The sequence below is a fragment of the Heloderma suspectum genome, chromosome 2, assembly GCF_057233095.1.
Source record: "Heloderma suspectum isolate Gila_16-S chromosome 2, 16-S_ref, whole genome shotgun sequence".
Lineage (NCBI taxonomy): Eukaryota > Metazoa > Chordata > Lepidosauria > Squamata > Helodermatidae > Heloderma > Heloderma suspectum.
The window spans coordinates 347,406,796-347,528,691 of record NC_139459.1 but is presented as its reverse complement, the minus strand read 5'-3'; the positions used below and the strand labels follow the sequence as shown (position 1 = coordinate 347,528,691).

Sequence of the window (121,896 nt, the reverse complement as noted above, 5' to 3'; positions counted from 1 at the left end):
GGTCCTCCCTCCTGATGTGGGTACATCAGGCCACATAATAGTAGGGCCAGCCCTGGCTGGCTTTGGTTTCTGCAGGAAATCCTATGGCAATGTGAATTCCCCTAGACCTCTGATGGAGAGCGGGAATATGTTGGGCGTGTTAGTACTGTGGACCCTCATCTTATGTTCTGCCTGCATATATGTGTGTAAATAAATCTTATATCGCAGAAATGCCACACGTCTCCAGTGACCTCCTTCTAAGGAAACTGAACCCCTGAAACTTCTCACTACTCAAAAGTGGGGTACTTGTGCATAACGCTATCTATATACAGTCAAAGAGACCTCTTGCTGTTTTAGTTGAGATACGTGGGGGACTCTTCAGTTTGCACTCGTGGCAGATGACAGCACTCATTTTCAAGCAGTGTCTGGATGTGGTTGTTGGGTGGATGCAGGCTAGTAATAGGCTGAAGTGGAATCCTGATAAGACACAAGAGATGCTGAGGGGGAGACCTCATTTTTTGTTTACTTAATTTATATCTCACCTTTCCTTCAAGGACCCCAAGGTGGTGTACATGATCCCCCTCCTCTCCGTTTTATCCTCACAACAACCCTGTGAGGTAGGTTATGCTGAGAGTTAGTGACTGGCCCACAGTCACCCAGTGAACATGTTTATGGCCGAGTGGGACTAGAACCCAGGTCTCCCAATTCCTGTCCAACACTCTAATCACTGCACCACAATGGTGTTGTAAGGTCCACATGTTGAAAGAAACTGTTGTGTTTTGTTGTGTTTTTTCAAATGCTGATAGTTTTGGGGTTGTTTATGATCAGAGATATTATACTTTTAGTTGCTTCTATATTTTATTGTGGTTGTAATATTTTTATGAGCCTCCTTAAGTATATGGAATGGGAGGACAGACATATTTAAGGAAAGTTCAGAAGGAGTGTTTTACAATGTAATTATTAGGGCTGTGAACAGAAAAATATGTTTGCCTCAGAACCCACCTGGTTGGCTCAGACAGGAGGCCACCTCAGCTCAGAGCCTCAGATTAATATCATACTTAAGCTTGGATCTGAGGCAGAGCCTTGCCTCAGTTTCTTTTCTGAAGCCTCAAATGTTTTCCACATTGATTATAATGGGAAGGTCAACAAACTCTTTAACTTTTTAATTTTTTTGGCAGAAATGGATGACAATTTCAGGACTAGTTGCCCTTCTGTGGGGATGAAATTTGCCAAAAAGAAATCCGTGCAGGAGTTTTTGTGTTGGTTACCTTTAAATCTTGAGGTGTTTAAAAAAGAGATTTCCTACCTTCTCTCTGGTTTTGCATGAACACAACAATTTGCATAAATGTAACAATGACTATGCTAAAGCCTTTGATTGTGTGGAAACTCTGGCAAATTCTGAAAGAGATGGGGGTACCAGACCACCTTACCTGTCTCCTGAGAAACCTGTACGAGGGTCAAGAAGCAACAGCAAGAATCAGACATGGAACAACCGATTGGTTCAAAATTGGGAAAGGAGTACGACAAGGCTGCATATTGTCGCCCTGCTTATTTAACTTATATGCAGAGTACAACATGAGAAACGCCGGGTTGGATGAATCACAGGTCGGAATTAAGATTGCAGGGAGAATTATCAACAACCTCCGATATGCAGATGATACCACCCTAATGGCAGAAAGCGAAGAGGATCTCAAGAGCCTCTTGTTGAGAGTGAAAGAGGAGAGTGCAAAAGCTGGTTTGAAACTCAACATTAAAAAAACGAAGATCATGGCATCTGGCCCCATCACTTCCTGGCATATGGAAGGGGAAGAAATGGAAGCAGTGACAGATTTTATTTTCTTGGGCTCCAAGATCACCGCAGACGGTGACTGTAGCCATGAAATTAAAAGACGCTTGCTCCTTGGGAGGAAAGCTATGGCAAACCTAGACAGCATAGTAAGAAGCAGAGACATCACCTTGCCGACAAAGGTCTGTCTAATCAAAGCTATGGTTTTCCCAGTAGTAACGTATGGCTGTGAGAGCTGGACTATAAGGAAGGCTGAGCGCCGAAGAATTGATGCTTTCGAACTGTGGTGCTGGAGAAGACTCTTACGAGTCCCCTGGACTGCAAGGAGGTCCAATCAGTCCATCCTAAAGGAAATCAACCCTGAGTGCTCATTGGAAGGACAGATACTGAAGCTGAAGCTCCAATATTTTGGCCACCTAATGCGAAGAGAAAACTCTCTGGAAAAGACCCTGATGCTGGGAAAGACTGAAGGCAAAAGGAGAAGGGGACGGCAGAGGATGAGATGGCTAGATAGCATCACTGATGCAATGAATATGGACTTGAGCACACTCCGGGAGAGAGCGCAGGACAGGAAGGCCTGGCGTGCTATGGTCCATGGGGTCATGAAGAGTCGGACATGACTGAACGACTGAACAACAACAAAACGAAGAAAGTAGAGGTGCCTCTAGGTAAGTTCCTTGTAAAATTTTCAGAAGGATAGGTGCAGGATTAGGGCGCCTCACTTCACTCTCCAAAAGCCATGTTCTCTGCTGCAGACTATGGCCGTTCGACCTGCAGTGCTACTAGCTGCCGAGCAGCCACGTGATGTCTGTGTTATCTTATTATCTTGCCTGATTGGCCAGTGCGATGGCAGTGGCACCCATTGAGCAAGCAAAAGGAATGGACCCTCCCATCTGCAAGGGACTATGAATGAATTTCTGGGTTTTAAAAATATTTTCTTGCTTTTACAGGGAGGGGTTTGTATCCCACAAGTACCCTCCAGAAAACTCACTATTGCCAAATTGAACTATCTGCCTATATGTGGCATTCACACACATCAAAACGACGCTACCAGGCTGCTGGGGGAAGACAGAGAAGCCATTAGGAGAGGCTCTCTTCACACCTTGGTTTTTTAGCAGGATCGTTCTTCTTTAATCACTGGTTTCGCTGGAGCTTTAAACGACACTTTGAGGCAGGGACACAAATGGCATAGCGGCCGCCATTTGCATCCCTGCCTTTTGCCGTGATAGGCTACGTAAATACTTACATAGCCTATCATGGCCTAAGGCACGGACGCAAATGGTGGCTGGCATAGGGGCTGCCATTTGTGTCTGCAGCGCGGCAGAAGCGGCTGGAAGATGACCCGGAGGCGCCGCCAGAGCCACCAGGTAGGTCCGTTCCGGGGACATTTCGTGGGGTGGCGGGGGGGGGCTCCATTCCGCCACGGACTCCGGGGGCCCGGATTCTAAAGAATCTGGCCTCACTGGAGTCCGTGGCGGAATTCTCCAATATCCCTAGTTGTTTAGGGGCTAAATAACCCAGCAGTTAACCCATGGTTTGTTGTTCGGTTTACCACTGGGTTGTTTAAAGCCACAGGCAGGTAATTGGCCACTATGTGGCCAGAATGCTGAACTAGATGGACCCTTGGCCTGATTCAGGATGGCTCTTCTTCTGAGTGCACTCTCCCCCAGGCAGGCTGCCATAGAGTGCCACCATGCCATTGGTCTCACTGGTGCTCCGGATGCTCCACAGGTAGGCACTGCTGCAGACAAGCCCTGAGCAAGGGCCCTTCGCTGTCAGCTCCAGCAGCCATGCGCAGGTGTGACAGGGCCAGCGAAGCCAAAATCAAAGTAAACGAAGAACCTACACAGGAACGTATTTTCTGCTGGTGGCCTTGATTCTGGCCAGCGTACGATTTGTGGGCTAAGGGAAACAACAGATATCATCATCATGGCAATCACTCGTGACTGAGTAAGACTGTCTTCCAGAGACAGAGTCTTAGCAGTGGGTCTGCAGGTGGCTGTGAAGGCCAATTCTGGATCCACACAGCCTCCCACAGTGAGGACGTAGGTTTCCAGGTGGAAGGCGGTCACGGAGAGTGTTTGCTTGACATGCCTTCCGCACCCTTCGGGATTGCTTGGCCTACAGGGTAGAGGAGTCTTTTCTTTCTGAGCTGCTTTGTTGTTTATTCGTCCAGTCGCTTCCGACTGTTTGTGACTTCATGGGCCAGCCCACGCCAGAGCTTCCTGTCGGCTGTCGCCACGCCCAGCTCCCCCAAGGTCGAGTCCGTCTCCTCCAGAATATCATCCATCCATCTTGCCCTTCCTTTGGCCTTCCACTTTCCCTAGCATCAGCGTCTTCTCCAGGGTGTCCTGTCTTCTCATGATGTGGCCAAAGTACTTCAGTTTTGCCTTTCATATCCTTCCCTCAAGGGAGCAGTCTGGCTTCATTTCCTGGAGTATGGACTGGTTTGATCTTCTTGCAGTCCAAGGCACTCTCAGAATTTTCCTCCAGCACCACAGTTCAAAAGCATCTATCTTCCTTCGCTCAGCCTCCCTTATGGTCCAGCTCTCGCGGCCATAGGTGGGGAACTGCGCCTTTAAATTTAGAGGCTGTGCTTCAGAATAAAGGGCTTCGGGGCGCCCCCTCGAAGGCTTAATGGGGTTTTCCTCCGAGCCACGAACTATTTGCGGCCAGTAGGTGGCGGAGACAGGGCCTCTTTAAAGCCTTGCCGCTGCAGCAATGCTGGATTTCAGCGCTAGAAAAAGGGGCCAGGGAGGCAGGAAAGGGCCCCGCCTCCCCGGCAGCCGCGGCAGGAGGGCCTCGGCTCTCTCGCTCAAGGTGCGTTTTTGTGAGGTTGCGGTCGCCGCCGGCGCGCTTTTGCTTCCCAGTCGAACTTGAGCGGCAACACCGCGCCCAAGAGGGGCTGGGGCTGCTCGGCCTCCAGCGCGGCAGGGCAGAAGGGCTGGGGCCGGCCTTCTCAGCGCTGCGCAGCCGCCGTCTCCGCTCTCTTGCCGGGGCGCTGCCCAGCTTCCCTGGGCGAGCAGGGGAGCGTGCCTCCGCTGCTTGCCCGCTTTTGTCTGCCGCCCACCATCCGGGAGTCAGCCCCTCGGCCAAATGCATCTAGAAAACAGCCCTCGGTCCCCCTCCGTCAGGGGTCTGGCGACCACACTAGCAATGCCCGGGGCGGGGGGGCGTCGTTGGACCTGAGCCCTGGCTCTCTTTCCCGCGGGGCGGGTCTATCCCTTGGAGCCCTACGCGTCAGCTGGCGGCAATGGAAGGATTTTTCTCAGCTTCCTTGACGTGCAGCGAGCAATTTTCAAGGGGGATTGCAGCTGGGGTAGGAAGGGGCACCCTCCTTTCCCTATATACTACAACAAAGACTGAAGGCAAAAGGAGAAGGGGACGGCAGAGGATGAGATGGCTAGATAGCATCACGGATGCAATGAATATGGACTTGAGCACGCTCCGGGAGAGAGCGCATGACAGGAGGGCCTGGCGTGCTGTGGTCCATGGGGTCACGAAGAGTCGGACACGACTGAACGACTGAACAACAACAACAACCCATCCACCCCATCCCTCCTGCATGACAACGAAACGTAGGGGAAAATACCTTCCATTGGTGGTGGTGGTGGTTCAGTCCTTAAGTCATGTCCGACTCTTCGTGACCCCGTGGACCATAGCACGCCAGGCCTTCCTGTCCTGCGCTCTCTCCCAGAGCGTGCTCAAGTTCATGTTCATTGCATCGGTGATGCTATCCAACCATCACATCCTCTGCCGTCCCCTTCTCCTTTTGCCTTCAATCTTTCCCAGCATCAGAGTCTTTTCCAGTGACTTTCCTCTTCGCATTAGGTGGCCGAAAAATGGCTTTTTTCCGCTTAAGCTTAATTTCCATGCAGGGGCTGGGGGAGAATTTCATGGGGATAGCAGTTGGGGAGGGAAAGCTTTGTGGCTCCCCCAGATCACCCCTCCACGTGGCAATTAAGTTTAGAAAGAAAAAAAAAAACTGGCCTTGGCTGAGCTCTTAAATATTGTCTCCTATAAATGAAAGTCCCATCTATTTCCAGCACAGTTCTGCCATTATTTCTCATCATGCTTCTGTCTCCAGGAGCACCATGCCCAAGCGAAGGTCTGTTTGCTCACTGCAAAAGCTGTGTCTGAAGAAAGTGGCTATGACTATGCAGCACATCTGGGACAAGGATAAGACGGACAATGACCTGCAGCAGTACCATGTTCCGTGCACCGAGGGGCCATTTAGCGAGCTGGGTGAGAGACGTGTGATAGGTGGTGGGGGAATGGGCCAAAACAAATGCCCGCCTCTCACAGGCCTGGCCTGTAGCAGAACAGCCATCTTTTTTTACTGCATCGCATACTGTAAGGCAATCTGGGCAAGTGCTGGAGCAATCAGATGGTCGCTATGCCACATGGCCAGTTGCAGCGTGCATCTCTGAGCCCTTCTAGCAGCACATACAGGTGTTCCTTGGACCCTGTCACATGGGAAGGGTGGAAAGAAAAACCAGCAGGTAGCAACATGTAGCAGTGTGAACTTTGCCATGCATTTAGCAAGCAAGCGCTGCTTGTGAGTGGGTTGAGGATCAGTGTGCGACGCTGCTGGGGGAAAGGCTGCAGGAGTTGGGAAAACTGGGGGAAGTGTAGAGGAGAACTGCAGAAATATAGTTCTTTCGTCCCTGCTTGACTTGACCGTGGTGCAGCAGCAGTCTGAATAGAGTGGGAGCACCACTACCACTGAGCGCAAGCTGGGCAGCAAACATGCTTGCATCCCAAAATACCTTTGGGACCACCAGGTCCGCATGATCCAAGAGCAGCATCCCAGCATCCTCTTTGCAAGGGACCCTGGCCTACTTCTGTTGGGACATGTGCTAGATTTTCGCTCTTCTGCTCCCTTGACACCCAAGGAAGTTCAGGACCAGCCCAAATTTGTAGTCCGTGCATCTGGCTACATAAGTTGGGCGGGGCAGGAGGGTCGACTTCTATGCAGCTGCATGCACAGGCAGATCTGTGTGCTAAAGAATTTCTAGCATTCCAGACCATTGGCCATGCTGGCTGTGGCTGATGGGAGCTGAAGTCCAAAACATCAGGAGAATGCCAGGTTGGGGAAGGGTATCTCCAGGAGATAGATAAACAGATAGATAGATCTCCAAATGGGAACACAATCCATGCTACAGGCAACATCTGGGCTGGGAACGGGAAAGGAACAGGCAAGCCAGCCAGAGAAAGGGGGGCCCTTCTCCCTGTCATGTGGATGCTGCTGTCTCTGGCTGTTTCACATCCAGCATAGATCGACATAGTGGGTGCACAAAGGGGGAGTTCTCTCATTCACATGCCCTCATCTCCACCAGACCCATTTGTCCCAGTAGGAAAGGCATCAGAGGAGAGAAATTCCTGTGCCTCATGCAACTTGCTAATCCCCATCCTTTCAAGAAATAAAAAGATGCTGGCTATGTTGGAGTGGGAGAGAGCCCAGCCCTCCCTGGAGATGCTGGGGACTGAACCTGGGACCTTTGGCATGCAAGCCATGTGCTCTACAACTGAGCCACAGCCCCTCCAGCATTCTTTGGGGTTCCAGAATTAGTCTAGGAGCTGCCCCTTTTTGACCACTAGTGTGTAAAGCACAGGTGTTCAGTGTGGTGTAGTGGTTAGAGCAGCTTTCCACAACTTGGTTTCCTACCTGATGTGTTAGAGTACAGTTCCCACCAGCCTCACCCAGCATGGTCAACAGGGGTCCAAAACATCTGGAGGGCACCAGGTTGGGGAAGACTGTGTTAGTGTGTTGGACTAAGTCTGGAGAGACCCAGGTTCAATGTCCTGCTCTGCCTGAGGCTCCCTAGATGATCATGGGCCAGTCATTCTCTTGCAGCTGAACCCACCTCTCAGGGTGGCTGTGAGGATGAAAGTGGGGCGGGGCGGGAGAACTACTTATGCTGACTTGAGCTCCTTGGAGGAAAGGTGAGGTATAAATGCTCTAAATAAAATAAGAGACTGTCCTGGCAACTCTCTAGTTCCCCATTCCGCAGTTTGTCCTTGGCTCCAAAGCTTCAGAGAAGGCTATCTGCCTAAGGCTGTTCCTCCCAGCATTCAAGGCTTTGAGTGATCAACTGGGTGTTTTCTCTCCACCTAGCTGGCTTCCTTGTCCACGACTTGCTCCAGTTAATGGGAGAGAGCCAGTACCTGAACTGTGCCATGCTGTACTTGCTGCTTCTGCCGCAGCTGACGGAGCTGAACTTGAGCATCTGCCCAGAGCTCATCAGCAAGGACATGGCCCACCTCATCATGCTGCGCTGCAAGGTAAGGCAAGCCAAGTTTATTGTAATATAGCGATCAGCCATTGTACACCAAACATTAACACTAATGAAACATGCCTAAGCAATGGCGCTCCAGAAGAAGGAAAATCCTAAAGTTGTTTCATATCGCACACATGGCACAATAAATGTAGCTGTTCTAAATGTTACATATTTTAGGTAAATTAACAAATACATGGGGGATTATCAAAGTAACCTCTGTCCTCCTCAGGAAGCCTCCTCCATTCTTAAGATGCCCTTCCCAATTTTCCAAGGGAAAATTGTATTCCCTTGAATACAGTTTCAAGAAATGTATTACATCCCATAGTTTACCCCACTCCTCTCCCCTCGCATCCACCAGGACTGTGAAGCAGCAATAATTGAAGCCCTGCTCCCCGCGTTAGTTACTGTAGTGTGCTAATGCAACATTGCACAGTTGTGTGATTATGGGACTCTGAATCAGCAGTTTTGAAGCCCTGCTCCCCACCTGAGTTACTGCCCCAGTACAATTCAATTCTGACTGTCACGCTTATGTGACATTGCACAGTTGTGAAATTACAGGACTGTGAAGTAGCAATGTTGTAATGCAAAGTAAAATTAGGGTTATGATTGGCATAGTGAAAGGATGGTATCTCATGGTTTCATTCTGCCTGCTGGTTGGAAGGGTGCCTTGCACAGTGAAACATTTCAGATGGGGAGTTGCCTTAGTGCCCTACTGCAAAACAACAGAGAGTGAAGATGTTGATCCTCTAGACGTTTTTGAACTGTAACTCCTGTAACCCCCTCACCATTGGCGATGATGGCTAGGACCTAGGGGAGTTGCAGTTCAACAACATCTGGACACCCCTTGACAAAGAGACCTGTGGCATGTTAATGATTATTTAATTAACTGTAGGATGAAGGGTGAGGATCCATTTCTTTTCCCTGGTCCCATAAGGCAGAATTGAGAGTGCATCATTTTCATACATGACCAGCCATTTGTGTAAATCACCAGCTGTTTGCTCACTGACTGCCTTTTTCTTTTTCCTGAGACAGAATCTGTCCTTGCTGGATCTCCAGGAGTGCAAGCAGATCCCTGCAGAGACTCTGGCTGATCTGGTGAAAGGTTTGCCAGGTCTCACAAAACTTGACCTCTCGGACACCCAGTGCGACACGCAAGTGTTGTCGGCTTTGGGCTCTTGCTGTCAGCGCCTTCGTGATCTGGACATCTCTGGCTGCCACAGGGCTTCTCCAGCTTCCCTCCTCCATTTGGCCTATGATCCCAGTGTGGATTCCTTCCGCTGCCTGACATTACAGAGGCTCGTGATTGGTGGGCAGAATCCCATCCTGCCCAGCCCGGATCAGGTTTGGTCTTTGGCTCTGGCTTTCATTCTCCTGGCATTGCCCAGCCTGAAGGTTGTGGTCCATGACTTTGTTGCAGAGGCTCTCTGTCTGATCCACCATCAGCAGTTTGACAGCACACGGATTGCCCCTGGGTTTCCCTCTCTAGAGGAAGTGGCACGCTGCAGGATGCCCACCTACATGAATGAGGAGATCTCCAGACTCACATTGCCACTGAAGGAAATATTTCTGAAGAACGAGGCCTTTTTGCCTGTGGTCTGTGCTGTGTGCCCAAACTTGGCAACTGTGACTGTATTGCTACACTTTAGCCTGGGCCAAACCTTCTTCTCATGGCGTCACCTCACCCACCTGACAGTAATTTGTGGGGGAAGCAGGGACCTGAGGGAGCTTTTGCCTGTGGCAACAAGCCTGGGGGCCCAGCTTGAATCCCTCTCATTCAGTGGCTTTTCCTTCGAAGATAAGCTGTCCTTCCACACCCTCCTGAGCTATTGCCTGAATCTCGAGAAACTTAGTGCTTCCCTCCTTCCTCCATTGAGGGGTACCTGTGACAGGGAGCCAGACATTGAGGCCTTGGGCTGGGAGTTCAGCCTCACTCCCCTCGAATTTTCTAACCTTTGTGAATTTTTTCTACTGCCCTCCGACCTGGATGACCCCCTACCTTCCCAGCATGCAGTGGTGTTGAGAGCAAGCCTTGTATCCCTGCTGAAACATTCCCCATGCCTGCAAAGCTTGGAGTTGTTTTGCCTGCCTTTCTCCCTGGACGAGGTGTTTGAGGAGGTGTTAGAACCCCCTGGCACTGCCCTGCTACACCTCCGCAAGCTCTTCCTGCTCCAAGACGAGGTGTCCATTCGTGCCATCCACCTGCTCTTGTCCTCAGACAATCAACTGAGCTTCCTTAGCTTGGAGACATGCCCAAACATCTCTGAGACGGACTATAATGAGTTCCTCGGGATAATCAGCAGGGAGGGCTTTGAGCTGCATATCGTGTGGCGGTGAAAAGCCCTCCTCTCATAGCATGGAATGGCCATTCCGTTTGTGTTAGGGCCAAGACAGGGACTGTGTCAATAAAGTTCATTTTTATAATGCACGTTTTGCCTCTGGACTACATTAAGAGTGCTGAAAGAGTAGGATCTTTCCAAGTGCAGAGTGTGTGTGTGTGTGTGTGTGTGTGTGTGTCTGTATGCTGTGTCAAGAGAGGCCGTTGCATACTGGGCTTGCTACACTCTTAAATCCTTCTCTACCTTCCAGTGCCATCATCTAAAAAGAGTCCTGCTGGATCAGACCATGGGTCCTCCTTGTCCAGCATCCTGTTCACCACCGTGGCCAACCGGGTGCCTCTGGGAAACAAGCAAATGGGACATGGAGGCAACCAACTGCCCTCTTCCGCTGTTGTACCTAAGTGACATGTATTCAGAGGCATGCTGCCTTCTTCCTGGAGGTAACATATAGTTCCAATCTTGGAGGTAGCATATAGCCTTATGACTAATAGCTACTGAAAGCCTTATCCTCCGTGAATTTGACTAACCCCCTTTTAAAACCAACTAAACCAGTAGCTGTTACTACATCTTCGTGTACAGTCTCTATCTCAGAATTATGAGTTATTGATTGATCCATAGAGAGATGGTTTTTAATCAGGGTGCAGATGCCCCTATTTCTTTTGATCTTCATATCAACTGTTCTTATGGCCTATCTTCAAACTTTCCAAACTTTAACAAGAGGATTAGAAGATACAGCTATGCATTCATCTTGGTCAAGGAACGAGTCTGAGGTGGACTCCCACCTCAGAGATATTCAGAATACTGAGGTGCCTCAGATCAGAGGTGGTCCAAAGTTTCAGAACTACCTCAGAGCCTTGGGATTCTGAGGTGCTTTCCCCATCTATTTTCTGGTCTATATTACATGTGTTTTTAACCTCCCTTCAGCTCTCCATAAATGGAAGAGACCGATCGGGGAGGAGGCAGAGAAGAGGGATATAGTTCTGTGACTGATATGTCTAGATTCCAATCAGGGAATGATTTTCCCAGGGCTCTCTCTGCACCAGCACAAACACAAAGAAATTACCAGAAAAGGAAAAACTGATAAAAGCTTCTTTAACACAAATATAGCTTCTTCCTCCCGATAGCATCTCCAACTTCCTCTGCCTTCCAACAGGTATTTCCTTACTCATTTTGTAGGGCAGGGGTGGGGGGCCTCAGGCTCAGCAGCCAAATCTGGCCCTCCTTGGGTCCCAATCCAGCCCTCTAGGGTGCCCCTGATGGGCCATGCCCTGTCTTCACCTGCTTTCCTCCAACCATTGATCGCTTGGTGGTTTCTTGGCTTTTGTGCAGTTTTGGTCGCCATTCTAAAAGGTTGAAATGCCTCTTCCAAGCCTGAGTTATTGGCAGGAAGAGTTTGAAGCGACGATAGGCTGGCATTTCTGCTAAGTTGTCACTTCTGTGTGTGCTGAATTAAAGGACCGTTGTGTTTGTGGTCTGCTGATTCTGCAGTTATTCCTTCTACCTATACAACAGGCTCCTGAAAGCTTCTCCAAAACTGAATTTGGCCCTCAGGCTGAAAGAGGTTCCTGACCCCTGCTGTAGGGCATCGCCACCCCAATTAGAAATCAGCACTGTATTCATCGATGGCCAAGCCAGGATACTTTCTGAAATCAAGAGAGCCAGTGTGGTGTAGTGGTTCGAGTGTTGGACTGGGAGCCGGGAGATCCAGGTTCTAGTACCCACTCGGCCTTGGAAGCTCTGGGTGACATTGGGTCAGTCACAGACTCTCAGCCCAACCTACCTCACAGGGTTGTTGTTGTGAGGATAACATGGAGAGGAAGAGGATTATGTAAGCCGCCTTGGGTTCCTTGGAGGAAAAAAGGCAGGTTATAAATGCAATGAATAAATATATAAAATAAACCCCCAGCTACTTTTTTTTCTTGTTTTTGTCATATTAAAATGGGCAAACTAATAAGTCCCAGGTAACCTTTCCAATTGTTTTAACATTTTAAATGTTTTAAGAAGTTTTAAAATTGTTGCATGATCTAGATGAAAATTTCATTGGGGATTTTATTTGGGCCAAAAAGTGACTCATAAATTTAGAAATAAAATGAGGTCCAGGGCTGTAAATTTTACACAGGTACCATGTGCAGGAGGAGGATCCAGCCCTTTCCTTCTTTGACACTACCAGATGGTTCTATGGCTGAGCAGTTCCTCTTCATCACCATAATTTTTCTTGCTCACATTCCAGTACCAAGAACGAGTCTTTGCTCTTCTTTCCAATCCAGAAGAATGAACGCAGCTTGGGTTCAGAGGTTTCTGCATTTTATGAATGAACGCAGCTTGGGTTCAGAGGTTTCTGCATTTTATGAATGAACGCAGCTTGGGTTCAGAGGTTTCTGCATTTTATGAATGAACGCAGCTTGGGTTCAGAGGTTTCTGCATTTTATCGCATGGCTCCAGCAGGTCTTTTCCCAATACACCCGGGTCGAAAGAGGACTAGATTAACAACAATGTTCAATAACAGAAAAACCTGCCAGTTTAAGGCAGAGTTAAGGCTACCATAGGTCCACAAAATCAGGAAATGGGAAGCTGAGGCTGGTGCCTTAACAGATGTGCCCTGTGGTGGTGATGTTGTGCAGTGTCACAAATTGTGCTTGCTTACAACTTGCCCTCCATGCACCCACACTTTGCCTTGGTCTTTTGAGGCCCGAATCCCAATGCAGAGGAGGGAGTGCCTGGGACCAGCAAAGGTGTCCCACAACCCGGTCCTGTTTTGCCTTATGAAGCATCTGCACCTTACTATATTGCTAGAGGAATCCTCCTGTGAGTTGACCGTGCCTGTTTATTTCCTTGGGCCTCAAAGACCAAGGAAAACTATGGGTGCATGGAAGGTAATTTTAAGCGATCACAATTTGTGACATTGCACAACATCGCTGCTTCCTGGCTATGTGGAGCTTTGGCCATCATAAGATAGCCAAAACTCTGGCCTTAAATCAGTGGGGGCGGGGGGGGGTTATCACCGAATTTCCCTGGTTTTTTAAAAGGAAATTTCTCCCCACGGTATTTGAATCTGCTTTTTTGCAAGTCAACCTATAGGATACATGGAATTATAAACATTTAACTAATGGTACTCATTATTTCATTTCAATGTGCATCCTTTTTTAAGGTGTACACCACAAACAAACGCAACTGTGTTTGTCAATTAGAAGAAATTGAAAGCATGATAGGGTAATATCTTTATTAGGATTAAAAGTCACAATCTAGGGAGCCAGCTTTTGAGATATCCAGAAAGCTTCTGTCTGCCAATTCATATTTAAAAAAGGGTCTAGAGAGCTGTTTATTGGAACCCCCTCCTGCAACTTCTAATACAGAGTGTAGATTCCAAGTGGAGTCTGCAATTCTGTGCTGACTTACTAGACAGTAAATCGCATTAAACAACTTCCATTTGAATAAGAAAAAAGGGATGGGAGGTGGCTCTGGGAACTTATCCAGCCTTTCAGTAGGGCTTGCTTCTGAGTAACTTGCATAGGATTATAGTTTATAGCAGTTGTAGTTCCAGCCTCCCATATCCCTATTTCCAGAGGCAAAGGACCTACTTGAGAGTATGTCTTATATCACAACTTCAGTTCTTTTTCCTCTCTCCTCCCTACAGGGTTCTTTCTGTCAGGCACGAAGTCAGCAGGTGCCATTTGCCACCTTTCTGACTACATAAACGTCTTCTGTGTCACAAAAGATGTTTGATTATGTTAGAGTAATAAAAAATCTTGTGGCAAGGGGGGGGGAATACTAGCGCATAAGGAGGGAGTAGCTGAGCAGGCGTACTGTCCCTCTTACCCCCTCCCTGAGAAGCATAGGTAAGGTGGAATGGAGCCCAGGCTAAAAAAAAAAAATCAAGAAAATCCTTCCATGTTTACACCTCTCCGCCATGCCACTATTGGTGCTCAGGATCATGCTAAAATAGAGATTCAGAAATGTTCCCCGTTTTCCATTTAGAGTATACGCAGTGTCAAAGGAATTAACTTCGGGCACAATCTGATGTATGCTTGGACAGAAAGTCCCACAATGCTGGGAGTTGTAGGACTTTTTAAATGTCTAAACATGCATAAGATTGCACCCTTAAACTATTTTTCAGTATAAAATAGTGGATGCCTACAGCCTCTTGACTACATTTAGCCATCTTTAGCACAGTAATAGCCTAAAACAAGTTGTTGTTCTTGTCCCACTGCCTTGAAGAGGCAGATGGCCCCTCCTACACATATTAACCTTTCATTCACCAGAAACCATTTCATGCACTTTACCACTAATCTTTGTATTAGCGGCGGGACAATACTGATACAGTAGCCCTGCAGTACTTCCAACCTATGGAATAATTCTCATACACATGCTAACGCCCCCCCCCGCCCCAAAATTAGGTACATCTCTGTAAACCCATAGATATGTGCCTCTATGTTCAGAAATGCTTACTCCTGAGTAAGCCTGCAGAGGATTCCAGCATACCCTTTCCTCTTCTCATCCTATCCCTCCATCATTGACCTATCACTCAGTGACAATTATTCCTTCAGCCTTCAAAATTACCTCACTCTTACCTCAGTTGACAGTGTCCTGCTATTCCTCCCCCAGTCAGAATGCTGATAGGAACAGTGGAATTCCTCTCAAAATACAGGAGTCCTGGCAGCATTCTAGGTTCAGAGGGAAACTTGAGCATGCCCAAGATAACTTTGTCAGCAGTTGGTGCTATATGCTTTCACGGGAAAGAGAAATATTACCATCGATAACTTTTGACATATCAGTTCTAAGAACTTCCCCAAACCTATGAAAGGCACATCTCCTCAACAAGCCTAAAGTAGATCAGTAGTTCTCACCAAATTTTGAAAGAGAACAACTTGGGAGTAGAAAGTATAAATGTGTCCATTTTCAGTACATTTAACTTATTATACCTGTGGTAATTTTTATCGGATCACTTTCATGTTTTCCACAGCTGTAGACCACATGGGGTACATCAGTTTTTAAAATTATGCATGGTTGGAAAAAATGGGTGAGAAACATTTTTCTCCCTGCTTCATAATACCCAAACCAAGAGTCATTCAATTATTTTGACTGGAAGCATATCCAGGACAGAGAAAAGGACATACTTCTTCAGACAACTAATATTGTCCAATTAATATTACCCATTACTCAAGATGTGGTGAAGGCCACTAACTTGGATGGCTTGTAGAGGGAGTAAGACAAATTCACAGAGGATAAAGCTTTCAGTGGCTAGTAGGCATGGAAGCTGTGTGCCACCTCAAGGACAGGAGGCAGCATGAAAGGGCTGGATGTGCCTGATCTCATCTGATCTAGTCAGCTAAGCAGGGTCAGCCCTGGTTAGTACTTGGATGGGAGACTGCCTGGGAATCAGGCTTCCTGCATTGAGCAGGGGGTTGGACTCGATGGTCTTGTAGGCCCCTTCCAACCCTATGATCTGTGGCCTCTGAACAGCAGTTGCTTAGGAACAACAGTGGGAAAGGGACACACTCTCATTTCCTGATCGCCTGTTTCCCAGAGGCACCTCATTGGCCACTGTGAGAAACAGGATGTAGGACTAGATGGACCCTTGGTCTGATCCAGCAGGGCCCTTTTAACCTATGGGACTGGATGATGGGGGAGGATATGGGAAAAAGTAGCAACCCCAGTATGCAACAGCCTCTCTCTGGCCCAACACACACACCCCACTTGGAAACATCTCACTCTTCAAGCACTCTTAATGTAGTTCAGAGGCAAAACATGCATAATAAAAACCAAACTTTATTAACACAGTCTTTGCCTCAGCCCCAGCACAAGAGGAACTGCCACTCCATGCTGTGGGGGCATCTCACTTCCACACAATATTCAGCTCAAAGCCCTCCCTGCTGACTCTCTCAAGGACCTCTTCACTGTCCATCCTCTGGAGGTCTGGGCATCCTTCAATGGCAAGGTAGCTCAGCTGATTGTCTGAGGACAAGAGCCGGTGGATGGTGCCAATGGATACCTTGTCTTGGACTAGCAAGAGGTTACAGAGGTGTCCCAGGGCACTGCCAGAGGGTTCCAGCACCTCCTCAAACACCTCGTCCAGGGAGAAAGGCAGACCAACCAGTTCCACACTTTCGAGGCAGGGGGAATGCTTGAGCAGGGAGAGAAGGCTTGCTCTCAACACTGCTGCATGCTGGGAAAGAAGGGGGTCATCCAGGTCAGAGGCCATGAGTAAAATGTCACAAAGCTGAGGGAATTCGTAGGCAGTGAGGCCGACATTCCAGCCCAAGGCCTCAACATCAGGGTGCCTGCCAGAGTTACGCCTCCGTGGGGGGAGGAGGGAAGCAGCGAATGTCTGGAGATTCAGGCAGTGGCTCAGCAGAGCATGGAAGGACAGCTCATCTTCGAAGGAGAAGCCACTGAACGAGAGGGATTGGAGCTGCGTCCTAAGGCTTGTCATCACTGGCAAAAGCTCCCTTAGGTCCCTGTTTCCCATGCAGCGGAGAGTCAGGTGGGTGAGGTGTTGCCATGACAAGAAGGTTTGACCCAAGGCAGAACGGCCTCTTAGCAGCACAGTCAACGTTCTCAGGTGGGGGCACACAGCACAGACAGCGGCCAACGAGGACTCATTTGTCAGATGTATTTCCCTGAGGGGCAGTGTGAGTCTGCGACTCTCCTCATTCATGGGGGTGGACATCCTGCTCTGTGCCAGCTCCCCTAGGAAGGGAAATGCAGAGGAAATCTGGGCATTGTTAAACTGCTGATGGTAGATCAGACACACAGCCTCTGGAAGGATTTTATGGACCACAACCTTCAGGCTAGGCAATGCCAGTAGCACAAAGACCAGGGCCCAAACCAGTTCTTGGCTGCGAGTCTGGGGTTTCAGCCCATGCATTGTGATCTTCTGTAAGTCTGGGCAGCAGAGGGAACGTGCACTAAGGTCATAGGCCAGATGGAGGAGGGAATACGGAGACAGCCTCTCACAGCCTGAGATGTCCAGTTCACAAAGGCGCCGGCAGCAGGAACCCACGGCAGACAATACACGTGTGGTGCACTTGGTGCCTGAGAGGTTTAGCTTTGTGAGACATGGCAAACATTTGACCAGGTCAGCCAGAGTGCTCGCGGAGATATTTTTGCAGTCCTGGAGATCCAGCAAGGACAGATTCTGCCTTAGGAAACAGAAAGAGAGTTAATGAGCAAATGCAAGGTTTACAAACAGCTGGTCATTTACACAAGCAGCTGCTCATCTATGAATGAGATGTGCTCTCAACACCACCTAGCAGGCCCAGGGAAATGAAGATCTATGGATCCTCACCATTCTGTATTAAAACTCAAGTCACAGTTACTCAGTTATGGATCTGCCACAAGGCTCTTTGTCAGGGAGCGTCCAAGGTATGGTACTCCAGATATTGCTGAACGGCAATTCCCATGGGCCCAAGACAGCATCACCAGTGGTGAGGGGGTTATGGGACCTGCAATTCAAAAATATCTAGAGGGCCACATGTTCAACATCCCAACTCTTTGTTGTTTACAATATGAGACCAAGACAGCTCCCTGTCTAGAATATTTCACTGTGAAGGGCGCCCTTCCAACCAAGAGGAAGAATAAAACCATGAGATGCCAGGGTCAGGCATACACAGAGGTGCCTTAGTTGCACCTAACCTCACTTTGCTCAGCTCTAGGCCCACCAGGTCCCCCTCCCCTTCCCTGGGCTGACTCTGAGATGTCTGCTCTAGCCCATCTTGCCCACTCTCTTCTCAAACTAGTCTGCATGCTGTTGACTAGCTGCAAGTCCCACTTTCTCCAGGACTCCCAGTGGGCCTGAAGTGCTTTGCTTCTAGTTATCTCTTCTGAACACCTCTAGGGGTTTGGCTTTTAGGTGTGGGGTGGGTAACCCAACAAGAAAAGAGCCCATAAAGTTTAAATAACGAAATTTTAAAAGTTTACTGAAAGTGTATTATTAGGAAAAAGGATTTCACATCTGAGTGGGTACAACATATACATATACACAAATAAAACTGTAAGATCAAAAGGGTAAGAAAATAACAAAGGTTAAATGCATCCAGATAATCCTAATTAGTCTGTTCCCTATTTTACCAAAGTTCTTTCCAGCAATATCTTACTGTTAGGGTTCTCAGCTTTCCCAAAGCAGCTTACTTGCTTGATCTTATTTCTTCCCTCATTCCAGACTCTTAACCTTGTTCTTCTCTTCTCTTCTAAAAATCCCTTTGTAGGGGCCAGTTTTTATGTGTTAAAGCTAGCCTGTGCTCTTATACGTCTGACCAATCAAGAGGGCTCACCTTTGACCTAAATTTCTTCTGCACATATTTGTGCAAAACAGAAACTACTTCTTGCAAAACTATGTACCCTTTGGTGCCACAATATAAATAAAAACCCTTTTGCAACTCTTTATCTCTCTGGCCATCTGTTCAACAGCTCCTACCCACACCCTTTAACTCCCCTACTTTTGTAGACCTGGCAGCACCGAAGCCTAGTGAAACGTTACCTGAACGTTTGACCTTTTCATTCTTCAGTAACATAAAGAATACACAAAATTAGAAGGTAGTTCTGTTCCTTCACAGTTTTCCCACACAAGATGATTGGAAGATAAGGCTGAACATTCACCTCAGTCAACGCCATGTACTACAAAGCAAGGGAGGCCAGACCACTACAAAGCTACCAGTGGGATCCAGAAAGTACAGAAGCCCCACATAGGCAAGGAGAGGGCAGGACAGGAGCTCCATCTTAGACACAGGACCTCCCCAAGTGATCTTCCCAAGAGAACCCTGTCCAGTTCATACACCCTCACTTTACCTTGCAGCGCACCATGATGATCTGGACAATGTCCTTGCTGATGAGCTTTGGGCAGGTACTCAAGTTCAGCTCCATTAGCTGTGGCACAAGAAGCGAGGGCAGCATGGTATGGGTCAGGTACATGCTCTTTGCCATTAACTGGAGCAACTCATGGACAAGGGAGCCAGCTGGGTGGACAGAAAATACCCAAACAATAACTCAAAGCTTTGAATGATAGGGCTGGGGGTTGTCTGCTCTGAACGTTTTGAGCCAAGTGCCAACAGTGGAGAAGGAAACTGGAGAGGACATTTGTACTACCATTAACCATACTGGCTGGGGCTGATGGGAACTGTAATCCAACACAATTATAGGCCACTAAGTTGTGTAAGGCTGCTTTAACCACTATATCACATTGGAATAGCGGTACTTCACCGACTAGAGTTCAACAACAGGCAGCTTTGAGGCTAATTCTAAACCCTCTGAGGAATGCTGGGGCGGGGGGGGGGGGGGGGCTAAGTAGTACAGCACAGTTTGCATGTAGGTCCCAGGTTCAATCATCTCCAGGTAGGGCTGGTCTCTCCACCCCCCCCCCCCGCATATAGCTGACAGCTCTTTATTTCTCGAAAGGATGGAGATTAATCAGAACAGAAATCTATCTGCACTCTGGCCTTTACAGCTGGGACTGATGGGGTGGATGGAGATGGGGGCATATGAACTACAGGACTGCCCCCTTGGCAAACACCCTTTCTATTTACCCCAGCTTTGAAACAGCCAGAGATGGCAGTGTGCACATGTGAGGGAAAGGTTTCCCCTTTCTCTGGCTTGCCTGTCCATTCCTCTCCATCCCCACCCCAGATGTTGCCTGTAGTGTGGAAAAGAGCGGAGGTAAGAGCAGTGGCGGTCCACAGTGGGAGGGCAGGGCTAGACCACCAACCAACATGCACAAGGCACCTACTGGTACACACAGTTGCTGACCAGTCTTTCTCCAGTGTCCCCATATGGATTTTTTAAAAGAAATCTAGATACCCTAGAAATACCCTTCTTCAACCTGACTCCCTCCTGATGTTTTGGACTTCCTGACTCCCTCCTGATGTTTTGGACTTCCTGACTCCCAGCATGGCCAATGCTCAGGAATGCTCGAGCTTTTTTAGCATACAGATCTGTCTGCATAGGTAAATACATAGAATAAGCCCCTTAGAGAAGTAGATGCTCCCATCCCCTGCCTTACCTAGCCAGACTGCAAACTTGGATTGGTCCTGACTTTCCTTGAGTATCAATGGAGAATTAAGGAGAGGAACAGCAGCAAGTGACCCAACTGAAGCACTCCAGGATCTCTTGAAGTCTCACAGAAGATGCTGCTTTTGGGTTGCACAGAGCTATTTTTCCAAAGGCCATTTTGGGGTGCAGGCATATTTGGAGCCCAGCTCCCTCCCTATTCAGGCCACGGTCATGTCAGATAGGGAAGCAGGAACCAGCTCCAGCCTCACACATGCAGATTAATTTCTGCGAATTGCCCAGAGAGCTTTGGCTATTGGGCGGTATAAAAATGTAATAAAGAAATAAAGGGGTTGGGGGGGGGGGCTCCAAATATTTCTTGCTGCTACACTTCCTCCAGTTTTCCCAACATGCAGAGGCCAGAGACTCCTGCAGCCTTTCTCCCCTGGCAGTATTGCATACTGAGCATCCTCCCTCCCACCCACCACGAGTGCTCACTTGCTGAACTCATCACGAAGATCACATTGCTACATGGAGCGACTTCCTATTTTTCAACTCCTCCCAGGTAACTGAGCACAAGTTCAAAAGAAATTCTGCGCCTGCAACTATGAGGGCTCAAGCATCCATGCTGTAAATGGCCACATGGGAACCGGCTGCCTGACTGTAAGGCAATCGGGGCAAGTGCCGAAGCAGCATGTGATGCAGTAATCAGGCGGCTGCTTCACCACATGCCCAGCTGCAGCGCACACTCACGGTGAGTGATGCACTCTCCTGTCAGCCCCCCCCCCCCTTGTCACATGCCTCTCACCCAGCTCCCCAAAGGGCCCCTCTGCACAGGGAACACGGTGTTCATCCAGGTGCCTCCACGTGCCATCCCTGGCCCAGATGTGCCGCATGTTCGTAGCTGCATTCTCCAGGCACAGCCTTTGCAGGGAGCTGACCATCCTTTTCTTGGGCATGGTGCTCCTGGAGACAGAAGCATGATGAGAAAAGTAGGAGAACGAGGCTAGACGTACATGGAACTAAGTTCCGTTTGTGGAGGGCAAAACAGAAGCGCACGGCCAAGGCCAAGAAGACAACCGAAGCTTATCCCTTGGGAATCAGGGCCCTGTCCGCTCCCAGGAAGGGCTTGTTGGAGACAGAAGCATGATGAGAAAAGTAGGAAAACGGGGCTAGACGTACATGGAACTAAGTTTCGTTTGTGGAGGGCAAAACGGAAGCGCTCGGCCAAGGCCAGGAAGATAACTGAAGCTTATCCCTTGGGAATCAGGGCCTTGTCGGCTCCCAGGAAGGGCTTGTCGGGAGCTTTCCACAAAAACAAATGGAAGGATGGGAAGGAGAAACCCAGCTGATGCCATCTCGGCCGGGATGCAGGCTGTGCAGACAGAAGGAACAAGGCTCGGGGACATGGCCAGGAACCAGGCCCAGCACTCGGAGCTCCTCTCTCCTCCTGGGAGACGTTTTGGAAACCCGTTTGGGACCCTCGCTTATCCCCGGGGGTACCGGCCACCCAGTCACCAGCCTCACTGATATCCGGAGGGGAGTGAAGAAAGTTTTCGAGGGGCATCAGCTGGAGGGACTGACCTGGAGGGACCGGGCGGGCGGGCATGGAGAACGTGGCAGCATCCCGGGAGGAAGGGGAGCAGCTCAGAAAGGGCCCCTCCGGCTTGGCCCAACCCCCTCTGCGCGCGTTTAGGGGCAGGCAAGGGGTTGCCTCCGGGCCCGATTGGGGCGCGCCCATCTTCACCGGGGCACAGAACAGCAGCTGCGGCCCAGGGGGCCCCTCTTCTTCCCACGTGGCCGGCAGGGCGGCTGCCCCTGCTCCGCTCCAGCTGCGGACACCAGCCGCCCCGCCCTTCCTCCGCCTCTACCAGCCCCGAGGCGAGGCACAGAGCCGAAGGAGCTGGCGCCGCCCGCTTGCCCTGGAAGGCCGCGGAGCGTCCCGCCCAGGCTCCGGCGGGGACGGAAGCTGCGGAGCGCCGAGAACGCCCGCCCACGTACCGCTGCCGCCGCCCCGCTGCCTTGGAGGCGAAGCAGCCCCAAGCCGGTCCCTTCTGGGCGGCTTCGCTGCCGGGGAGCGAGTGGCGCCGGCAGCTCCGGCACCTCGCCAGAACGCACGCGGAGGGAGGGAACTCAGACGCACCCGGGGCTGCCGACGGAGCGGAGTCCCTTCGTGGAAACGCCCCCGCGCCAGACCCACCCCGCTCGCGCGCTCCTCTTTGGAGAGCCGGGAGCGATCGGCGCGCGAGGCTTTAAAAAGTCTTCTGGCTGCCGCCTGCTGGCCACAAATCATAGGATCATAGAATCGTAGGGTTGGGGGGGCCCACAAGGCCATCGAGTGCAACCTCCTGCTCAATGCAGGAGTCCAAGTCAGAGCATAAAATGTGTGTGTGTGTGTGGGGGGAATTCCATCAAGCCTACGAAACTCCGCCCCAAAGCCCTGTATTCTGAAGGACGGCCTCGAAATTTCAAGCCCCAAGTCCTGCAGCTCGGAAGCATCCCCGCCCCCACGCCCCGTTCGACGTTGTAGGCCAAGCCATCCCCGAGGGCACGATCTGTTGTTGCCCTTAGCCCAGAAATCCCACACTAGCCAGAATCAAGATCACCTACCGAGGATACCTTGCAGCGCAGGGCACAGTGCGTGGGGCCCTTCTCCTTGTTCACTTCGATTTTGGCTTTGCTGGACCAGACACCTGCACACAGCCACCAGAGCCAGGAGTGTAGGATCCTCCCTCCTGGTCTCTCTTGGCTGTAGCAGTGCCTGCCTGTGGAACTCCTACAGCCCCGCCCCGGGGTTTGTGGCATGATGGCAGCCTGCCAGGGGTAGCGCCAACGTAAGAGGAGCGGTGCTGAATTAGACCAAAGATGTATCTAGTCCCACAAGCAGGACTTTCATTTTTGTTTGTTATATTTTTATCCTGGCTTTAAGGAGCCCAAGGCAGGATACATAATCCTTTCCCTCTGCATTGTATCCTCACAACAACCCTGTGAGGTAGGCTGGTTGAGAATCAGTGACTGGCCCTGAATCATACAGCAAGCTTCATGGCTGAGGTTGGAACAGAACACAGGTCTCCCCAGTCCTAGTCTAATGCTCTAACCATGATACCACACTGGGTTTCTCAGGACCTGAGTAGAATAGCAGCCTGTGATATAGGGCAAGGGCCAAATTGCCAGATTCGTTGCTCAGACAGGATCATCCTGCCATAGTAAAACCAGCCCACTCTGTCTATCATGATTAGTTTGAAGTTTAAGCATGTAAAAATTAGGGATGTACGAAAGGTACTTACCTTTCGCGAATTATGTTTATGGTTGGGGGGAAGGCGTTCCGTCCCTCCCCCCGGAATCCTCGCTGGGGGGGGAGGTGCTCCGTTCCTCCCCCCCTGGAATCCTGGCCGGCTGGCTGTGCTCCACAGCGATTCTGCGGAGTCGCCGGCTGCCTCCGCCAGCAGCCAGACATCCTGCCTCTGGCTAGCAGGGATGCAAATGGTGGCGGCCGTAGCTGTCACCGTTTGCGTCCCTGCAGTCAGCCGTGATAGGCTACGTAAATGTTTACGTAGCCTATCACGGCTGACTTAAAAAAAAAACAAAAACGTGCATACGCAAATGGCGGTGCCCACGGCCGCCGCCATTTGTGTTCCTTATTTTGGCATGTCTTAGTCTACGTAAACATTTACGTAGACTAAGACAGCGAAAATAAGGGGAACGCAAATAGCGTAGTGTTTCTACGCTATTTGCGTTCCCCTTATTTTCGCCGTCTTAGTCTACGTAAATGTTTACGTAGACTAAGACGTGCCAAAATAAGGAACGCAAATGGCGGCGGCCATGGCCGCTGCCATTTGTGTACGTGTGTTGTTGTTTTTTTAAGTCAGCCGTGATAGGATACCATTTACGTAGCCTATCATGTTTTTTTTAAAAAAACCTAGCCGTGATAGGCTACGTAAATCTTTACGTAGCCTATCACTTTTTTTAAAAAACTGGAAATGGCGGCGGTGGCAGCCGGTCGGAAGACCAGCCACCGCCGCCGCCGCCACACCGCTGCCGGAGCCGCCGCCACCACCGCCGCCGCCACCGCCAGGAAGATCCGCCCAAGGTAAGTCTCGTCCCGGGGGGGTGGCGGGCTGTTCCACCACCGATTTCGGGGGGCAGAATGCGCTGGCATTTGGCCTCCCCGAGATCTGTGGCGGAACTTTCGTACATCCCTAGTAAAAATGAAATTAATTGACTCTTATTTTTTCAATCACATCTGTCTGCCATCCCATTCAAAACAACATTGAAGCTGTATAAATGCATTTGCACATATCCATACACAGTTATCCTTGCCTCTCCCATCTCCTCTCATGGTAGATGTTTAAACTGAACACCCCTCAGGGCGAGGAGAAATATTTCTTTTTGCACAAAATACTCTGGAAACCACCATGTTCAGTGATATATGGCATATAGAAACAAACAATAATTTGTCAAATGCACATTTATTAAATACTTGATGAATACTCTCTGTCTCTCATTTTGTTCCAGAAACTTACCTTTGTTCTATGCTTGCTCCAGAGACTGGTTTGCACATAACAACAAACCACCCTATGGGTTGCTGAATTCTTGATTGTCATGTGTGAACCTGGAACTATGGGTTTACTATAGATTGTTAACAATGAACAATCTAGGGAGTGAGCTTGTGTTTTTTTTATTGGGTTGTGAATTCTGGGCGGTTTTAAGTATGGGTTGTCATTTTGCGGGAACTCCGAACCATGCCTGTTCATGGGTTCTTTCGCCAGACTACAGAGGTGGTGACCAAGAGTGGTAAAAAAAATCCTGGCTGCTCTACATGCCAGTACTACAATGCCATAAAGGCATTCAGGAATCGGGATACAGGGAGGGAGCAGACAAAGGAGGAGGGACTGAAGAAACCAAAAAATTGAAAAAAACAACCTACACTTTGTGTGATCATTTGGCAGACAAATCATAGTAAAACTCTGGGTAAGGCAACAACCCATACTTTGAACTGTTGTTATGTGCAAACCAGGCCTCTATTATAAAGGGGGTGGGGAAGATAAAGGTATAATAAAATTTAAGACAAGTTTGACAGTAAAGGTAAAGGTGTCCCCAGCCAGTCGTGTCTGACTCTCGGGGGTGGTGCTCATCTCCATTTCTAAGCCGAAGAGCCAGTACTGTCCGAAGACGCTTCCGTGGTCATGTGGCTGGCATGACTGAACACCGAGGTGCACGGAACGCTGTTACCTTTCCCGCTGAAGTGGTACCTATTTATCTACTTGCAATTTCTTGCTTTTGAACTGCTAGGTTGGCAGAAGCTGGGACTGAAGACGGGAGCTCACTCCGTCACGCGGCACTCGGGTCTCGAACTGCTGTCCGCCGACCTTCCGGTCTGGAGTTCAGCGTCTTAACCACTAAGCCACCGCGGCCCCCATTTTGACAGTAGTGCATAGTTAAACTATGGAATTCACTACCACAAGACATAGTGATGGCCATGAATTTGGATGGCTTTAAAAGGGAGTGAGACAAATTCCTGGAGGAGAAGGCTGTCAATGGCTACTAGTCCTGATGGCTGTGTGTTACCTCAAACACCAGAGGTAGTATGCCTGGGTACACCAGTTGCTGGGGAACATGGGTGGGAGGGTGCTCTTGCACTCATGTCCTGCTTGTGAGTTTCCTGTGGACCGCTAATTGGTAACTGTGTGAACAGAATGCTGGACCAGATGGACTGTTGGTCTGATCCAGCATGGCTCTTCCTATGTTCTTAATATAATGTTTAAAATATTATTGATTTGTTTATTACATTTCCATACCACCCAATAAGTGAAACTTTCTTATATAAAATTAGAAGAGCTTTGCCGGATCACATCAAAGGTCCGTTAAGCCCAACATCATGTTTCCTATAGTGGCGCAACATATGCCGCATGTGTTCCTAACTCAGTGCCATCCAGATGTGTTGCACTACAGCTCCCACCATCCCCAGCCAGCATGGCCAGTGTATGATGGCAGTTGTAGTCCAACACATCTGGAGGGTACGAGACTGGGGAAGGCTAGCCTAAGGGAAGGCAATCTCTCTCTCCCATACTTACTCCCCAGAATCTGGTGTTCAGTGGCATACCGCCTCTTGAATGTGGCTTAAGCCACCACCATGGAACTTGATTGACCTGTCCTTCATGGATCTAGCTGTAAAGCTGAGCTGTTTCTCAGCATCTGTTTCACCTTAGTTGGGGGCATTTTTTGGCCAGGGCAGCTGCCCCCTGTTGGGTTTCTGGAAGGATGTGTGTATCTCTTAAGCTCCTAGAGGTAGGCAAGGTAATTCTCCTTTAAGCAGCCTCCTTACAGTCATATGTAAGAGGTGGTAATTGGGGCAATCAGTGCTTATGTGCTTTGCACCTCTTTGAAGGGCTAATTAGGTAGACCTGTCAATTTCCTTCACCTCCACCCTGTTTAAGTCAGGGCTCTGCATTACAGGTGAAGGTAAAGAAATGGCAGAGAAGCCAAGTCACTACAGAAAATTATTTTATGTCATGTCTTCTTTGCTCTGTATCCATCCTACTCTTTGCTCCTTTGTTGTTCTGATTTAATTTTTGTTTATTGTTCCCTCAAACTGTGCTTTCCTCTGTGTCACTTAGGGTCCTTCCAGACTAGGTTTTTATCCTACAGTTGCTCAGGCCTCATTTATAGAAGTGTAACAGTGGTGGGATTCAGATAACAATAATGTATTCCTTTTGAAACCTTTCCATGTTTGCCCACTAGTTTCCCCTAAATTCCATTCAGGAGGAGAAGATGGAAGAGGTAAATACTACCTTTTGATTGGTACTGCTAGGAATCCTCCATCTGGAAGCACCCTTAGGGCATTTCTATACCAGACTAAAATCCTGCATTTAAAATGGGGCTTTCTGCTTCCGTTTTAAATGTAGGATCACAACTGACTCCCTTTACACATGCTTCCTGGCTGTAGTTATACTCTCCACAAGAGGCAGCCAGGGGTCTGAGGTAAGAATCTTCCCAACAGTCAGGTCAAAGAAAGATGAAGGACTTTTCCTTGAAGTCATACTGAGAGAGAAAGAGATGCCCCTGGCTATTCAGTTTTCCGTCATCCTGTTATCTCTAGATACGTCATCTGGCTAATTTTCCCCAGTAGAGGGGCAGGTGAAGTTGTACTAGGGAAGGGAACTAGGGAAAACAACGGAAAATTCCACCAGCCAACAGCATCTGCGGAGAGGCCATAGCTCAGTGGTAAGGTATGTGCTTTGCTGCAAAATGTCTGGTGTATACCCTTAAAATGATCTGATGTAGCAGGGCCGGTAAGGTGCTCTGCTGGAGGCCTTGAAGAACTACTGCTAGTCAAAAGTAGACAATCCTCAGCTAAATGAGCAAACGTCAGGGCTGCCATCAAGGGTTGGCATGGTGGGCCCCCTGACAACAGCTCATCATTTTCACCATTGCAGCTGGATTGTTCACACTCCTCTCGCTCTGGCCCAGGCAACAGTGGTGCTGAGAAGGGGGAGCGGTAGATGCCACGGCCTGTGTGCTCTTGCCTGTCAAGCAAGCAAGAGGTAGCAGTGGTGGGAAAGAGGAAGACGAGCAATAGCAGGGGTGACAATGGTGGTGAGAAGGCAGAAGTGCTGAGGGTGGGAGCTCACTGAGGGTGTCTTGCCCAAGGGCCGTCCAAAAACTGAAGCTAACGTTGGAATAGTCTCACTCCATCTAGGGGAGCTTTGTATGTTCATAATAGCATCTGAGTCTAACTACTAAAAAGGAAGCCCCACGCTTTGAATTATTTAGATTTAAATGTGTCGTTCCAAAGTATTATATTTTTGGGAGAAAGAGAGAATTCTTGATAAACCAGGAAGAAAGTTACAAGATAAGGCAAGTGTTGCACCACAGGCCATACTGGCTGTAGACTTTTCCCAGCTAGATCCGATTAGCCGAAATCAAGTGCTCCCTATGAGGTTGTTTACCCAGGTGGACAACAGGATCTTGCAGCAAGTGAGAGGTTTGCTTCGCATGAAATAAGTGGTGGCTGAAAATTCTACATGTTCTTAGAGGAAATTTACCTGACATCTGAATCCAGTACAACATAGTAAATACCCAAACCCTGTTTGAACCAGTCCTCAATGCTTTTACATTTTTCCAGAGCTGCCATTTGTTTTCTGAGCAGTTTCGTGACCAGAATAGCAGCTGTATGGGAGTAAGTTCTGAGTTTATTTTCTAGTTCAGGAAAGGAGTCGGCAGGCTGTGCCGCATCTGCTTATACCCTTATACCTGTGTCGTGTCTGCTTATATTAGTCATCTTCAGGGCTGATGGGCTGTGAGTGGCATTCGGCAGTGAGTGGGTCATCTGCTCTGATGTCACAGTGAACCCAGGCAGGTAGAGGTATGAATACTAATCTGGCTGCCATTGGCTTACTTGCTATGATATCAAAGTTCTTAAGACCAATCCTACAAACTCATTCTCCAATCTGTATGTAGCCAAAACACCACCATCCATGCCCAATTGGTCTTAGAGAAACCCCAAATTAGAGAAGTATCATAAAAAAAACCCTTTAAAGTAAAGCCCTAACGGATGGAACCTGCAAAACAACTCATTGAGGAATAAGCATGCTCAGTGGTTACAGAAGGCTGAGTTTCCATGGGGAGGGACAGCCAGGGCAGGTCATACCATTAAGAGTGAGGCTGCTGCTTCAAGGAGCAGATTCTGGGGGGCAGGAAGCAGTGGTGAGGTGTTGAGGGGCAGACCTATGTATGCCACCCCCTACGCTGGTTTCATGCCCTCAGGTGATGTGAAGGACTCTATCCCCTTATCAGTATTGGAGTAAGATTCACCTGCCAGACTGGTGAGGTTTTGTAGGGGGGAGGGGTGCATCATCTTGTCCTTTGCCACAGGCAGCAAAATATCTTTGGCCAGCCCTGGGGACAGTGAACCAGGGAAAGAGGAATGGAATGGGGTGTTCTGGAAGAGAAGGCATGGCTGGCTAGATACCTGAAAAATTAGCACTCCACACTGCAACATTTTGTTACAGGTGCCAATTCTATAAAAGCTAAGGGGGACTGAGGAAGATTTGAAGTCTAAGGCCAATGACCAACTTATGATAAATTCAAATGAATACTTAGTTAACAGGTCCTGTGCTTTCTGGTCCTGTTTTCCTTGTTTCTCGGTGTTGCTGTTTTATGTTTAATGTATTTTATGAGTGCTTTATATTTTACCTTGCTTTTATGAAATGGTTTAAATGTGTATTAGTTTGGTTGTATTGTAAGCTGCTTTGTCTAGACTATTTGTCTAGAATAGTGGGAAATACACTTAAAGAAATATGAATGAGGAAGAGAGAGCGGGTTTGGGAGAGGTTGCATGGATCCTGGGGACGGTTGCTAAGGGGATTAGAATGTGGAGAGAGAGGTGGTTAGACGGGAGAAACTGGGCCGTTTGGCACATAAGGAGAGCCGTGCTTCCCCCAGGCAGCTGGTTGGCCACTGAGGGAACAGAACCCTGGATCAGAGGGACCCTTGGCCTGATCCGGCATGGCTCTTATGTTTCCCCCTCGACCCGGCAGGGTGCCATCACGTTGCCAGCCCCAAGCCTTGGTGCTGGGCTCCAGATTTTCCACAGGCAGGCACTGCTGCAGACAAGCCTTGAGCAAGGGTCCTTCACTGCCAGCTCCAGTGGTCATGTGCGGGTGTGACAGAACCAGTAAAGCCAAAATCAAAGTGAATGAGGGAAAGGACCCCCACGCGCTGTGCCCCGCATAGGAAGGTGGCCTTGGTTCTGACTAGTATAGGATTTGTGGGCTAGGAGTGACCACAGATCACTGCGCTTTGGGATTGCTTGGCCTACAGGGTAGAGGAGTCGTCTTTTCCTTCTGAACTGCCGGATTTGGGAATTGGGATCTTAAATTTAGAGGCTGTTCTTCAGCAAAAATGGCTTTGGGGAGGAGTTTTGAAGGCTTCCTGGAATTTTTCTCCCAGCCCCAAACTGTATTTGTGAGTAGGTGTCCTACTCACCACCCGTAGGTGGTGGACACAGGCCCTTTTCAAAGCCTTGCTACGCCAGTCGTTCCCAATCCCAGCAGTAGGAAAAGGAGGGGCCACACAAGAGGGGCAGGTCTTGCACGGGCAGAGCCAGGGAAGGCCCCCGCCCCCTTGGCAGCTGCAGCAGTGTTTCGGTTCCCTCGCACCACGTGCATTTTGTCATGGTTGCAGTCCCCGCTGGTGCACTTGCTCTCCAGTAGAACTGGAGCTGCACATCTGCACCCAAGGGAGAGGGTTGGGGCTGTTCTGCCTCCAGTGCAGTGGGGCAGAAGAGCCTAGGCTGGCATTCTCCACACTGTAGAGCCTCAATCCCTGCTCTCTTGCTGGAGCATGGGTGGGGCCATCCCCAGGGCAAGCATGGGGGAGCACCCATTCAGGCTAGGGGCAGACCCTTGTCTGCCTCCAAGTGCTTGCAGAAGGACATGGGCCAAGATGGAGGGACTATTGCCAAGCTCCAGTCTGCGTCCTCACGCCCCATCAGAGTCTCAATCCTTCAGGCAGATACACTTAGAGCTGTTAGTCTCTCTCTCCCCCTCCCCCCGCCAATATCAGTGGGGCTGGAGACCAGACCAGCGATGCTCCTCGGTGAAAGGGAGGGGTCACTGGTAGACTTGGGGCTATGGGACCCCAGTCCTGATTCTATTTCCTAGGGCTGCTGTTCTATTTCCCAGGGCCCTAAGTGCCCATTGGTGCAAATCCAAAGCTCCCCATACCCCAGGTTAACTGACATGCCGCAGGCAATTTTCAAGGGGGATTGCAGAGAGAGCCACGTTCTTTTTGACATTTTAAAAAAATACTACTACAAATTTTAATCTAAGAGAAACTACTTATTCGGGATGATCTGTAGCAGGGTACAAATTAATGGAAGATTTCTTTATTTTTAATCTGAGGTGATTTGAATGAGAAATTAGTTGGCTAGATTTGCCTTCTGTGAAACGTAAATAAGTCCTAGAAATTATTTCTAAAGCTGCATGTTTAGATATAAATTAGTATATGCAATGTTTTTGCAGACTTGAATCCTCTGGGCCTAGCAATGCCCCACAACACCTCCCAGGAGGAAAGAGGTGATGGTGGAACTGGTTCCTGGACCAGCTGCCCTGGGGGCTTCTGGAGCCTCGCCCAGTCTGTCGGTGCTGCCTCCTCCTTCTCAGCCTTCCTGTCCAAGGGAGAAGCTGAGCCAGGATCCACTGGGCCTCTCTTTGGTTTTCCCTTTGCTTATGTGGAAAGTTCCCAACAAGTCCTTCTGGAGTGGGCAGGGCCCTGATTTCTAGGGGATAGGCCTCAGTTGCCCTACTGGCCTTGGCTAGGCTCTTACATTTTGTCCTCCATTAAAGAAACTTAGTTCCATGTATTTCCAGCCCCATTCTCCTACTTTTCTCATCATGCTTCTGCCTCCAGGAGCACCATGCCCAAGAGAAAGGCAGTCCACTCATTGCAAAGGCTGTGCCTGGAGAATGTGGCTATGAATATGCAGCACATCTGGGCCAGGGATGGCATGCGCAATCACCTGGATGAACACCGTGTTCCCTGTGCCGAGGAGCCCTTCAGCGAGTTGGGTGAGAGATACAACATAGCCGGTAGTAGTGGTGGTAGGGAAATGGGCTGACAGAAAAGCCCTCCTGTCACAGTGAATGTGCGCTGCAACTTACTGTGTGGCGAAGCAGCCGTCTGAGTACTGCATCGTGCGCTGAAAGGCAATCTGGCAAATGCTGAAGCTATCAGGTGGCCGGTTTGTTATGTAGCCAGTTGCAATGTGCATCACTAAACCCTCCTAGCAGCGCATGCAGGAGTTCCTTTGAGCTGGCGCTTAGTTACTGGGAAGAGCTGAAAGAAAACCCAGCAGGTAGCTAAATGTAGCAATGTGATCTTTGCTATGCATTTTAGCAAGTGAGTGCTGGTGGTGGTAGGGGTGTCAGTACGTATTCCTGCCAGTGGCAGTGGAAGGCTACGTGTTGGAAAAACTGGAAGAAGTGCAGTGGAGAGCTTCAGAAACGTCTTGGAACCTCCTCAGTGTAAGTTGCATGCACAAGGCTGGAGCTAGTTGCTCCTTTCCTGTTTCACTTGCGTTGAATAGGGAGGGAGGTGGGCTTCAAAATTGTGATGTTGCAAGGGATCCTGGGGTGCTTCTGTTGGTCTGCACTGCTGTTCCTCTTCTTTCTTCTGCCTTGACACCCAAGGAAGTTCAGGACCAGCCCAAGTGTGCAGTCTGGCTGGGTAAGGTGGTGGGGTGGGAGAGTCTGCTTCTCTTAGGGGCTTCTTCTGTGTGGCTAAATGTGCAGGCAGACCTGGATGCTAAAGAATCTTTAGCATTCATGACCATTGGCCACGCTGGCTGCCCCTGTTGGGAGCTGAAGTCCAAAACATCAGGAGGGTGCCAGGTTGGGGAAGGCTATCTCTAGGGTATCACAGTTTTTATTTTATTTTAATCCAAATAGGAACACTGGAGAACAACTGGTCAGCTACTGTCGTTGCATGCTTCGGCTTCTTATTTATTTTTATTTATTTTAAAAGAACTCTTGGCCGCCTTTCAGGACAGAAGCCTCAAAGGCGGCTCATAGCAATAAAATACATAAAAACAGTTAAAATACTAAAAGTGATTAAACATGAACACAATAAAATAGCAATAAAAGCCACAATTAAATCTCCATTCTTCACATAGAGCTTTTATCCTGCTATTGAGATTAGTTAGTCATGGAAATTTGCAGGTCCTTTAGATCAGGGGTCCCTAACCCCTGGGCTGCGGACCGGTACGGGGCCATGGCCTGTTAGGGACCAGGCCGCAGCAGGGGTGTGGGAACTCCCCCTTACCTTGGGTATGCAGGGGGGGAGGTGATCCCCCCCCCGGAATCCTCGCCAGCCCTGGCTGGCTCCGCTCCAAGTCCGTGGAGCTTCTGGCCGGCTCCGGCTGCTGGGACGGAAATGGCATCCACCATTTCTGTCCCAGCGGCCGGAAGTCTGCCAGCGGCCGGTGCAGGCCAGCAGCTCCACAGACTCGGAGTGGAGCCGGCCAGGATTCCGGGGGGCGGGCGGATTGCCTCCTCCCCCGCGGACCCAAGGTAAGGGGGGTTCCCACACCCCTGCTGCAGCCCGGTCCCATCCCCCCACCCCCGTCCGTGGAAAAATGGTTTTCCCTGGGACCGGTCCTTGGGCCCAAAAAGGTTGGGGACTGCTGCTTTAGATGACGTGAACCTTCAGGGTTTCTCCTGCACTAAATTTTATTCCATTTTTTAAAAGATCAGAGATAACGAGCTATCCAATTACTGCGCTTGAGTTCTGCTTGAGTTCCCTCGGAAAGAGGAAAACCTGCAATAAGAGGAGCTAGACCACAGTGCCATCTAGTGGCTGTGTAATGAAACATATGGAAGACTCAAATAAGGGGGAAAGGCGGGGACGAAGTGTGTGTAAAGGGAGTCCATTGTGATCCTGCATTTAAAATGGAAGCAGGAAGCCCCGTTTTAAATGTGGATTTTAGGCTGGTTTAGAGATGCTCCTTGTTGGTGGGCTAAGCAAAGTTCAAAGTCCCACTCAGCCCTGAGGCTCCCTCGATGACTATGGCCAGTCATACTCTTGCAGCTGAACCTAACTCACAGGGTATACCACCAGGTTCCTTTTGCATGCTGCTTGGGAGCTAAGCCTGACCTCATTCCCCCCCCCCCTTGCCCCATGGACTATTGCTCTTCTCTTCTCCTCTCCATGCTGCAGGCAACGTCTGGGATGGGGATGGGAGAGGACAAGGCAAACGAACCAGAGAAACAGGGGTCCCTCTCCCGGTCATGTCCCTGCTCCTATTTCTGCCTGCCGCACAGCTGGCAAGATAGAAACAGTGTGTGCACAGGAGGGGAGTTCTCTGATTTACATGCCCTCGTCTCCACCTGCCCTATTTGTCCCAGAAGGAAAGGCAAGAGTGGAGAGAGTGATACTCCTAATCTCTGCCCTTTCAAGAAATAGTTGTCAGCTACACAGGGCGGGGAGAGAGCAGACAGCCCATCTTGGGATCCTAGAAGCCATGCTGCAGTTAGAGCAGACTTCCCCAGGCTGGTGCCCACCAACTGTGTTGAATTGCAGCTCCCATCCACCCCAGCCACCATGGCCAATGGTGGTCCAAAACATCTAGAGGACACCAGATTGGGGAAGGCTGGGTTAGTGCTGGATGAAGACTCAGGACACCTAGGATCAAAGTCCCACTGTGCCCTGAGTGGCACAGTGGTTGTCAGGATAAAACCGGGTGGTGGGAGAGAGTTATGTACGCTGACTTGAGCTCCTTGGAAGAAAGGTGGGGGATAAATGTACTAGATAAAAAGAGAATGTCCTGACGAATGTCCCCCTATCCTCTCCACTCTTGGCTCCCAGCCTTCAGAACCAAGGCTGTGCCCTCTCCCTGCCCCCCCGCCCCTGGCTTTCAAAGCTTTGAGTTTGGCTATATGCTACCTCCAGCATCAGAGGCAGTATGCCTATGTACACCAGTTCCTGGGGAACAAAGGCAGGAGGGTGCAGTCGCATTCATGTCCTGCTTTTGGGTTTCCTGTGGGCAGCTGGTTGGCCACTGTCTAAACAGAATGCCGGACTAGATGGACCCTTGGTCTGATCTGGAATGGCTTTTCTTATGTTCTTAAGATTTGGGTGTGTGATGCTGCACTGTCTCTCAGCAGCTCTCACCTATTTCCCCTTATTTGGGGGTGTTCTTTGACCAGGGCAACTGCTTTCTCCAAGGCTTTCTTCATATGGAGCTTTTATCCTACGATTGAGATTGTTCCTTCATGGAAGTTTGCGGGCTCGACGCCATTAACCTCCAAGGCGTCTCCTGCATTAAATGCCCTTTGTTCTGTTTTTAAATATATCGCAGATAATGAGCTATCAAACTGCCCCGTTGTGTTCCACTTGAGTTCCCTCTGTGAAAACAGGAAAAGCGGCAAGAGGAGATCAGTGAAAGATAATGGAAGACTCGGATATGGGGAAGAGGAGGGGGAAAGCAGAGGGGGAGAAGGAAGCACATGAAAAAGGGAGTCGTTGTGATCTTGCATTTAAAACAGGAGCAGAAAGCCCTGTTTTAAATGCAGGATTTTAGGCTGGTGTAGAGATGCCCTTAGAATCTTTAAAGGTGTACAAGCACTTAAGAGTTATTTCATCTGGCTGAGCCAGTCAAGGTCACTCTCCTTTAAGCAGCCTCTTTCCAGCCTTATCAAGCACGGTTAATTGGCATGACACTCTTTGCACCCATTGGAAGAGGCAACTGTGTAGTGTCCCTGCTCCTCCTTCAGCCAGGGGAAATAACTGGGGAAGTACAGCTTTTGGAAATGGGATGTTGGGAGTATAAGTGTCCCACCAAATGAACTTCACTCGCTTAGGCTAATAGAATTCTGTGTTGTCGTTGTTGTTGTTTGTGTTGTTGTTTCCCTCCTCATTTGCTCTTGTTCATAATAAACTTTGCTCTTTAATTTGGAGTTTGGGAAATTATTTCAGGCTAAACTGAAGGAACAGTGTGTGTTCACCAGTTACTCTCCCTTAGCTTATCCGGCCCATACACTACCACAGGAGAGAAGGAGGAAGAGAGGCTCAGCTGCCCATCTCCCAAGGGTATAATAGATCCTAAATTCATCACAGGGTGTTTTCTTTTCTCTCCACCCAGCTGGCTACCTTGTCCATGAGCTGCTGCAGTTAATGGGAGACTGCAAATTCCTGACCTGTGCTGTGCTGCGCTTGTTCCTTGTGCCACAGCTGATGGAGCTGAACTTGAGCATCTGCCCAGAGCTGGTCAGCAAGGACATGGCCCAGATCATCACCATGCGCTGCAAGGTAAGTCAAGATAAGTTTATTGTAACATGACAATCAGTCATTATGCACCAAACATTAACACTAACAAAACATACATAAGCAACGGTGCTCCAAGAAGAAGGGAAATCCTAATGTTATTTCCCCTTTGTCCCTTTAGCCCTTGCACGCAACTGCTAGCATAGCACAAGGAATTTAGTTGTTCTAAATGCTACATGTTTATTAACATCACTCAGTTGGAAATACAGTTCTGCAAGAGGCGACCTTCCCTTCACCAGATTCAGCAAAGGGAGAATATATCTTCTAATATCACAATAGCTATCACATACATAATGTCCTCAGTGCATAGCTTTTGTACGCATAGGAACAAGGAATGTAGCTGTTCTAAATGTTATAGATTTAGGTAATGTAACAAATACATGGTAAACTGTGCCCTCCTTACGAATGTCCTTAGGATGCTCTTCCCAAATCTGCCAAGGGAAGGACATTTAGCTGTGCCCAAGAAAAAGCTATTTTCATTTAGACAAATCAACAAATAATTTGGAAGTATTAGAAAAGAAAAATACAACTTATTAGATGTACAACTTGCAGTCTCAACCATTTGAGAGTCTGCATCTAAATATCCCCAAGCCATTGTACCAAGACATCTCTGCTTGATCACTACCTAAAGATAGTAAAAAGGATGTAGAAAACTCCATGTTCAGAATAATCAAAAAGATCTTTTGCCTCCCAAGAAATTGGACTCATCTCTTTAACTGCTACAAGGTAAGTAAGTGTGTGTGTGTGTGTGTGTGTGTGTGTGTGTGTACTGGATAGGGTTCTCTTGGAAGGATATCTTGGAGAGCTCTTGTATCTAAGATGGGGTTCCTGTCCTGTCCTCTCCTTCCCTTTGTGGGGTTCCTGTTCTTTCTGGATCCTACCGATAGATTTAAACTAAATATTGTAAGGTTAGTTATCACTCTTGTAGATGAAGAATCTATACCCAAGCCTGCAATGTATAGATTCTTCATACGCACAGCCTTATTTAAAGCTTTATTTACAGTCCGGGTGGGTGTTTGGATACTTTAGTTGCAAGTCATTTGTTATGGAATAGGAGGGAATACTGGATTTCCCTTCCCCCATTGATGTATCCAGTAACCAACTGCAACAGATGAAATAGATAAGTTGTACAAGAATGAAGTTGTACAAGAGTAACCTCATGGTCCTATTTTGATAACTAACCTTACAATATTTAGCTTGTGGGAGTTATAGTTATGGTAAAATTCTTTCTCCCACTGACAAAGACCTCATTGGTTGAAATGTGTCTGGGACAGGTTTATTTGTATTTGTATAGCCTATTATTATTGTATTAGAAACCAGCAACATCACCATGTTTGTGGACTGTCCAGTTTCTGTTTTGGTACAATTTTATATGTTCTAGTATATATATTTTTTAGAAATACTTCTTATATTTTTTATTAAAGATTAGTCATTTTATTAAATTTTACTTAAGTTTATTGTTATGGTAGCTCCATTCTTATTCTTGATTTACAAGCTCTCTTAAACCCATTTTGCTTCACTTGCCTTTTATCCCTGGATCTGCTTTGCAGGCATCTTGCCTGTACCTGCAGTGGCATCATTAGACTGCAGATATAATGGTCATAGGAACACCAGAAACTGCCTTATACTGAATCAGACCATTGGTCCATCTAGCCCAGTATTGCCTACACTGAGTGGTAGTCGCTCTCCAGGATTTCAGGCAGGAATTTTTCTAGCCCAACTTGGAGATGTTGGAGATTGAACCTCTGAAGTTCTGCATGCAATGCTGATGTTCTACCAGGGGCAGTGTTTTTAAGAAAACTCACTGGAAAAGACCCTGATGCTGGGAAAGATTGAAGGCAAAAGGAGAAGGGGACGGCAGAGGATGAGATGGCTAGATAGCATCACCGATGCAATGAACATGAACTTGAGCACACTCCGGGAGGGAGCGGAGGACAGGAAGGCCTGGCGTGCTATGGTCCATGGGGTCACGAAGAGTCAGACACGACTTAACGACTGAACAACAACAATCTAGATGAGATGGCAGCTCATCAGCTCGTTTCAGCTCTTTGTTGCTATACCATCTGCTGTAGTAGGAGTCAAAACACTTCATAACAACTAAGAGGGCAATTGGAAGCAAAGTGCTCCAAACCTATTGATGGCCCTGGAGAAAGCTGGACTCACAAGTCAATAGCATGTGAGCTAGCCCGAGAAAGGAGCAGGCAAGAAGGCCTACAATGAAGGCACCTCTGTGTATACCTCACTCTAGACCCATATAGCTCATTCCTCCATGCATGCACTTCCCTCTTTTTGTCCCTTTATTTCCTTTTTTCTCTTCCTCGGGTTGTTTTGTTGTGTGTTATAGGAATAGAACACCCAGGATCTTGTGTAGAGCAATTGGATTACGATGGGTGTATTGAAAGGATGGGATCTCATGGTTTCATTTTGCCCACTAGTTGGAAGGGTGCCTTCCACAGCAAAACTTTCTAGATGGGGAGCTGTCTTAGTCCCCTATTGAAAAACAACAGAGAGCGGGGATGTCAACCATGTAGCCCTCTAGATGTGTTTGAACCACGGCTCCCATAACCCCTCGCCATTGGCAATGCCAGCTAGGGCCCAGGGGACGTGCAGTGCAACAACACCTGGAGGGCCATACCTTGGACACCCCATGGCAAAGAGCGTTGTGCACCTCAATAACTAAGTGATTTTAATGTATTTTAATCTCCCTGTAAACAACTTATTTTTCATAAGATATTTTTAATATTGGAAGTGGTATAAGTTATTAAATAAATAATGATACATTAATTCTGGCATTAGCTCTAACACAGAAGAGTGTGGATCTATAGATGTTTGTGTAAATGACCAGCTGTTTGTAACCTTGCATTTACTCACTGACTCACTTTCTGTTTCCTGTGGTAGAATCTGTCCTTGCTGAATCTCCAGGACTGCGGCCAGATCCCTGCAGAGGCCTTGGCTGACCTGGTGAAAGGTGTGCCACAGCTCACAAAACTTGACCTCTCAAAGACGCTGTGCAACACACAGGTATTGTCTGCTGTGGGCTCCTGCTGCCGGCGCCTTCGTGAACTGGACATCTCGGGCTGTGAGAGGCTGTCTCCAGATTCCCTCCTCCATCTGGCCTATGACCCGAGCGCAGGCTCCCTCTGCTGCCCAGACTTACAGAGGCTCAATGTTCATGGGCTGGAGTCCCGCTCTCACAGCCAAGATCTGGTTTGGGCCCTGGCCTTTGTGCTGTTGGCATTGCCCAGCCTGAAGAGTGTGGTCCATGAAGTCCTTGCAGAGGCTGTGTGTCTGGTGCACCATCAGCAGTTTGATAATGCCCCGATTGCCCCTGGGTTTCCCTCCCTGGAGGAACTGGTGCAGTGCAGGGTGTCCAGCCATATGAATGAGGATAGCTCCAGAATTATGCTGCCCCTTAGGGAAATATTTCTGCAGAGCGAGTCCTTTTTGCCTGTGGCCAGTGCTGCATGCCAACACTTAGCAACAATAACTGTGATGGTGGGAGATGGCTCTGGCTTGGGCCAAACCTTCTTCTCATGGCATCACCTCACCCATCTGACTATCCGCTGCAGAGGAAGCAGAGATCTGAGGGAGCTGTTGCCAGTGATGATGAGCCTTGGAGCTCAGCTTCAGTCCCTCTCGTTCAGTGGCTTCTCCTTTGAAGATGAGCTGTCCTTCCATGCCCTGCTGAGCCTCTGCCTGAATCTCCAGAAATTCAGAGCTTCCCTCCTTCCCCCAGTGAGTCATAATGTGGAGGCAGATATCGAGGTCATAGGCTGGGACTTCAGCCTCTCTCCACTCGAATTCCCTCAACTTCGTGACTTTTTCCTCATGCCCTCTGACCTAGATGACCCCCTCCCTTCCCAGCATGCAGCAGTGTTGAAACCAAGCCTTGTATCTCTGCTCAAACATTCCCCCTTCCTGCAAAGCTTGGAGCTATTCTGCCTGCCTTTCTCCCTGGACGAGGTGTTTGAGGAGGTGTTAGAACCCCCTGGCACAGCCCTGGTACACCTCCATGAGCTATTCCTACTCCAAGATGAGGTGTCCATTCGCACCATCCACCGGCTATTGTCTTCAGACAATCAGCTCAGCTACCTCAGCTTGGAGGAATGCCCAGATATCTCTGAGACGGATTATGATGGGCTCCTCAGGAGAGTCCACAGGGAGGGCTTTGAGCTGCAAATAGTGTGGCGGTGAAAGTCATCACCCTGCATCATGGAGTGGCAGTTCCCCTTGTGCTATGGCCAAGGCAGAGACTGTTTTAATAAAGTTTGGTTTTTATCATGCAAGTTTTGCCTCTAGACTACATTAAGAGAGCTGGAAGAGTGAGGGCTTTCCAAGTGTACTGAGTGTGTGTGTGTGTGTGTGTGTGTCCGTCCAGAGGGAGGCTGTGCATTCTGGGCTTGTTGCTCTTCCCTACATCCTCACCCACGTTCCAGCACCATCACCTAAAGAGAGTCCTGCTGGATCAGACCAAGTGTCTAGTGTAGCATGCTGTTTCCCACAGTGGCTAATCAGATATCTCTGGAACATTCACAAGCAGAACATGAAAGCAATAACCGTCTCCCACTGTTGTTCCTAAGCGAATGCTATTCAATGGCATACTGCCTCTGATCTTAAGGACAGCACATAGCCATCCTGTCGCTAACCTCTGTTGTATGATGTTCTGGAATTATGGAAGTGGGAGAAAAACTCTCTCTTTTCCTACCCACCAATGGTTGCCTTTTTTTCTAAATTTAAAAGCCCCCAATATTAGTGTTAGTCTCTATCATGGGACCAGCTATGCCCTAATCCATGTGTGGAAGGGAGATAAGGCCAAATAGAGTGTCCTACCCTTCCAATGAATTTCCCACAGCCACCAGCTGGATTTTTTTTTTTTAAATCCTTTGCTGCTTCTAGCAAACAGCCTTAAAACCCTCTGGTTCTCTTGTGAATACTTTTAGATAGGGAGGGGTTCAAGACCACAAAGTTTAAATAACAAAATTTTAAGAGTTTACTGAAATTGTATTTTATTTATTTGTTTATTATTGACAACATTTATATACTGCTCCACATCTAGACAGATTCTTAACAGGAAAAAGGTTTCAACCCCTGTGTGTGTGCATGTGGTTACAACACCCCACCCCATAAGAGCAAAAGGGTAAGAAAATCAGGGTTTAATGCACCCAGCTAATCCTAGCTAGACTGTATTTTACCCAAATTCTTGCCAGCAATATCTGAATGTCAGAATTTTCAGCTTTCCCAAGCAGCTTTCTTTCTTGCTCTTTTTTCTCCCCTCATTCCAGCCTCTTAGCCTTCTTTTTCTGTTCTCTTATCAAAATCTCTTTTTGGCCTCCAGTTTTTATATTTTAAAGCTAGTGTGCGCTCTTATAACTCTGACCAATCAGGAGGGTTCACTTTTAACCTAAATACCTTCTACACACATTTTTCCAAAACCGAAACTACTTCTGGCAAAACTGCAGAGCCTTTCATGCCACAATGTAAATAAAAACTATTCTGCAACTCCTTAACTCTCTGGTCATATGTTCAACAGCTCCTGCCACTCCCTTTAACTCCTCAACTTTAATAGACTTGGCAGCACCAAAGCCTAGTAGAACCTTAATTGAACTTTTGACCCTTTGGTTGCACCAACCAAAATACACACAGAACAAATTAACCCTATAACATCCAAATGAAATTATAAACAAAATTAGAAGAAAGTTGTATTCTATCGCAATCTGATCCTCTTTGGACATAGGTGTCCAGGGAAAAGACCTGCTGAGCCAAGGGATGCAATGGAGAAAACTCTGAACTGCGGTTGGGTTCTTAGGCAGCTATGAAAAATAAAATGAAAATAAATATATATAATTTTATTTCCTGATACTTTCTTTGCTTTTAGACATATAGACAGCTGTGATTGTGATAGGCATGTAGACTGCATGGTAAATTCCCTGCCTGGTGTGAAGATTGCAGATACCATGTGCCATCTAGCTAGCTTTATAGATAATGCTGGGGTGGCCTTGGCTCATGTTGGTACCAGTGATTTTGGGAAATGCAGGTATGAGGTCCTGGAAGCCAAATTTAGGAGTAAATTTAGGAGTCTCTAAGTAGGAGACTGAAATCCATGACCACCAAGGTAGCTTTCTCTGAAGTGCTACACACAGGGCCAGCTATATAGGTGAAGTTGAGGAGCTTCAATGCATCAATGAGATGATGGTGTAGGAATGTGTTAGGCGCTGGGGAACATTTTGGGACTGGCTGGGCCTGAGGGACGGGCCCACTTGAACCAAAATGGAACCAAACTGCTGTCACTAACATAAAGTTGGTGGAGTAGCTTTCAAGTAGGGCTGTGCATGACCTGCTTCAGAGGCCGATTCGGAGTTTCTGAATTGGCCCCACCTGCCCTCTAGATCTGAAGCGAGATCCGGACAGCCAAAGCACACACACACACCCCCCCGCCCAGCTGCACGAGCCCCATGCCCGCACATGTGTGCCTCCTGCTTTTTACCTGAACCCACGGGGAGTGCCTGCAGCCATCGCCATCTTGGAAGGAGTCACCGTTTTCTTTTAAAATGGCAACTCTTCTTCCAGGAATTAAATGTTGTGTAGATTATAGCCAGAAAAGGTCCACCTACGCAACATTACAGGCGTAAATGGGCCTGTGTGGCTGGGCAGGTGGCTATCTGGATCGTTCCGAAGCACTTTGGATCGATCTGATCCTCTTGGGACCACTTCGGCCAGATCCCAACCTGCTCCAGAACTGGACCAATTTGGTCCAAATCACCCTGATCTGCTTCGGGATTCAGACTGAAGCGGTGCACAGCCCTACGTTTAAGTTGAACTCTGGGGGAAAGCCACTAGGAACTCAGAAGTATCCAGTTCAGGCTGAATTATCCCTAGGCGACGGAAGTAAAAACATTCCCAATAGCCCAAATGGAGATGGGGAGGGAATAGGTGACGAGCATATGGTAAAACATAGTAGCCAGTCAAAGAGCCCTAGGGGCTATAGCAGATGAGGCACACACCAGAGACATTTGGGGCAGGATATCGTGTATAGGCATTTCTATGCTATTGCTAGAAGCGTCCGAGCCAAGATGGGACTGCTGGAGTGCCTGGTTATAAAGGAGAATGTCGATATAGTGGGCATAATACATCGAGAACCAGATATAAGATCTATAGAGAGGATAGGGAAAGGCATACTGGAGGTGGTTTCCTTCGGTACAGTAAAGAGGGCGTCAAGTAAATAAACCCTAAAAGAGGCCAATTCATCCTCAGAAGTGCTGTGGGTGATAATAACAGCCTCCAAAAGTAATTTAGTACTAGTGACATTCTATCGTCCCCCAGACCAGTACCCTCAGGGTGACCTTGAGATGTAAAATGAAATCAGGGAAGCATTCAAATGAGGACATGTTGTAATAATGGGTGACTTCAATTACCCCCATGTTGAATGGATAAATACACGTTCCAGTCACGACAAAGAAGTTACATTTCTCGATACCTCAAATGACTGTGCCCCAGAACAGTTGCTCATGTAACCGACCAGAGGGGAGTTGATCATGGATTTAATTCTAAGTGTTGCCACCCAGGGCCTAGTGTGAGATGTGAGTGTTGCCAAATCATTTGGAAACAGTGACCACAGTGCTATCAGATTTAATATATATTTAAGTGGAAAATTGCCAAAGAAGTCCAACATAGTCACATTTGAGTTCAAAAGAGGAAGTGTCTTTAAAATGAGGTTGCTAGTAAAAAGAAAGTTGAAAGGGGGAGTCAAGAGGGTTGTTGTTGTTCAGTCGTTCAGTCGTGTCCGACTCTTCATGACCCCATGGACCATAGCACGCCAGGCCTTCCTGTCCTGCGCTCTCTCCCGGAGCATGCTCAAGTTCATATTCATTGCATCCGTGATGCTATCTAGCCATCTCATCCTCTGCCGTCCCCTTCTCCTTTTGCCTTCAGTCTTTCCCAGCATCAGGGTCTTTTCCAGAGAGTTTTCTCTTCGCATTAGGTGGCCAAAATATTGGAGCTTCAGCTTCAGTATCTGTCCTTCCAATGAGCACTCAGGGTTGATTTCCTTTAGGATGGACTGATTTGACCTCCTTGCAGTCCAGGGGACTCGTAAGAGTCTTCTCCAGCACCACAGTTCGAAAGCATCAATTCTTCGGCACTCAGCCTTCCTTATAGTCCAGCTCTCACAGCCATACATTACTACTGGGAAAACCATAGCTTTGATTAGACGGACCTTTGTCGGCAAGGTGATGTCTCTGCTTCTTACTATGCTGTCTAGGTTTGCCATAGCTTTCCTCCCAAGGAGCAAGCGTCTTTTAATTTCATGGCTACAGTCACCGTCTGCGGTGATCTTGGAGCCCAAGAAAGTAAAATCTGTCACTGCTTCCATTTCTTCCCCTTCTATATGCCAGGAAGTGATAGGGCCAGATGACATGATCTTAGTTTTTTTAATGTTGAGTTTCAAACCAGCTTTTGCACTCTCCTCTTTCACCCTCAACAAGAGGCTCTTGAGATCCTCTTCGCTTTCTGCCATTAGGGTGGTATCGTCTGCATATCGGAGGTTGTTGATAATTCTCCCGGCAATCTTAATTCCGACCTCTGATTCATCCAACCCGGCATTTCTCATGATGTACTCTGCATATAAGTTAAATAAGCAGGGTGACAATATGCAGCCTTGTCGTACTCCTTTCCCAATTTTGAACCACTCGGTTGTTCCATCTCTGGTTCTTACTGTTGCTTCTTGACCTTCGTACAGGTTTCTCAGGAGACAGGTAAGGTGGTCTGGTACTCCCATCACTTTAAGAATTTGCCACAGTTTGTTGTGATCCACACAATCAAAGGCTTTAGCATAGTCAATGAAGCAGAAATAGACGTTTTTCTGGAATTCTCTTGCTTTCTCCATGATGCAGCGAATGTTGGCGATTTGATCTCTAGTTCCTCTGCCTCTTCTAAACCCAGCTTGTACTTCCGGTAGTTCTCGGTTCGCATACTGCTGAAGCCTAGCTTGTAGGATTTTGAGCATCACCTTGCTGGCATGTGAAATGAGCGCAATTGTGCGGTAGTTTGAACACTCTTTGGCGTTGCCCTTCTTTGGAATTGGAATGTAAACTGACCTTTTCCAGTCTTGTGGCCACTGTTGAGTGTTCCAGATTTGTTGGCATATTGAATGCAGCACTTTAACAGCATCATCTTTTAGGATTTTAAATAGCTCGGCTGGAATACTGTCATCTCCGCTAGCTTTGTTGTTACTAATGCTTCCTAAGGCCCACTTGACTTCACTCTCGAGGATGTCCGGCTCAAGTTCAGTGACCGCACTATCAAAATCAGCCGGAATGTATACCACAGATTAGGAAAGGTATTACCGAGTCCAAGAGGTCATCAGCATGGTTAATTAGCAGTGTCAAGGAAGTTATTAGAGGAAAAAAGGTTTCCTTCAGAAAATGGAAGTCTTGCCCAAATGAAGAGAACAAAAAAGAGCATAACTTGCAGAAAGGAAATGCAAGTAGACAAGAGATGGAAAAAAGTATTTTGAGATGCATATCACGAACAACAATAAAGAATGCTTTAAATATATTGAAGCAGGAAACCAACTAGGGATGTGATTGGACTGTTGGACAACAGTGGAGTTAAAGGAGAACTAAATGAGGATAAGGAGACTGCAGAGAAGCTGAATGAATTATTTTCATTTGTCTTCACTGCAGGAGATCTAGAGAGTCTGAGGAACGGAGGCAAATAATGGTGACAAAAGATGAAGTTCTCAACCTTACTGACAAATTTAAGGCTAATGAATCACTGGGCCCAGATGGTGTCCATCCTAGAGTTGTTAAAAGACTCAAATGTGAAATTGCTCATCTCTTAACAAAAATATGTAACATGTTCCTAAGATCAGCCTCTGTACCAGGGGAATGGATCCAGTGGATATCTGGGAAATCACAGGCCAGTTAGCCTAACATCTGTTCTAGATAAATTGGTTGAAAGCATTATTAAAGATTAAATTAGTAAGCATATAGAAGGGCAAGCCCCACTGAAAAAGAATTAATATGGCTTCTGCAAAGGTAAGTCCTGTCTCACCAACCTTTTTGAGTTCTTTGACAGTATCAATAAATATGTGGACAGGGGTGATCGAGTAGACACTGTCTAATTGGACCTCTAAAAGGTTTTGACAAGGTCCCTCACCAAATGGACTGGAGCAACTCCCCTGTGGGGAAGGGTTACAACATCTGGGACTGTTCAGAGAAAAGGTAAGTAAGGGGAGACATGATATGATAGAGGTGCAAAAATTATGCATGGTGTGGAGAAGGGAGACATTTTTATCTCTCTCATAATACTAGAACCTGGATCATCCCACAAAGCTGATTGGGGGAAGATTCAGGACAGCACATAGTTAAACTATGGAATTGGTTACCACAAGATGTAGTGAGAGCACTAATTTGGATGACTTTAAAAGGGCGTTAGACAAATTCATGGAAGATAAGGCTATCAATGGCTACTAGTCCTGATGGCTATATGCTACTTATCAGAGGCAGTATGCCTATGTACCCCAGTTGCTAGGGAACATGACAAGAAGGGTGCTTTTGCACTCATATCCTACTTTTGGGTTTCCCACAAGCAGCTGGTTGGCCACTAGGTGAACCAAATTCTGGACTAGATGGATGTTTGGTCTGATCCAACATGGCTCTTCTTATTCCTTGATCGCATCCCCAACTCTCTCTGCATTCCAATTGGTGTTTCCTTAGCCATTCTTTAAGGCAGGGGTGGGGAACCTTAGGCTTGAGGGCCAAATCTGGCTCTCCAGGTTGTCCCAGATGATGACACATCCCTGCCCAGGCTCCACATCCTTTCCCCAGCCATGAATGGCTTGGTGGTTTCCAGCTTGTATACATTTTTTTCTGGCCCCACGCGCCACTGAAATGCAGCCAAGGAGAGCTTTTCTGAACTAGAATTCTGCCCTCTGGTTGCAAAGGCTTCCTGACCCCTGCTGTAGGCTTTCTCCACCCCAAATCAGTGCTGCATTGATCAATCGCCAAGCCACAATATTTTGTAACATCGACTCCTCATTACTCATTTTTTCTTGGTTGTTTAATCTCAAATTGTGAAAACTAACAAGTCTCAGGGGCCTTATGAATTGTTTTAAATTGTTTCGAAATTTGGGGTTTTAAAAAAAAGTTTTAATGTTAAATGTTTTAGGTGTAAGTTACCTTGAGGACTCTATTTGGGCCAAAAGGTGCTTCATAAATTAACAAATAAATAATATATCCCAGGGCCATAAAGATTACACAGGCACTATTTGCAGGAAGAAGATTAAGCCTTTTTCTTTGACAGTAAAAAGGTAAAGGTGTCCCCAACCAGTCGTGTCCGACTCTAGGGTGCGGTGCTCATCCCCGTTTCTAAGCCGAAGAGCCAGCGCTGTCCGAAGATGCTTCCGTGGTCATGCGGCCGGCGTGACTGAACACCGAGGTGCACAGAACGCTGTCACTTTTCCCACCGAGGCAGTACCTATTTATCTACTTGCAATTTCTTGCTTTCGGACTGCTAGGTTGGCAGAAGCTGGGACTGAAGACGGGAGCTCACTCCGTCACGCAGCACTCGGGTCTCGAACTGCTATCCTGCCGACCTTCCAGTCTGCAGTTCAGTGTCTTAACCACTAAGCCACCGCGGTCCCCAAACAAAGAAGAACTGTTCTTTGACAAAGAAGAACTGTTCCAACAAAGAAACTGTTCTTTGACAGTACTGGATGGTTTGTATGGCTGAGCAGTGCCTCTTCATCACCATCATTTTGTCTCGTTCACATTCCAGAACCAAGAGTAAGAATCTTTGCTCTTCTTTCCAAACCAGAAGATAGAAGAAAGTGAAACCTACAGGGGTGTCATAAGCAAAATGGAAGGCAGAATCTGGAGACAGTGGGCAAAATCCAACATAAATCCTCTTTTGAGTAAACCCATTGAAATGAATGGGACTTAAGTTGGTCATGACTTAAGTTCCATTTATTTCAATAGGTCTACTCTAAGGGGGGCTTATATTGGATTTTGCCCAGTCATATGCAGCCGGAGATGGTCAGTTCACGAGGGCAATAGCAGCAGGAGCCACAGATGCCAATACTTGAGTTTTGCCTGGGTCTTATGCAGTGGCATCTATTGCTTCTCCTCCTCCTCACCACTGTTATGTGGGCCAGAGTGAAGAAGCGGGCTGCAATGACGAACAGGAGGCGCAAGTCCTGGGAGCTCCTGTCAGTGTCGCCGTGCTGCAGTTTGGGCCCCTGGCAGGTGCCCAATCATGATTTGAATAGCTTTTAAAGGGGGTTAGCCAAATTCATGGAGGCTAAGGCTTTCAGTGGCTACTAGTCACGATGGCTATGTGGTGTGCGCTATCTCCAGGATCAGAGGCAGCATGCCTCTGAATAGCAGTCACTTAGGAACAACTGTGGGAGGGGGCTATTGCCTTCATGTCCTGCTTGTGTGTGCCCCAGAGGCAGTCAGTTGGCCACCGTGGGAAACAGGATGCTGCATTATATGGACCCTTGGTCTGCTCCAGCAGGCTTTTTTTAGGCTATGGTTCTGGAAGGGGGGGGGAATGTAGGGAAGAGTAGCAAGCCCAGTACACAACAGCCTCCCTCTCGACAAATACACACATGTCCTTCACTTTACTCTTCCAGTACCCTTAATATAGTCCAGAGGCAAACTTGCATTATAACAAACTTTATTAACAGTCTCTGTCTTTGCCCCAGCACAACGGCCATTCCATGCAGCAGGGGAGTGGCTTTTCACCTCCACACGATATGCAGCTCAAAGCCCTCCCTGCCGACTCTCCCAAGGAGCTCACTGTAGTCGGCCTCATGGCTGTCCAGGCATTCCTCCATGATGAGGTAGCTCAGCTGACTGTACGAGGACAAGAGAAGGTGGATGCTACAAATGGTCACCTTGTCTTGGACTAAGATGAGCTCACATCCTTAAACACCTCATCCAGGGAGAAAGGCAATCGACCAGCTCCAAAATTTCCAGGCACGGGGAATGTTTGAGCAGGGACACAAGGCTTGCGCCTAATACCGCTGCATGCTGGGAAGGCAGAGGCTCATCTATGTCAGTGGGCATGAAGGAAAAGTGACAAAGTTTAGGGAATGCGTGGGCAGTGAGGTTGATGTCCCAGTACAAGGCCTCAAGATCTGGGTCACTGCCGCAGCTAAGTCCCTCTGGAGAAATGTCCTCAATTTCTTCAGATTCAGGCAGAGGCTCAGCAGAGCATGGAAGGACAGCTCATCTTCGAAGGAGAAGCCAGTGAATGAGAGGGATTGAAGTTGGGACCTAAGGCTCATCATCACTGGCAAGAGCTCCCTCAGATCCCTGTTTTCCATGCAGCTGATAGTCAGGTGGGTGAGGTGGCGCCACGACAAGAAGATTTGGCCCAAGCCAGGACTGTCTTCTAGCAACACAATAAGTGTTTCCAAATGTGGGCACACAGCACTGACCACAGGAAAAAAGGACTCCTCTTCAGAAATATTTCCTTGAGGGGCAGCGTGGAGCTCTCCTCATTCATATGGCTGGACACCCTGCTCTGCACCAGTTCCTCCAGGGAGAGAAACCCAGGGGCAATCGGGGCATCATCAAACTGCTGATGGGGATAGCAGCCTTCACAAAATGCACATGGAACAAAACACTCCTGTGGCTGCCAAGGAGGCAGGCTCCTTTCCTGGCTCTGGGTGTACAAGCCCCGCCCCTCTTGTGTGGCTCCATTTTCTAGTGGCTGGGAATGATTGGCCTAGCATGGGTCTGTCTGTCACCTACTGGTCACAAATAAAGTTTGTGGCTTGGAGAAAAATCCCATAAAGCCTTCAAAACTGCACCCCAAAACCATTTATTCTGAAGAACAGCCACTAAATTTAAAGTCCGAATTCCCAAATCCTGCAGCTCAGAAATAACAGCCTAGTAAGAACACAAGAAGAGCCCTGCTGGGTCAGACCAAGGGTCCATCTGGTCCATCTAGTCCAGCATTCTGTTCCCACAGTGGCCAACCAGCTGCCTGTGGGAAACACAGAAAGCAGACATGAGTGCAAGAACATCCTCACACCCAAGTTCCCCAGCATACTGCCTCTGAAACTGGAGGTAACATATAGCCATCAGGACTAGTAGCCACTGATTGTCTTCTCCTCCAGGAATTTGCCTAATCCCCCTTTTTAAACCATCCAAATTGGTGGCCAGCACTGCATCTTGTGGTAGTGAATTCCATAGATTAACCGTGCGCTGTGCGGAAAAAGTGCTTCATTTTATCTGTCCTTAATCTCCCCATCACCCTGTGCTGTTGTTTCTTTTCCCCCTTATTCTGGCTTCCAATGACCTGTAAGGTGGGCTAGAAAAAGAGATAGTGGCTGGCTTGCATCCCAATCGTGCGGGTGTTTTCACAGGCATGAGTGCAAGACCATTCAATGGCTGTATGCACGTACATGCCAACCCTGTGCAGATGTCTGCCCCACTTTCTTCCATGCTGTCCTAGATGGTTGCCACTCAGAAGACCTTGTGGCAGTGATCGCGTTGGTGTGCTGTAGGTGGGAGTACTATGGAGAACCACCTCAGCGTTACTGCCTTATCTAAAACAACTCCACACACACAAAAGAAACCATTAAAATGACCATTCCAAGCTCTGCATGATGAATTTATTCAGGGGAGGAGAAAAGGCACTTTTAACACCAAGTGAAATCCTAACTGTCAAGCCTTTCTCCTGCATGACTGAGAAGGGAGATTCCCCCATCCATCCTGGGAGGAAAAAAGCCCATCAAATTGGTGAGCCAAAGGGAGAAGAAGCAGTTGGTGAAGTCAATGGGAGGGGGAGGTTCCAAGTACATGCACTGAAGGGGATGGGAGACCTTAAGACTGCTACTCTAAGTAGACTTACAGGGCACCCCTATATACATGCCTACCCAGAAGCAAGCCGCACAGATGTCAATGACACTTACTTCCAGGAAAGGTCAAGAGTATTTATGAAGCCACAGCCTGAGTTCCACTTCACAATACAATCTATGCAAAAACTCCATCTTTTAATGTAGATTTTCTTCCTGTTGCAGTTAGAACTGACACTGGCCTCTAAACAGTTTGAGGATTGTAGCAGTAAAGCACAAGGTTTGTGGAGAAAGAGAAGATGTCCCTGTGTCCTTTAAAAAACAAGTACAGCCTTACAGCCAATGAGTTTACTTAGAAGTAAGCACTGCTGTGTTCAGGGGGATCTCAGAGAAGCATTTGGGATGGTTAAGCACTTTACAGTTCAAATCTGTGCGTGTCTACTCAAAAGTAAGCTGTCAATGAGACTTACACTCAGGTAAGTGTGTATACGATTGAAGGAAAGAATGCAACCCCCCCACATACCTGGGGAAACTCTGATGCACGTGTGAGAGAGGGGCAGAAACGGTCACTGGAAGCATGGTCAGTGACCTGCCCCCCCATCTGTTGTCATGACAATGTTATTCAACACTGCCCAGCAAGACCCCCTAGCACATACCCACACAATTCGCTAAAGGGGAAATACACAGGGGGGAAATGGCAATTTCAATCGCAAGCACAGAAAATGCCAGGTTTTCCCCGTTCTGAGATAACACGGGAAGAGGGAGGGGAAGTTGTAAGACAGCAGCAGGCGAACAGAGGGGTTGTTTAAAACTCTGGGAAAACCAGTTACTAAAGAAGAAGGATCACGCTAAAAAACCAAGGTGTAAAGCTGGCCAAGATCCTTCTCCTTCAAGCAGCCTCCTTCCAGTCTTATCTAATGGGTGGTTATTGGCATCCTGTGCTTATGTGCTCTGCACCTGTTGAAAGAGCTAATTAGGTAAGCACTTGCTTCTCCCTTGGCCATAAGGAAGAAGTGGGGAGTTCCAGCTTCTGTAAAGGGGATGTTGGGAACTGATGTTATCTGTCAGAATATACTCTAGTCACCGGGTAACAGCCCTATGTGGGATGATTGATTGTATGGCTACTAAGTTTTGTTCCTGCTTTGTTTTCCTTCGCATCTTTTACTTGATGCTTGTAATAAACTCTGCCCCTTGAGTTGGAGCACGGGAAGTGATTTCAGAGCAAGCTCAAGGGAAGGAGGTATGGTTCTTTTCTCTCCCCACATGGTCCAACTTATCTGGATTATAGGCTACCAAAGGAAATAAGGAGGAAGACTTGGCTGGTTCGGTCTCTTCCCAAGGAGTATAATAACTCCCGAAATCATCACACTGCCTCATTCCTCTTCAAAATCATCTAAGCCAGCGATCACTTCCATGTGGTAATAAAATCTATAAATCAAATTATGTTGTGTGTTATCTACGTTCCACTTCCTCTTCTGGGTCACCATTTGGATCATATAGAATGATCTATTGGCACTTAACTGGGAGAAAGTCTCATTAAGCTAAATGGAGCTTACTTCTGAGTAGACATGTTTAAGAATGTCTTGTAAATCCCCCTTCCACTTTTAAAACAGGGCTGTGCATTAGCAGTGAAGGCAAAGGAACTGTGAGGAGGTCAGCCTTCCCAGGTCACCATAGCAAAATTATTTTATGTCATGTCTCCTTATCCTTCTTTGCTTTGCATCCATCCACTCTTTGCTCCTTCTGATGTTCCGATTTCCGATTGTTGTTCCCTCAATCTGTGTTTTTCTGTGTCACTTTGGGTTCTTCTAGACTAAACTTGGATTTAGCTTGGCTCCCATTCCACCTTAACTATGCTTCTTAGGGCAGTTTGTCATCAGCTGGTCATTTGCAGAAAGAGCTTGGCATGCATGAATGAGATGTGCTGTCAATAGTGCCTAGATGGCCCAAGGAAAGGAAGATCCATTCATCTTCATCCTCCTTTATGAAAGCTCATGCCACAATCACTTAGTTATTAAGGAGCCAGAAGTCCCTTTGTCAGGAGGTGTCCAACGTGTGGCCCTCCAGATGTTGCTGAACTGCAACTCCCAAGGACCCTACCTGGCCTTGCCAATGGTGAGAGATTATGGGAGTGGTAGTTCAGCAACACATGTTTGACATCTCCGCTCTTTGGGTTTTTTGACTCAGAAGGCCTATTGCTGAAGAAAATCTTTACTTCACCACCTCTGAGCCCAGTTGGATTTTATTTAATTGAACTTACTTTCTAGTAAGTTAAAATAGAATTGCAGCTTCCATTTGCATTAATTATAAACTGCAGGAGGTGGGTTCCAAGACACCGCTAGTCCTTCCCTGTTTTATTATAATTCAGCACAAGGAAACCTGGATATCTCAAAAGCTAGCTCCCTAGATTGTGATTTTTGGTTATTCCTAAATAAAGTATCACCCTACTATAATTATTATTTTCTTCTAATTAGGAAACATGGTTGCTCGCATTTATTTCCTCCCCATCTGAATTTGGGTGAGAAAGCTCAAAAGGAAGTGTGGGTGCATGGAGGGCAAGTTGTAAGCAGGCACAATTTGTGATATGGAACATTATCATCAACTAAGAAAATGATTCTCTCTCACACAAGCACCATTACCTGGGCGCATGTGTGTAAATGAATACATATGTTCCTCTGTGTTCAGAAAGGCTTATGTCTGAGTAAGTCTCCACAGGATTCCAGCATATGCTTTTCCTTTCCCTCCTATCCCCACTTCACCTCTGTTTTATCAATCTGTAATAGTGATACCCTCAACCATCAAAATTACCTCACTCTCATCTTAGTCGACAGTTTCCTGTTATCCCTTCCCCACTGTCAGAATGCTGACAGGAACAGTAGAATTCCTCTCAAAATACTGGAGTCCTGGCAGCACTCTAGCTTCAGAGTGAAACTGAGCATGCTCGACATAACTGCCAGCAATTGGAAGAAAACCATAACAACTCTTGAACCATTACTCAGAACTTCACCAAACCAATGAAAGACACATCTCCTGAACAAACTTGAATAAAATTCAGCAGTAGTTCTCACCAAATTCGAAAAACGTAGATGATACGCCATGGAGTAAAAAGTACAAATGTGTCAATTTTCAGCACTTTTAACTTGCTGTAGCTATGGGAACATTTATCAGATTGCTTTGAATATAGAGCTTGCATTCCAGGATTTAGTAATGGCAATTGGCTTTGAGGGCTTTCCAAGGGGCTTAGTCAAATCCACGGAGCATTTCAGTGACATTTTCAGTGGCTATGGATGGAAAGCTCTTAATACTTAGGAAAAACAGCAGGAGAGGTGGAGAGGGCTATTGCAAGACCAGTATGGAATGGCCTCTCTCTGGCTCAATACCCATACACTTCACTGGCACTTGGCAAGGTCCCACTACCAGCACTCTTAATGTTGTTCAGAGAAAAAACTTACATTATAAAAACCAAACTTTATTAATACAGTCTCTGTCTTGGCCCCAGCACAACCATAACTACCTCTCCATGCTGCAGGGGGGCTGGGGTCCACTACCATGTGATATGCAGGTCAAAGCCCTCCCTGCTTACTCTCTCAACTAGCTCATCATAGTCTCTCTTGTGAATGTCTGGGCATCCGTCCAGGCTGATGGCGCTCAGCTGATTGTCTGAAGACAACAGCCGGTGGATGGTGTGAATGGACACCTCATCTTCGATCAGGTAGAGCTCGCAGAGGTGTTCCAGGGCAGTGCCAGGGGGTTTCAGCACCTCCTCAAACACCCCGTCCAGGGAGAACGGCAGCCCAATGAGCTCCAAGTATTCCAGGCATGGAGAATGTTTGAGCAGGGATACAAGGCTTGCTCTCAAAACCGCTGCATGCTGGGAAGGCAAGAGCTCATCTTCATCCCAGGGCATGAGGGAAAAGTGAGTAAGCTGAGGGAATTCAAGGGGAGGGAGGCCAATGTCCCAGCCCAAGGCCTCAACTTCTGGCTCCCTGGCAGAGTTAGGACTCACTGGGGAATGGAGGGAAGCCCAAAAAACCTGGAGGTTTACGCAGTAGCTCAGTATGGTGTAGAAAGACAGCTTATCTTCAATGGAAAAGCCACTGAATGCGAAGGATAGAAGCTGGGCCCCCAGGCTCATCACCGCTGGCAAGAGCTGCCTCAGCTCCCTGCTTCCCTGGCAGGTGAGAGTCAGCTTGGTGACATGACGGCATGACAAGGGGGTCTCAACCGTGCCAGGGCCATCTCCTATCAACACTGTCACCATTTCCAAGTGTGGGCACAGAGCAGAGACTCCGGGCAACAAAGCTTCATTTATGTGAAATATTTCCTTGAGGGGCAGCGTGAGTGTGGCGCTCTCCTCATTCGTGTGGGTGGACATCCTGCCCCGCGCCAGCTCCTCCAGGGAGGGAAACCCAGGGGCCACCTGGGCACTGTCAAACTGCTGCTGGTGGATCAGACACACAGCTTCTGCGAGCTTGTCATGGAAAAAGAACTTCAGGCTGGGCAAGGCCAGCAGCACAAAGGCCAGGGCCGAAATCGGTTCAGGACTGCAAGTGTTGGTCTCGAGCACATAACTCCGGAGCATCTGTAATGCTGGGCAGAGGAAGGAACCTGAACTGGGGTCATAGGCCAGATGGAGGAGGGAATCTGGGCACAGCCTCTCGCAGCCAGAGATGTCCAGTTCACAAAGGCGCTGGCAGCAGGAGCCCACGGCAGACAATACTTGCGTGTTACACTGGGTCTTCATGAGATTTAACCTCCTGAGACATGGCAAACCTTTCACCAGTTCAGCCAGAGCACCTGCAGGGATCAGTTTGCAGTGCCAGAGATCCAGCGAGGACAGGTTCTGCCTCAGGACACAGAAAGAGAGTCAGTGAGCAAATGCAAGGTTTGCCATCAGCTGGTCATTTGCAGAAAGAGCTTGTCATGCATGAATGAGATGTGCTGTCAATACTGCCTAGACGGCCGAAGGAAAGGAAGATCCATTCATCTTCACCCTCCTTTATGAAAGCTCATGCCACAATTAATCACTTAGTTATTAAGGAGCCAGAAGTCCCTTTGTCAGGAGGTGTCCAACGTGTGGCCCTCCAGATGTTGCTGAACTGCAACTCCCAAGGGCCCTACCTGGCCTTGCCAATGGTGAGAAATTATGGGAGTGGTAGTTCAGCAACACATGTTTGACATTGCCACTCTTTGGGGTTTTTGCAATAGCAGTCTAAGATGTGGAATGTTCCACTGTGGAGTGCACCCCTGTCTAACCAAAAGGTAAGAGTGAAACCATGAGATGCCATCCTTTCAGCAGGTCCTATTGCTCTATGAAGACCGTGGATTTTGTATTCTTGCAATGCAGAACAAAACAATATGAGACAGAGACAAGATAAAATAGTGTGATAAAAAGCAGGAAACGTGTGTGGAGAAACAACTAAATATAGATGTGACTTGGTTGCTCCCAGGCTCACTCTAGGCCAACCAGATCCCCCTTCCTGTGCCACTGTAAGGTTCCGAATTGTCTGCTGTAACTGCTCTCCACTCCCTTGAATCCTAGTCTGCAGGCTGTGGACTAGCTGGAACTCCCACTTCCTCCAGGGCTATCAATGGGTCTGGAGCGCTTTGCTTCCAGCTGCCCCCCATGCTGTTAGAAGTGTTTTGAGTCCAGCTTCCTGCTGGAGTGGATGGGATAGAAACAAAGAGCTGGAAAGAGCCGTAGAGCAGTTGCCTCAGTTAGATCCCTTTGTGTAAAAACACACACACACCCCACTTACTACCACTCTTACCAAGCCAGAGAGCAGCTTGTCTGTCCAGATCAGGGCATGTGTGCAGTGGTACCATCAAGGCAGGACTTTGGGACATGTGCAGAGCCCCACTCAGCAAGTGAGCAGGAAGCCCCCAAATGTAACAGGGAGGGATTGCTACACTCGAAGCAAATGAAGAAATACCGCTGACCTAAGGAACCAGCCATCGCCACCACAAGACCAGAGTACAAAGTTCCCTAATTGCTGCACTATTGCAGCCATGGGCAACATGCTTGCAGAGCAGATTCAGGGGTATCAAGCAAGTAAGCCAAGCCACATGCTACAAAGCAGGGGAGAGGCCTTGCCACTACAAAGGTGCCAATGCGATCCATAAAGAGCAAGAGGCCCATGTAGGCAAGGAGAGTGCAGGAGGCAAAACCTATCTTGGAGACAGGACCTTCCCAAGAGAGCCTAGTCCAGTTCACACCCCCTCACCTTACCTTGCAGCGCAGCGTGATGAGCTGGGCCATGTCCTTGCTGATGAACTCTGGGCAGATGCTCAAGTTGAGTTTCCTCAGCTGTGGCACAAGCAACAAATGCAGCATGGTATAGTTCAGGTACTGGCTCTCTCCCATTAACTGGAGCAGATCCTGGACAAAGGAACCAGCTGGGTGGAAAGAAAAGGAAACATCACCCAAATGTTAACTCCAAGCTTTGAATGATGGCAGCGCAGGTTGAGAGGGAGCGGGAAGGAGGCTTAGGCACGTAGTGTACTGTGAAGTTTGGGAGCCAGGAGCCATTGGTGAAGAGGGGAGAGGATATTCACCGGGACATTATTTAGTATATTTATACCCTACCTTTCTTCCAAGGAGCTCATGTTGGCGTGCCTTGGTCCCTCCCCCCACCACTTTATCCTCACAACTTTCCTGTGAGGTGGGTTCAGCCCCCCACGGTCACTCAGGGAGCTTCATGGCAGACTGGGATTTGAACTTGGGTTGCGGTTACACGGTTGCTGACCAGTCATTCTCCAGTGTGTGTGTGTGTGTGTCCCAGTTTGGATTTTCCCCTAGAGATTCCTTAGCACAGAAGTGGCCTTGGAGAAGTGGCCTCGCCCCCCTCCCCACCTTACCTAGCCAGATGTGCACACTGCAAGCTTGGGCAGGTCTAGAGCATCCTTGGGTGCCACGGAGGCAGAAAGGGGAGGAAACCCCTGCACATGACTGTTCAGAAGCAGCCCAAGACCCCTTTCAGTATCACAGGGAATGCTGGTATGCTGCTTTTGGATTGTGCAGAACTGGTGGTCCAAAAGCCCTGCTCCCTCCTTATTCAGACTGAAACTGTACCATGGTAAAGTCAAAGAAGAAAGGAGGAACCAGCTGCAGCATCATGCATGCCTTCTGAACATTTCTGCAATACTCCCCTGTGCCGCCTCCAATTTTTCCAAAATGAGGAGGCCAGAGCCTCCTGCAGCCTTTCACCCAGCAGTGTTGCACACTGACCCTGCACCCACCCACCTACTAAACCCATCACAAAGATCACACTGCTACATTTATCTACCTGCTAGGTTTTCTTTTAGCTCTTCTCAGGTGAACAGGCACCAGCTTAAAGGAACTCCTGCATGTGCTGCTAGGAGGGCTCAAGGTTACACTGTAACTGGCCACCTGGCGATCAGGCCACCTGATTGCTTCAGCACTTGCCCAGGTCGCCTTTAAGGGCATGACACAGTAATCAGAAGGCTGCTTCCCCACAGGCCTGGCTGCAGTGCACATCCACTGGGACAGGATGGCTTTTCTGTCGCCTGTCCCCTGCTCCCAGCAATCTCTCACCCAGTTCGCTGAAGGGCGCCTTGATGTAGGGAACACGGTACTGGTCCAGGTAATTGTCCGCATCATCCTTGTCCCAGATGTGGTTCATAGTCAAAGCCACAGTCTCCAGGCACAGCCAGTACAGCGAGTTAAGAGGCATTCTCTTGGGCATGGTGGTCCTAGGCACAGAAGTGTGATGAGAAATATAGGAGAAAGGGGCTGGAAATAGATGGGGCTTCCTTTTATAGCGGGCAAGGTTTAAGAGCTGGGCCAATGAGGGAAATGAAAGCTAAATCCCTCAACTCATGGCCCCGCCCGCTCCCAGGGGGATTGGTTAGGTGCTTGCCCCATAAGCGAAGGGAAACCAGGAAGGAGAAACGCAGCTGATTCCACCTCCGCTGGGAAGGAGGCAGTGCAGACAGCAGGGACAAGGCTCCAGGAGCCCCCCCGAAAGCTGGGCCAGGGAAACTTGGAGGGAGAAACGCAGCTGATTCCACCTCTGCTGGGAAGGAGGCAGTGCAGACAACAGGGACAAGGCTCCAGGAGCCCCCCGAAAGCTGGGCCAGGGAAACGAGGAAGGAGAAACGCAGCTGATTCCACCTCCGCTGGGAAGGAGGCAGTGCAGACAGCAGGGACAAGGCTCCAGGAGCCCCCCGAAAGCTGGGCCAGGGAAACGAGGAAGGAGAAACGCAGCTGATTCCACCTCCGCTGGGAAGGAGGCAGTGCAGACAGCAGGGACAAGGCTCCAGGAGCCCCCCGAAAGCTGGGCCAGGGAAACGAGGAAGGAGAAACGCAGCTGATTCCACCTCCGCTGGGAAGGAGGCAGTGCAGACAGCAGGGACAAGGCTCCAGGAGCCCCCCCGAAAGCTGGGCCAGGGAAACTTGGAGGGAGAAACGCAGCTGATTCCACCTCTGCTGGGAAGGAGGCAGTGCAGACAACAGGGACAAGGCTCCAGGAGCCCCCCGAAAGCTGGGCCAGGGAAACGAGGAAGGAGAAACGCAGCTGATTCCACCTCCGCTGGGAAGGAGGCAGTGCAGACAGCAGGGACAAGGCTCCAGGAGCCCCCCGAAAGCTGGGCCAGGGAAACGAGGAAGGAGAAACGCAGCTGATTCCACCTCCGCTGGGAAGGAGGCAGTGCAGACAGCAGGGACAAGGCTCCAGGAGCCCCCCGAAAGCTGGGCCAGGGAAACGAGGAAGGAGAAACGCAGCTGATTCCACCTCCGCTGGGAAGGAGGCAGTGCAGACAGCAGGGACAAGGCTCCTGGAGACCCCCAAAAGCTGGGCCAGGAGCCAGTTCCAGTGCCCAGAGCTCCTCTCTTTTCCTAGGAGACATTCTCCCTCCCTCCCAGGAGCGCCTCCCGCCCGTTTGCCGGTCTCCCTGATATCACGGGGTGGGATGGCTGCTTTCTAAGTGGACCAGCTGGAGAAATTGAGGGGAGGGTGGAGCGACATCCCAGGAAGCCCCGTAATCGTCCCTCCAGCTCAGCTGAGCCCTGTCTGCCAGCGCCTGGCGGCAGACACGGATCTGCCTCTGGCCCGAGCGGGCGCTCTGACGCGCTTGCCCTGGAGATCGGGGGCGCGCCCGGCCCACGTTCCGGCAGGAGTGCAGGCACGGAGGCTGCGCGGTGCCAAGGTCGCCAGCCCGTGCTCTGCAGCCCCGCTGCCTTGGAGGCTCGGCATCCCAACCTGCTGCCTTCTGCGCCGCTCCAGCGCTCCGCGGAAGCAAGCGCGCAGGGGAGAGAGCGCAGCCTCGACAAAACGCACGCGGCGGGAGGGAGCGGGACGGCTCCAACAGCGGCTAGGGAGGCGGGGCCCTCGACTGCCTCTGCGTGTGCAAGCCCCGCCCCTTGCGTGTGCAAGCCCCACCCCTCGCGTGGGGCCCCTTTTCCTAGCGCGGGGGGAGATTGGCGCAGCAAGGCGCTAAAAGGGGCCCATGTCCCGCCACCTACTCATCGAAAATAAAATGTGCGTCCTGGAGAAAAATCCCCCAAAGCTTTCACAACTGCATCACTAAGCTGTTTGTGTCGAAAGCAGCCTAAGCATTTGAAGTCCCAATGCCCAAATCCTGCAGCTCAGAAACAAAAGATGCCTGCTCTACTCTGCAGGCCAAGCAATCCCATCTGCAGTTTCCCACTCCCCACAAATAGATCACAAGACGGGAATCAAGACCACCTTCTGAAAATCGGTTACTACGTAGGGCGCAGCGTGTGGGTCCTTTCCCTCACTCGCGTTGATTTGGGCTTTGCCAGCCCTGTCAAACCCGTGCACGAGGGCCAGGAGGGAAGGACCCTTGCTCAGGCTTTCGCTTGGCTATACAGCAGCGCCCATCTTCTGGAGCCCCAGCGCCGAGGTTCAAAAAACACATTTGCAGTTACACTCCTTTGAAAACGTTAACCCCACAGACACGCTGAACAGGGTGTCAAGACTGTACTGAGAAGCACCCATTTCAAAATGTTGAGAGAAAGGTGTGTGTGGCAACCAATGTGGGATAGGAAAATGGCCCATGTGGCTGTGGCATGCCCACTGTATGGACAGAAGGTGGCAAGATGCACACACCAACAGAAGCCCCTTGAAGTGTGGACGTTTAGTTGCATTTCCATTTGTAGCTCAGAAATAAAAGACTCCTGCTCTACACTGTAGGCCAAGAGATCCCATCTCTTCTTTCCCTTAGCCCACAAATTGGACTTAGGGCAAGATCGAGAGTAGTAGTAGGCCTTCATCTGGAAGCATGAACTGAATTCCTTATAGCCCAGATCCCCTCATTGGGACTTTTTCATTCATTCATTATTTATTTGTTACATTTACTGTATACCCCAGCTTTTCCTCCAAGGTGGCATATATAATCCTCCTCCTCCCCATTTTATCCTCACAACATCCCTGTGAGGTAGGTTAGACTGAGAATCAGTGACTGGCCCGAAGTCACCAAGTGGGCTTCACGGCCAAATGGGGACTTGAACCCAGGTCTCCCCAGTCCCAGCCCAACACTCTAACCACTACATCACAGAGGCTCTCTTAGGACATGAACACTGTGGGATATAGGACAAAGGGGAAACGGTCTAATTCATTGCTCAGACTGAGCCATCCTGCCATAGATAAACCCAAATACTTCATCCATCATCGTTAGTTTCATTGCAACTTCAAAACTATGTAGGGAAAAAGTGAAATTGTTTGACATGCTTACTTTTCCCCATCATATCTGTCCTCCATTCTAGTGGAAACAAAGTCGAAAATGTGTTAATCCACATATCCATCCGCTGTTATCCTTGCCTCTCCCACCTCCTTTCACTGTAGATATTTAAACTAAACAGGGGCCAGGAGCAATCTTTTTGTGCTTAGGTTACCCTCAGCCATCAAAATTATCTCCCTCTCATCTTAGTTGACAGCTTCCTGCTATCCCTTCCCCACTGTCAGAATGCTGACAGGAACAGTGGAATCCTCTCAAAATACCGGAGTCCTGGCAGTATACTAGCTTCAGAGTGAGACTGAGCATGCCTGACACAACTTTGCCAGCAATTGAATAAAGAAACCAGTAGCTTTCACCAAAGTTTGAAAAACAAACAGGGAGGGAGAGGCAGAGAATGTGGCGACATCCCAGGAAGCACCAGAATAGCTCAGCAATAGACACCCCCCGCCGCTTGCCTCAGCCCCCTCTGCGGGCACTTGGCTGCACACACACTTTCCCCTCTGGCCCTGATTGGAGGGGACTGCTGGATCAGACCAAGGGTCCATCTAGTCCAGCATTCTGTTCACACAGTGGTCAGCCAGCTGTCGACCAGGAACCCACAAGTAGGGCATGAGCGCAACAGCAGCCTCCCACCCATGTTCCCCAGCAACTGGTGTACATAAGCTCACTGCCTCTGGTACTGGAGGTAGCACATAGCCATCAAGACTAGTAGCCATTGATAGCCTTTTCCTCCAGGCATTTGTCCAACCCCTCTTTAAAGCCATCCAAATTGGTGGCCATTACTACATCCTGTGGTAGCGAATTCCATATAAGAAGTCCTGTAATCGCCCTGCTTCATTCGCATAATTTATCCTTTATCATAATTTATCAGTCATCGTCATCTTCCTTGTGCAGCTGTCCCATGTGTTTCCACTGTTTCTTCCATCTTTTTTTTTCTTACGGCAGAAAGTTTGTTAAGAAAGAAAAGATGTAAGAGAGCTGCACAATGTCTTCTGCTTAGACATGCTAGGAGCCCTCTGTTTGGAAGCACCCACAAGTGGTGGGATAACATGGCAGGTCTCCCTCCAAATGGAAGAGAACCTCAATTGCACAACAAAAGCCTCATCTGGATGGACCCTGGGAACAAGCACACCAGCAACACTTCTCTGCCGTTGCCAGCCCTTGCTTCACTTGTTGAGGGCAAATATCTACAGCACAGAGCTGGGTAGGCTCCTCTTGTGGTTGAGAAACCTGGCCTTTGTGTTTCCTGCAACTTCTCACCACCATCCCTACCAGGTTTCCCTGAGCCATCATCCCGTCGTCAGTCAAATGCTGCACCTGCCCTGTGAGAACGTCCAGTTCCTAGACAGAAGTGTACAAAATTATGCATGGTGTGGAGAAAGTGGCTAGGGAGGTATTTTTCTCCATTTCTCGTAATACTACAACCCAGGATCATGCCATGAAGCTAAATGGTGGGAGATTTACGACAGATAAAAGGAAGTACTTTTATTGTGTTGTCCCATATGAGCCTGCCCTGGTATTAAGATAATTGGGGGAGGCTCTTCTCTTGGTCCCACCACCATTGGAGCCGTGCCTGGTAGGGATGCGAGAAATGGCTTTCCTGATGGCTGCTCCCAGCTTCTAGATCTCCTGGCCAAGAGAGGCTAGGTTGGCCCCCTCTGTGTTATCCCACCACTGTCAGGCAAAGACATTTTTATTCAGGGAGGACTTTGGTGTTTAAGCTGGTTTGTTGTGGAAGGGTGCTGTCTATTTCTTTCTCTTTTTAATTCTATTTGTAGGGATCTCTTTTTCTGTTATGTTCCAGGATGAGTGTATGTTATTATTTTGAGCACCATTTTGGGTGGAAACATGGGCTCTAAATTAAATAAACAAACAAGTGCTTCACACAATGCATAGTTAAACGATGGGATTTGCTGCCACAAAATGTAGTGATGGCCACCATCTTGGATGGCCTTAAAAGGGTGTTAGACAATTCAGGGAGGATAAGGGCATCCGTGCTTTCTAGTCATGATGGCTATACAGGGTGGCCCAAAAGTAGGTATACAGTTGTTTAGAATGTTGATGGGAGGGGGAGAGAATTTTCAGTCTTCCAGTACTACTTTAGAATCCACTTTCTTTGTTCTTGACTCAAGTTCGCTGCCATCATTCACAATATCAGAAAAAACAACAACACTAATCAACTAAACAACTGTATACAGACTTAAGGGCCTCACTCCCCTCACTCTTTACACTTAACTGATTTAACTGTCACTCCCTGTTCCCAACTGTCATTCTGACTCCACCCACACATCTTCTACTCACACGTTCTCTCCCCCTCCCATCAACATTCTAAACAACTGTATGCCTACTTTTGGGCCACCCTGTATATTGCCTCCAGTATCAGGGGCATTACGCCTATGTACACCAGTGGCTGAGGAACATGAGGGGGAGGGTCCTATTTCACTGATGTCTGACTTCCCAGCTACCCATGGGCATCTGGTTGGCCATTGTGGGGACAGAACCTGTTGCACTGAACCCGTTGAACAGGATGTAGGTCTTGATTCAGCGGGGCTCTTCTTAAGTTCCCTCTCCCCTCAGCGGGCTGCCATCATGCCGCTAGTCGCCACCCTCGTGCTGCACCTCCAGATGTCCCAAAGACAGGCGAGACCCCGAGCGGAGGGCCTTTGCTTCGGGCCGCGGTGGTCATGTGCGGGTATGACAAGCCCAGCAGAGCCAACCTCAGCGTGAACGAGGGAAAGGATCCACGCGCATTGCGCCCTGTGTCTGAACCACCCAGACAGCTTCGGCTATTGGGCGGTATAGAAACGTAACAAATAATAATAGTTAGTCTGTTTTCGGAAGGTGGCCTCGATTCTGACCGCGGCACGATTCGCGGGCTGAGGGAAACAACAGATCAAGCCCTTGGGGCAGCTCGGCCTACGGGCTACAGCGCCAGCCCTTTATTTCGGAGCGGCAGGATTTGGGAACTGGGACTGAGAAGTCAGAAGCTCTTTTCAGCGTGAACGATTCCTGCCCAAGCCACACATTGTATCTGTGACCAGGGGGCGGCGGCCGGGGGGCCTTTCGGGGGCCTCGCTGCCAGCAACTCCCGGCGCTGGAAAAAGGGGCCACGGCGGGAGAGGCGGGCCTCGCGCGCGCTGCGCCGGGAAAGGGACCCGCCCCCGTGGCCGCGTTTTGGTGCCCTCGCTCCCCGCGAGCTTTGCGAGGGCTGCGATCCCCGCCGGTGCGCTTCCTCCCGAGTAGTCCCGACGCGGCAAGGGAGCGGATCGCGGCCGCTCTGCCTCCAACGCAGCGGGCCAGCAGAGGACGGGCGAGCGTGCTCGGCGCGGGCGCTGCGTAGCGCCCCCCCCCGCCCCCATCTCTTGCTGGCGCGCAGGCCCGGCGATCCCTGGCCTTCCTCGGCGAGCGGGCGGCGCCACCTACTTCGCCCCACGGCCTCGCCTTCCCGCATGACCTCGCCGGCATCAGGACAGGCAGTGGTGCAGAGGCGCCCACCCGGCCAGCCAGCGCGGGAAAAGAGATCCGGCGTCCGCCGCCCTGTGCTGCGGCGGACGGGGAGAGCCGCCCCTCGGGGCCGGGGAGAGGCCCTTGTCTGCGGCTCGCACAGGGGCTGGGCCGAGTCCCGGGGCTCCTGCGTGCCTCCTCGGGGGCTTCCTGAGGTGTCGCCAGTGTCGCAGCCAGGTAAGTTTAAACCCTGGATTTAAGGCGCGATCCTATGCATGTTTAGGCAGAAAAAAGCCCTACAACTCCTATGCATGTGTAGCATAGGATCGCACCCGAAATGGCCGGGGGGGGGGCGCCTTTAGATGGCCATGCGCGGTACTTCAGTTGTGCGCACAGCTCGCCTTTCTCTTCCCCCTCCAACCGCCCTCCCACGCTTACAAACTGTTTCCCCGTTCCCGATACGTTAGAACAACAACAGCAATATCGTAAATGTTTTTAGCTGTTTAACTTCTTCTCAAATTTTGTACGCTCGAGATTTTATGTTATGTTTGTATTACCTTGTATCACAATGCGTCATCTTTTTGTGAGCTGCCCAGAGAGCTTCAGCTCTTGGGCGGTATAGAAATGAAAGAAATACTAACGATGCTGCCAGGCCTATATGAGAATAATACTTTTTAGTGTGCAGTTTTACATTTTAAATTCGCTTGAATCATGACTGCAGGAATAAAATGGAGTTTGCTTCCACTGCCCTGATGCCTTCATCACCTGCTGCTTGCCAGCTGGTCATTTGTGCCCCCCCCATCCCCAGTCTGTGGGGCCCTAAACTTTGGTCCCCAAATCCAGCTCTAGATGCACCACTGGGTGCTGTCACATCCTCCCTTGCTCCCCCCCTTTCTCATGCCCCAAGGCTCAGTCCCTCTGGCAGATGCATGTAAGATGCAGCCATGAGCCCCCCCCCCCCCCAGACATCAGTGGGGCTGGCACAGTCAGTATTCCTGGGAGGAAGGGAGCTTAGGGCTGTGGACTGATCCCTGGGGGCTTCTAGAAACTTGTCCAGTCTGGTGGCATTGCCTCCTCCTCCTCGGGCTTTCTAATCGAGGGGGAAGCCAAGCTAGGATCTGCTATGTGTCCCCTACCTAGTTTTTCCTGCACTTATAGGGGAAGCTCCTGACATGCCTTCCTTGGGAGCGGGCACGTAGAGCCCTGATTCCCAGGAGACAGGCTTCAGCTGCCTCCGTGGCCTTAGCCAAGCTCTTACATTTCATCCATCATAAAAGAAAGTCATGTCCATCTATTTCCAGCACGTTTCTCCTACTGTTCTCCTGCTTCGCTCTCGAGGAAGACCATGCCCAAGAGAAGGACAGTCTGCTCATTGCGAAGGCTGTGCCTGGAGAATGTGGCTACAACTATGGAGCATCTCTGGACCAAATATTGCACGGAGAGCGACCTGCACCAGTACTACGTCTGCACCACGTTCACTCCCTTCAGCGAGCTAGGTCAGAGGCACATGACAGCTGGGGTGGGGGCTTATAGAAGAGCACATCAGTCAGGGTTCAACTGTGGATTTCGTTGTCACAATATGTAGTGATGGCCAGCAATTTGGGTGGGCATAGAAGGGATTGGACAAATTCATGGAGGAAAAGGCTATTGGTGGCTACTAGTCCTGATGGCTATATGCTACCCCCAGTATTGGAGGCAGTGTGCCTCTGTATATTGGTTGTTGAGGAACGTGAGCGGGAGGATGCTCTAGGAATCATGTTCTGCTTGTGGATTTCCACTAGTTATAATGGCTACATGCTACCGCTAACACTGGAGACAGTATGCCTCCGTATGCCCATTGTTGGGGAACACAAGTGGGAGGGTGCTGTTGCACTCATGTCCTACTTGTGGGCTTCCCACAAGCAGATGTTTGGCCACTTTGGGAACAGAATGCTGGATTAGATAGGCCTGTGGTCTGATCCAGCACTGCTGCTCTTATGTTCGTGATTGCACCGCAGGTGGACATGTGGCAAAGCAGCTGTCTGATTACTGCCCTGCACACTGAAAGGCAATCTGGGCAAGTGTGGAAGCAATCAGGCAGCCAGGTTGCCCCGTGGCCAGTTACAGTGCGCATCCTGGAGCCCTCCTAGCAGCACGTGCAGGAGTTCCTTTGAGCTGGCGCTCAGTCCCCTGGGAAAAGCTCAAAGAAAACCCAGCGGGTAGCTAAACCTAACAGTGTGACCTCTGCGATGCATTTCGCAAGTGAGCACTACTGGTGGATGTATTGAAGATCAGTGTGCAACACTGCTGGGGAAAAGGCTGCAGGAGCCTTTGGCCTCCGCATGTCGGAAAACTGGAGGAAGCGCAGAGAAGAACTGCAGAAATGTTCAGAGGCATGCGTGATGCTGCAGCTGGTTCCTCCTTCCCTGTCTGTCTGACTTGATGGTGGTGCAGTTGCTGTCTGAACAGGGAGGGACTTGGGGCTTCAAATATGCCCGCACCCCAAAATCGCTTTTGAATTGCCAGCTCTCCACGATCCAAGAGCAGCATGGCAGCAGCATCCTCTGTGATAACAGCAAGGGATTCTGGGGTGCTTTTGTTGGGCCATGAGGTTCAGGACCAACCCCAGTTTGCAGGCTGTACATCTGGCTACATAAGGTGGGTGGAGAGTGTTCCCTTCTCTAGGGCCCTTCTTCTCTCCAGCTACCTGTGCAGGCAGATCTGTATGCTAAAGGATCTCTAGCATTTGTGACCACTAGCCATGCTGGCTGCAGAAGATGGATGCTGACGTCCAAAGCATCGGGAGAGTGCCATGTTTGGGAACTGTATCTCTTCAATCTCTGGATTTCTTTTTATAAAAATGCAAATGGGGACACTGGAGAATGACTGGGCAGCAACTTTGTGTCCCAGCAGGCTGCTTTTGCATGCTGATTGGTGGACTCCGTCTGCCCCCCACAACAGGTTTGCCACTGCTCTTCCCTCTGCTCCTCCCCATGCTACAGGCAACATTGGGGGTGGGGATGGGAGCGGGGCAAGCAAGTGAGCCAGAGGAAGGGGCGCTTCTCCCTGTCATGTACATTCACTCCTGGAGTAGATAGAAAGTCTGTGTGTGCCCGGCACAGAGTCCTCTTGTTCTCATGCCCTCATCTTCCCCATCCCATGTTTCCCTGTAAGAAAGATTTCTGTCCCTTGCCCAACTTTCAGATCTCTGTCCATTCAAGAAATCAAGAATTGGCAGCTGCGTGGGTTGAGGGGCGCGGGAGAGAGCAGGCATCACTCCATGGGGGCCAGAGCTGGCCTCGAAGCTGCCTGTTGTTGACCTCTAGTCTGTAGAGCACAGCTGTTCCAGTGTGGTGTGGAGGTTCGAGCAGCTGTCCACAACTTGGTTCCCTACCTGATGTGTCGGATTGCAATTCTCATCAGTCCTAGCCAGCATAGCCTATGATCAGGAATGCCAGGGGATGTAGTCCAAAACATCGGGATTGCACCTGGTTGGGGGAGAAAGTTGGACTACGACTGGGCCCCAGTTCAAAGGCCCGTTCTGCCATGAAGCATCCTGGGTGGCCACAGGCCACTCATTCTCTCACAGCCAAACCTACCCCACAGGGTGGTTATGAGGATAAAATAGGAGGAGAGAACTACGCTTGCAGAATTGAGCTCCTGGGAAGAAAAGTAAATATACTTGGGGCGCAATTTTATAAAGGGCTGGATGCGCCCAATCTCGTCTGATCTCAGAAGCTAAGCAGGGTCAGCCCTGGTTAGTACTTGGATGGGAGACCGCCTGGGAATCAGGCTTCCTGCACTGAGCAGGGGGTTGGACTCCATGGTCTTGTAGGCCCCTTCCAACCCTGTGCTTCTGTGAGAAACTACGAGAGCCACTGTGGTGCAGTGGCAAGAGTGTTGGACTAAGAGCTGAGAGAACCGGGTTCTAGTCCCCACTCGGCCATGGAAGCTCACTGGGTGACTTTGGGCCAGTCATAGACTCTCAGCCCAACCCACCTCACAGGGTTGTTGTTGTGAGGATAAAAAGGAGAGGAGGAGGATAATGTAAGCCGCCTTGGGTTCCTTGCAAGAGGAAAAAAGGCAGGGTATAAATGCAAGCAAGCAAGCAAGCAAGCAAGCAATAAATAAAATAAAATAAAATATGATCCTGTCGAGATAGACGTCAGCCTCCGAACTTGGGCAGACGGAGCGCAGGGGGGATCTTCTCCTCCGTGCTCCAGCTGCCTTGCATTTGTGGCTAGATGTGTGTTTCCATGTGTCTAGCCACGGCTTTGAGGAGGGGGAGTGAAGGGGCCCAGTGACCTGATAGGAAGCTGTCTAAAGTGGCTTCTGCAGTCTCCTCCCTGACCCCCTTCTCACCCTCTCTGTGTTCTGTTTACGAGCGCAGAGACTGAGGTGGCATGGAAAGAACTGCACTGGCTATGAGGGGGAGGGGAGTGTTGTTTCTGGGAACCAGGGTCGGACGACTTCGATTCCCAGAACTGAAAAATCCTATAGCCATCTAGACAGTGTCTAGTGGGATTGCTCTCTTAACAACATAAGGGGATGTCTTGGCGAATCTCCCCTCCCTTTTTCACCGTTGGCTCCCAAACTTCAGAGCAAACTACTTGCCTAAGGTGGCGCGCGTGCGCACAGGCACATGTGCACGCAGAGCATGCAAAATTCTGAGTGACTGTTTGGGTGTTTTCATTTCTCTCTACCCAGCTGGCATCCTTGTCCAGGAGCTGCTCCAGTTAATGAGGGAAAGAGGGCGCCTGAACTGTCTTGTGCTGCCCTTGCTGCTTGTGCCACAGCTGATGGAGCTGAACCTGAGCAGCTGCCCAGAGCTGGTCAGCAAGGACATTGCCCACATCATTACAATGCGCTGCAAGGTAAGGGGTGTGTGTGTGTGTGTGTGTGTGTGTGAATTGGATCTCTTGGGGAGGTCCTGTCTCTAAGTTGGGGTTCCTCTCCTGCCCTCTCCTTGCCTCTGTAGGGCTCCTGTTCTTTCTGGATCCCACTCGTAGCTTTGTAGTGGTCTGGCCAGCTGTATGCTTTGCAACATGTGGCATGGTTCACCTGCTTGATACGCTTGGATCTGCTCTGCAGGCACCTTGCCCATAATGGTGCTGTTAGGCAATTTCAGACTGTGGATTTTATGGCCTTTTGGAGAGTGTATGTATGTGGTGAGGTGGCTCTTTAGATCAGGCATCCTGAGCAGGGCTTTCGGAGGCACAGGTGCACCCTCGAGGCCTTTAATTGCGCCCTTCTGGTGATTTCTATGTATACAAGGCATATCTGCTAACTTCCTGGTTGCGCTATATTTCTAAGTCTGTGGACCTAGTTTCGCTGTAATTTTAAGTCGATGTACCTCAACTTGCCATTTTGACACGCCCCCTTGCTCTCTGATTGGCCAAAGTAATAGGTTACAAACCGGTGTCCTTACTCCCATCCTGTGTCTGCTAGGAGCAGGTGTCAGTGGTGGGTTGCTGTGTTGGAAGGTAAACGTCCCTTTTGAATGCAAACCAGCAGTACGGGGATGGGATTGAGTGGGCTGTGGTCTTTTCCATCTGAGAGGAGCACAGGCAAAGGGAAGGCATTTCCTGCCTGCTTGCTCACCCTTCTATCTGCATTTTTGGAGGGGTGAAGGGGATGGCGCTTGTCTCCAACCCTTTATTTTTGTGTGTTGGGAGGTGGGTGAGTAAATTTCCAGCACGTTCACTCATCTGCTGACGTTGCTTTACCTTCAGGCTTTTGTGTTTGGGGTGGTGGTGATGAGGGGGGCATTTCCCGTTCTCCCCCATGGCTGCCTGCCTTGTATTTGCTATAGCACTCTGGATGTTGTTTGGTGCGTGTGGGGAGCACGTGCAAAGTTAAGGATTTTGCCATGTGCTCACTCGCACATCTGCACTATCTTTGTTCATTGTGTGTGCTAGATGTCTGGGCTCGCTGGCTGCTCCACCCAGCCCCCTTTGTTTGTTTTTTGCGGTGTGAGGTGGCGGAGGCCTTTGATGGGGGAGGGGGGAAGCCAGAGCTTTTCCCTGCTCCTTGCCCACCCAACTTCTTTCTGACTTAGCCCCCTCACCATGGTGGCCATTTTGTGAGTGGCCATGCCCCCACCATGGCAGGCATTTTGCCACTGGCGCCCATGGTACTTTGTCAGGATTCCAAATGTGCTCACAGGCTGGAAAAGGTTGGCGACCCCTGCTTTAGATGGTAACATGTATTGCCTCACTTGCTTCAAAATGTGCTAAGCCAGCCCTGCCACATTTGGGGGCCCTCCTGCTCACTCTGATGAGAGGGGCTCTGGCATCTGCCCCAAAGCCTTACCCTGATGGTAGCACTGCAGACTTGCCCTCATCTGAACAGACAGGCTAGAGCAGTAGCAGCAGTAGTAGTAGTGGTGTTTTTTTAAACAAAGAGCAGCTCTTCAGCTCCTCCCACCTCTTTGTTGCTGTCCAATCTGCTGCAATAGGAAGCTGAACTCAAAATTCTTCATAATAACAAGGAGAGCAACCCATTGATAGCCCCGGAGAAACTGGGACTTACAGCTGGTCAGTATCATGCAGACTAGTCTGAGAAAGGAGCGGGCTAAAGGGTCTAGAGCAGACATTTCAGAGTCAGCCCTGGGAATGCGGGGGGGGGGGGGGAATCTGGTGGGCCTAGGACTGAGAAGAGCGAGGCTGGGAGCTACAGAGGCACCCGTGTGTATACCTGACCGTAGACCCATATACCTCATTCCTCCACACCTGCTTCGCTCGTTTTGTCCCGTTATTTCCTCTTCCTCATGTTGTTTTGATCAGTTTTAGAAGAAAATAAAATCCAGTATCTTGTGCAGCCCCCAGCGTGATTGCCCAGACCCCATTTCTATATTCTTTGTCTATATTCTTTGTTAATAAATTTAATAATAAAAATAAAAAAATTGGGGTGGGTTAGGGTATTTTAGAAAATGTTTTTATTGTAGAATTTTATTGTTTTAAACTGTTTTATTGTACGTTGTACATCGCCCCGAGTGGCTGGGTGACCAGCCAGATGGGCGATTAATACATTTAATAATAATAAATAAATAAATATTTAGAGCTGGCGTCAGGAGAAGGCGTGTTCGGGCATGTGCCGAGGGCCCACACACGAGCAGGGGCCCGCTGACAACTGGAGTTGCTGCTCCTCTTCATGGCAACCTGCTTGTTCACCTGCCTCTCGCTCTGGCCCAGAGAACGGTGGTGCTGAGGAGGAGCGGGAGACGCCGCTTGCTCACTTTCCCCCGTGCTCCCTGGCTCTCTGCATGTCAGGTAGACACGTGGGAGCCATGATGAGAGAGGGGAGGAGGAGCAAGAGCAGCTGGGGACAATGGCGCTGTAAAGAGAGACTCGCTGAGGGTGGGGGCCCACTGAGCCTGCCTAGCCCAAGGCCCCCCAAACCTGGAGCTGGCATTGTGCGCTCTCTCTCTCATGCATGCACGGGCGCATACTCCCCCCATTCTGGATATGCTCCCCGCTGCAGTTAGGCTTTCCAGGAGGGGAAAGGTGATTTTTTTCCAGCGGGGTGGAAGTATTGTGCAGAGGAGAGTTAGCTTCTCCCCAACCAGCACCGCCCGCTCCATTGGCGCCACTGGAGGCTTTCAAAGGCCTAAACGTGTGCGTGTGTGTTGGGTGGGGGGGTTGAGCAGGAAAAATCTCTTACCTACAATCTCTGCAGGGGCACCTTTCAGCAGGAAAGTCTCTCATCTCCGATCAGCTGCTGCCAGTGTGGTGTAGCGGCGAGAGTGTTGGACTGGGAGTCAGGAGATTTGGGTTCTAGTCCTCACTTGGCCGTGGAAGCTCACTGGGGGACTTTGGGCCAGTCACAGACTCTCAGCCCAACCCACCTCACAGGGGCGTTGTTGTGAGGATAAAGCGGAGAGGAGGAGGATTATGTACGCCGCCTTGGGTTCCTTGAGGGAAAAAGGCAGGATATAAATGTAATAAAATAAATAAATAAATAAATAAATAAATAAATAAGAAAGAAAGAAATGTTTGGCTGGGGTTGGGGGGGGCAGGTGGGGCCTGGGAATAGGAGCAGGGCCTGGAGAGAGGGGGCGGGGACTGGGAGAGAAGCTGGCAGGCCAAATGAAGATTCCACATGGAGACTCCACGTGGGCCAAAGGTTCCCCGTCCCTGTTGTAAACCTTGCATTTGCTCACTGGCTCTCTTTCTGTCTCCTGGGGCAGAATCTGTCCTCGCTGCTTCTCGATGACTGCAGCTCAATCCCTGCAGACATTCTGGTCGACTTGGTGAAAGGTTTACCATGCCTCGTAAAAGTGGACCTCTCATACACCCGGTGCAACACGCAAGTATTGTCTGCCGTGGGCTCCTGCTGCCGGCGCCTTCGTGAACTGGACATCTCAGGCTGCAAGAGGCTGTCCCCAGATTCCCTCCTCCATCTGGCCTATGACCCCAGTGCGGGTTCTTTCCGCTGCCCAGCATTACAGAAGCTCGCGGTTCGTTGGATGGAGCCCAGCACTCGCAGCCCAGCACTGGTGTCGGCCCTGGCCTTTGTTTTGCTGGCTTTGCCCAGCCTGAAGATTGTCACCCATGACATCCTTGCGGAGGCTCTGACTCTGATCCACCAGCAGCAGTTTGACAGTGCCCAGGTGGCCCCTGGGTTTCCCTCCCTGGAGGAGCTGGCGCGGGGCAGGATGTCCACCCACACGAATGAGGAGAGCGCCACACTCACGCTGCCCCTCAAGGAAATAGGTCTGATGAGCGAGTCCTCCTTGCCTGTGCTCTCAGCTGTGTGCCCACACTTGTCAGCGCTGGAAGTGTTTCTGGGATGCAGCCCTGGCTTGGTCGAAACCTTCTTGTCGTGGCGCCACCTCACCCACCTGACTGTCAGCTGCAGGGGAAGGAGGAACCTGAGGGAGCTGTTGCCAGTGGTGACGAGCCTTGGGGCCCAGCTTCAGTCTCTCTCGTTCTGTGACTTCTCCTTCGAAGAAGAGCTGACTTTCCCTTCCCTGTTGAGCCACTGCCCAAACCTCCAGAAATTCAATGCTTCCCTCCTCCCTCCAGTGAGGCGTGGCCATAGCATGCAGCTAAACACCGAGGCCTTGGGCTGGGACTTCAGACTCGCTGCCCACAAATTCCCTCCCCTTTGTGACCTTGAACTGGAGTACTTTGATTCGGGTCACCCGCTGCCATCCCGACATGCAGAGGTGTTGAGAACAAGCCTCGTATTCCTGCTCAAGCAGTCCCCGTGCCTAGAAAGCTTGAAGCTCTATGGCTTGCCTTTCTCCCTAGATGGGGTGTTTGAGGAAGTGCTAGAACCCCCTGGCATGGCCCTAGTACACCTCCGTGAGCTCTCGCTGAATGATGATATGGTGTCTGCTCACACCATCCACCGGCTGTTGTCCTCAGACAATCAGCTGTGCTTCCTCATGTTGCAGGCATGCTCGGACATCCACAAGATGGACTACGATGAGTTCTTTGGGAGAATCAGCAGGGAGGGCCTCGACCTCCATATCTTCGGGTCATGTTTACTGTGAGACCAGTGTGCAGAAAGCATGGGACTCTCAGAAGAGTAGGTCAGGCTTGTGTGTGCTGGATCAGATGGAGGCTGCTGCATGCTGAGCCCTACATCCTACGCCCCTGCATCCTCCCCCACCTCCCAGCACTATAGCCTAAAAAGAGCCCCGCTGGATCAGAACAAGGGTCCATCTAGTCCCACCTCCTGTTTCTCAAGGTTCTCCCTTTTTACTTCCAATCACAGTGCTTTTGGGAGGGGAGCAGGAGAATATATCCAAAGCTAAAACTCTTTCGGTACTTTCCCTGCTCTTTGCGAGCTGTCAGAAGCATCGTCTAAAGAATTTGTGGAGTCGGTGGTTTGTGGTACCACCTTTGCTTCTGTTCCTGCTTTATTTCAGTCCAACCCTTTTCTGCAGTCCAGTCCCTTGCATCCTAATTGTTTTGTTGACACTTGCTGTTGTTTGTGTCTGTCTCAAGTCTAGTCGGTGTTGGTAGTTATTAGGTAAGTCACTTTCCTTCTTTTTCACCCCCCCTCCCCATCCAGCCCAGATAGCACTTGATATTATTTGTAGGTCTCTGTGTGTCTGAGTAATAATTGTCCGACTCTGTGTCTGCCTTTATGTGTGACTGTTGCACATGTGCATTCACACACGCGTGCACGGCATGCACCAAGCTCTTCCCCCATCCAGTAAAGTGCCATCTACTGGATCAAAGGGTGAAACAGCTGTGTGGCTCATATGTTGATGCGAAAGGCAAGTTGTGAAGTTGGTCTCACTTAAGAACATAAGAAGAGCCGTGCTGGATCAGACCAAGGGTCCATCTAGTCCAGCATTCTGTTCACACAGTGGCCAACCAGCTTTTGACCAGGAACCCACAAGCAGGACGTGAGTGCAACAGCAGCCTCCTGCCCATGTTCCCCAGCAACTGGAGTACTTAGGCTCACTGCCTCTGGTACTGGAGGTAGCCCATAACCATCAAAACTAGTAGCCATTGATAGCCTTTTCCTCCAGGTGATAGAAAGTCCTTCTTTGATCACAAAATACTACATCTGTCTTCACTCTGAAGCAGGTTCTTCTATTTATTGACTATACTTTTAGATCACCAAATAATTGAAGTTCTCTGGGTGATGTACAGTACATTAAAAATAAATTGTATAAACATTAAAGCAAAAAATAACTGCAGAATAAAACCAAGATCTAACCAGCAGCGAAGAATATGTTATATGTTCCACTTAACCATTGAAGAACTTGACATTTGTAACAGCAAGTCAATACAATTCAGTCAGTTGGATCCATACTTAGTCATACTTTGAATAGACCCATGGAAATCAATGAGACTTGAGTTAATCATGACAGCTCGACACCGTAATACCTGGCAGAGCACCTCTCCCGGTATGAACCGGACCATATCCTATGACCAACATCTGAGGCCCTTATCCGAGTGCTGCCTCCAAGGGAGGTTCAGAGGATGGCAGCAAGGGAGAGGCCTCTCCTCAATGAAACCCACCTGATGCTGCCTTTGTCATCCTTTCAGCACCAGGTGAAGACTCTATTCCCAGGCATTATGGGCTGTTTTAATGCATCAGTTGAGTTGTGTTGTTTATGGCTGTCACTGATGTTTTAGTTGTTTGGTGGGGTGCTTGTATTTAAGCATGACAGATAATTGTTTTAGCTGTTCTAAATGTTTTATGTTTTAATTTTGATGTAATTCAGCCTGGGGAATGCTGGGAGTTGTAGGACATTTTCCTGTGTAAACATGCATAGGGTTGCTCCCTAAAAGTATTTTTTGAGAAAGGGGTTTAAGATTTTTATATAATAATATTAAATATAGTTCCATTGATCTCAGTGGGTCTATTCTAAGTATGACTAAGTCTGGATTCAACCTAATATATGCAGTTGTCAACAAAAAATAAAGGAACTTGATATATTTGCTAATTAGAGATAATCCCACATGAAAAGCAATAACTGCTTAAGAATGTTGCCGTATGCAGTACAAAATTGCTTCCTCTGAATTTATTACTATCTTTCCTCTGTCATCAATTCTTCTGCTCCCAAGCCATTGCTATGATGGTGGCCTCAGTGCAGTCAGAAGAGAGACCTCCAGGCACGTAGACAATTGGCCTAGAGTGTCTGCTAGCTCTTCACTGCACTTTTATAGAGCAAGCACTAGAATTCCATCATCCTTCTGATCTATATGTTCTGATGGCATAGATTTGAGGATTCCCCTGAAGATTCAACAGTTCATTCTGAATCCCTTCCCGATCCAGAAAAAGGGGTGGATCTGTCTCATGAAGAATGGGGCTGAATGGAAAATGAAGATAATTTCATCTGTATCAGCATTGATAAATTTCACTTGTCCCTCTTTGTGGTCTAGATACACCTGGATCTTTCTGGGCTCAGAACTCAGGGTCAAGCCCATTCGCTTAGAAGAAGTAAAAGCCAATGAACCAGCACGGACAGAGTTGCCCACAGCCCAGATCCCCTCATCCGGAGTTATTTCATTCAAGTCCTTCCTTCTCACAGACTCTATGGCAACCCCCAAGGCCCAGCTTCCACGCTCCACCTCTTCTACCACCTCGACCTCCACCTCCCACCAATGTCTCCCTGAGGCAAATCCCTCCTGTCCCAACACGCAGGGCACAAAGTCAAATCTGTCCCGATTGTAGGGCAGCTTCTGCCAGCTCCCTCCCCAGCACACAGTCTTTAGATCCTTGGACAGGACGAGGTAGGGACTTGCTGTGTCTTGATCCAGAGTAACATTTGCTGCAGGAAAGGCAGAGGAGGAGGATTAGAGGATAGGGCTACAAGGGCCAAACTACATACCACATGAGCTGTGTCACCTCATCTAACATGCAGGCTTTTAAAAAAGCAGATGGCATTTGGCGCCATTGGAGGATTTCCTTCCAAAGCAAATGCCAGCTTCAAAGGAGGGAATTTGCTCAGCACCACAGTAAGGGATGGGAAGGTTATATTTCACCTCCATCCCTGGTCCAATCCCATTCTTTTTCACACATACCCCTCCACTGATGCAATTTGCTTTTAAAAACCTGCATTTTTGATGGAAAGAAGGCAGCTGCATATGAGTGTAATCCTGGAATCTCCTTCCTTCAGGATTTACCCAGATTGGGGGGAAAAGAGGCCAGGGGGGTCACAGTGAAGATCAGAGATTATAATTTGCCTGGACATAGTCCCTAGTACAATCTTCCCCAATCTGGCACCCTCCAGGTGCATTTGAGGCACCTATCAACTGCCATCAGTTATAAAGGTGGAGTCATTTTTAATTTCCAATCCTTGAAGTAGGTACTACGCTACGGGCTTCTCCACATTAATGGAAAATCCTGCTGCTTTACTGGGATTTACTGCTTCCAGATTCTTTGCGGGATTATGATTGGTTCCATGACCTGGGCGACCACGTGGTTTGAATTGAAACCTTCCATTTTGGCACTTTTCCTATGTTTTCCTTTAGACAGCACCATCTAGTGGCTGAAATATAGTGCTATGGTGGAATTTCATACTACTGATTCTGTGCATTTTTGAAAAACACCTGATTTAGTCTGGTGTTTTTTACAGCGGGATAAACCTGAAAAAGCGTGGCAGGGGCCCTGGATGTTTACAACGTCATGTAATAGACCCACAAACTTCCATGAGTGGCCAGTCACGAGTGTGCAATAAATTGCTGGTGTACAGAAGTGCTAAGTGGGATGTACAACAAAGGCCAAATAGTCTGATTCCTTGTTCAGGTGGGACCATCCTGCCATAGATAAAACTTCCCATTCCATCTACCATGGTTAGTTCCATTACCACTTCAAAGCTTATGCAGGGAAGAAGTGAAGTTAATTGACTCTTATCCCCCCACCCCGAATCACATCTGTCTTCCATCCCAAGACAAAGTCAAAGCAGTACAAATGCATTTGCATATATTCATCCAATATAGATATTTAAACTGGAAGCCCCTCAAGGCTGGGAGCAAAAAGCCTCTTTGGGGCTTATGTTACTCTGGAAAACACCATGTCTTTTGGTGATAATACAAACTAATTTGTCAAATGCATGTTGCTCATATACTTCATGAATATTTTTCTTTTATCCTGGAAACTTACCTTTGTTCAGTGCTTGTTCCAGAGACTCTGTGATAAAGGTGGGGAGGAGGAGAAAGATATCATTACATTTAAGATCACATCACCCAGTAGATCATGTGTTATTTCATGATAAAAATGTAAAGAGCCTTGCTAGATCAGACCAAAGTTCTGCTAAGTCCACGATTGCGCTTCCTGTCATGCTGAGACAAATGCCACAGCCTTCCCCAGCCTGGCACCCTTCAAATGTGTTGGACTACAGACCCATCAACCCCAGCCAGTATAGCGATGATGGGAGTTGTAGTCCAACACATCTGGAGGGCACCAGGCTGGGGATGGCTAACCTATGGGATGTCCACAAGCTGGGCTTGAAGGCACTAGCTCTCTCCCATGGTTGCTCCCCAGAAATCGGTGTTCACTGGCATACTGCCTCTGAGTGTGGAGGGCCCACTAAGGCTTAAGCCCTCATGGCATTTGCTAAACCTGTCTTCCTTGGATCTATCTAATTCCTCTTCTAAGTCATCTAAGCCAATGACTGTGATCACATGATGTGTTAGTGAAAGCCATAAAGCAATTATATTGCATCATCTTCCTCGTCTAGATCAGCATTTACATTTGGATCACATAGAATGATCTATTGACACTTACTCGGTAATAAGTGTCATTGAAGTAAATGGGGCTTGTTTTGGAACAGATGAGTTGGATCCAGGATCTGCCATCTGTAAGAGGAAGAGTTCTTCCCCAAGAGCAAGCTCATGGAAAGTCCCTCTGCCTGATTTTGGGGGATCCCCACACCACAGCTCATCCTATTCAGCAGGGTCCCGTCGCTCTGTATAGCATTTTCAATGGGCTGCTGTGGGAAGGAGGGGGCGGGGAGCTTTATCACAGCTTTAGCTGTGATAGGCTACGTAAATAAATATGTAGCCTAGCGTAGGGATGCAAATGGTGTCCCATACGCAAGACACCATTTGCGGTCACAGCAGCCCGGAAGACGACCCGGAGTTGCCGCCACCGCATCTGCCGCCGGGTAGGTCCGTTCCGGGGGGGACTTTGGGGGAGTGGCGGGGTGGAGGCCGTTCTGCCACGGACTCCGGGGGCCAGATTCTAAAGAATGCGGCCTCACTGGAGTCCGTGGCGGAATTCTCCAACATCCCTACTAACAGGAAATTTTTCCTGATGTTCAGCCGGAATCTGGCTTCCTTTCACTTGAGCCCATTATTCCGTGTCCTGCACTCTGGGATGATCAAGAAGAGATCCTGGCCTTCCTGGCTGTGACAACCTTTCAAGTACTTGAAGAGTGCTATCATATCTCCCCTTAGTCATCTCTTCTTAAGGCTAAACATGCCCAGTTCTTTCAGTCTCTCTTCACAGGGCATTGTTTCCAGTCCTCTGATCATCTTTGTTGCCCTCCTCTGAACCCTCTCCAGTTTGTCTGCATTCTTCTTCAAGTGTGGTGCCCAGAACTGGACACAGTACTCAAGATGAGGCCTACCCAGTGCTGAGTCGAGGGGAACTAGTACTTCCCGGGATTTGGAAGTTATACTTCTATTAATGCAGCCTAAAATAGTGTTTGCCTTTTTTGCAGCCACATCACATCATTGGTTCATATTCAGCTTGTGATCGACAACAATTCCAAGATCCTTCAAATACTTGTTGAGCCAAGTATCGCCCATCTTGTAACTGTGCATTTGGTTTCTTTTTCCTAGGTGCAGAACTTGGCATTTATTCCTATTAAATTTCATGCTGTTTCTTTATTTGACCTGTACATTTTGTGAGCATACCTGTATATTCAAGACTGACAAAACAACTGAAATTGTCATGTGCTGTTTCTTTTTGTACTTCTATTAAGGTTGGTTCTGCTGTCCCGCCAGCAGACTGTTCATTGGATTTGAAGGGCACATTGGGGTGCAAAACCCTTCTCAAATATCAGGATGGGGTGGGTGACATATGGGTGGAGGGGAGAACTTTTGGGTGGGTGGGATACTTAACATTTCATGAGATAGCCAGCCAGTCTCTCCATCTTCTAACTGCAATAAAAGGCAAACTGCTGCAATGTGCAGCAGGTGCCAGTGGCCTAAAAAATCTTTTCAAGAATGGTGCAGGGAATATCACTATGTGATGATGTAGCAACATTGTATGGAGAAAAGATGGATGCACCCAGCCCAAACTATTACGTGCACTCCAGTTCTCTGAGCAGTGAGAACTCCAGGGACGCAGTACCATTCAGGGTCCGCAAAACCTGCCCGGCAGGTTTTAGCCCTTTAACCTCTTTTATAATCAAGAACTACTGAGATGGAAGGGGCCCCAAGAGTCCACCCAGTTCAACCCCCTGTCTCAGAACAATACTCATTTAACACTAATCAGTATAAAAGGCAAGGAGCTAGTCAGTTGCTTTGCCAGGTCACCACAGCAGATTATTTTTTATCATGTCTCTTTATCCTTCTTTGCTCTGCATCTGTCCTGCTCTTTCTTCCCTTTGTTGCTCTGAGTTAATTTCTGGTTGTTGGTTCCTTGATCTGGGTCTTCCTTGATCTGTGTCTTCCTCTCCGTGTCACTTACGGTGCAGTCCTACACATGTCTAGACAGAAAAAAATTGCTGGCTGAGGAATGCTGGGAGTTGTAGGTCTTCGTTCTGTCTAAACACACATAGGATTGCATCCCTAGGGTACTTCCTTATGAGCCTTTTATCCTGCAATTGCCCTGGATCATTCATGAAATTTTACTGGGGTGGGGACAGCATCTTCATCTTGTAACCCTCCTGTGTTTTCCCACAGCTTCTTCCATCTTTTTTCCACAGAAAATTCAATAAGGGAGGAAAGACGGAATAGGTGCACCATGCCTTTTGATTGGTAGCACCAGGAGGCCTGCATCTGGAACCACTGTTAGACCTGGTTTGCATGACACAACATGGTCTATTGTAGGGTCATGTGGGGACTGTTTAACCCTTGAATAACCCTCCCTAGCTGGGTTGGCATGATATGACAAGGTTCATAACGGCCGACCACACGCATTGCAACCCCTCAAGCATTAATTAACCCACAATGGGCTGTCCTGTCATCTCAACTGGCCCTTAGACTCTGGCTATAGTTACACTCATCACATATTTAAATTAAAATGTACCATTCCAAAAATACTCTGTTTCTGGGAGAAGGAGGGAATTCTTGATAAACCAGGAGAAAGATTACAAGTTATGGCAAGTTTTGCAACACAGGACATACTGGGTGCAGATTTATCCCAACTAAATAGGATTAGCCTAAATTAAATGCCTATGAGGTTGTTTACACAGGTGGACAACAAGATCCAGCTGCAAGTGTGATGCTTGCTTTGCATGAATGGCATGGCGGGAAAGGTTCTTCATTTTTTTTAGTCAAAGAGGAAATCTGACATCCTAATCCAACACGATAAATACTAAATCCTGGGAAGTGCTAGCCCCCTCTACTCAGCGCTGGTTAGGCCTCATCTGGAGTACTGTGTCCAGTTCTGGGCACCACACTTTAAGAAGGATGCAGACAAGCTGGAGAGGGTTCAGAGGAGGGCAACAAAGATGATCAGGGGACTGGAAACAAAGCCCTCTGAGGAGAGACTGAAAGAACTGGGCATGTTTAGCCTTGAGAAGAGAAGACTGAGGGGAGATATGATAGCGCTCTTCAAGTACTTGAAAGGTTGTCACAGAGAGGAAGGCCAGGATCTCTTCGCCATCATTTCAGAGTGCAGGACACGGAAGAATGGGCTCAAGTGACAGGAAGCCAGATTCCGGCTGAACATCAGGAGAAACTTCCTGACCGTTGGAGCAATACGACAATGGAACCAATGGCCTAGGGAGGTAGTGGGTGACAAGGGCTCCTTGGAGGCCTCTCTCAGTCTAATCCAGTAGCCAAGACCAGACACAGACAAAGGGATTCCTTTCAAAGCTTTATTCTTCTTTTACAACTTAACAACTATACCGTTTGCAACTAGATCTGAGCAGCACAGTACCTATGCCCTAAGTTGGAACAGTTGGTCCCTGTTTGAAAGGGAATCACTGGCAGACCCCTGAACTTAAGGACTAGGGAGAGTCCCTCCCCTTTTCCCTTGGATCCTCTGGGCGCAGCCGTTGTTTGCGCGCCAGCCGGGCACTACGCCTCCTTTCCGCGCCCTCCATCTGGTGCCGCTCTCTGCGTCGGCGTCGTGCATTCACCAAGTCTGCTATCTGTGTTCGGTCACTCCCTGGACTGCTATCTAAGCTAGGAATGCTGGTGGGAGGAATCTCCGTCAGCTGTTGGTCCTGGGAAAGAGGAGCGCGCTCCTCTCCCAGGAGCGACTGCTCCTCCTCAGAATCAGAACTACTCTGGGATTCTATGGGCTTAGTGTCCACCCTGACAGTGGGCTCTCCCACACTGGAGGCATTCAAGATGAGGCTGGACAGCCATCTGTCAGGGATGCTCTGACTTGGATTCCTGCATTGAGCAGCGGGTTGGACTCGATGGCCTTGTAGGCCCCTCCCAACTTTACTATTCTATGATTCTATGAAAACCCTGTTATATCCAAAGTGCCCCTTAATCACAGCCCTCAATACCTTTAAATGTCTCCAGAGCTGCCGTTTGTCTTCTGAGTAGTTTCGTGACCAGAAAAGAAGTTGTATGGGAGTAAGTCCTGACTTTCTTTTCTAGTTCAGGAAAGGGGCTGACAGGCTGCATCACGTGCATCTTCGTATACCTGGAATTTGTTAACAGCAGTATTCAGAGGTGATGGGCTGCAAGTGAGTCTCAGTGACTCATCTGCTCTGATGTCCCAGTGAGCCCAGGCCAGTAGAGGCATAAATATGAATCTGGCTGCCATTGGCTTACTTGCTCTGATGTCAAAGTGCCAAAGACCAATCCTACATACTCATTCTCCAATCTTTGTGTAGCCCAAACTGCACCATCCACACCCAAGGTTTTCAGAAATACCCAAACCAAAACACCACTACCACCACCCTCTGGGGAAAGAAAAACCTAAAGGGTAGCTGAGAACCCCAAAACAGCCCGCAGAGGGCTATGCATGCTCAGTGGTCACAGACGGCTAAGTGTCTATCTGAGGGGTGGGGTAGGAGAAGATATCCAGGGTGAGGGGAGGAAATGGAGTGTCATGCTAAACAGCACGGCTGTCTGGCTGGAACCCCAAACGGGCACTCCACACCGCAAGCTTTTGTCTTCTAAAAAAAGCTAAGGGGGACACCAGAACAATTTGAAATCTAAGGCCAATGAACAAATTTTGTTCAGTTAAAATGAATATTTAGTCAACAGGACTCTCTCTTGTGCTGACCGACTCTCCGTTTCCCTTGAGTGTGTTTGCATGTATGATGATGGAGCCCTTTGGGCATCTTGGAATGAGCTGCTCACCAGTGACAACAGTTAGAAATGTCTGTTAGGAAAGTGAGGCAGATAGGGTTGGATGGGGAACCTCCGTCACGTGGACCAAATCCAGCCCTCCTGGGAACCCCACAGAGCCATCCCCGCTTTTCCTGGGCATGCCCCTTTCCCCCAGCCACGGATCACTTAGTAGCTTTCCAGGTTTTGCACATTTTCCCCCACATTCTGAAAGGCTGAAGTGCCTCTCCTAAGGCTTAGTTACTTGCAGTAAGAGCTGGAGGGCGCAATCCTATGGGGACAGTCAGCCGCCTCCGAACTTTGTGGCGGCTGACTGTCCAATGCAGGGCGGGTGGAGCGCAGAGGGGATCTTCTCCTCCATGCTCCGGCCGCCCTGCATTTATGGCTAGACAGCCAATTTTGGCTGTCTAGTCAGGGCGCCTCGGAACGGGGAGAGGGGGGAGGCCAAGCTGTGCATAGGAAGCGTCATACCGGCGCTCCCGCTGTCTCTTCCCCTTCCCTGGAACAGCCCCCTTTCCTCTGCTTAACAGTGCTCTTCTGAGCGCGAAGCCAGGGATGAACCGTGTTGCCTACGAGGGGGATGGGGGGTGATTTTCTGGGAACCAACCTTGAAGCACTGGTTCCACAGTTGGTTCCCAGAAAATGAAAAATCCTATGGACGTCTAGACACTGTCTAGCGGTCATAGGATTGCACCCTTAAGCTACAATATGTGGGTATCTGGGGGTGTTTTGGTCCCAACCTTTTGCCCTGCCCCTTTGGACCCATCCACCCTTGGAAAGCTTTTCTGAAATTGAATTTGGCCCTCAGGCTGAAAGAGGTTCAACACCCCCGAGTTAAATGGAGGTGAGGGAGTTAGGATTTCCGGAGAAGGAGGGAGGCAGCCAAAGAAGGCCTCAGAGCCTGCCCCAGCTACCATCGACTCTCCTGTGGGGAGGATTCCAGGAGAGAGAGAGAGAGGCCTGTGGATTTTCACAGGGGATGCAAACGCTTCTAAAGTGGGTGAAATGCAAAGGGAAGGGAGAAACAGCCACATACATACCTGATCAACGTGCCTCTGATGTTCTGAAACAGAGAAAGAAAAAAGAAATGGATCCCAGTAAATAGACACACAGGTGGGGCTTCACGACAAAATATTGCAATGTATCCCATCCTCTTAGGAGTGCTCTTGTTCAGGGCTCCAGCCAGCCTGGGACAGCCTTGTAGTGCTGACTGGGCTCTGGGGTAGTGCGGGGGAGCTTGAAGAAGGGAAAAGGGGGAAAGGACACTATTTTCATCCTCTCCTGCCCCAAAGCCTTTTCCTGCTATAAAGTGTTGTGGCTAAGAGCCAGGGTGGTGTAGTGATGAGAGTGTTGGACTGGGGCTGGGAGATCCGGGTTCTAGTCCCCACTTGGCCATGGAGCTCACTGGGTGACTTTGGGTCAGTCACAGACTCTCAGCCCAACCTACCTCACAGGGTTGTTGTGAGGATAAAATGGAGAGGAGGAGGATAATGTAAGCTGCCTTGGGTTCCTTAAGGAGGAAAAAAGGTGGGGTTTAAATGCAATAAATAAATAAATAAGACATTAATTAATCAGGAAGTCTCCAGTTTGAATCTTGCCTCTGTCATCAATTCACTCGGGCCGTGTTTCCATGACAATGGAAGAAGTTAGTGGAGGAGTACCAGATTTTTAAAAGGAATTGGCTTTGCTGCGAGCAGGGCTCCATGAGCAGATTCTCTGGACCAGTAAAAATTGCTTCAATATACTTCCTGGTGGGGGTGGGGCTTGGAGTGACTGTCAACTGGCTGGCAGGGGCTGCTCAACCAATAAGAGAGGCTTCCCCCTCCCTGCTTTTTCCTTTCCCTGAAAATCCAAGTGCACCTGCATTTCAGGAGCAAGCGTCACTGAGCACAATGGGAGTAACTTTCAAGTAGAAACACATATGCGTGTGCTGGGAGAGAAGGGAGAGAGAGCACAAAAATGGAAACCAGCCCCCATTTTAACCCACAGGATCTCACTGACCACAGTGAGGGTTACTTCTGAGGAGACATTAATGGCTTTGTTGGGGGAAAGAGAGCAGTAAACTCAAAGACAGAAACCAGCCCCCATTTTAACCTGTAGGATCTCTATAAGGAAGGGTCAAAGTAGTTTCCTCCTAAGCCAATAAACCCAGCAAAGGAGAATCGAAGCTTCGAGATCGCGCTGAGCCATGTCAGTCTCTGTAATTTCTGTGGGCATTCAGAGGGCAAGCTCATTCAGCACAATGGGAGGAAACACCCCTTGACCGGGGTCACAGTGAGAGGCACACCCCTGGGCAGGGCTGGCATACCCGAGGTCAATGCGGGGGTTGGGGCATACAGCAAGTATACCGGGGAGAACCCGACTTGAGGAAAAGAATCGGACTTTAAGCAGTCTCAGGAAAACCGGGTTCACTCTGGGGTGGCTGCTGGATGGCCATGATGTCATCTATCCCTAATGATCTCAAAACGCAGGAGGCTTGGAGTAAATTGGTGGTGGGAACATTCTATAGGTCACCTTAGGGAAACCACACTCTCTCAGCCTCAGTCTCCCCATCTGGCTGCAATATGGGGGGATAATTATATGGACTTACCTTACAGGGTTGTTGTAAGGATTACAGCCAGATAAGGCATGTGAAGTGCTATGAACACTTTAAAATGCAAATCCAATGTTATGTACATAGTGACAGAGGGCTCAGATTTCAGGCTGGCTGGCTGGCAGTCCTGAACCTCAGCATTTTAGTAATAGAGTGTGTGTTGTGGGGAGGGTATCTGGAGTGTGGGAAAGAGTAAAAGGAGCCATTTTTTCTTTCCTTCCTCCTGAAACATCCCTATGTGGAGCAGGGAGAAGAAGGTATTTTTTTAAAAAAAAAAACTTCAGGGCACAGATCCCTGAAACCTAATCTAGGATGCTTATTGTAAGGTGTTTGGGCCTTGAACAGGCCAATTCCCAATTCTCTCTTTTTCAACCTGCAGTTACCTTCTCCCCACTCCATCAACTGACACTTCAATATTCTCTACCTCCTAGAAGGCTCATGGGTCCTTGCCAGGCTATTTTGGTTTTAAAAAATGACAACATTTTCCTTTTAATTCACAATGTAATGTAATACTTCTATGGGTCTTGGGAAAGCTAGATAACTGCAGAGTGTCCAGGGCCCATTTTCATCCCTGGACCCACACTGAATGCTGCACTACACAGGGCACCTGAAAAAATGGAATTTTATTTAAATAAATTGGCCACATTAGCGCTACAGAGTGCTACACAGGTCAAATTTAGCTTGTTTTCAAGCTAAATTTGACCCTTTCAGCACTCCGCAGCCACTATGGAGCACTACAAAGGTCAAATTTAACTTCAAAACAAACTAAATTTGACTTGTGTAGTGCTCTGTAAAGGTATTTTTTGGTAAGGTCATTGGTATATAAATCTATTAAATAAATAAATAACATGGCCACTTTTTTAAAACAAAAATCTGCTTCTCAGGGGTAGGGTTGCATGGGGCCCACATGTAGCCCAAGGGTTGCCCATGCCAGACCTAGAGTTCCCCCAAGTAGCATGTAAATTTGTGAATTAAAATAACCAATATGTTTAAAACACACACACACACACACACACACACAAAATGCCCTGGAAAGGATCCAAGTGATTCTAGGAGGTACAAAATGCTGAAGTTTTCATTGAGGGGAAAAAAGAAATGGGGGAGGGGAGAGAAGGAGGAATTGGGAATTGGCAGACTCTAGCCCATAACAGATTATAGTCAGTAGGATTAGGATGTGTGTGCCCTGATAAAAAACAAAAACAAGCCTGCCTCCCTGTGCTATGTAGGAATGTTTCAGGAGGAAAGAAAGGAAAATTGATCAGCATTCAATCAACCAAGTTCATTTTTAGAATGGCTGATGTTTATCTACTTCTAGTTTTGGTGGGAACTCATTTGCTCCTGCTCCTTTCAAAGATTGCACCTTCTTTTTGCCTCAGTTTTAGGATTCAGGAAATGTTTTTCTATGTAGGACCTGGGAGTGTCTTTTTTATCTCACCTGCAGGAATTCACTTGGGGACTGCTGACACTTTGCTTCTATCTCTGCAATCAGGTTACTGAGACTGGAAATTTCTCCAGAGAGTTTGGTTGCATTTTCCTTCTGCCTCTTCTCAATCTCATTCTTCAAATCTGTCAGCTGGGCTGCAACAAGCTGATGTCTTTCATCAAAAAAGGTGGATATTTGATCTAACTTGGACAAGATCTTCTGCTTCTCAACTTCTATGTGGGCCTGTGTAAAAGTGACAGACATTGGAAAAGGGAGGATGAGGGACCATTGGGATAAGTTAAGAATAAAGAAACTTATGAAAAGGTTACTACACGAAGAGCATTTCTTTTCCTGCTTTTCTGTTACATAACCTCTAGGTGGCAGCGTGGTATAGTGGAATAGTGCAACTACACAAGTTTGAAAAGTGGTTTCTTTTGCTGTTACGAATAAATACTGCATTTTTCCTGCTCTAAAAAAATTCGCTGAAAGTGCAGTTTAAAAACAGAAGCCAAACTGGAGGGCCACAAAGCATCCCTGTCAGATGGCTGTCCAGCCTCGTCTTGAATGCCTCCAGTGTGGGAGAGCCCACCACTTCCCTAGGTAATATACATGACTATCTAAAGGAGCCCCTGCCCCGCCCCCAGTAAGACCATGAGGTCTAGTGTCTAAAATTACCTGTCTGCACCAGTGAATACAGGTGGGGGGAGAACCACGTATGCCACCCTGATGAAAAGTAGGATATAAACAAGGGGATCTTGTAACAAAACGTTGCAATGCGGAAAGCTCTTGTTCAGGGTTTCAGCTAGCCAACCATGCCCTTTTCCCGGATATTCCATTCCATCTTTCCTTCCTGAAGTTAGACAACATTCCATGCTCACTGAGAATTCACAATCCTCACAGTGTCACAAATCCCTTGGCCCCCTCTATCCTTAAGCGCTCACACACACACACACATAGAGAGGCTTCAGTCTCACGCCTTTAATTCATTATTCACAGGTTCATTACAGATGCAAATCCTTGAAGACTCTCTGGCTACAAAGGAATGCCTCCAGGGGATTCAAATGGGATCAGTGAAAATTGCCCGCAGTTTGAAAGGAGGCTTTCTGGCTAGGCTAACTTAGGGAGGGAGGTCCTGCCCCTCGCGTGATGCTTCCCTGCGTAGCCTCTCACACATCGCTAACCGGGTCGACCATCTGAGCTCCGCCCCTGACGTTTCTCTCTTAGTTCTGCACCGCCGCCTTGCATCTCTTAGGCCACAGTCCTCAAGTCCCTCCTTCTCCTGCTCGCTGCTTCTCACAGAGGGGGGCAAGGAGGAAGCATCATGGTAACCTGAGAAGCACACCTACCCATATCTGAACCGGCTTGTGAAAATGCCTCCTGCAGTTCTGGCTGCTCCTCTTCTGAATCTGAGCTGCTAACTATCTCCCTGCAGTCAGAATCAATCCTGACACACAGGCTGTTTTTATCCACCACCCACCTTAGGGTCCCCCCCCCCAAACCTCTTTGGGGCTGTTGCTCAGTGATAGAGCCCCTGCTTTATGTGCAGAAGGTCCCAGGTTCAATCCCTGGCATCTCCAGGTAGGGTGAGGGAAAAATCCTGCCTGAAACCCTGAAGGGCTGCTGCCAGTCAGTGTCGACGATACTGGGCTAAGTGGACCACGGGTCTGTCTCAGTATAAGGCAGCTTCCTACATGCTCCCAAGCCTGCTTATACCTTCCTTTTGTTCCTGTGAGATGGGAGACCCATTCCCACTCCATCCAGCTAGCTTGTTTCTCTCCCCTGAACAGGTGTGTCTGTGACTCACCTGATGAGAGCAAACAGCAGTTGTATGGACAGACTCCACTCAGCAACAGATGTATGAACCCCAGATGTATGAATCCCACCCTGGGCTTCAAGAATGAATTGATATTATTGTGGTCCCTGAAACACCCCTCAAGCCAAATAACTCCAAATGGTACCACAAAATATATATTTACTGCTCAAACACTATGAAAGGATAACAAAAGGTTGCAACGATGAAACAAGCAAAACACATTACTATATGCAGTGCAATTAGGATGATTAGAAGCATAATGGCTACCATATATTTTTTTTTAGTAAAAGTGATGTTCTATTCTTCTTAACCAACAAACTTTAGAAGCACCCTTGTGAAGGTCCATCTCCTCATGAGGTAATGCACTTTTTACTTCCAAAAATTAACCAACGCACCTATGGCAAACTTTTTTGCTGCAGTTCCAAGAACACATTTTTATACTTAAAGCTAGCTTTCCCTCCCTGGACCTGGGAAATCTTAATAATTTTAGGCCAGTGGCAAATGTTCCTTTCCTGAGCAAGGTTCTTGAGCAGGTGGTTGCTGACCAGCTCCAAACACTCTTGGATGACACTGATTATCTAGATCCATTTCAGTCAGGGTTCAGGCCGGGTTTTGGCACAGAAACAGCCTCGGTCGCCCTGTATGATGACCTATGTCGGGAGAGAGACGGGGGAGTGTGACATTGTTGATTCTCCTTGATGTCTCCTGGCTTTTGATACCATTGACCATGGTCAGTGTGATTGTCTGAGTTGGGAGTGGGAGGCACTGCATTGCAGTGGTTTCGCTCCTACTTGGATGGTCCTCCTTGGTGGTACTTGGGGGATATTGCTCGGCCCCATAGACTCTCTAGTATGGGGTTCTGTAGGGGTTGATTTTGTCCCCCATGCTATTCAACATCTACATGAAACGGTTGAGCATGGTCAACTGGAGTTTGGGAGTGCGCTGTCATCAGTATGCTGATGACACACAGCAATATTTCTCCTTTTCATCTTCTTCAGGTGAGGCTGTGGATGTGCTAAATCAGTGCCTGGCTGCAACAATGGACTGGATGAAAGCTAATAAACTGAAACTCAATCCAGACAAGACTGAGCTACTGTTAATGGGTGGTTCTGCTGACCGGATGGAGGGTGCTCAACCTCTTCTGGATGGGGTTGCACACCCCCTGAAGGAACAGGTCTGTAGCTTGGGGGTTCTCTTGGAGCCATCTTTGCCACTTGAGGCTCAAGTAGCCTCAGTGTCATGGACTGCCTTCTACCACCTTCGGTTGGTGGCCCAGCTACCCTCCTATCTGGACAGGGATAACCTGCCTTCAGTTGTCTTATGTTCTGGTGACCTCCAAGTTAGATTACTGCAATGTGGTCTGTGTGCGGCTGCCTTTGAAGACAGTTTGGAAGCTGCAGCCTGTGCAAAATGCAGCAGCCAGACTGATAACAGGGACCAGAACATATAAGACCAATTCTGGCCCACTTGCACTGGCTGCCTATATGCTTCTGAGCCCAATTCAAAGTGCTGGTTTTGACCTATAAAGCTCTACACGGCTTGGGACCACAGTACCTGACAGAACACCTCACCTGGCATAAACCCACCCGTACACTACGCTCTGCATCTAAGGCCCTCCTCCGGGAGCCTCCTCCGAGGGAGGCTCGGGGGGGGGGGGCGGCAACAGGGGAGAGGGCCTTTTTGGTGATGGGTCCCCATTTATGGAATAATCTCCCTGACGAGGCCCGCCTATCGCCAACACTGTCATCTTTTCAGCACCAGATTATAACTGCCCTCTCCTCTCAGGCATTTGGAATTGCATAATGAGTCTCTTGATTGTCTCTGGCTGATTGTTTTAAATTGTTTTAGGTATATGTTGTTGTTGTTGTTGTGTATTATTTGTTTCATGTCATCATGTGAATGGTTTTTTATATTTTATGTAATATATTTTAATGGTTTTTAAGTTTTGTGAACCGCCCAGAGAGGTTTGGCTATGGGACGGTATAGAAATATAATAAATGAAATGAAATGAAATAAAATAGCAAATATAGCTAATCACTGTATTACTAATCATTTACAGTTAGCATTCACAGATTATTATGAGTAGCCCTCCTATGAAATAAAAGCAGTTCTTATCAACAATACATTCATACTTTGTGATACTTGGATGGCGCCAGTTTGTGCACCCCCCCCCCCCGCGACATAGGAAGCCGCCTTATACTGAATCAGACCATTGGTCCATCTAGCCCAGTGTTGTCGATAGAGGCTCTCCAGGCTTTCAGGCGGGACTCTTTTCCTCGCCCTACCTGGAGAAGCCAGGGATTGAACCTGGGAACTTCTGCATGCAAAGCAAGCGCTCTGTCACACTGAGCTATGGCCCTCGCTAGCTCCATTGACCACATTTCCCTCTTCTACAGAACTATTCAAGACCCAGGGAGCCCTGTCTGTCCTCCTTGGCCCTAGGACACCCCCAAATATCTGTCCCCAATAGGTGAGCTGTAAGAAGAAAGGTCCGTCTAATCAAAGCTATGGTTTTCCCAGTAGCAACGTGTGGCTGTGAGAGCTGGACTATCAGGAAGGCTGAGCACCGAAGAATTGATGCTTTCGAACTGTGGTGCTGGAGAAGACTCTTACGAGTCCCCTGGACTGCAAGGAGGTCAAATCAGTCCATCCTAAAGGAAATCAACCCTGAGTGGTCCTTGGAAGGACAGATACTGAAGCTGAAGCTCCAATATTTTGGCCACCTAATGCGAAGAGAAAACTCCCTGGAAAAGACCCTGATGCTGGGAAAGACTGAAGGCCAAAGGAGAAGGGGACGGCAGAGGATGAGATGGCTAGATAGCATCACGGATGCAATGAATATGGACTTGCGCACGCTCCGGGAGAGAGCGCAGGACAGGAAGGCCTGGCGTGCTATGGTCCATGGGGTCACGAAGAGTCGGACACGACTGAACGACTGAACAACAACAAAGAAGAAACACCTACCAGACATTCAGGGCTTCTCTGCTCTCCAACCAGTTTCAGTACCACAAGCTTTTCTCTCTCTCGCTCTACTGACTGCAGCTGAGCCTGGATTTTCTCCTGCATGAACGGAAAAGTAAACTTTATTTTCCTTCTGCTGAGGTGACGGGAGGTATGTTTTGATCCAGAGTTTTTGGAGGGTTGCCCTTGGCTGAGGGTCTCCAGGAAGAGGAATTAAGTCCCAAGCTGGGTAGCCAGAACCATGGCTTGGGGATGTACTGTTTTTGTTAAATCCTTTCCATCTGTGTTTTGCGGATTATCAGGCATCTGTCATTCCATCGTCCACTCATTGACTTTTTTAATGGGATGTATGAAAATTTTGTTTCTATTTGCAAAGTGGTGCACACCTCAGGGTTATTTGTTCTTAAAGCACATTACTTATAATTAAATATGTCAGTAAGTTTGAAGCCTGCAATACAATATTCAGGCAATACATGGCAGACTTTCTTAACCAGAACATACGTAGTTCTGCAGTTCAGACAGTTTGAAGCTAGGAGGAAGTAGTCTGAGAGGGAATGAGTTATAGAGCTGCCCCTCCCCTCTTCTGCTGCCCCCCACCCCAGGGAATGTACAGACCCCTGCCTAGCCTGATAATCCAGACATAAAAAAAAACAGAGTAAGGGAGGTGTGGGCTATTTTTTCTTTTCTTTTCAAAACACCTCTCTTTGGGATTTGGGCAGTTTTTAATTGTTTTTTCAAACCTCTCCCTCTTGTTTCTTAAAAGCCTCTCTGGGATTTGGGCTTTTTCTGTGTTGTCCTGAGGATATCATTGTATGATGAGGATGATTCATCCCTGCCCCATCTTGCTTTGGAGCTTGCTTCAGAAGTTTGTGTCCCAGTTTCCTCTTTCTGTGGTATGAACTGCTGGCTGATAGACTGCTTTTCTGTATTGCTCTGAGATGGTGATGATGTGCTTTGGAGTCACACTCTTAAAGTCAACATGCCCCAGTTTCTCCTATTGCAATAGGTTGCTGTTGGGTTCAAAAGAGTGCTTTGATTCCCTCCCCACAACCCTCCAGCATGATCCCAAAGTTAACTAGCCTTGGGCAGCATTCGGACGATTGACAGGGAAAACAACGCAGTGTGGGTTGTTTTCCATGCCCCCGTGTACCCGGCATTTCCCTAATACTCTGCGCTGCGTTGCGGGTCGCTGTGTCATCTGAATCTGGCGTGTGGCACTGCGGGAGTGGATTCTCACTCACCCACAACCCCTACTGCAAACCATGGGTTGTAGGGTGGGTACAAAGCCATCCCGCCACGTCCATAGTGCGTTGTTTCCCCTGCTGATCGTTGAAACCCAGTCACAGTGCCCCTTTCACTGAGGGTTTCTGCTGAGGATTCAAAGGACTGCTTTTCTGTGCTGCTATGGAGTTGTTGTTGTCATTATCCCACCCACTCCATATATTCCACTTTGCGGGTGTGATGTTAACGTTCATGTGCCTCAGTTTCCCCTTTTGATGGTATGGGTTGCTGGCTGCTATGGTGACCCCTCGGCTCCACCTATGGTGACCCTGCCCTGTGCCCCCAAAGCTTCAGTGGATGCTAGCTGCCGCTGGTTTCACAGCTTTAACACTCCAACAGATACTGTTCCCCCACTAGGTTTCAGGGGCAATATGTCTATGTACATCAGTTGCTGGGGAACATGATCAGGGGGATGCTATTGCACTCTTGTCCTGCTTGTGGGTTTCCTGTGGGCAGCTGGTTGGCCACTGTGCGAACAAAATGAAGATGGTTCGGAAGCTGCAGCTTGTGCAAAATGTGGCAGCCAGACTGATAATGGGGACCAGAAGGTCTAAACATATAAGACCGATTCTGGCCTGCTTGCATTGACTGCCTATATGCTTCTGAGCCCAATTCAGAATGCTGGTTTTGACCTATAAATCCCTGCATGGCTTGGCATCACAATACCTGACAGAAGAACACCTCTCCCGGCATGAACCGACCCGCACACTACACTCTGAATCTAAGGCCCTCCTCCGGGAGCCTCCCGGCATTAAGGAGAGGGCCTTTTTGGTGGTGGCTCCCCATTTATGGAATAATCTCCCTGACAAGGCCCACCTGGCGGCAACACTGTCATCTTTTTGGTGCCAGATTATAACTGCCTCCTCTCAGGCATTTGGCAGCATATAACAAGTCTCTTGATTGTCTTTGGCTGATTGTTTTTAAATTGTTTATATATGTTGTTATTGTGTGTGGTTGTTTTATGTCATTATGTGAATGGGTTTTATATTTTATGTAATGTATTTTAATGGTTTTTAGTTTTTGTGAACCACCCAGAGAGCTTCGGCTATGGGGTGCTATAGAAATATAATAAATGAATGAAATGAATGAATGAAAATACAAAATAGACCTTTGTTCTGATCTAGCATGGCTCTTCTTATGTCCTTATGTTCAGACTGGAGGCTTGCATCCAGAGCTCCTCTACCGCAGCTCTGGCAGCTCAGAGAGACAGATTTTGTCGTTGTCTCTCCTTGACTTTAGGAGCAACTCCCCAAACTTCTCACCTTTACAGACTTAACTAACACAGTCTGGGGTGTGGGGGTGTGGAGTGAAATCCCATTCAGACTTTGGCTTAACAACAGATTGGCCAGGCCAGACCTGCCCAGCAGGTTTGATCAACTTTAACCACTGAACCCTTTCTGTGTCACAATCACAGAGAAGGAAGGGATCCCCAGAGATCATCCATCCCAGCCCCAAATTTCATTATGCTATGGTAAAATATTCAGCCGCACAACCCAACACCATTTGCAGCCTGAAGTGGCAGACTCCAGGAACACTTTTATCATCTGATCAACTGTGTGAACAAAGCCTAGGAGATGCCACTCTGTGAATGTTACGCACATCAGTGTGAATGGCTGATGGACGGTTTCTCTTTGTTGAACAATGCTATGGGCCTCACTTACCCCACAGGGTTGTTATGAGGATAAAAGTGGGGGCAGAAAACCAGATCCTGCAGAGGGGGGAGGGAGAAAGAAAACTTAGGCTGGGTGTCAGAAAACCAGGAAGTTCTGTGCCAAAATCCCACCTGCCCTTTCGCAACCTCTTTGTGTCCCTGCGAAAGAGGCAGTCGTTTTTCTGTCTCTTTCATTGGGATGTTGAGAATTTCTCTGAAATTTCTCAGGGTGCAGGGCTTGAGCACTTATCTTACTGGAAGGAGGTGGCAGAAGGGCTCCTGTGTACACTTTCTTTTACCACTCCCCTCCACCCCCCCGTTTAGTCCTTGCAGCCTCTCCAGCAGCCTGAGCTTCTTTGAAACCCCCTGGAGAACTTAGCCAGGATTTCCTCTTTTGGGGCTTTCCAGTGCTGCGGCCTACTGAGAGCCTGAGAGCCAAGGGGGGCATTTTTTTATTTTGCTTTATTATTATTAAAAGGATTTTTAACAACAAGAGCAAGAATAATAACAACAAATCCTCTCTCAGCTTTCAGGCACTCTGCAGTCAAGCAGCAGGAGAGGCTGCGAGGACAGAAAGCGCAGGGGGGGGGGATAGTAAAAGAAAGAGCACACAGCATGGTAAGCACTGGAGCCCTGCACGCTGAGAAATTTCTCCAAAATTCTCACCCCTTCCTGCAGTTTCTTTTCACCCCCCCCCCCCATGGTAGAAAATAAATAGATCGAAAAATTCGGCACTAAAACGAGGCTCTTTGGAGGAAGGACAGAATTAAAAAGCAATTTAAAACTCTACCAGCATTAACCCATTCCCCCGTGGTCGCCTCCTACCTTATACTCTTGGAAAGCCTCCTCCAAAGGGATCACGCTATGACCATGGTGCTCAGTGGATTTGTCACACACCACACAGATGGGAAAGTCGTCGTCCTCGCAAAAGAGTTTCAGGGGCTCCCCGTGTCCCTCACAAACTCTCCCCGTTCCATCTGCCCCTTTTGCCACCTGAAAGCTGAGCTGCTTGACCAGCTCTACGACGCTGGCCAGTTGCCTGTTTGGCCTGAAGTCCCTCGGTTGAATGGTCCCCCTACACCGAGGGCAGGAGGCGTCTGTGTCCGAATCCAACCAGCACTGCGTGATGCAGGCGAGGCAGAAATTATGCCCGCAGTCTAGAGTGATGGGCTCCTTGAAATACTCCAGGCAGATGGGACAAGTCATTTCGTCACAGAGATTCTTCATGGGACCCCCAGCTACTGCCATTTCGGCCTCCTCCCACTGAAGAGGGTTCAGTTTCTTTTCTCTGATTTGCGGTATGGGCCGAGCCTTTCCAGGAATTGTCTGTGCCAAACTGCCAAACTGTAATCACGAACAGATGGCGTGAGCATTACAGTTTTTTTTTTTTTTTTAACTGAGTAGGGGAAGGGCATGTGTACTTTCAAATAATAAAAAGCAGAAAGCTTGCTTCCACACTCAGGACCTTCTGCCTAATCACAGCACCTCCTGGCAGCTAGGGATAGGAGAATCCGTCAAACTCGATTTCTGTCAGGCTCACATTTTCCTGCTGCTCAATTCATTCCATCCCACTTCAGCATCAGATTGTGAATAGACAGACAGACAGATAGATGGCTAGATTTAGGCTGCATGGAAATGTGTATGTATTTTTATGTGCATTTTCCAAAATCTATGCATTTTTCAAATGAACCAATTTTGCGTGTACTTTTTCACTGTTGTGTGCATTTTCTCATATATATGCATTTTTTGTATGCACTCTTTCCAGTGTACACGTTTTGTGTGTGCACTTTTTTCAAATGTATGCATTTTTTTGTATGCATCCCCTGCCCCCGCCCCCACAACTCCATTGCAAACTTCAGGCAAATATGGATTTCAGTGTCTAACTGCATTTTGGCTTGTGTTTAAGTTTGGGAAGTGCAAACTTGGTAACTCACACTGAAATACAAGCCAAGCAAATTTCTCACCCATCCCTACCTGACCCCACCCCAAGAACTGGGGAGGGGTGGGTATACTGGCTATGGAGCCCCAAGAAGCCACCCTCCCCTGGGCTAATTTGAGAGGGGAGGGGACAAAGCAAAGTGTGCAACCATGCTCCTTACTGATTGGACACATTACCAACACCAGGCAGCTGGCCAACCTGTCAATCACTTCCATCTGAAGATTCTATCCTCCACCCATGATATCGCTAAGCAACAGTTTGTTGGGGAATAACTATCAACTGGGCCTGAGAGAGTGAGAGAAGGAGTGACATTTTAAAAAATATTTTAGTAACGTATATCTTGCCTTTCAGTCAAATGGTGAATTATGTTCTAATAAACCCAGACTAAATGACCTTACCTACAGAGTTAATGTGGGGTGGGGGATGTTTTTGCTTCTCACTTCGCAGAGTTGTTGCGTGTTGTGTAGACACGCCCATCCAACTACTGACCAGGGCTGACCCTGCTTAGCTTCCGAGATCAGACAAGCGCACGCACATCCAGCTCTTTACTTCTTGCTGAGGAAACATTGAGTGCTGAGGAAGCTATGCGATCAGTAGCCGGAAGACGACATGGGGCCGTCGAGAGCTGTGATTGGACAGGAGGGAAATACAAACACCGCCGCATATGGACAGTCGGGGGAGGGGACTACGACCGGATACGGTAGCGAAGGCGGAAAATCAGAGCACATTAAGGGGAAATGCCAGGATATCAGGGTACTGAAAACAGGAGCAAGGGAGTGGGAAATTCTGGTTCCAATTCGAGGCGGGTGCTGCGTAGTGTGAAAGGCAGGCGGTGAAACCTCATTGGAAGCGAAAAAAGGCGGTAGGTGTAGATCGGCCCTGAATATCTCCAGGGTGGGACTGTTTTCTTCTGACAAGTATTGCAATATTTAGAGATGAGCACCGCTTCTTCCCCCCTATACACAGACACTTGCCCATTTATGCCCATGGCCTGATGATCCTGAATGAGTCACACTTGGCGGAGGAGGGGGTGAAGGTAGTAATGAAGCACAGTTGGCAAGCTGTCTTGATAAGCAGCTTGCTGCAGCAGCCTAGCTCTGACCTAAAAAACATTGGTAAAAACGGAACCTGAGGTGATGAGCCAAGCCAATGGGAAGATGTCGCCTTGTGGCGGATTCTTATGGTCTGGGACAAAACATCTGGTGTTCATAAGTAATAGCTCACATCTTTATTTTTGCTTTGCCATTCAGAATAGCAGTACAATGAAGGGAAAGACTATCTTGCATTTAAACCCATTATAGCTAGAAAGCATATGTTGTTGTTGTTGTTGTTGTTCTAGGTCACACTTGTAATTTCTGAAGAACAATGGGGGTTTCCTCCTGTATACCAGCCTTCCCCAACCTGATGCTCTCCAGATGTTTTGGACTTCATCTCCCATCAGCCCCTGTCAGCATGGGTAATGGTCAGGAATTCTGGGAGTTGTAATCCAAAACATCTGGAGGACACCAGCTTAGGAAAGGCTGCTTCACACCATTGTGGCACTAGTCCATATAGTCTGGGGCTGCAGAGCAGAGGGGAAACACACACTGCCCTCTGCCACTGGCCAGGAAATCAAGCCACTGTGCAGTTACACCTTTTGCCTCCCAGGAAGAACATCATGGCATGGGGAAGACCAGCCTGAGCAAGGTGCAGATGCAGAGAGCTGACTTCCCTACTCCCACTACCCAGCAGAGCTGGATAAAATCAGATCAAGGCCACCAAAGGCATGTATTTTAGAGGAGAGGAACGTGGAAGCTGTGATATAAGCCCAAGGACGGCCATTGATCACTCTTGTTTCAACTGCAGGTTTTAAGGGATGGCAAGCTGTGTCAGCATTCTTAAGCATCCAGTTCCATTTTAGAGCTAAGGAACACTAGAACATAGGGACCTGCCTTATACCGAGTCAGACCATTGGTTCATCTAGTCCAGTATTGTTGACACTGACTGGCAGCAGCTCTCCAGGGTTTCAGCCAAGATCTCTCAGCTCTATCTGGAGACTGACTGAACCTGGGACACTCTGCGTGCAAGGTGCGTGTTCTGCCCCTGAGCCACAGTCCCTCTCGGCAGACTACCAGTGAGCAGACTGAGACTCAGCCTCAAATATATACAGTATTCCCAGGCAAGTTGTGCATAGGATTGCATATAAGCACATTTTCAGCCCTGTAATTTCAGCGAGAAAAGCAGGCTAACACAGCCTGAATCTCTGCATTTTCACTCAGTTTGTCCATGTTTTTGCAGACTTAGAGGTTAAACAAAAACAGCACAGTTACTGTGAGGCTCACTATCAAAAACTAATCATTTTATTTTGCTGAAAATTACTAGGGCTCAGGGGTGTGTGTGTGTGTGTGTGTTGTGTTTTAGTTTCTTTTATAGGAGATCTTACAGAATGGGTTCCTAACCTTGGATGTGTCTGTATGAAGTGAAAAATTAGGGCTGTGCACTGCTTCAGTCTGAACCCCAAATCGGTTCAGGGCAGTTGGGCCTAAGTGGTGCAGTTCTGGAGTGGATCAGGATGAAGTGCTCTGAAGTGGGTTGGATTGCTCCAAAGCACTTCGGCCCGATCTGGACAGCTGCCCCGCCCAGCGGCGCAACCCCCCCTGCTCCTTACCTGGACCCTTGGGGAGCGCCCGTAGTCTTCGCCATCTTGGAGGGAGTTGCCATTTTCTTTCAAAATGGTGATTCTTCTTCCAGTAAGAGGAGTCACCATTAAGAAAAGAAAAGGCAACTCCCTGGCAGAGGCCGACAGCTGCGGGTGCTCCTGACAGGTCCTGGTAAGAAGCAGGGTCCTGGTAAAGAGTGGGTGGTGGCTCGCTCGGTGGTGGGCCCTGCTTCGGGTCTCCAGATCTTGCTTTGGATCTGGATCCCGAAGCGGGTCGGCCCGGCTTCGGAGCAGGCTGAGGCAGGTCAAGGCCGATTCGAGACCTCCAAAGCGGGTTGGGGGGCTGTCTTATAAAAAACCTGCATACTTACAGTAGCTTTCTGCTTTTGGTTTCTTTGCAGGATTATGCTGGGCTCCGTTACACAGCAGACATGCGGTCTGAATCGAGGGAGCGCCTCCTTCTCTCCCTGGCATGTGTGCAAAGGAGTGGGGGGCGGGCATCTTGATTTCATGTCTTAAATTGAGTTGTACTGTTTCCTCGCAGCCCCCAAGAAAGCTACGACTTCTGAGCTGTCGTAAGATTGTACTGTAAGTCTGCAACCCGCAGCACACTTACTTGGTAATAAGTCCCACTGACCTTAATGGGGTGATCTGGATCAACAGAGGACACTGATTCTGAGCTTGGTGGGGTTGGGGATCAGATCTGTCTCCCTTTGTTTCAGGGAGGCATTTTACCCTCTTCCCCCTCTGATTGCCCTGCAATCGAAAAATGTGCTCAAGCATTTACATGGCAGACATGTGGTTTGAATCAAGGAAGGTCCTTCCTCAGCAAGTTCATAGTGCTACACTGGCATTACGCACTGCCTATATGGTGCCATTAACTTTTATTACTAGCTTATCGCCAATCTTTTTGAAAGCAGGAAAAAGGGGGAAATGTGCGGGAGATGTCCTAGGGGTTGACAACGTCTAAAGGACTTGTCAATTTCTGTGAGTGACCAATCATGAGCGTACAGTAAATCACTCGTGTAGAGACATCCTTTATTTCTTTGCCCTTTGGCCAAAAGTCTGGTCAATTTGACGGGAAGAAAAAGTAACAACAACATGGTTGCAAAGGGATATTTCGGAGAAGTGACAGAAGAACCTCAGGGATAAAAGCACACATGTGATGAGGGAGGAGGAAATAATAGGGAGTGGGAAGGGAAGGGCAAAGCAGCAGAGAGACCTGTATAACCCAACAATTCACAGATAAGAACAAGTACGCTCCTGTGTATGAGAACCTGTATGGAACAGGGACAGATCTGGAAAAGGGAGATAGATGAGTGAGACTGAGCATCTGTAGGAGAGTGCCTTTCACTTGGAAATGGCAACCTATTCTCCACTCATAAAATTAAGGAGCAGTGTGCCTCTGAGCATGTGCAGTGGCCATTTCCCTCAAAATATGGATGAGCAACTCTTTTTTTTTAAAACTCTTTGAGGTTAAAAATAAGGAGCAGGGTCAACAGGGTGATGATTACATATCTCCCATACAGATAAGACCCAACACCTCTGCCTTTGGAAACTAAGCACACCTCCTTCCAATTTGCTTAACAAAACTGTGCAACCATTTCTCACAACTCTCCCCCACCCCTTCATTTCCTTTCCATAGGCAGGTGATAGAACCAAAGAGGCACCATCTTAAAGTAGTGGCAGCCATCTCAGGCAGCCTCCTACAGTGGAAAGTCCCAGAGGAAGATAGTCTTATCAACTGCCTTGTTGACACCAACAGCAACGGTCGGTTTCATATCAGGTACAGCCAGAGGAGTCCCCCCGCCCCACTTGAGTAGCCGCCACTCCTGCAGCTGGTTAGAAGAACCAGTTCCAGCTAGATCGCTTCCTGCCCAGCTTGCAAGGACAGGTCAGCCTTAGAGACATGTCAACTACGCATGCTTAATGAAGTTCATGAATATTATGTGACCCACCCTGCATAGCTAATGAGGTCATTATACTGAATGTATATAAGCTGTACCAAAAACATCTAGGGTGTGGTTCTCCTTTGTGGCGCTAGCCATGAGAATCCACCCGAACAGTGCTGTTTGTTTCCTGCCAAATAAAACTGCGTTGGACTGAATCTCAGAGTTCTGTGTGTCTCTAAGGGGATATTGGCATACCCCTCCTAGAAGGAACGAGCTTAAGCATAATTTGTGCAACAAATGGCGACTCCGACAGGACTTTTCCTCTAGTCGACCCCTGTGGCCAAATGACCTCGGACGGCAAGGAATGAAGTGCGCACCAGAAGCCTGAATTAGGATCCGCCATTCCCCTGCTTCTTGGACGTGTGTCGACTGGCGCCAGGGACCCTAGAGGGGAAGTCCCTTTATGGACACAGAACAAACAGTCCTCCGCTCAGAGGTGACCGTTTGAAGCAGCTGGATGCGGCCACCTCAGACGAGGTAAGAGTGTGTTTCTCTTTTGGAATTAACATTGGAACAGAGGCCAGGAGAGCCAAGGGTTCTGCCTCTAGTAAATGTTCCGAGAGCACACCTCTGGGATGTATGCTTCAACACTGGAAACAGTTTAAGGGTGATTATGGTGTCAAAATGTCTAGTGAAACTTTGGAGAAATTTTGTAACATTTTGTAAACATGGCGAGTGGCCAATGTTTGGCATTAGATGGCCCGAGGGAGGCTCTTATGACCCTTCGCTGGTCTCTTCTGTTTACCAAGTAGTCACCAGAGACGGTCATTTAGACCAACTTCCATATATTGATTCCTGGGAATCCGTGATTACAAGAAAGCCTTCGCCATCATGGTTATTGAAATGTAAAATGTAGGGATGGCCATGAATTTCTCCATGAATCTCGGGGAGGCCGAATGCCAACGCATTCGGCCCCCCGAAATTGTTGGTGAAATTCTCCGGCACCCCCCCGGGATGGGACTTACCTCCCTCGAATGTCCCTCTTGGCGGCGGGTCCCGGCAGCGGTTCGGCGGGGGCAGCGGCTGGTCTTCCGACCGGCTGCTGCTGCCGCCGTTACAAAATAAAGTAAAAAAACAACAACATGTGATAGGCTACGTAACGATTTACGTAGCCTATCACAGCTAGATTTCCAAAGTCAGCCGTGATAGGCTACGTAAATCGTTACGTAGCCTATCACGGGTGACTTTGGAAAAAAAAAAGCGCGTACGCAAATGGCGGTGCCCATGGGCGCCGCCATTTGCGTTCCTTATTTGGGCCCGGGTAGTCTACGTAAAGATTTATGTAGACACGGCGAAAATAAGGGCAACGCAACGTTGCCCTTATTTTCGCCGTGTCTACGTAAATCTTTACGTAGACTACCCGGGCCCAAATAAGGAACGCAAATGGGCGCCGCCATTTGCGTACGCGCTTTTTTTTTTTCCTTTTCCAAAGTCACCCGTGATAGGCTACGTAACGATTAACGTAGCCTATCACGGCTGACTTTGGAAATCTAGCCGTGATAGGCTACGTAAATCGTTACGTAGCCTATCACGGGTGTTTGTTTGTTTTTTTAATTCACTTTTGTATTTCGCGGCCGGGGAGACGGGGCGCTTCTCCCCGGCCTGAATTTCGGCCGGGCGAGGCGGGGCGCCTCCCCCCCTGGCCTGAACTTCGGGGGGAGAACCGAAGCGCCTCCCCCCCACCGCGAAGCAAACTGCGGGACTAGGTAAGTGACTTTCGTACATCACTAGTAAAATGTCTCATTGTAAAATGATGATTGTCCACAGAGGTCCCCCAAAGGCTGCAGCTTCCGACGGCCTCTGCCCCCCGTCAGCCCCCGTTATTCCCCCGGCACCCGAGGACCTTTTAAGCCCCGCCCTTTATATCCCAGAAAACTGGCTGAGATTGAGGCCGAGAAAAAAATTTGGGAGGATTTTTGGAAAAAGGAACGTGAAGAGAGAGAGGTGGCCACCGCCAAGGCTCGGTTAGAGTCTCTCCGAAGCCAATCTATGAATCCTTGACAAAAGAAGGGGTGCTCAATTGGGCTTGGACCAGGGATATGGAAAAAGCCTTTCAAGAGCTTAAACGATCCCTAATGTCTCCCCTGGCCTTGATGATCCCAAATCCTGCCAAGGCCTTCCGCCTCTTTGTGCATGAGCGAAGGGGGGTGGCGGCAGGCATGCTTTACCTGTGCCCTCCCTTCGCCCAGTAGGATATTACTCAAGGGTGCTGGACCCCGTTGCTCGATCATGCGAGCTGTTGCAGCCTAAGCCCTCCTCATTCAAGAGGCAGAAAAGCTAACCTTAGGAGGAGACAAGGAAGTTGTTCCCCATGGGGTTCCCCAGATATTAGGCTCGGGGGGGGGGGAATACCTCAACCCCGCCTGGCATTCGTGCTATGAGATCGCCCTCCTGCTTGCCCCAAATCTCACCTTCAAAACCTCCACAACCCTGAATCCGGCAACCCTCTTGCTGGAGCCAGGCCAGGGATCTGCCCACGATTGCCTAGAGGTCCTCAACGAAGAAACCCTGGCTCGACCAGACCTGCGAGATGTTCCCTGGCCCGACCCCGATGAAGAATTCTACGTTGATGGGTCCAGTTTCATGAAAGATGGGCATCAACACACCGGAGCAGCTGTGGCATCCGGCTCAAACCGCTGGCTATATAAACTTCCAGCCCACCTTTTGGCCCAGGCCACCGAAATGGTCACGATGACAGAAGCTTTAAAAATGGCCTCCGGTAAGTGGGCGAACATTTACACCGACTCCAAGTATGTATTTATGACAGTGCACGCACATGGCAAGCTATGGAAAGAGCGAAGTTTCATAACCGCCTCTGGACACAAGGTGGCCCACGGACGTCTGATCGAGGCCCTCCTTGAAGCCCTGATGCTGCCTAAGGAATCAACAGTTGTGCATGTATATGCACATGGACAGATTGAGGATCCCGCTCAAAAGCGCAAATGGTGTCCCTGTGTTAGCCGTGATAGGCTACGTAAATACTTACGTAGCCTATCACGCCATTTGAAGGAAGGCGAATGGCGGCTGCAGACGCGGCCGCCATTCGCGGAGCACCGGACAGCCGACACCAGATAGGTTCCGTTCCGGGCCCATTTCGTGGGGTGGCAGGGAGGGTTGCTTTGTTCTGCCATGCATTCGGGGGGGGGGGCGAATTCACTGGAATTCAGCCTCCCTGGAATCCGTGGCGGAGTTCTCTAACATCCCTAGATCAGACACGTGTTTATTGCTATAGCAAGGCAGACATCGCAAAGAGAAATCAGCAGCGAACAAAGGGCATTACAAGCTTTTTATACTGTGCAGCAAACAAGTCACTCCAGAGGAAGAGAGAGAAAAAAAAACCAATCTTATTCCCAGGCAAGTTACATTCCAAACAGTCAGTAAATCCTATCTCACAAACTTCAGTGATTTGATTTAAGTCTCTAAGAGAGAAAAGAAGTCAGTTCTTGGAGAAAAATGCTGACACACTGTAATCTGCCATATTATCAGAAGGCTACATCTGGCCAGGCGCCCATTAACCTTCCATTGTGCTGAGTCACAGGGCAGAGGGGCTAGGTCTGTTTACAAGACAAAAGGCCACTGCTGACCTATGTGCTCTTTGTCTCATACACCTTCCCAGCATACCAAGGAGAAGGGGGAATATAGGTCAAACATGGAGGGAGGTTGGTTCCCTTTTCTCCTCATAGACACATTTTCCCAAACAATTTTCCTAACATTTTTGAATGTTATTTTCACTAATGTACACATTTTTGCTTGCACATTTTGACTGGATAACTCCACTGCAAAATTCAGAGAACTGCATTTCAAATAATAACTGAGTTTTGCGTATTGGTTTGAAAGTGCAAAATTAGGTAAAATGTTAATTGAATAATTTTCTCCTACATCCCAACCCAGAGATGGCAGATCTAAGAATGCTTAGTTACTGACAGAAAGAGCTTTAAGCTAAAATATGCTGATATTTTGAGCTCCAGCCCTCTTGCCTTTGGCCACACCCAGCATTGGAATGTGGCTCCTTGAGAAATTCTCCAAAATAGAATTTGGCCCTTAGGATGAAAGAGGTTCTGCACCCTTGCTATGGAGACAGTGTTGGTGTAGGTGAAGAGTCTCCTCAAGATTCAGCATTTCATAGTAATGCCACACCCTACCCAGAAATAGGGTCTGATCCTCTCTCCAGAGAAAGAAGCTGAAGAGAAATGGAAGATGGGGTTGTCTCTGTCAGCATCAACAAACTTCACATAGCTGTTTTCATAGTCCAGGGACACCCGGATCTTCCTGGGCAGGAGACTCATGGTCAAAAGGGTCCATTTGGGGGCAGTGAAAGCCCAGAGAAAACGTGGTGCAACCGATTCCAGCAAGGAGCCATCGACAGAACTTCTCTCCTTTCCCACAGCCCAGATCCCCTCAGTAGGACTAAGGATGAGCTCCTGGCCTTGCCTGAAAGACTCTCGTGCAACCCCCACAGCCCAGTCTGCCCCTTCCTCCTGCACCTCAACCGCCACCTCCACCTCCCACCAATGTCGTCCTGAAGTGAATCTCTCACAGCCCAGTACACAGGGATCCAAATGAAACCTCTCACGACTCTTGGGCAGGTCCTGCTTCCTCTCTCCATATCTCACACTCTTCAGGTCATCAGACAGAACCAGGTATGCGTATGCTGTGTCAGGATCCAGACTCACACTCACTGCGTGACAGAGAAAGAGAGAGAGAAAGAAAGGGGAGCATAAGATCGAGAACTCTGGACTCTGCTAGAGCAGACCAAAGGTCTATCTAGTCCAGCGCCCTGTTTCCCATGGCAGTCAACCAGATGGCTCTAGGACAGGAGTGGAGAACCTCTTTCAGCCTGAGGGCCAAATTCAATTTCAGAGAAGCTCTTGTGGGCCACATTCCAGTGCTGGGTGGGACTGAAAGCAAAGGAGGTGGGGCCAAAGGCAAAAGGGGTGGAATCAAAAATACAACCCCCCACCCCACCATATTGTAGCTCTTACTATCTGTAACTAAGCCTTAGTAGATGCATTTCAACCTTTAAGAACAGGAAAACAACTGCATAAAAATGAGGAAACCATCAAACAATAGGTGGTTGGGGGAAAGGGGGTAGGGCCAAGGCCTTCTGAGGAAGCCCAGAGGGCCTGATTGGGACCTCAGGATTTGGGCCCTGAGCCTGAGGTTCCCCACCCCTGCTCTAGGAAGATCACAGGCACGACATGAGGGTAAAGGCCCTGTCCCACTGGTGTTTCCCAGCAACTGGTACTCAAGAGTGGATGGTGTCAAGGGGTGCTACCAGATGGAGGGCTTCTAGCACTACCAATGAGAAGGCCTTGTGCAGCTATCCCATCTTTTCTTTCTTAACATATTATCTGCAGTAAGAGAAAAGATGGAAGAAGTGGTGGGAAAACACAGGAAGGATATGAGTGGAAGACGTCATTGTCTTCATTTCCTGCAAAATTCCTTGAATAAGGCATAGTGATTGTGCCATAAAAGCTGTGCCAGAAATGCCCAAGAAGAAGATCAATCTCAGCTGCTGGGGAGTGACTCACAAAACCTCCTTTCTCCAGGCTTCACCTGAATCGAGTCAGGAGGTCCCAAAAAAGAGGAAAAAAACATTTCCACAAGCAGAAGCAGGCTGAGGTTAGAAACAAAGTACCAGCTGATAAAGGCACTGAGGAACCACCAGTTATGGGGATATTTTAAACTCCCACAGCCCTAATAAAGCATATCCTACAGTTAATTCTAGAATCATAGGACTGGTTGGCAAAAAAACCATGTAGTGTTCAGCTCTCAAACCAAAGACAAGATGACATACTGCAGCTTCTACTGATAACAACACGTTTATATATTGTTTTACAGTTTCAAAATGTTTCTCATAGCATACATCAGTAATCCTTGTGCCAGCTCTGTAGAGTAGGGCAGTGTGGCAACTAACTGTTGAGATGTGGTGTATGTGAGAGTATGAGTATAAGAAAGAGTGGCTGAGGAAATTCCAGCTTGTTTTGAGCCATGTAATGAGTTGGAGGATGAGGTGCGATTTGAGCCAGACACTTTTATGTTCAGCTCACAGGGGTATGCAACCTGGTGCCCTCTGGATGTTTTGGATTTGTAGTCCAAAACAGTTGCAATGCACTACTACCCTACATGATACCAATTTTCATCCACCAGCCAGCCCTGTCACTCCCCCGCCCCCCACCGTCCTCTCTACCCTGGTTAGCCCAATTACTGCTCAAATCTTGTGTGTGTGTGTGTGTGTGTGATTAACATCACTGAAATTTTATTTTTCAAACTGCAAGTATGGTTGCTCATAGCATCTGCCTAAGGCAGCCTGATTAAATATTTGAAAGAGGGACTCCTGTTGTCCTTCTATCCCCCATCAAATTATTCCCATCTCTTTTAGTTTTCTTGGAAGTAGTTACCTTTGGTCAGTTCTTGCTCCAGAGACCCTGCAAGTGGAAGAGAGGGTGATTTTTTTTTACTCCGACCATCATATGCACATCAGTGCATCATTTCATGTTAAAAATGTACTTGTACATAAGTATCCAGAGACTTGTGGTGGTGGCTTGTGGTTGTAAGGAGTGGGGTTGGGGAGGAGAAAAAGAAACACACTCCCAGCACCAAAAGGTCCCCTCATGTTGGTCAGTCTCTTGATGGGGAGGAAGGTAATTGCAACAAACACAAGCAGCCTCAGGAATGGACAGGGTGGAGGAGAACAATCCTAGAACCATAGAGTTGGAAGGGGCCATTTAAGCCATCCAGTCCATCACCCTGTTCAGTGCAGGAATCCAATTTAAAGCATTCCTGACAAAGAGAGGGGTGGGGGTGGGAGCAGTCTCTCTCTCTCTGTCTGGGCTTTTCTACATGAAACTTTAAACCCGCACCTTTACCAAGGCTTCTGCTTCTGGATTCTTTGTGGGATTAAGATTGGCTCCTTTACACGTCCCCCCTCCCAGGGGTTTCCTCTGCCTTTCTACATGTTCCCTTACAACCCCCTAGGTGGCGCTGTGGTATAGCAGAATTGCACAATCACATGAGATTTCGATGGCGCTATAGAGGCCATTCAGAAAAAATACCACACTTTCTCTGTTAAGGAAAACCCCGCAATAATAGTTGCAAAGCACGAGACAGGACCTGGAGGATGACAACATTGTGTTAAGGATCTGCAAACTATTGCGAGTGAGCAATCACAAGTGCATAATAAAAGCCTCATGTAGAAAGTCTCTCTCTCTCTCCCCCCCCCCTTGCCTAAATGGCATAAGAGACATAGTTGCTATCTTTGGAAGCTGGTTTAGCCTGTTTCTAGTACTTGAATTTGTAAGATGGCCCCAGTGAAGGAACTCTTCATTCCGAAATGTGTTGGGCTTAATAAAAAAATTATTCATTGGCATCTTTGGGAACATGTTCTCTTTTTGCATTCAGCAAACACAAGCAGCCTCAGAAATGGACAGGATAGAGAAGACAGAGAGTGAGAGTAAGAGAGAGAGGAGTCCGTCTCTTTCCTCCTGCCTCATTTATAATGAAAGATGGTAGCTTCCTTTGTCTCATAAAGACTGACCAACAGAGAATGAGAGGGGCAATGCTTCAGACACCTTCAAGCAACCCAGCATGTAAAGTCCATTTGTATTTCACAAAGGAAAGATTCTCTTGCAGTCAGCCCCCAAAGTGAAGCACTTTCTGAGATCTAGACCTCTCCCCATCTCTTTGCCGGTCCTCATACCTTCACATTTTTCCATAATGTCTTTCAGAGCAGATGTTTTCTGTGAGTAAATTTGGAGTCTCTCCCCCAATTTGGGGAAAGCATCAATGGCATTCTCCACTTCTTTCTTCTTAGACCTGGAAGGGAAGGTGGCTATTTTAAAATAATGGTTAAAGAACATTGTGTGTCCCCACCCCCCGAAAATTGTAGCCTTAAAGGGCAGGCTGAACGCCTACTGAGCCTGGAGTAGGCGCATTCACAGGTAGGTGTCCCAGCCCGCCATTTTGAGACTGGAGGTCTCTCTCCTAAGAACCTTCTATTCTAGTCAATTTGGCTAGGATGGAAATGTTTTGTTTATGAGGAAGGGTTCTAATGTTCTTTAAGAAGGATCAGGCTCCCCTTCCCATCAAGATATGTAATAGAGGTCTGCAGTAATTTCCTTGACCCTCTTTGTGGGATAAGAAGCAGCAAGTGGGAAAGTTATTGAGAGGATTCACGCGCTCATCGTCAAAGTATACACTTTGCATGCACAACATTGCCTATGGCTTGATCATTTATTTTGTATTTGAAAGTATGCTGTAATCTGCTTTGTGAGGGTTTCTACCCTGAAAAGTGGACTAGAAATCTAGTAAAATAATAGGTTAAATCTATAGCATCTTCAGCTAAAACGATCTTAGGCAGACTGAGAAAAGACTCCACTTGAGACCTCAAAGAGCTTCTGTTAATTAGGGTATGTAGTGCTGAGTGAGATGGAGCAATGGCCTAACGTGGTATGAAGCAGCCTCCTGCTGCTTTACAGTCTTTGCAAAATAAATAATTTAATATCAATTAATTATTTCATTTATATCTTACATTTTTTCCCTCTTGCAAGGAACCCAAGGTGGCTAACATAGTCCTCCCCTCCATTTTTCCCTCACAACAACCCTGTGAGGGAGGTTAGGCTGAGAGTCAGTGCCTGGCCCAAAGTCACCCAGTGAGCTTCATAGCCAAGTGCGGATTAGAACCTGGATCTCCTGCATCCCAATCCAACACTCTAACTGCTACACCTCACTGACTTTCTATCTTGTATCTGATAATACAGATACAGTTACAGCCTAATTCAGTTGTCCCCAATCTGATGCTCTCCAGATGTTTTGGACTTCAAATCCCACCAGCCCAAACCAGCATGGCCAGTGGTCAGGAATGCTTGGAGTTGTAGTCCAGGTTGGGGAAGTCTGGCCTAACTGTTGGAGGTAAACAATTCCATTCCCTACCTAGAATCTGAAGAATGTCAGTTCCTAAAGTTGTAGTCTTTCCCACATGGCATGGAAAATCTAATTTCAAGATCTGTCATATTGTCCCCTGAGAGGAGGATTGCATCTAACAAAATTCATGATCCTATTTTGTAGAAACACGTTGTTTTAAATGGGATAAAATCTTTCCCATAGAAGGGGGTGGGGGAAGAGAAAAAGAAGAGTGAGAAAGAGCCACCTACCTGCTCAAGGTGCTTTTGATGTCCTGAAAGAGAGAACAAGACAAGTGAGTCTCAGCTACATGGACAGAACATATACTGGGCTTGTTCTGTTGGACATTCATTTGCCCCTTCCTCATCTGGGAGAACTGGGGATGCCATGAATATTTTCTCAGGCTCAGAGAAGAACTTTTAGGATTCCCAAATTCTTCTCTGGCTTGAATTAAAAACCTGTCTGTGTGAAGCCCTTGTCAGCCAGGGGGCACGGGGGCTTCCAAGCATCCACATTTCCTGGCTACTAAAGACTCCACATGGCTGGAAAAGAGCCATTTCAAATTCAGATTGGCTTGGAAAGGATCTGGGCCATTTCCCTTTTTTGTTTTCCTTTTTGTTGTTGTTAATGGCTCCAAAGTAATCTGAGCTGCAGGGATTACACCCATCTCTAGGAAAAACAAACGGTCATTTCCAGGATCATGTCCTCTTTATCCTCTGGGTCCTAGGATGTGTCCTTGTCTTACATCTCACCTGGAGAAATTCATGTGGAAGCTGCTGTAACTTTGCTTCCATCTCTGTGATCTGCTTATTGAGATGAGATATCTCCTCAGATGCGAAGAGAAAACTCCCTGGAAAAGACCCTGATGCTGGGAAAGACTGAAGGCAAAAGGAGAAGGGGACGGCAGAGGATGAGATGGCTAGATAGCATCACGGATGCAATGAATATGAACTTGAGCACGCTCCGGGAGAGAGCGCAGGACAGGAAGGCCTGGCGTGCTATGGTCCATGGGGTCACGAAGAGTCGGACACGACTGAACGACTGAACAACAACAATCTCCTCAGACAGCCTGGCAACATTTTCTTCTTGTTTCTTCTCCAACTCTTTCTCCAGATCACACAGCTTGGCCAGCCAATGGCACTCCTTTTCATTAAGAAAATTGTGCATATGCTCAAAAGCAGACTTGGTCTTTTGCTTCTCTATTCCTAACTGTGTCTGGGAGAAAAGAAATGTACAAATTGAGGAAGGGTCAGAGATTAAACAAGGTAATCATTCAAGCGAAAGTGGTGAGTTGCCAGTGACTGCAGCAATGAATGAATTGGTCACATAATACTTCTGGTGTCTTGTGGATTATGAGAAGTGGACTCTTTCTCCCACTATCTGAGTAGGAAGACTATTCTGGACTTGATTCAACTCACTGATAATTGTCTATGTAACTGAGAATAATTAATTTTATTACGAAGACCAGATATTTTAGACTACAAATCCCCTAATTTCTCACCATGTCCAAACATCTGGAGGGTTGTCTATACCTGACATAGATATTTGGGTGTACTCTTGGCCTAGCCCTGAACCTGGATGCCCAGGTCTCAGTGGTGGCCAGGAGTGTGTTTGCACAGCTGCGGCTAGTACACCAACTGCATCCGTTCCTAAAGATGTCTGATCTGGCTATGGTCATGCATGCCTTAGTTACATCCTATTTGGACTACTGTAACATGCTCTACATGGGGCTGCCTTTGAAAACTGTTCAGAAAGTTCAGCTGGCCCAGAATGCTGTGGCCAGACTGTTGACCAGGGCTGGATACAGGGAGCACGTGATCCCCTTGTTACAACAGCTTCACTGACTACCAGTCTGTTTCCAAGCAGAATTCAAAGTGCTGGTTATGACCTATAAAGCCTTATATGGCTTGGGACCAGGCTACCTGAAAGACTGCCTTCTCCCACATGAAGCTGCCGGGCTGGTTCCTAAGTTCTTCTGGAGGTCCTTCTTTTGAGACTGCCATCTTCAGAGGCATGTTTGGTGGCAACTCAAGAGAAGGCCTTTTCAGTGGTCACTCCTGGGCTATGGCATTCTATGCCAAGGGAGGCTAGGTTTACTTCCTCTTTGATGTCCTTCCACTGGCTGGCAAAGACTGACCGACTGACTGACTGATTTATTTATTTTATTTTTAGAGGCCTTTGGCCTCTAAGTAGGTCTGGTGAGCTGGGTTCTGTTTTTAATAGTATTTTTTCTGTAATTGTTATGTTTTTATTGCATTTTAATGTATTGTTTTTAATCCATTCTAACTGGTTCTGTAAGCCACCTTGTGTGCCATTTTTTAGTAGAAAGGAAGCGTACAAATGAAAGAAAATAAATCAAATAGTTATAATCCATTGGAAAAGGCAGAAGGCTCAAAAAGCATCTGGTGAATATTAATTAGCATTCATATGTGATATTTGTCAACCGTTGAACTGGGGTGATTTTTGACCTGTTTCAGATGCTTACCTGGGGGCTTGTCTATTCACCCCTCCTTCCTCCTCCTCCTCCTCCTCCTCCTCCTCCTCCTCCTCCTCCTCCTCCTCCTCCATTCAACTGAGGTAGTGTGTGATATGAACACTTCATGTAATGTTCTGATTTGCCCCATTCTGTCCCATTAACTGTGTGAACAGAGTGCTGGACTAGATGGACCGTTGGTCTGATCCATCAGGGCTTTTCTCATGTTCGTAATGCAGAGTCCTGATCTGTGCAATTCTGTCATCTCAGAGGAAGAAGGAGAGAATATCGTATAAACTCTGTGGTTGGGTGGAGAGACTCCCACTTGCTTCTGCACTATCTGGGGAGGTTTGCCACCCAAATACATGTCTGAATTCAAATCCACTCCTGGGGCTCCTTCACACCAGGCTTTTATCCTGAGATTGAGATGGCTCCCTCACGGAAATTTGTGGGCTCTTTACATAATACTGTGACCCTCCAAGGCGTCTCCTGCACTAAATGCCCTGTTTATAAATAGATCGCAGATGATGAGCTATCAAATTACCCCATTGTGTTCCACTTCAGTTTCCTCCGTGATAAGAGTCAAAGCGGCATGAAGAGGAGCGAGATCAATGAAAGATAATGGAAGACTCAGATACAGGGAGAAGGAGGGGGGAAGGGGAAGGGGGAAAGGAAGCGCATGAAAAAGGGAGTTGTTGTGATCCTGCATTTAAAACGGAAGCAGAAAGCCCCATTTTAAATGCAGGATTTTATGTTGGTGTAGAGATGCCCCTGAAGTGCAATGGTGGATATGCATTCTTTGTTGATGTTTGAACTGGTTCTTTTTTAACAGAGTGGTAATAAAAGAGGGCTTTCAAGTAGGGATGTCAGAGAATTCCGCGACGGATCTTGGTGAAGCTGAATGCCAGTGCATTCGGCCCCCCAAAATCCATCGCGGAACGAAGCCCCCCCCCCACGAAAGGCACGCGAAACGGAGCACTTACCTGCTCCCGTCCGCGCTGCTGTGCGAATGGCGGCCGTCCTGCAGCCGCCATTCGCTTCCTCCTTCTTCAGCCGTGATAGGCTACGTAAATACTTATGTAGCCTATCACGGATAACGCAGGGATGCCATTTGCGTCCCTGCGGAGGCCGTGATAGGCTACGTAAATATTTACATAGCCTATCACGGCAAGGGGGAAAAACCCCCAGCCTACGCAACTGGCGGCAGCTACCACCATTTGCGTACGCTGGGGTTTTCCCCCTACGTAAATATTTACGTAGCCTATCATGGCTCACTACAGGGACGCAAATGACGGTGGCTATGACAGCCGCCATTTGCGTCCCTGCAGGGCTGCCCAGCAGCTGGATGTCCGGCTGCGGGTGGCTGGAGCTGGCCAGTGGCTCCATGGCTTGGCCGCAGAGCAGAGCCAGCCGGCCAGGATTCCAGGGGGAGGCACAGAGTGCCTCCCCCCCTGGTGAGGATTCCAGGGGGAGGGATGGAGTGCCTCCCCCCACCTGCGGAACCCAGCGGAGCCAGGTAAGCGGGGTTTCGTACACCCCTACTTTCAAGCAATCTGGTCTAGTTTCATTGAGTTGTTTGGTTTATGAAAATATGTTTCCAGAAGGGTTTTTTTTTTCTCATTCTCCCCTCTTTTTCTTAATATATTGTACACTATGTATAACTATATCTTAGATATTAGGTTTGTAATCTGACTACAATCTGATGCATGTCTACTCAGAAGTAAGTGCAGTGGAATACAGTGGTGCTTACTCCCAGCCACCGCAGCCTTAGTTCATTTAGGGTTCAATCCTATGCATGTTTAGACAGAAAAAAGCCCTACGACAACCAGCATTTCCCAGCCAGACATGTAGGACCACTTTCTTTCTAAACATCCATAGAATTGCACCCTTAGGCTGCAATCCTATACACACACTTACATGGGAGTAAAACCCATTGAACTTAGTGAGGCTTACTTCCAAGTAGACACTGTGATATTATGTTGCCACTTTATATTTGTAATGCATTGAATTTCACATATGTATTTTTTTGTTTTTTGTTGTTTTCAAGTTTAATATAAATTCTAAAAAATAATGTATGTATTGGGAAGGGGTGTGCAGTCACCTTGGACCAGGCACAAATCCAAGGTGAGAATCTCTGTCTCAGACATTTGGACCATCTCAGATCTGAGGCACCTTGAATTTGGGACTTCAGATCTGCCTTGGAAGACCTTCTAGATTAAAAAAAAAAAAAATCTGTCATGCCCTACCTGGAAGAGGCTTCATCTGAGGAAGAAGAGGAGGGTGAAAGCCAGCACAACGGGCCCCAGCCAGAGCTAGGGGAGGAACAGGAGGCCTCTGCTGACAGCCCTCCCCTGGAACCATTACAGGAGGAACCTGGTCCCTCCTGAGCAATTCCTGAACTCCCTCAAAGGCAGGGAGCAGAGCCTGAGATAATTCATCCCTCTAAGCTGCAGCGTGAGGCCTCTCTTAAAAGCTACACACTGACCTAATTAGCCTGCTATGTTGATTAACAATCAGCTGTAAATGAGCACAGCCGAAGCCAGCTCTCTGCCGCAAACACCAGCACCGTACCCTCAGTGTTTCACCTCGAATTACCAGACCTTGCATATTCCTAGATCCTCAGCTATCCACCTGGACAACCCTCTTGGACCACCACTGAATGGCGTTGATGCTCGATAGAACTGCCTCTTGTGGACTGCTTTGACCTCGCCTCAGCCTGCTCCTGCGAAACCTACTTGGAATTCTTGCGCATGACCCTGGACTGAACTGGTTGCTCTCTCTGTCACTCTTGGGACATTCTGTCCCTTGCCCAAGGCACTTGCTGGTGATGAAGAATGACAAATTCTTTCATACATTTTTGTAACCTCCCCCAAACCATCTATAAATAGAAAATGCTAGGGAGATGGGGCAGGGGACGCAGTTCTATGACTGATAGCTCAAGCTCTCCCTTTTACTTCCAGGGCTCTCCTACCAGGACCTTCATGGTTTTTCTACCTGGACAAATACCTACCAGGCACTTCATCGTTTTCCGCTCTTCCAGTTTTTGAATCATAATCTTTTCTCTCTCTTTCTCCAGTGACAGCTGTTCCTGGACGATTTTCTGTAGAAAGCAAGTGTGATCTAATAGTGAAGTAGGGATGTGAGGAGAGTCTGGTTGGGGCATGAGGCTTGGCGATTTCTCACCAGGTCGGCCCCCTGGATGCCAGTCCTCAGATCCCCACGCTTGTCCAACTTGGAACACACCGAGGCCGGCAAGCGCAGGAATCCCTGCTTGTTTGCGAGAGCTGCCATTTTGCACAAATGATACCGCCAAGCAGAGCTACGAAGAAATCATGTCAGACTTTGAAGCTTTGGGAAGGAAACTCAAGAACGTTGGGGCCCAGATAGTTTTCTCATCCATCATTCCAGTAGTCAGAAGAGGGATAGAAAGGGAAAGAAAAATACTCCGGGTGAATGACTGGCTACGAAGGTGGTACTGGCATGAGAGATTTGGATTCTGGGACCACAGGCTATGCTTCCTGGAAGATGGACTGTTGGAAGGGATGGGTTGCACCTCACAAAGGCTGGGAAGAATGTGTTTGGCCACTGCATGAAGAACTTCATCAAGAGGGCTTTAAACTGAATCCTACGGGGGAGGGAGAAGTAAAGTTGGGGGTAACAGTGGACCAAGGCTCATGCATCGCAATGGAGACTTCCTGACTGTTAGAGCAGTACGGCAATGGAACCAATTCCCTAGGGAGGTGGTGGGCTCTCCCACACTGGAGGCATTCAAGATGAAGCTGGACAACTATCTGTCAGGGATTCCTGCACTGAGCAGGGGGTAGGACTCGATGGTCTTATAGGCCCCTTCCAACCCTACGTTTCTATGATTCTGTGATCTCTTTTTAACATAGGAGGATAAAAGTGCCCTTGAGCAGTTGAAGAACATCCTCCCTTCACCACAGGGAACATACACACATGTAGGGATGCTGGAGAAAATCGAGATGGACTAAAATGAGCTCAGATTTCTAAGAATCCAACCTGTGGACCAGCCTCCTCAGGCTGCGCAGAGTCTGTGGACTTTCAGATCTTTTTTCTTTTTCTTTTTTAACTTTCCTGGCATTTACACAAATTTATCTGTAGGAAAATACACAAATTTCTGCTGAGACTGGTAAATATACGCAGGGAAAAGTTGAATGGAATGGGGGACAATATGCTAAATGTTATGTCCTAAGGTAAATTATGTAAATTGTTGCAAACTCTCTTACGGAATTATTTGTGAATTTTTCCACATAATGAAAAAAATCGAATCCATCTGTGAATGGACGATGGAGTGGAAGGCACCTGACAATTCATGAAATACGGATAGAACAGATTTTACACAATCCATACATCCCTGCACACATGATCAGGGTTTTAGGTGGAAAGCTTTTTGTTTGTTTTTGTTTCCACATTTATTTTTCTAGAAATTAAACAATACACTAGAAACAAAGAGTTTCCACTATTTAGATCATTTCCTACCTTGTATTCCTGGGCAGCCTTTTCCAGAAGAAGCACAGAGTGTTGTTCGTGTTCTGGGGAATGTTCACAAAACACACACACCAATTCTCCATCATCTTTGCAGAAGAGATGGAGTTTTTCCTTATGTCTCTTGCACAGATTCTCTGTTCCAGGGGTTGATTTGTAGCGTCTCATTTTTTCGACTGTGTTTGTCAGCTGCCAGTTGGGCCGGTGATCTCCTTTCTGGATCTTAGCTCTGCAAACGGGACATTCCAGTTCGTCCAGTTCTTCATGCAGTTCTTCATGGTTTTCATAAAAATGGTTGATGCAGCACCGACAGAAGTTGTGGCCACAGGCCAGAGTCACAAGGTCTGTTAGAAATTCTTGGCAAATAGGGCACTTAACATCTTCTAATATATCCATATCTATTGTGGCTGCAGCCATGGCAGATGGCACTTCCTGGATCTTGCTTGCATTGTAAATATAAAATATCAGATGTAGCTTCAAATTGAGAACTTAAGGAATAACTCCATCGACTTCTTTATTTCCTTCTTCCCCCATGCCTTTTTGGCTCCTCCCTTTTTACTGCTGCTCCTTCTAGACACTGGAACTGATTAATTGGAAAGATATAATACCTCTAAGGGTCTTTTGTTTGAAGATAGTGATTTGGTGTGTGTGACCTGTAGGGGGACAGCCAGATGGGAATTGTCTAGAGCAGCGTCCCTCATCTTGGCGTCCTCCATATGCAGTGGACTACAACTCCCATCAGCCCCAGCTAGCATGGCAAATTCTAGGGATGGGACTTGTAGTCCAACAGTTCTGGAGGGCACTGGGTTGGGAAAGACTGGTCTAGAGGAAGAACTTTCTGTTAGCTATAACAGAATTATTAACAGAATTGCTCCCCAGCAACCATTTATGATCGCATGAAACATTATAAGGGCTAAGACTCACAACTTTATTGAATAAGCAAACACATTCTCCTTCTTTTTCTTCCTCCTTCTCCTCTCCCAAGAGATTTCAAAGGAGAAAAATATGGAGCATAAAACTGGTAAAATTCATCATGAGCTATTGCATGGGTTGAACCTCAAGCAAAATGTCTGTGTCTTCCCACCCACAATGCCACTCATGCTGATTCAATTCCCATCCTGTGCTGTGGCTGCCAACTTCCCATCCTCATATCCCACTTGCTTCATCTCTGAAACCATGGCCTCTCTCTTACTGTAATTCCGAAATCACTCCTTACCTTCACTCTACACACACCTAATATTATATACAGTGACTGAGGGCTTCTCCACGTGGGGCTTTTTATCCTGCAACGTTACTGAGGCTTCTGTTTCTGGATTGTTTGTGGGATGAAGAGCAGTTCTTTACATAGCTGGGTTTTCTCAAATGCATGTAAATGTACCATTTACATTTACTGATAGCTGGAGCCCAGCGGGATGTTATTGGATGCCAGCAGCATTGTACTAGAGCTGTTGTGGGCGCCCGACTGGGTCCAGGAGTCCGTCGCCCCCCCCTCTGCAACCCCTGGACTGTGCCCACCAAGCCGCTGTCCTGGCTCACAATATTACGCCTATTAAGCTTTCCGAGCCCCCAAACTGGGCATATTTAAATATGTGCATTTTCAAAACTCCCTTTTCTGTGCAGAAGAAAAGGTGGGAAAACAGTGGGCGCTCACTGGATGGGTGAATCTGGGAGGGCATGAGCTGATGCGAATGTGGGTCTGGGGGGGGGGGGAGCGGGCGTGGCGCTTCAGCGGGTGCCCGGAGAACCTGAGGCAGGGTGTGCTTGCACATCGCTACGTTATACACCCACAGTCCACTTCCTTTGAGGTAGCCCTCCTCCTTCTCGGCATGAACTCTTCCATTTCAACTTCCTTGCCTCCTCTTTTCACTTCTGCTGCCTCTGATCCCGACCTCGGCCACTTTTACATAAAATCCATTGTACTTTTGCAACTTCATAAATCTGCTCTCCTCCCCCCACACGAAGCCAGCCATGACCTTTTTCTCGTATTTGCGAACTTGGGGACTGAGTGGAAAAGGGTTCAAACTTCTCTGGGCAGCAACTGCAGCATGGAGAGATCCCCTGATCCCAAGCCCTGAATGGAGGAGTGACCTAAAAGGGGTGGAATGTATGCAATCCACACACACACACACAGAGCAAGTAGTTTCCCTTTTCTCATGTGTGCGAACAGGGGGACTGAGTGGAAAAGGGCTAAAGGGGAAGGGAACAGCTGAAAGGGCCGGTGCTGCCCATGCCGGCTCTGCAAGCCAAGCGGTAGCAGAATGGCCAACAGGCAAAAGGGCGCAGGTGCGGTGTGGTGGGGTGACACTCCCACCCCATTGTTGTCATTGGCAATGTCAACATAACCGTGCCCCCAACTTCCGCCCACACATCGTTGTGCAATGGCAAAAGCACATGGGCAGGTGATGGCGGTTTAATGGCGCAGCTAACCCCCCCCCCCCCGCACATTTTCCCCATTCAGACATAACATGGGAAGAGCGGGGGGGAAATGCGGAGAAATGTCTGGAGGACCACGATGTTGTGTAAAGCTCCTGGAAAATACCGTGCATGAGGAATGACGACTGCACTACAAAACGCAGTGGGAGTATGATTAAGAGACAGAAGTCTCCAAGCACAACTGTTTTGGGCTGCAATTGAATCCTGTTGTCCTCAGTCCACTATAGTAGTCTTCCCCAACCTAGTGCCCTCCAGATGTGTCAGACTACAACTCCCAGCATTCCCAGCCAGCAGGATCAATGGCTCTGGGGGAAGGCTGAACTACACATGACCCAAACATGATGTCAGAATTACCTACTGGGCATCTGAAGCCAACAGGAAGGATCGGCTCACACAACAAAAGTGTCTCTGCTGTGCTTGGTGACTGGATTTCAGCCATCTTATATTATTAGAGAGACACAGGGCTACAGGGAAGTAACTCTGAAAGCCCTCACTCCTGCATCTGTGGTTTCTCTTCACGTCTTCAAAGAGAAAAAGCTGGCAAATGCATCTTGTGCGAAAAACACAGGACAGTATTCCAAAGGGTGGGTGCCACTCCCAAGAAGGCCCACTTACATGCTGTTACCTGGTGATACACTGTTGGTCATGGAATGACCAATGTTCTCACAACAGCTATCTTACAGTTAGATGGAACTACACTTTCCTCTAGGGAGGCTTTTACCACTCTCCTAATCCACTTGGCCAGGCCTCCTGTGGCTGCTTTAATCAGTCAGGGCCAAGCGGGCAAGTGGTTGATCCCTCGCCTCCAAGGATCTTCTCCATATCCACATCCTTGGAATGTAGACAGACAGAACAGTATCTTTCATAATAGGACAAACAGACTTGTGTAATCAAGTTCTTATCTATACAAAGGTGGAAATCAGTTCCCTGGCCTGGGTGAACCTGGGTGGGGTTTTATATTACAAGCAGATGTTGGCTGTGTTTTTAGCACAATATGCATTTGCCAGCTTTTTCTCCAAGAAACCACAGATGCAGGAGTGAGGGCTTTCAGAGTTACTTTCCTGTAGCCCTGCGTCTCTCTAATAATATAAGAAGGCTGAAATTCAGTCACCAAGCACAGCAGAGACGCTTTTGTTGTGTGAGCCGATCCTTCCTGTTGGCTTCAGATGCCAAAAACAAATTCCAGGAGCTGGGTAGGGGAGTAGGTTCTGCTGCACCTGACAGTGGCATTCCTTACCATTGACCATAGTATCATTCTAGATAACCTGGCTGAAGAACATAAGAAGTGCCCTGCTGGATCAGA

General features: G+C 48.5%; 7 protein-coding genes and 1 pseudogene across 16 annotated transcripts in view; 3 read left to right on the top strand and 5 right to left on the bottom strand.

The window, feature by feature from the left end:
- Nucleotides 1–4,442: 4,442 nt before the first annotated feature.
- LOC146355411 (uncharacterized) lies at nt 4,443–10,549 on the top strand. Of its 2 annotated transcripts, none has more exons than XM_084830603.1 (4): nt 4,443–5,244; nt 5,817–6,010; nt 7,884–8,050; nt 9,079–10,549. In XM_084830603.1, exons 2-4 carry the CDS (start codon nt 5,860–5,862, stop codon nt 10,378–10,380), a joined length of 1,620 nt encoding a protein of 539 aa, XP_084686729.1. In that variant the 5' UTR covers nt 4,443–5,244; nt 5,817–5,859; the 3' UTR covers nt 10,381–10,549. The 2 variants fall into 2 exon arrangements, with proteins under 2 accessions (XP_084686729.1, XP_084686730.1); XM_084830604.1 differs by having other exon boundaries at nt 4,449–4,585; nt 5,853–6,010.
- A 2,379-nt stretch (nt 10,550–12,928) lies between these two features.
- LOC146355410 (uncharacterized) lies at nt 12,929–23,093 on the bottom strand. Of its 5 annotated transcripts, none has more exons than XM_084830588.1 (4): nt 22,971–23,093; nt 21,169–21,326; nt 19,167–19,333; nt 12,929–17,517 (listed from the first exon to the last, which is right to left on the bottom strand). In XM_084830588.1, the coding sequence occupies exons 2-4, from the start codon at nt 21,317–21,319 to the stop codon at nt 16,216–16,218; spliced, it is 1,620 nt and encodes a 539-aa protein (XP_084686714.1). In that variant the 5' UTR covers nt 21,320–21,326; nt 22,971–23,093; the 3' UTR covers nt 12,929–16,215. The 5 variants fall into 5 exon arrangements, with proteins under 5 accessions (XP_084686714.1, XP_084686713.1, XP_084686715.1 ...); XM_084830587.1 differs by lacking the exon at nt 22,971–23,093 and adding an exon at nt 22,362–22,583; XM_084830589.1 differs by lacking the exon at nt 22,971–23,093 and adding an exon at nt 22,504–22,583.
- An 8,686-nt stretch (nt 23,094–31,779) lies between these two features.
- LOC146355409 (uncharacterized) lies at nt 31,780–40,376 on the top strand. The gene is made up of 3 exons (XM_084830612.1): nt 31,780–31,930; nt 36,001–36,167; nt 39,081–40,376. Exons 1-3 carry the CDS (start codon nt 31,780–31,782, stop codon nt 40,374–40,376), a joined length of 1,614 nt encoding a protein of 537 aa, XP_084686738.1.
- An 8,446-nt stretch (nt 40,377–48,822) lies between these two features.
- LOC146355408 (uncharacterized) lies at nt 48,823–53,637 on the bottom strand (annotated as a pseudogene).
- On the bottom strand, nt 50,775–65,485 carry LOC146355407 (uncharacterized). 4 transcript variants are annotated; one of them, XM_084830598.1, is made up of 5 exons: nt 64,209–65,456; nt 61,705–61,731; nt 58,544–58,701; nt 57,218–57,384; nt 54,022–55,831 (listed from the first exon to the last, which is right to left on the bottom strand). In XM_084830598.1, exons 2-5 carry the CDS (start codon nt 61,728–61,730, stop codon nt 54,533–54,535), a joined length of 1,650 nt encoding a protein of 549 aa, XP_084686724.1. In that variant the 5' UTR covers nt 61,731; nt 64,209–65,456; the 3' UTR covers nt 54,022–54,532. The 4 variants fall into 4 exon arrangements, with proteins under 4 accessions (XP_084686727.1, XP_084686724.1, XP_084686725.1 ...); XM_084830601.1 differs by lacking the exon at nt 61,705–61,731 and having other exon boundaries at nt 50,775–55,831; nt 65,131–65,485; XM_084830599.1 differs by lacking the exon at nt 64,209–65,456 and having other exon boundaries at nt 61,705–62,360.
- On the top strand, nt 64,850–97,139 carry LOC146355406 (uncharacterized). Of its 2 annotated transcripts, XR_014787170.1 has the most exons (5): nt 65,049–65,388; nt 66,453–66,647; nt 69,838–70,004; nt 73,319–74,826; nt 92,382–97,139. XR_014787170.1 is itself a non-coding variant. In XM_084830582.1 (4 exons), exons 1-4 carry the CDS (start codon nt 65,157–65,159, stop codon nt 74,627–74,629), a joined length of 1,905 nt encoding a protein of 634 aa, XP_084686708.1. In that variant the 5' UTR covers nt 64,850–65,156; the 3' UTR covers nt 74,630–82,194. The 2 variants fall into 2 exon arrangements, 1 of the variants encoding a protein (XP_084686708.1); XM_084830582.1 differs by lacking the exon at nt 92,382–97,139 and having other exon boundaries at nt 64,850–65,388; nt 73,319–82,194.
- On the bottom strand, nt 75,668–98,447 carry LOC146355405 (zinc finger protein RFP-like). The gene is made up of 7 exons (XM_084830618.1): nt 96,577–98,447; nt 92,823–92,918; nt 88,058–88,288; nt 85,070–85,092; nt 83,237–83,376; nt 78,706–78,732; nt 75,668–77,371 (listed from the first exon to the last, which is right to left on the bottom strand). The coding sequence occupies exons 1-7, from the start codon at nt 96,997–96,999 to the stop codon at nt 76,842–76,844; spliced, it is 1,470 nt and encodes a 489-aa protein (XP_084686744.1). The 5' UTR covers nt 97,000–98,447; the 3' UTR covers nt 75,668–76,841.
- Nucleotides 98,448–103,696: 5,249 nt separating this feature from the next.
- LOC146355404 (E3 ubiquitin-protein ligase TRIM15-like) overlaps nt 103,697–121,896 on the bottom strand; it is a 24,536-nt gene continuing 6,336 nt past the window's right edge. The window contains exons 4-11 of the mRNA XM_084829881.1: nt 118,155–118,649; nt 116,665–116,754; nt 112,235–112,396; nt 111,934–112,005; nt 111,433–111,455; nt 109,980–110,095; nt 108,682–108,708; nt 103,697–106,958 (exon numbers count right to left, since the gene is read on the bottom strand). Of these exons, the coding sequence (XP_084686007.1) occupies nt 106,393–106,958; nt 108,682–108,708; nt 109,980–110,095; nt 111,433–111,455; nt 111,934–112,005; nt 112,235–112,396; nt 116,665–116,754; nt 118,155–118,649 (1,551 nt within the window). The 3' untranslated portion in view covers nt 103,697–106,392. The remainder of the gene's footprint in view (nt 106,959–108,681; nt 108,709–109,979; nt 110,096–111,432; nt 111,456–111,933; nt 112,006–112,234; nt 112,397–116,664; nt 116,755–118,154; nt 118,650–121,896) is intronic.

Bases quoted from the DNA above. Each gene is read 5' to 3' on its own strand.
- LOC146355411 (XM_084830603.1), top strand. From the start codon at position 5,860: ATGCCCAAGCGAAGGTCTGTTTGCTCACTGCAAAAGCTGTGTCTGAAG. The intron at 6,011-7,883 runs GTGAGAGACGTG...CTCTCCACCTAG, and splicing joins GGGGCCATTTAGCGAGCTGG to CTGGCTTCCTTGTCCACGAC. The intron at 8,051-9,078 runs GTAAGGCAAGCC...TTCCTGAGACAG, and splicing joins TCATCATGCTGCGCTGCAAG to AATCTGTCCTTGCTGGATCT.
- LOC146355410 (XM_084830586.1), bottom strand. From the start codon at position 21,342: ATGCTTCTGTCTCCAGGAGCACCATGCCCAAGAAAAGGATGGTCAGCT. The intron at 19,334-21,161 runs GCATGTGACAAG...CTGTCCACCCAG, and splicing joins TTTGGGGAGCTGGGTGAGAG to CTGGCTCCCTTGTCCATGAG. The intron at 17,518-19,166 runs GTAAAGTGAGGG...TTCCTAAGGCAG, and splicing joins TCATCATGGTGCGCTGCAAG to AATCTGTCCTTGCTGGATCT.
- LOC146355409 (XM_084830612.1), top strand. From the start codon at position 31,780: ATGCCCAAGAGAAAGGCAGTCCACTCATTGCAAAGGCTGTGCCTGGAG. The intron at 31,931-36,000 runs GTGAGAGATACA...CTCTCCACCCAG, and splicing joins GGAGCCCTTCAGCGAGTTGG to CTGGCTACCTTGTCCATGAG. The intron at 36,168-39,080 runs GTAAGTCAAGAT...TTCCTGTGGTAG, and splicing joins TCATCACCATGCGCTGCAAG to AATCTGTCCTTGCTGAATCT.
- LOC146355407 (XM_084830598.1), bottom strand. From the start codon at position 61,730: ATGGAGGACAGATATGATGGGGAAAA. The intron at 58,702-61,704 runs GTAAGCATGTCA...TTCTGTGCCTAG, and splicing joins GACAGATATGATGGGGAAAA to GACCACCATGCCCAAGAGAA. The intron at 57,385-58,543 runs GTGAGAGATTGC...CTTTCCACCCAG, and splicing joins GGCGCCCTTCAGCGAACTGG to CTGGTTCCTTTGTCCAGGAT.
- LOC146355406 (XM_084830582.1), top strand. From the start codon at position 65,157: ATGACCTCGCCGGCATCAGGACAGGCAGTGGTGCAGAGGCGCCCACCC. The intron at 65,389-66,452 runs GTAAGTTTAAAC...ATCTATTTCCAG, and splicing joins GTCGCCAGTGTCGCAGCCAG to CACGTTTCTCCTACTGTTCT. The intron at 66,648-69,837 runs GTCAGAGGCACA...CTCTCTACCCAG, and splicing joins CACTCCCTTCAGCGAGCTAG to CTGGCATCCTTGTCCAGGAG.
- LOC146355405 (XM_084830618.1), bottom strand. From the start codon at position 96,999: ATGGCAGTAGCTGGGGGTCCCATGAAGAATCTCTGTGACGAAATGACT. The intron at 88,289-92,822 runs GTAGGTGTTTCT...ACTTTTACACAG, and splicing joins AGAGAAGCCCTGAATGTCTG to GCCCACATAGAAGTTGAGAA. The intron at 78,733-83,236 runs GTATTGAGGGCT...CCTTTATCACAG, and splicing joins AGCTCTGGAGACATTTAAAG to AGTCTCTGGAACAAGCACTG.